The 144,179-nt window shown below is 45.1% G+C and overlaps 5 protein-coding genes across 6 annotated transcripts; 3 read left to right on the top strand and 2 right to left on the bottom strand.

Annotated features, from left to right (window-relative positions):
• Positions 1 to 220: 220 nt before the first annotated feature.
• On the top strand, positions 221 to 1,006 carry KCNE1 (potassium voltage-gated channel subfamily E regulatory subunit 1). The gene has a single exon (XM_022552925.2). It carries the CDS (start codon positions 421 to 423, stop codon positions 808 to 810), a length of 390 nt encoding a protein of 129 aa, XP_022408633.2. The 5' UTR covers positions 221 to 420; the 3' UTR covers positions 811 to 1,006.
• Positions 1,007 to 24,133: 23,127 nt separating this feature from the next.
• On the top strand, positions 24,134 to 32,808 carry SMIM34 (small integral membrane protein 34). The gene is given in 4 exon segments (XM_089910070.1): positions 24,134 to 24,264; positions 24,599 to 24,746; positions 30,350 to 30,764; positions 30,767 to 32,808. Coding segments are annotated over 4 exon segments (729 nt in total). The 3' UTR covers positions 30,802 to 32,808.
• A 2,546-nt stretch (positions 32,809 to 35,354) lies between these two features.
• On the bottom strand, positions 35,355 to 66,497 carry SMIM11 (small integral membrane protein 11). 2 transcript variants are annotated; one of them, XM_089910282.1, is made up of 4 exons: positions 63,616 to 66,497; positions 62,883 to 62,985; positions 58,540 to 58,717; positions 35,355 to 50,226 (listed from the first exon to the last, which is right to left on the bottom strand). In XM_089910282.1, exons 2-3 carry the CDS (start codon positions 62,892 to 62,894, stop codon positions 58,553 to 58,555), a joined length of 177 nt encoding a protein of 58 aa, XP_089766408.1. In that variant the 5' UTR covers positions 62,895 to 62,985; positions 63,616 to 66,497; the 3' UTR covers positions 35,355 to 50,226; positions 58,540 to 58,552. The 2 variants fall into 2 exon arrangements, with proteins under 2 accessions (XP_089766408.1, XP_089766407.1); XM_089910281.1 differs by lacking the exon at positions 35,355 to 50,226 and adding an exon at positions 50,233 to 56,241 and having other exon boundaries at positions 63,616 to 66,492.
• C4H21orf140 (chromosome 4 C21orf140 homolog) lies at positions 45,463 to 46,862 on the top strand. The gene has a single exon (XM_022552857.3). It carries the CDS (start codon positions 45,558 to 45,560, stop codon positions 46,326 to 46,328), a length of 771 nt encoding a protein of 256 aa, XP_022408565.1. The 5' UTR covers positions 45,463 to 45,557; the 3' UTR covers positions 46,329 to 46,862.
• Positions 66,498 to 70,802: 4,305 nt separating the features above from the next.
• KCNE2 (potassium voltage-gated channel subfamily E regulatory subunit 2) lies at positions 70,803 to 71,789 on the bottom strand. Its single transcript, XM_022553041.2, has one exon. It carries the CDS (start codon positions 71,609 to 71,611, stop codon positions 71,240 to 71,242), a length of 372 nt encoding a protein of 123 aa, XP_022408749.1. The 5' UTR covers positions 71,612 to 71,789; the 3' UTR covers positions 70,803 to 71,239.
• Between the last annotated feature and the right edge of the window lie 72,390 nt (positions 71,790 to 144,179).

A 144,179-nucleotide genomic window follows, 5' to 3' on the forward strand; every position in this document is an offset into this window, starting at 1 on the left:
GTTAGGGCTTGAACATATGACTTGCTGGAGAGAACAATTTGGCCCATAGCGTATAAATTAAAAGGCACATGTACGACACAATGTGTGTATTAAGGGAACTCGTTCTGGTGATCACCTATGGAGGCAGGGAGTGGGGGTGGTGAATAGAAATAAAAGTGAATCAATTTATCACTTCCTCAGTCAAGAGAGGGCATTATGTAGATCTCAGGTGGCACACACCATGACCGAGTACTCCCCCGTCATACTCTGGTAGGGCACCCCTCTTACTGAGATTTTTAAAAACTGTGTGGGGTGTGTGTGTGTGTTGGGGTGGGGGTGGGGGTTGGGCCAATACATATTTTTTGATTTCAGGTTGCACTTTTCTTTTAGAAAGTTTTCCTGGGAAGTTCACTCTCCCACAGTGAAACCTTGACTCCCAGGATGATCCTGTCTAACGCCACCGTTGTGACACCCTTGCTGACCAAGCTGTGGCAGGGGACATTTCAACTGGGCAACAACACATCCAACCTGGCCCGCAGGTCCCTGGGCCGTGATGACGGCAAGCTGGCGGCACTGTACATCCTCATGGTGCTTGGCTTTTTCGGCTTCTTCACCCTGGGCATCATGCTAAGTTACATCCGCTCCAAGAAACTGGAGCACTCCCATGACCCGTACAATGTGTACATCGAGTCTGACACCTGGCAGGGGCAGGACAAGGCGTACTTCCAGGCCCGGATTCTGGAGAGCTGCAGGGCGTGTTATGTCATTGAAAACCAGCTGGCTGTAGAACGACCCACTGCATACCTTCCTGAGATGAAGCTGTCATCCTGACCCCGACACTGGTCAGAATTGGACAAAGCCTCCCTGATGATCTGATTTTTCCAATTACATGTTCCTTATATTCTTTCCTGCATGAGTATAATTCGATTTTTTTTTCTATCATAAGGGGTGAAAGGTGGATTAGTAACACTATATTTCTAAAATCACTTTCCTTCTATAATAGGCTGTGAGCCGCTCCCCAGTGTGTGTGCCTGCCTTGTTAATTTCAGCAAAATCCCTGAGATCACGGTCTCTGAGAATAACAGCTGTCTTTCCCTGACTTCCTTGCAGCTAGCAAGGTCCTGTGTATGAAGTTATGGCCAGTTGAAGTGGGAATGATGAGGGCAATTTCCCAGTGAGCCTTGAAAAGGAAAGGATGTGTCCTCCACTCCCCTCTCCCCCTTCCCCGCGGCTGGGACATGGATCAGGTGGTGAGCCAGTTTTGACTCTGGAAAAGGACAGTGTATTCACAGATGGTACAGCAATAAGAGTCTGGGTCCCTGGGCCATGGCATGGGGCAGGGTCTGGTCAATCACCAGCTCAGACTTTAGAGGAAAGGGAAACTAACTCCGATCTTCCTTGGGCCAGTGTGATTTTGTTTTTTGTTAAAGTAACAGAATCAAAATCCTAACGAATACGCCTTCCTTATGGGACTGAGACCCAAGACATGATGTTTCCATATTCGTTGCAAACACACTTCCCCACTTGCTACGGGACAAGACTTACTCCGCCCTTTTCACTCGTACCCTCACCATGGTGGCTCTATCCTCCCCTTCCTCTCCTGCCTCCTCTTCCCCCCCATGCCCACCCTTCACACACACACCCCCCAAACACACGCTCATACCCAGAGGCACACACGTGCACACAGAAACACACAGAGAAACACACACAGATACTCAAGGACACACACACACACACACACACACACTACCTACTCACGTAGCGCAGTTGAGATGCAGAAGGAAAAAACTCCTGCTTCAGAATGTGTACCAAGGGGAAGGTACTCAGTTTTCGTGGCAGGAGGGGGGGTTGCACCCACCACCTCAAGAGCTCAGGGGAAGGCGTGGGTGTGGGCAAGGGGCAACACACGGGACTGAGGCGGCAGGGCCTTTTGAGGTAACGTGCCCACCGTGGTTGAATTGTGACCCCCCCCAAAAGATCCTCTTAACCCTTCAAGTCCTAACTTGTGAATGTGACCTTATCTGGAAATAAGGTCTTTGCAGATGTGATCAAGGAAGGTAAGGTCATTGGGGTGGGCCCTAATCCAATGTGACTGACATCCTTATAAGAAGAGGGAAATTTGGGCAGAGATAGGAGTGGTGCCGCTGCAAATCAAGGACCACCAAGGATTGAGGGCCACCACTGGAAGCTGGGAGAGGAAAGGAAGGATTCTCCCGGATGGCTTTCAGAGGAAGCAGGGCCCCAAGACCCCGTGATTTCAGACTTCTGGCCTCCAGAACAGGAAGACAAGGGGTTTCTCTTGCTCAAAGCCACTCAGGCTGGGCTAGTTTGCTCCAGCAGCCATGGGAAGCTCACACAGTGCCTCTGCCCTGACCACCCCTCCAGAGACAGCGCTTTCCTCCTGGCCCTTCTCCTCACAAGACAGAGATTCCCTTGGAAACTTCCCTCCCAACTGAGAGCTGGGAAAGGGATTCAGGGGTGGAGGCAGACGGTACCAGGGACTTGCTCATGGCAGTGGAAGGAGCCTCGTGAGCATGGCCTGGCCTGAGGGACTCAGAGGACATGTGACCTGGGTCTCAGCCTTCTTCCCCGGCTGCCCTCGGTCACCTGCGCCATCCTGAACACTCACCTGCCTAGGCATTGCTTAAGAGGGTGGAATACTTAAATAAAACATACTTGTTAGAAACCTGCACATAATATAAATTAGAAGCAACACGTAAGCATCGCTGGCCATCCTCCAATAGACGAATGGGGCCCAGTCCTTGCTTCATGTAATAGACAGTGATTCCTTTGTGGGCTTGGGGGCCGGGATCCCAATGGGACATCCCTTGGACAGAAGCCTGGCAGAGTTACTACAGTCCTTGAGACCAGTGGTTATTTGCATCAGAGTCCTTTGAAAATCTAATGAAAGCTATGATCTCCCCAAATTGCACACAGACACATTTTACCCACAATCTCGGGGGTTCTTGGGCCCCTGGAAGCCCACCTATGACTGCTGGCATCTCCTGGCCACGTGTGACTTCCCTGCTGTGGCAGACACAGTTGGCCCCTAGTGAAGGAAGGCAGGCTGGGCCCGGGAGTTTGGAGAGGAACCCAGAGCGCACGTGGTCCACAACATGATTCACAGCGGCAGGCAGACTTGGGTATTCCAGGCACACAGACTAGTTCTTTATCACCGGTTCACTTCCCCCATGAGGTTCCTGCCCCTTTAAGGCAGAGGGAGATCCCACGAGCTTTAGTCCTCCCCGTCCTTGAAGCACCAGGCATTCAGCTCACTTCCCCACACCCCTCAAACCTCTTATAAGCCACACATGTTCAAATGCTTGTTACCATATTTAAAATTTTGGGTGAGCGTTCGTAGAATGCTTGCTAGGAGCCAGGCACTGTTCTAAGCCCTTTCAAACCAGAATCTCAATGCTTTGTGCGCAATATTTTATGTGTCCATTGAATAGGACAACATGCCTTTTGAGGTATTAAAAACATCTTTTTAAAAAATTAGAGTCTTTTATCACGATGTGTAGTGTGTGTTTTGTTAATATCACTATGATCCTTTTAGAAAGTGGATGTGGGTTCTTGGGGGCCTCTGGAATAAGGAAGTATGATTGCCCGTGGTTCAACTCTGCTGTAGACACCCCTGATCCTACAAGTAGAAAACAAGGGAGCAAAGCCCCAGGTGGAGCTGCAGGCAGACTGCCGAGCGCCCCTTCCCCTATTACCCAAGCCTCCCGCTAAGGGGGTGGGAGGCTGCCACTGCTGCTGAATCCCAGACGTCCCCAGCCAGCCAGCAGCTTGGGCAGACTCTTGATGCACTTGTGATATTTATTTGATTTTTTTTTAAGTTTTTGGCCGCACCCCACGGCATGTGGGATCTTAGTTCCCCAACCAGGGTTCGAACCCACGCCTCCTGCATTGGAAGGCAAAGTCTTAACCACTGGACCACCGGGGAAGTCTGGATATTTATTTGAAATTTCCTGATTTTTGAATGTGGGCAACTAATTCAATTTTATTCTTTTTAATGTGTGGGCCAAACAGGCTATGACCTTGAACTGAATTCTGCTCAAAGAACACTGATTTACAACCTCCGCTTTAAGGAGAAAGAATAGCTCTGGGACAGTCCCAGGCCACACTTGATGGAAACCAGAGCCAGGGAGGGGAACCTGCATCTGAAGGACTGCCCGCCATGGTGGCAGAGGCAGGTGGAATCAGTGGCAGCAACCCAGGTGTGGGCCTGGCCAGTGGACCCTCAGATCCCAGCCCTCTGAAAGGATGCTGCATCGGGCTGTCTTTGCCTGGCACGTCCCATTCAGATGGCAGGCCCCTCACCCTCTGTCAGTATAGAAGAGGGCATTACGGCTCCAATTTTGCTCTGCAGATTCTTGGAACCAGTTGTGGAGTCCGCCCTGGAGAGGTGAATCCGCTCTATGAGCAGACAAACCAGGCTTGTCTACAAGACTGAGGGCTGACCGTGGACTGGGGTACACTAGCCAATACGAAGAATGACATGGCACCTCACCTCTCCTGGAGGCGCGCAGCCTGGCTAGGCGAATGGCTCCAGATTAGATATGCCCCACGTGCAATTCACCAGACAGTTGGCCTTGGAGAGCAAGCTCCCTGAGGTTTAACTAGACCATGGCTGTCACTTAACTGCTGAGGAAACTGAGGCTCAGCGAGGTTCAAGGACACACCCAAGGTCATCGCTTGCCTGAAGGAGGAAGCCAGCAGGAGGTGTGCTCCCCTAACTTCTGTCCTCGCTGACAAGCCAGGGGTTCCTGGGGGTCTGTGAGGTGGGGAAGGAATGACGGGGTTCTGATTTTATTCTTTTATGCACACTCACCCGACTTGATCATCCTTTACGGGATATCATTTAGGAATATCAGACAATTTACTCTCCAAAAGGGTCCTCCTCGTTCCCTCCCTTTCTAGGCCCTTTAATGGCTATTCTTGTTCTCCTTTTTAGCCCTTGTTTGTTTAACCGTTTGGTTTAGTTTGTGTCTTTTAGGCTCCAACAGTTTGAAGTAAGGCTCATGATGGCTCAAGGAATTCAGCCAATTCCAGAGGAGAGTCACTACAGGTCCTTGGAACAGTCAGTGAGGGACTTCTATACCTCTAGGATAGGCTAGGGTCTGTGGCCCCCATCCAGCAGGAAGAAGTTTCAGAAGAAGAGACCTTCGGCCCCTTACCCCTTAAGAATAAGGGTGTAGGGTCTCTCAGGGGGGAATGAGACAGGCTGACCCTTTGCTGCAGTGCTGCAGTACTTGCACCTGGACACACCTCTCCTCAGGCAACCAAATACAAAGAAACTGTATGAGCTAAGTATAACTGCATGCATGCACAGTTAGGGCAAATTCTGGACAAAAGATACAAAGAGACTAAAACACTCAACTGTCAATTTTGAAGAGCCCACAAGCAGGGGGTCCAGGGCACTGTGCATGCCTCCTGCCTGCAACACCATCTCAGGGGTGGACAAAGCACCTAAGCCACCACTCCGCCCTGACCCCTGGACACACCCTTATTCTCACCGCATATAAGTAACAAGCTCGCCTCACCTCAGCGAGCAAGCCAGCAAGGGAACCTATTGTTTGTTCTCGCTCCCCCTTGCTGCAGCAGGGACCCCATAAAGACTTGCCTGAAAAAAAAAGTATCCTAATACCGTCTGCACTGTATACCTAGAGGTCTGCTTAAAGAGACAGAAGGTAGTCCAGCATCCGAGCTGGGCCATTTAAAAAAAAAAGGCAAACTGAGCCAAAAAGAAGCCAATTGCGAATTCTGATAATATGGCTTGAAATATTGTCTTTGCCCTGGCTCTGAATTTCAGTTTCCCCTCAGGACACTATGGTAATTCGATAGTAGCCATAACAAGAATTAGAAATAAGCTGACAGGCAGAGAAAACTGTTAGGGATTCCACAATCTCTGAATCTCCAGACAAGCCTGTGTGTGACTTGTGTGTTAATGCGTGTGACTCTCTCCAGAGGATGCCCGATCTTAAATCCACATCAGTAGATGGCTTCTCTATGGGCACATAAATACTAAAAAAAAAAAATGAGAAGTAAATACTAAATCAGATTAAGGGAGATAGCCAAAGGCTACGAGAGCTTGAGGACAAAAGAAATGTACAGAAAGCTAAGGATGGATTGAGAAGGGGTGGTAAATTCTTTAACTGATTCATTGGGTACACAAACAAATCTAAATACAAATACAAAAAGGAGTCAAGGACTTAGAGCAATTGGCCCTCAGTTTCCTCGGTGTGTCTGCTTAAGGTCAATAAAGCCAGGTGTCTTAGATATTTCCAGAAATACAGGGTTTTGTCTGCCAGTCTCGACGGGCAGAGGAAGGCGCCCTGGGTGTGGCTGCCCCCTGGTGGTCAGGTTGAGAATTTCCAATGCACATGGAGCCCTGAGCACCTGGAGCCGGGTGGGTGCCTGCTTGGGGCCGGTGAGGTTCTCCGGGTGGGCTTCAGACATTCTCTGGAGGCTAAACTTCTACTCACTCATCAAGTTCAGCAGGACAGAGCCCACCATGGTCATCATTACGAAACAGGAGGGAGAGAGAGAAGCAGGCCTCTGGAGGGGCCTTGGGAGGCCCCTCCTCTGAGCAGGGGCCCTGGGGGCTCAGAGTTCTCAGGAAGTTGCTAGGACCCCTTCTCCCTTCCTCTGTGCTGGAACCTGCCCACCCCCTTTCTAGGAATCTCTTCATCATCCTTTCCAGCCATTGGGAAACCATCTCTCACCCAGACCTCAGCCCTTTTCCATTCCAGGCCTGTGACCATTCATGCTCTTACGGAAGAGGCTGAGCAAATTTGGGGTGACAGTAACCTAAGTGACCCCGTTCAGATATTGTCACAGGGAGGAGGAATGGGGAAAGTGGTTGCTTGTCCAGGGCCCCCCCCATGGGTGTTTTTTTTTTTTAATTAATTAATTTCATTTATTTATTTTTGGCTGCGTTGGGTCTTCGTTGCTGCGTGCGGGCTTTCTCTAGTTGCAGTGAGCAGGGGCTACTCTTCCTTGCAGTTGCGCAGGCTTCTCATTGCAGTGGCTTCTCTTGTTGCGGAGCACAGGCTCTAGGCACACAGGCTTCAGTAGTTGTGGCTCGCGGGCTCTAGACCACAGGCTCAGTAGTTGTGGTGCACGGGCTCAGTAGTTGTGGCTCACGGGCTCTAGAGTGCAGGCTCAGTAGTTGTGGCACGTGGGCTCTAGAGCACACGCTCAGTAGTTGTGGCTCAGGGGCTCTGGAGCGCAGGCTCAGTAGTTGTGGCACATGGGCTTAGCCGCTCCGCGGCATGTGGGATCTTCCTGGACCAGGGCTCGAACCCGTGTCCCCTGCATTGGCAGGCGGATTCTTAACCACTGTGCCACCAGGGAAGCCCCCACTCCCCACTGGGTGTTGTCCCTCTCACACCAGACAGGCCCCAGAAGCAGGCTCCTCTCAGACTACAATGACCCAGCGCAGTGGGAGGGAGTGCGAGGTGGGAGGATGGGAGCTGGACTCAGCCCCGGGGGCGGGAAGTCTTCCCCCAGGATGAGGGGGGGCCTCTGGGCTAACTTGGCAATGAGTGATCTTATGGTAGCATGAGGAATGGAGAATGTGGTTTCTTTGCAGAAAAACCGGGAAATCCATAGAAAAGAACCCAGGTTTCCTAACTGCTTTTTTTTTTTTTTTTTTTGCAGTACACGGGCCTCTCACTGTTGTGGCCTCTCCCGTTACGGAGCACACGCTCCGGACGCGCAGGCTCAGCGGCCATGGCTCACAGGCCCAGCCGCTCCGCGGCATGTGGGATCTTCCCGGACCGGGGCACGAACCCGTGTCCCCTGCATCGGCAGGCGGACTCTCAACCACTGCGCCACCAGGGAAGCCCCCTAACTGCTTTTTAAACATAGCTTTTCTGTGAGAATTCAGTGGGCGATCATATTAATTTCCTGTGGCTGCCATAAACGATGACCACAAAATTGGTGGCTTGAAACAACAGAAAGGTATCCTCTCATGGTTCTAGAGGCCAGAGTCCAGAGTCTGGGTGTCAGCAGGGCCTTGCTCCGTCTGGGGCTCTGGGGGAGGACCCTTCCCACCTCTTGCAGCTTCTGGTGGCTCCTTGGCTTGTGGTCATGTCACTCCAACCGCTGTCTCTGTCTCACCTGGTCTTCTGCTCTGTGTGTGTGTCTTCTCCTCTTCTTATAAGGACATCAGCCATCAGATTTAGGGCACCACCCCAGTTGCTACCGTAAACCCAGTTGTGATTTTTCTCAAGTGATGTTTTCACTGCATATTCTCATCCTTCAACCGCGGACTTTATCACTTATTTTGTGGATGATCAGTCAGGGTCCAGTCGGGAAAAGAGAGACAGGAGGAACCTTCTAGACTAGGGTTTGGCCAACTATGGCCCACAGACCAAACCTGGCCAACCACCTATTTTTTTTGTTTTGTTTTTGTTTCTGTTTTGGGGTGTTTTTTGTTTGTTTGTTTTTTTGGCCACGCCGCAGGGCTTGCTGTATCTTAGTTCCTCAACCAGGGATTGAAGCCAGGCCACGGCAGTGAGAGTGCTGAGTCCTAACCACTGGACTATCAGGGAATTCCCCCGTTTTTGTAAATAAAGTTTTATTGTAACACAACCACACATTCATTTACATATTGTGTAAGTTTGCATTCCTGCTACAGAGGCAGAGTTGTGTTCTTGTGACAGAGATCATATTGAACCACAAATCCAAAAATATTGACTATTTAGCCCTTTACGGAAACAAAGGAGGCTGACCCCTGTTCTAGAACGATCCTGAATTTTTTGATGACTTGGCCATACTTGGTAATGTTGGCACCATAGGGCTCAGGGGATGCACATTCTGGAGCATGCAAGTACAGGAGCCACAGGTGAGAGGCAGTAGGCACTCTCTGGGGTCAAACTGAGGCAGGCCCGGTTCTTCCAAGTTTTGTCTGTTAAGCATGGAATACCAGAATTGGATTTTTTTAAAAAATCAATGACTATTGAGTTATGTACTTTACAATTTTTTTAATGCTTTTGTGTGCATTATGTGTGAAATCCACGTATCTAACCATTGTTCTAGAAAACACGAGCAGCTCCCGCGTGGCTGTCTCATCAGCGCCCTCTATTGAAAACCCTTGAGCTGGTCACCCAGGGAATCCGTCTGCGGCAGCTCCCTGGGGATGGCCTGCTTGTTATAGCAGCCTCTCGCCACAGGGTGGCAGAGCATCCATGGGTACCTCGGAGCCCTGCCCCGCAAGAATCCCGGAGTCCAGAGTCGTCAGGGGCCTCTTGGAGCCCCTTGGAGAGAGAATGTCTAGTGGTGGTAGCATCAGGACAGCCTACACTGAACTACTGAATCAGTAATTACCGGGGACACAGAATCAGAGGGAGAATGAATTACTGAATTTCAAAGGGCTTTTGCAATAAAGTCAGGGCAAGCTGCACATACATAGTTTTCACACCTCTTGTGATTCTCTCTTGTGAGGCAGGCTACTTCTCTTACACAAGGGAACATTTCTACAAGAAGATGCAAATCAGGGACAGAGATGGACGTCTAGGGGATTGGATTTAAAATGTTTGGAAGCAAGACTTTCAAACATACTAGCATAGAAACAGCTGATTCCATGTAAAGAGTTGATGTGTTCATTGCAAACTCCTCACTCTTAAAAAAATAGATTTGCCTTTTCAATAGGTAACAGACACATAGTAAAAAACAAACAAACAAATCATTTAAAAGGAAACTGCCCAGAGGACAATAAAAGGATTCTTAGGTCTCTTTTTAGAAATATTCTTTGCATATACAAGAATATACAGCTTTTATATACAAATGGTGGACAACACACCAATCTACATCATGCTTATTTTTTTCCTACTTATCAAGATTTTGAAGATTGTTCCTCTTCAGTACACAGACATCTGCCTCATTCCTTTTAATGCTTGACTAGGATCCCATCGCGTGGATTTCCGTACCGTCCTTACCAGTCCTCTCTTGATGGACATTTAGACGGTTTCCAATCTCTTGCTTGCAATGACCAGACCTGTACATATGCCCTGGAAATATGCTCACACCTAAGTCCCCCAAATTCCCAGAAGGTGACTGAGTGGTCAGAAGGTATGTGTGCTATAAAATTTTAATAATCCCAATTATCCTCAATAATAATAATAAAAGCTGACTTCTATGAGCGGTCACTGTGTGTCAGACACTGTTCAGACTGTTTTGTATACCGTGGTGAACACACTGTGGATGGATAGACCCACTTTGCAAATGATCTTTACTTGTCTACCAGTAGTAAATGAGATCTCTTTATAATTCTGATTTGCATCTATATTGTTATGGGTGAGAATGAGTATATTTTTTCTGCTTAAAAGACACTGTTACTTCTTTTTCTTTTCTTTTTTTAAATTTTATTTTTCTTGGACTTCTTTTTCTGTGACTAGTTGTCCATGTGCTTTGACCATGTTTCTGTTGAATAGCTGACCTGTTTTATTTAACGTTGAAAAACTTTTAAATATGAACGAATTTGACACTTTACCATATGTGTTGCTAATGCTTCCCCCAAGTTTATCATTTATTTATCTCTTGTCTCGATTGATAGTATTTTGCTTTTGCCATGAAGGCTTTTTTTTTTTAATAAATTTATTTATTTATTGGCTGCATTGGTTCTTCGTTGCTGTGTGCACGCTTTCTCTAGTTGCGGCGAGCAGGGGCTACTCTTTGTTGTGGTGCGCGGGCTTCTCATTGCCGTGGCTTCTCTTTGTTGCGGAGCACAGGCTCTAGGCACGCGGGCTGCAGTAGTTGCGGCACGTGGGCTCAGTAGTTGTGGCACGCGGGCTCTAGAGAGCAGGCTCAGTAGTTGTGGCGCACGGGCTTAGTTGCTCCGCGGCATGTGGAGTCTTCCCGGACTAGGGCTCGAACCCGTGTCCCCTGCATTGGCAGGCAGATTCTTAACCACTGTGCCACCAGGGAAGTCCCCACGAAGGCATTTTTAATGCTTATGTAGTTGGATTGATCAGTCTTGTCTTTTGTGACTTCTGACTTTTGTGTCGTGCTTGGAAAGACTGCCACAATCTGAGATTATAAAAATAACTCTCCCATGTTTGTTCTAGTTCTTTTACAGCTTTATTTTTTAAAAATTATAATTTAGCTCCATCTGGAATTTATTTTGGCATAGCAAAGTAGAGATCCAATTTAACTCTTCCCCAGATGTTTACCCAGTTGTCCCATGCATTTATTAGATAACCAATCTTTTCTACACTGATTTGAAACATTCTCTTTATTTTATCCTATTTTCCTGAATGTTTTTGAATCTATTTCTGGAATTTATTCTGTTCTACTGGTCTGTCTGCCTGTTTATATGCTGGAATCAAGCCCTTTTAATTTCTGTGGCTTTATAATATGTTTTAACATCTTGCAGGGATATTTCATTACTTCTTTCTTCCTATAATTTTCTTGGCTATTCTTGCATGTTCAATTTTACATATAAATTTTAGACTCAACTTGTCTGTGTGAATTTGAATGGAGCAAGGCTCTCAAAGTCTTTGTCTAAATAAGAAATTTAGCAAATTTATTTACCTCACGCTTCTGGTGAAAGGAGGGAGGCCAAACAAAGAAAGTTAACAAAGATATTTCCTTTGAGGAAACAGTTATCAGTTTATATCTCTGCCAGAGTCAACATAATTAAGTAAAATGACCAGTTTGAATGATAGCTTTGGGGGAAGTCAAGTTTACTTTTCTCAGAGGCAACCTTGAAATCCTGGGGGTTCGCCTATTCATTTGTTGCAGTAATACCTGCAAGGATGGGTGTTTATGATGAAGGATGCTGTCTGCTGCCCTCTGTAGCTGCAGGGGAAGAAGCACCATTTTCTCCTTTTGATTTTGCTGCGATTTTTCAAGCCTAAAAGTTGGAATTCTATTCGTTGAAACTGAAAGAAATATGAGCCTGAAAACACGAAATATATCATTGGAAAGGAAAAGGCAAGAATAAGATCATTAACAAATGGAGTAAGGGCTCTGAAAACTTGGCATTCAGTGTAGTTTGGAAAACAAAACAAAACGAGAACAACAAAAACCCAAAAACCTCTGTTGATCTTTTGTTGGGATTGTACTAAATCTATAGATGAATTTGGAAAGAATTATCATCTTTACACAAGTGAGTCTTTCTAATATTTGCATTTAGTCAAATTATAACATTGAAATATTTGCATTTAGTCAAATCTTCCTTTTTGTCCCTCTTTTTAAAGATTTTCTCTGTATGAATCTTATGCATTTATTGTGCTCATAGGTGTCTTATCTTTTTTGGTTCCAATTGTAAGTAGAATCTTGTCTTCAATTATACTTACAAAGTTATTGCTGTTAATATAGATTCTTGGATATTGATTTTTTTTAGCATTTATGTTGTACCCACTCAGCTTACTGAATTATCCTACTAATAGTCTGCTAATAGTTGCTAATAGTTTTGCAGTTGATTCTCTTTATTTTTCTAATCATACAGTCAACGATAATTTTTGCCTTCTCTTTTCCAGTTTTAGTACCTCTTGTCTAATTGAATCGAATAATTCCTCCTGTATAATATTAAATGACAGTGGTGATAATGGGTGAATGTGTCTTTTCTTTCTTTAGTTTCCTTCCAGTTTTATTTAGCTATAATTGACATACAGCACCATACAAGTTTAAGGTGTGCAGAATAATCAATGATTTGCCTTACTTACATCATGAAATGATTACCACATAAGGTTATGGAACATCCATCATCTTACATAGATACAAAATAAAAGAAAAAAATATTTTTTCCTCCTGATGAGAACTCTTAGGATTTACTCTCTTTTATATGTAACATATATCAGTGTTAATTACATTTATCATGTTGTACATTACCTTCCTAGTACTTATTTATCTTATACCTGGAATTTTGTACCTTTTGACTGCCTTCATCCAATTTGCCTGTCCCCCACCTCTGGTAATCACAAATCTGATCTCCTTTTCTATGAGTCTGTTTGTTGTTGAAGTATAATTGACCTATAACTACGTTGGTTCTTGGTCTACAACATTGTGATTCAATATCTCTATATATTTCAAAATGATCACCAGGATAAATCTAGTTACAATCTATCAATATACAAAGATATTACTTATTATTGACTGTATTCCCCACACTGTGTATTTCATACCCATGATTCATTTATTTTTTAACAGTAAATTTGGACCCCCTTAATCTCCCTCACCTATTTCTCTCATCCCCTCACCTTCCTCCCCTCTGGCAACCACTTGTTTATTCTCTGTATCTATGACTTTGATTCTGTTTTGTTATGTTTGCTCTCTTTTTTTGTTTTTTAGATTCCACATATATCATTAGTATTTTTTAATATTAATATTTGATTTATTTTCTACATAAATCATACAGTATTTTACTTTCTCCGACTTATTTTACTTAGCATAATAGCCTCTAGGTCCATCCGTGTTGTCACAAATAGCAAGATTTTGTCCTTTTTTATGGCACAGAAATAGTCCCCTGTGTTTTTTTTGTGTGTGTGTGTGTGTATGTGTGTGTATGTGTATCACATCTTCTTTATCCATTCATCTATTAATGGGCACTTAGGTTGCTTCCATATCTTGGCTATTGTAAACAATGCTACAATGAACACAGAAGTGCATATATCTTTTCAAATTAATGTTTTTGTTTTCTTTGGATAAATATCCAGGAGTGGAATTGCCGGATTGTATGGTAGTTCTACTTTTAAGTTTTTGAGGAACCGCCATACTGTTTTGCACAGTGGCTGCACCAATTTCCTTCCCATCAGCAGGGTACAAGGGTTTCCTTTTCTCCACGCCCTTGCCAACAATTATCTGTTGTCTTTTTGTTAACAGCCATTCTGACAGGTGTGGGGTGATTGTGTCTTATTCCTGACTGTATTGATGTCCTTGTAGTGTCTCACCATTAAGCATAAGTCCAGTTTCTGACTTCAGATATATTTAATTTAGCATATTAGAGAAATACCTATTGTCTTATTTATCAAGATTTCAAAAATCAGGATGGAATTGAAATTGAACAAATACCTATCTATCATCTATAAAGATGAACACATTTTATTTGACTATTGTGGTAAATCACGTTAATGGATTCCTAGTATTAAACAATTCTTTCACAATTGGTATGTCTGCATTTGTTTGCGGTGTGTTATTCTTTTAGTGTACTATTGGGGTCTATTGACTAATATTGTACTTAGAATACTTACATCTTTATCCAGAAGTGAAGCTGGTCTGTGGTTACCTTTTATCATGGTGGTTTTATAGGGCTAGGTTATCACCGATGTAGTGGCTTCCTCAGAAAAATTCGGAAGATTTTTCCCTTCTCCATGCTCTAGAGCTGATTAAAAGCAGCCTTCTTTATCAGTAAAGGTTTGGTAGGATTCACCTGTGAAATCGGCAGAACCAGATTCTTCTCTGGGTGGATGACTCACAAGTTTTTCAGCATCTTCTATGGTAACCGATATTTTCTGATTTTTAAAATCTCTTTTGGGATCAGTTTTGGTCATCTACATTTTCCTAGAAAATCATTAGTTTGGTCAAAGTTTTCAAATTTATTTGCACAGAATTGAGCAGGTGAATTGAGGAATCATTTCTTTGATTTTCTCTATATCTATTGCTAGTCCATTCACAATTCTTATTTTGTATATTTGTTCTTTGTCCTTTATTTCTTTATTAGGGTAGCTAATGGTTTATCCATTTCCTTCCTCCCTTCCCTCCCTCCCTCCCTCTCTCCCTCTTTTTCTTTCTTTCTTTCTTTTCTGTTCTTTCTTTCTTTCTTCAAGGAAGCAGGTCTTAGATGTATTATTAGCGTTATCAATTTTCTGGCTTCTAAATTCTGCTCTTATCCTTTTTTAATAAACCACTCCCCACCCCCACTTTCCTTAGGATTATTTTGTTTTCCTTTTCCTAACATCTGGAATTAGGTGCTTAATTTACAATTTTAAAGCAGCCTTACTGAGATATAATTTACACACCATAAAACCTACCCATTGTAAGGGTACAGTGTGATGATGTTTAGTAAATGTATACAATTGTGAACCATTACCACAATCCAGTTTCAGAACATTTCCATCAGCCTAAGAAGTCCCCTTGTTCCTGTTTGAATCAGTTCCTATTCCCACCTCTGGCCCCAGGTAACCACTGGTCTGCTTTCTGTCTCTGTAATTTTGCCTTTTCTAGAAATTTCATATAGATGGACCATTACAGTGTGTGGTCCTATGGGTCTTGTTTCTTTCACTCGGAATAATACTTTTGAGGTTCATGCATGCTTATTGCTGAAGTGTTCCTTCATAAGGATATACCACATTTACCTGATGATGGACTATTTCCAGTTTGGAGCTATTATGAAAGGTACTGATATGAATATTTATGTATATTATGTTTATGTATAAATATTTATGAGTATTTAGTCTTTGTGTGGACATATATCTTTGTTTGCCTTGTGTAGATACCTAGAAGTGAAACTGCAATGTCATGTAGTAGGTATATAGTTAGTTTTTAAGAAATTGTCCAACTTTTCTAGAGTACTTGTACCATCATCATCCTCACCAGCAATGTATGAGAGTTCCTGTTTCTCCACATCCTTGCCAACATTCAGTATGGTCCACTTTTTAAATTATAGCCATTTTAGTGGGTGTATAGTGACACATCATTGTGGTTTTGAGTTTCATTTCCCTAACGGCTAATGGCGTTGAACATCTTTTCATGTGCTTATCATCCGTTTGTGTACCTTCTTTGGTGAAATGTCTGTTCAAATCTCTTTCTGACTTTTTATTGAGTTGTTTGTCCTCTTATCATTAAATCGTAAGACTTTGTCATGTATTCTGGATGCAAGTCCTTTATCAGACACTTGACTTGCAAATATCGCCTACCGGTCTGTTGTCTTTTCATTTTCTTAATAGTGTTTTATGAAGATCAAAAGTTTTGCATTTTGCTGAAGTCCATTTTATCAGTTTTTGTCTTTCATGAATAGTGCTTTTAAAGTTATATCTAAGAAATCTTTGCTTAATTCAACATCACAATGATTTTCTTCTATGTATTTGTCTAGAAATTTTTTAGTTTTAGCTCTTACATTAAGGTTAAGCTAAATGATCCATCCTGAGTTAATGTTTGTGTATAGTGTAAGGTAAGGGTCTTAGTTCACTTTTAAAATATGAATATCTGATTGTTCCACTGCAATTTGTTGAAAAGACTGGACTTTCCCCATTTTTTTGGTAAATCTATTTTTAGTTTTTCTTCTTTACTAATGTTAGCCATATTATATAGCAGATATGCACTGTTTTTAATTAGTTTTCTAGATAACATTTTACTTTTAGTCTTGATTTTCATTTTAACTAAGAATTTTCTGAGCCTTCATTTCCAGTAGCAAGACTTATATTTTTCAATTTTTTTAATTAATTTATGTTCTTAATAATTGTTAGCAGAGAATATTTCTACTTTAAAAAAATGTCCTTAAGTGTCCTTTACAGCCAAATATATGATTTTTGTGTATGTGAAAATTTAATGGTTCTTGGAAAAAAAAAAAACTGTATTCTGTATTTTCAGGACATAGAGTTCAATATGTATATATATATATATATATATATATATATTTCAAATTAGTTCTGTCTTATTAAATATATCAATTATGTATTTTGATTTCTATAACTTTACTTAAAATATCTTGTTTATTTTTTCTATTATTGGCCAAGAGGTAAATTTAAATTGCCTGCTTCTGTATTTTTTCTGTCATCTTTTATTTTTAGTAAGTTTTGCTTTATGAATTTTGATGCTGTATTATCTGGTACATAGATACTCATGATGTTATATGATCAGAGTAGATTATTAAGTGCCTCCTTTTACTTTATTTAATGCTTTATGTATTGAGTTCAACGTACATGATATTAACATGGATATTTCTGCTTTCTTTATGTTTGTATTTACTTTGTGTGTCTGTGCCCATTCTTTTTCTTTTGATATAATTAAGTGATTTAGATTAATTAATAATTGTAATCTGACTTAGAACATGCCTGGCACATAGTAAGTGCTAATTAAGAGTTTGCTGAAAATAAAAACAAACAAAGCCCTTCTGCATTTCCTGAATGCAAAGTATAATTGGCTATTGTTTGTGTTGATTTTTTTCATCTGCAATATATAGATAGGACAAATTTATTTAGTCTTGGTTTATTATCTGGTTTTAGATCATGCTTTTTGTTTTTTCTTTTTTATAAATTTTATTTATTTATTTATTTATTTTTTGCTGCACTGGGTCTTCATTGCTGCGTGCAGGCTTTCTCTAGTTGCAGCGAGCGGGGGTTACTCTTTGTTGCGTTGTGTGGGCTTCTCATCACGGTGGCTTCTCTTGTTGCAGAGCAAGGGCTCTAGGCACACGGGCTTCAGTAGTTGTAGCAAGTGGGCTCAGTAGTTCTGGCTCACAGGCTCTAGAGCACAGCCTCAGTAGCTGGGGAACATGGGCTTAGTTGCTCCATGGCATGCAGGATCTTCCCTGACCAGGGCTCCAACCCATGTCCCCTGCATTGGCAGGCGGATTCTTAACCACTGTGCTACCAGGGAAGCCTGCTTTTTGTTTTCAATGCTTTTTTATTTTTCATTTTTCTTATTTGTTGTATTTTCTTTGCTTTGCATGTGTGCACCTTCTGACAATTTGAAATCTTTATAATCTGCTTCTTCCAGTAGGCTTTTTTTTATTAATGTGAAATTCACATAACATGAAATTAACCTTTTAAAGTGTACAATTCAGTGGCATCTAGTATATTCACAATGTTGTGCAACCATCACCCCTATCTAGTTTCAAGGCATTTTCGTCATCCCAAAGAAAATTTCATACCCGTTAAACATTATTACCCATTCCTCCTTCTCCTAGCCCCTGGCAACCACTAATCTGCTTTCTATCTTCATGAATTTACCTTTTCTGGACATGGAATCATACAATATGTGACCTTTTATATGTCTTATAATATGACTTATTTCCCTTAGCATAATGTTTTCGAGATTTTTCCATGATCTAGCATGTACCAGTACTTTATTATTTTTTTAACATCTTTATTGGAATATAATTGTTTTACAATGTTGTGTTAGTTTCTGCTGTATAACAAAGTGAATCAGCTACATGCATACGTATATCCCCTTATCTCCTCCTTCTTGCGTCTCCCTCCCACCGTCCCTATCCCACCCCTCTAGGTGGTTGCAAAGCACCCAGGTGATCTCCTGTGCTAAGCGCCTGCTTCCCACTAGCTATCTGTTTTACATTTGGTAGTGTAGATATGTCAATGTTACTCTCTCACTTCGTCCCAGCTTACCCTTCCCCCTTCCCATGTCCTCAAGTCCATTCTCTACGTCTGTGTCTTTATTCCTTTCCTGCCGCTAGGTTCATCAGAACCATTTTTTTTTTAGATTCCATATATATGTGTTAGCATACAGTATTTGTCTTTCTCTTTCTGACTTACTTCACTGTGTATGACAGACTCTAGGTCCATCCACCTCACTACAAATAACTCAATTTCATTTCTTTTTATGGCTGAGAAATATTCCATTGTATATATGTGCCACATCTTCTTTATCCATTCATCTGTCGATGGACACTCAGGTTGCTTCCATGTCCTGGCTATCGTAAATAGAGCTGCAATGAACATTGTGGTACATGACTCTTTTTGAATTATGGTTTTCTCAGGGTATATGCCCAGTAGTGGGATTGCTGGGTCATATGGTAATTCTATTTTTAGTTTTTTAAGGAACCTCCATACTGTTCTCCATAGTGGCTGTATCAATTTACGTTCCCACAAACAGTGCAAGTGGGTTCCTTTATCTCCACACCCTCTCCAACATTTCTTGTTTGTAGATTTTTTGATGATGGCCATTCTGACCGGTGTGAGGTGATATCTCATTGTAGTTTTGATTTGCATTTCTCTAATGATTAGTGATGCTGAGCATCTTTACATGTGTTTGTTGGCCATCTGTATATCTTCTTTGGAGAAATGTCTTTTTAGTTCTTCTGCCCATTTTTGGATTGTTTTTTTTTTAAACATCTTTATTGGAGTATAATTGCTTTACAATGGTGTGTTAGTTTCTGCTTTATAACAAAGTGAATCAGTAATACATATACATATATCCCCATATCTCCTCCCTCTTGCATCTCCCTCCCACCCTCCCTATCCCACCTCTCTTTGTTTGTTTTTCTGATATTGAGCTGCATGAGCTGTTTGTATACTTTGGAGATTAATCCTTTGTCAGTTGTTTTGCTTGCAAATATTTTCTCCCATTCTGAGGGTTGTCTTTTCGTCTTCTTTATGGTTTCCTTTGCTGTGCAAAAGCTTTTAAGTTTCATTTGGTCCCATTTGTTTATTTTTATTTCCTTTTCTCTAGGAGGTGGGTCAAAAAGGATCTTGCTGTGATTTATGTCATAGGGTGTTCTGCTTATGTTTTCCTCTAAGAGTTTGATAGTGTCTGGCCTTACATCTAGTCTTTAATCCATTTTGAATTTATTTTTGTGTATGGTGTTAGGAAGTGTTCTAATTTCATTCTTTTACATGTAGCTGTGCAGTTTTCCCAGCACCACTTATTGAAGAGGCTGTCTTTTCTCCATTGTGTACTCTTGCCTCCTTTATCAAAGATAAGGTGACCATATGTGTGTGGGTTCATCTCTTGGCTTTCTATCCTGTCCCACTGATCCATATTTCTGTTTTTGTGCCAGTACCATACTGTCTTGACTACTGTAGCTTTGTAGTATAGTCTATCAGTGCTTTATTCCTCTTTAAGGTTAAATAATATTACATTGTATATAGAGACCACATTTTGTTTATCCATTCATCCACTGGTGGACATATGGGTTGTTTCCACCTTTTGGCTATTTGAGTAGTGCTGCTGTACACATTCATGTATGAGTGTTTGTTATATACATAGGAGTGGAGTTGGTGGATAGCATGGTAATTTTATGATTAACTTTTTGAGGAACCAACACATTCTTTTCTACAGTGGATGTGGATGCAGCATTTTACATTCTTACTAGTAGTGTTTAAGGGTTCCAATTTCTCCATATTCTCACCAACACATGATCATTTCCTTTTTTTTTTTTCTTGTGAAGTTATATCTCATTGTGGCTTTGATTTGCATTTCTTTAATTACTAATGCTGTTGAGCATCTTTTCATGTGCCTGTTGGCCATTTGTTCCACTGGTTATTTTTAAACATACTTTTTATAATGTGGTTAATCCTGTTTCTTGAACAATATCCATTAATTATCTAATATGGATAAAAATAAAATTAGAATACTACTAATTGTCCTGCCTATCCTGACCACCTTTTCTGATGATTTTTTCTAAAGAATTTCTCCTCCTCTACCTCTTTGCTCCCTATTGCAGCATCTTATTTCTTTCCTTCATGGTTTGAAGTCCAGTTTTTATTAGTATATTGTTTGCTTATATGTTTTTTTCTCTCTTCCCACTAGATATAAGCTCCTTGAGGGCCGGGAATCTGTCTTGTCATCATTGTACCTTCAGCATTTAACTAGTACAGTGTCTGACTGGCATATAGTAGGTCCTTAATAAATATTTTTTGAATGTATGTTTGAATGAATGGAACAAAACTAGCCAAATTTTATAAACAATGACTCCCTATATGATAATCATGATAATGATAGATACAAGTACTTATATTTATATCCAACTATATTCGTGTCCAAGCACCATGTCAATAAATTGCCACTGACTTTGTGGCAGAAATTAATCTCTCACAATTCTGGGGGCCAGAAATCCAAAATCAAGGTATCAGCAAGGCCACACATGCTTTGGAGGCTCAAGAGAGGAATTCTTTCTCTTTGCTTCCAGCTTCTAGCGGCTACAAGCATTCCTTGGCTTGTGGCAGCATCACTCCAATCTCTGCTCTGCCCTCACACAGCCTTCTTCCCTGTGTCTTTGTGTGTCTTCTCCCTTCCTGTCTCTTATCAGGATACTCACCATTGGATTTGCAATCTACTTTAATCCAGGATGATTGAGATCCTTACCTAAATTTCATCCACAAAGGCCATTATTCCAAATAAGGTCATATGCTGAAATTCCAGGTGAACCTATCTTTTGAGGGAACACTGTCTTAGTCTGTTTGGGCTGCTGTAACAAAATATCATAGTCTGGGTGGTTTAAACAACAGAAACGTATTTGTCAAAGTTGGGGGCTGGTAAGTCTAAGATCAAGGTGCCAGCAGATTCAGTGTCTGGTAAGAGCTGTCTTCCTGGCTTGCAGGTGTCTGCCTTCCTGATGTGTCCTCACATGGTGGAGAGAAAAGGAGGAAGCAAGTTCTCTGGTGTCCTTTCTTATAAGGGCCCCACCCTCATGACCTCATCTAGACCAAATTACTTCCCAAAGCCCGACCTCCAAAAACTATCACACTGGGGGTTAAGGGCTTCAACAAATGAATTTTGAGCAGACACAATTCAGTTCATAGCAGACATCATTCAACCTACTACATGAGCTAATCAAGCTCTGTTCTTTCTGAATGTCTCTTGAATCCATGACTTCTCTCCAGCATTACTCCCACTAACCTCTTACCTGGATTAAGCCCACAGCTGCCTGACTGGTTTCTCTGCCTCCAATCCTGTCCCTCTTCAACCCATGCTCTACAATGAAGTCTGTGTGATCTAGGACAGGTGACTTTTGTCTTTTTCTGAGCATGTGCTATAGACTGGTCTAATTACTGGACCCCATCCCAATTCTGACTGCCCATAGTAGATGCCTGACTCAGTCTGGCCAATCAGAGCCATTCCCTGGGATATCCCTGGCTAAACAGGGAGAAAAGTACCCCCTTTCCCATCTGGTGGTGAAACTATTTGGGTGTAAGTCTGAGTACCACATGCCACAATACATGGAGAGAGGCTGAGAAGGAAGACAGAAATGGACCTTCCTCCCTGCATTAGCCCTGCAAGCCAGCTCTATCCCGCCCTCTCTCTTGCTTGCTTGAACCCATAAAATCTCCCTTTCTTCCAACTCTTGTTTAAATTTGGCTCTGCATCCCAGAGCATGGGATCCATCATTACAGACAAGACTCATGGGACATAATAGTAACACACCTTTGTGCTCCCACTTCTTTAATTCTGCTCTGTGGGCTCTACACAGTGTGGGGTTTGATCTCCCCTGCCCTACAGTCAGGTTGGGGAATCTGAATTCGGTAATTAAGATCATGCAGTCTCATGTCATAATCAAAATTCTGAGCTCGATCTCAGGTTGAAGCTTCCCGGTCTCCAGCTCAGGCTGCAGGGGCAGGAGAACTGCAGGGGGACAGTGGGGACAGCCTTCGTCCTTTTTCCTTCCTTCCTTCTTCCTTCTTCCAGCCACTGCTCTTCTGCTTCTACTTCCGCCTTGTTACTGTGGTGTCTGACCTCCCCAGGGCTGAAGCAAGGGAACCAGAGAGGGAGCAGAACAGTCTTATTTGTCAGTTCTGTGGTGTGAACTAGCAACAGGCAGGTGTTTAGAGCTAATGCCTTCTCTTGTGGGTTCATTTTTTCAGTCTTTGAAGACTTGCTCATCCTCATCTGACAGACTGTGCAAGGTCAGTGTTCAACAGCGGCCCCATGTGGCAGCTGGAGGCAACAGTAGCAGAGGATTATTCAGACTCTAGTCCTCTGGCCTTGGCTGAGGAAACCAGGCTGCCCTCCTTCCCTACTCTGGACAAAGTTCCTGGCAGTCCTGGTCAACTGGGAGGCCTTAAGAGGGAAATAAATATAAGATTTCCTATGAATCAAACAACCAAGGGCTCAAGCAATTAATTGGGAGAAGAAATTAGGTGTATTTGAGAAATGACTGTATTTGCCCCTTGGAGTCCTGTCCTTCATGTCATCACAATTTATTATCCTTTGTTTAAAGCAGAAGTTCAGGTCAGGGAAGTGACTTGACCACAGTCCCTCAATTAGTAAGTGAGAAAGCTCCAACTAGAGCCTGGGTCCTCCAATTGCAAAGGCTCTGAGCTTTCCTCTGTAACCCCCTGGAGACAGCAGAGAAGAGTAATGTCCCTAAGTGCTAGAAGATGACAAGGAAGGTGAAAGGAAGGGCAGGAGTGACATATAAGTTAGAGACTTTTTTAAATATGCAAAGCATCTTTTAAAAGTCCTCTGGGAGGTTGTACCCCCTGCAAAGGCAGAAACACCTGGAATCTGTGTTCTTGGCCGTACGACTCCTGGACATCAGCTTTAATGTCCTTTCACAGGGCAGGGTGTCAGACTTGGTTGGTGGGGTCTTCCTCCCACACCCAGAAAATACTTCTTAGAAAGAAGGTGAAGTGTGGATATAGGCATTTATTTATTGACATTTTAAAACTACCATTTCTGGCCCCATGAAATGCAAAAGCACTTGTTTCTTTTCTTTTTTTCTCTGTTTTGGAATGTCAAAGCCATATCACTGCCACCTTGGTTCCCAATTTAGCCATTCTCTAAACTGACTGGCTCTTCAGTAACAAAAAAAGCCATGGCCCCCTGGGAGAGTTCAGGTTCTAAAGTCAAAGGAGCCAGAGGGTATTGGGGCCCTTCCTCCCAGAGGAAGGAGAATATTTGCCCCAGCTCAGTCAACTATTTACTGGGTGAGTGGCTTTCCTTGACTGCCTTGAGGTTGGTATTTGTCTAGGCTGAACCAGAAGGCCAGAGGAGGCATACATAAGTGGGAAGGAAATTCTTGGCCCACGTGGTGGTACATTTTGCTGTTATGTAAGCATTCAGGAATGACAAATAGTTGGCATCACCCACACTGCATAAGAAGGCAGGCAGCTGCCCAGCCCCTGTGACCATAATCTTGACCATCCCCACCCCAGGGCACTTTTCCTTAGATGGTATCATGTGGCCACAGCCATGACAGAATATAGAACCCTTTTTAAAAACAGCATTTGTATTTTTCTAGATAAGCCTTCAACTTTCTTTTCCCATCGCCTATCACGGCTTTCCGTGTTAAACAGCAAGGTGAGGTTTGCAATAAAGTAGAACATACATGCAGAAAAGTGAACACAATTCTTGGACGTGCCCCAAGTTGAACAAAGCCCTGAAACGGGACATGACCAGCACCCTAGAGCCCCCCTCCTGCCTCCTTTAGTCACCCTCAGCTGTAAGGTACCTATTACCTTGACTTGTAACATAACAGTTTAATTTTGGCCAACAGGGAGGGTTTCAAAGTCATGGATATGTCTCAGCAATGACAGTCTACAAGTCAACCTGTAGGAAAAGCAGTCCGGAGAATTCATGGGACTCTGGGTCCAGCTTGAAGGTGACATTCGCGGTGTGGAAGGAGAAGGCCTTTGGCACCTACAAGCTGTATGACATTGGGTAAGTCTCTTCTCTGAGCCTGAAAGAGCGTTCCCCTCTTTAACTGCGAATGATACTCCCGCCTTGCAGGAATTCTAAGAGGCGGAATCCAGGAGGAAAGCACCTGGCACAGAGCTATTTCCTAATGTCAGTGCTCCCTTGGTGGTATGGATGAGACCAAAGGCCACCTTTCCTTACATCTCCCCTATTTTTCTGGTGCTTATCCCTCCCAACGTCCCACACTGACATCCTGTGGAACTGAATGCCGAAAACTTCTGACTTCACAGATGACACACGCTCCAAAGCCTGCACCTCTTGGGCACCAGCTGCCCAGGCGTGTTCTCCCTCTCCCAAGGTGGCCAGTGCTGGCAGCCTTCCTGTTCAGACACCCTCACAAGGAGCAGCTCTTCCCTACACCCCAGGCTTCCTCCCTGTCTCCCTGGGACCAGAGGATACTGACCCTGCTGCTCCTCCAAGTTGCAGGGGAGGAAACTGCAGGAAGGGTGAGGACTTGCCCAGGGTTACACAACAAGGACAAATTGGGAACTAGAGCCCTGACTCCCAGCCCTCCTCACTGCCATTTGCCCCCCTTTAAAACTTTTTTTTTATTTATTGACTGCGTTGGGTCTTCGTTGCAGCACGCGGGCTTCTCGTTGCGGTGGCCTCTCCTGTTGCAGAGCATGGGCTCTAGGTGCGCAGGCTCAGTAGTTGTGGCGCACGGGCTTAGTCGCTCCGCGGCATGTGGGATCTTCCCGGACCAGGGCTCGAACCCGTGTCCCCTGCATCGGCAGGCAGATTCTCAACCACTGCACCACCAGGGAAGTTCCCATTTGCCCTTTATCATGAAGGATCTCCAATCTGCCCCTTCTCACCTCTCATGGTGGTTGTTGAGCATCCCGTTCTCTGTGGCAGAGCCAGAGGTACCAGGATCCAGCCATCCCACAGCAGGAGACAGCAAGAGCCTAGATAGAGCTTTGACAAAGATTTACATTTAATGAATGGGTGTGTTTAACACTGTTAAACTTCTTTATATTCATAAAGAATATACAGTGAGCATTCTCCCTCCCACACCTGCCCTCCATCTCCCAGTTCTCGCCTCCCCAGGTTCCTCTTGCTCTTACTTTCTCGGGCATCCTTTTAAGGGGCTCTTCAATGCCTATACGAGCAAAATCAGATCTGGATGATTACATAGATGGTAACATACTCTCTTCTTTGCTGTTTCCATGTAACGAAACATCTTGGAGATCTTTACACGTCGGTACACAAATGGCTTCCTCATTGTTTCATAGCCGGGTAGTATTCCATTGTGTACCTGTATTATCTTATTGAAATACAATCCACATCCCATGAATGAGACATTCATTTTTACCTCGTGGATGCTAGTGCTATAGAGTTCACTGTTGTACACTCTGTTTTCTATCTGTTAAGAAAACCACAGCATCGTTGCATAATTCCTGATGGTAATAAATTCGAATAATCAGATTTCTTACAAAAAAATTCACCCACTCAAAGTCTATGATTCCCTGGATTTTAGTATGTTCACAAATATCACCAACTCAATTGCAGAATACTTGAATCATTCCCCAAATAAGCCCTGTATCCCTTCGTTATCACCGCTTAGCCACCTACCCCAACCTTAGGCAACCACTAGTCTACTTTCTGCCTTTATAGCCTTGTCTATTCTTGACCTTTCATATGAATGGAATTGTACATGTTGTGCTTTGTAACTGGCTTCTTTCACTTAGCATAGTGCTTCCAAGGTTCATCTGTGTTGTAGCATGTACCAGTACTTTATTCCTTTTTATTCCCAAATAATATTCCATTATATGGATAGACCACATTTTACTTAGCCGTTCATCAGTTGATGGACATTTGGATAGTTTCCAGTTTTTTGCTATTATGAGTCATGTTGCTATGAACATTCATATACAAGTCTTTGTGAGATATTCGATTGCATTTCTCCTGGGTATATACCTAGGAGTGGAATTCCTGAATCATCTGGCCTATTTTAAAATTTACTTATCTAATCCTTTATTGATGGAAATTTGATCAAATTACATCTTAAAAGCCAGCGAGCCTCATGAGTTAGGCAGGTCAGGGCCACATTGGTGAGGATTCAGAGAACAATGGCTGGATCACAGAACCGGCCCAAGTTTTCCGACCTTTTCTCCCGGCATTCCCTTTTCTCCCGGACTCTTCTTCTCACCCGTTCTAGTTAAATCTGCTTTGATTCCAATGTGGCCTGTGATTCAGGGGTGTGGGAAAGAGAAGCCCCGTTCCTCACAGCCTGACCCATGAGCCCATCGCCCACTTATCTCTGAGGGGAACCCAACTGCCTCAGGTGTGTCCTCCTGCACAGGCTCCTTCCTGTCTGGGTTTCCTCATCCGGGACAGTCCTAGAGGAAGCTGGTGACTGACTCTTGACCATGGAGTTTCCTGGCCCTGTGACAACGGGTCTCTGCCACACCTGACAATCAGCCACACCTGCAACAGGTGCAGAACAGGGAATTTCAGGAACCCTCCAGGCTGTAAGCCAGCCTCGGAGAGCTTCCTGCCACCACTGTCCTGGATGGGACCTGCAAGCGCTGGAGGCTCCTTGGTACCAGCATGTTTTTAAACAACTCTTATGCTTTGGATCTTCTCAGCAAGCCAAAGCCAGGAAGTGCTTTCTATTCTGAGCCAACAGATGACAGATCGACTTTGATCCTCTGATTAATTGAAGGAGAGAAAATGAGCCCAGTTTCTCTCTGCTCAGTTTCTACTTGGTGCTGCCCTAAGACTCTCTGGGTGTCTCGTTGCTATCTGCTCTTGAACCTCAGTGCAGCCTGACTTCAGTAGGACTGCGGTCATTTGCAAAAAGAAGTTATTCTCTTTCAATGGGAGCTGCTTATACTTGCCTCCTTAAGAGTCAAGGAGAAGACCACCTCATGGAACGTGAGTATTCTGCTCTGACGCAAGGATGAGCAGTTCTAGAATTTCTTATATATGTCACATTATTAATTTATAAGTGCAAAACAGCACAGATGAAAAAAGCTTTGTCTCTTCTATAGGATATAGAAGATACCATCTAACTTATACATCTAAAAAGAAAGGTAAAGAACAATGTAGTACTGCAATAATTAAAATACTGAGTTTCTTTCATGTGGAAAATGGACTGGCTTTCAAATAATTTAATGTTCTGTAGTTCTTAGTTGGATATATTTTATATGCATTTGAACATATTACATCATTCTATAACAATCCACAAAAAGGTCTATAAGTTTATACATGCATTCCAGGTTTAAACAAGTTCTCTTGCCCTAATTAAAGTTTGTGAGGTTCTTGTTGGGTTGATTTGTTTTTCAATAATTATGGGAACATTTTCCCTTTCCTTATTTAAGTTCTCAAACGATTCTATCAACAGCAGTAAAAAATTCCAGATCACTGTACTGTTTCTTATGAGTGACAAATTCTATATAATGAAATCTGTTAATTTGGGCTGTGTCACATGTGGTTTGTACAGTTATTTTTAAATGGTTTCTCCCTTAATCTCAAAGTAATAGATTATTCATTCGACAATTAACTATAATAAAACTACTCGTCTCTCTGAGCCTTGCATTAGCAAAATGAATTAACAACAAGTGAATATCAAATAGAAAGCACTTATGGAGCACCTTTGGTCTACCCAGCAGGTGATGGGATTTAGCCTATGACATGTCTGGATACATCTGTGTTCACATAGAGCAAGAAATGAGAGTTTGAACCTATAAAACAGCTGGAAAATGTCTCACAGTACTACTTCTCTGATTTTTATCATTTCATTTTCACTGGCTCTCCTAGTACAGAAAACAGTTTTGAGTTAAACAGCAATTAAGATCTTAATCTTCTGGTCTTGGAAGGGCACACAGTGTCTTTACCCAGGGGCACTTCACCAAGGAGATCAGGAAAGTGCCCACTTGTACTCTTCCATTTTTAAATTAATTTCTTTTTTCTTTTTTTTTTTTTTTGCGGTACGCGGCCCTCTCACTGCTGTGGCCTCTCCCTTTGCGGAGCACAAGCTCCGGACGTGCAGGCTCAGCGGCCATGGCTCACATGGGCTTCCCTGGTGGCGCAGTGGTTGAGAGTCCACCTGCCGATGCAGGGGACGCGGGATCGTGCCCGGGTCCGGGAAGATTCCACATGCCGCGGAGTGGCTGGGCCAGTGAGCCATGGCCGCTGGGCCTGCGCGTCCCAAGCCTGTGCTCCGCAACGGGAGAAGCCACAGCAGTGAGAGGCCTGCGTACCGCAAAAAAAAAAAAAAAAAAACAATACACATGGTACAAAATGTACAAAAGGGCATCTGTGAAAAGTACGTCCCCTGCTCCCAGCTCTCTTCCCCGTGGGAAACCTCAGGTACCAATTTCTGTATATTCTCCCCGAGATATTTTACACGTATATAAGCTTTAAGCAAATAACACACCCTCCTTTATACACAGGATCGTATCAGCTATATCACTATACACTTTTTTATTTGTTAAGATTTAGTATCAAGAAAATTCTTTGTTACTTTTTATGGCTGCATAGTATTCCACTGCGTGGATGTTCCAAAATGGATTAAACCATCTTCCAATTGATGCTACTCAGGCTGTTCTTAAGCATTAGTCATCACAAGCAATGCTGCAATGACTAACCTTAAACATGCATGGTTTTGGGCATGTTCCAGCGTATTTTTAGGATAAATTCCTACAGGTAGAATCACTATGTCAAAGGTACATGCGTTTGTAATGTCAATAGACCTTGTCAATCTGCCTTCCATATTGGTTGTATAAATTTACACTCTCACCAGCAATTAAGCAAGGTCCTGACAACCCTGCAGACATATCCAGTGTATTCTGAGACATCATGAGTTTGCAAACCTGATAGATAACAAAATGTTATCTTGCTGCAGTTTTAATGTGCATTTCTCCTATTATGAATGATACTGAGAAGCTTTTCTTATGTTTAAGGTCCATTTCTTTTTCCGACCTAATTGCCCATATCCTTTGCATATTTTCTACTGGGGTTTTGGATTTTTCTTATAGAACTGAAGCTTATTAAGAAGTTTAGTGGCATAAATTTCCATTTTTCTCTGGTTTGTCATTTGTCTTCTGGTTTTATAGTACGCAATCACTTTAAAATTTTCTAGGTAGTTGAATTTAGCATTTTCTTTCTTTCTTCCTTTTTTTCCACCTCTGAATTTTTGTGTTTCACTTAGAAAGGGATATCCCACTCTGACATGATAAGGGGGGAAAAAAATCTACCATGTTATTTTCTAGTACTTTAAATTATTTCTTTTTTTAATGTTAAAATCTTTGATTTATCTGGACAGTTTTGGGGCATGAGGTGAGAGATGTGAACTCACTGCTATCTTGTTTTAATGCTACTTATTGAATAATCCATCTTTTTCTTCCTGATCAGAAATACCCCTTTATTATCTACCAAATTCCAATTCCAACTCTACTGATGTTGTTACTCTGTTCCATTGGTCTTCCTGTCTATGTATTATGTCACACTGTTTTAGCTATTGTAGTTTTATAGGGAGACATTTTAGGGAAAGCTGTACTTGGTTCTGAAGAGCCCCTCATGCCCTTTGCAAAGCCCAGTAAGCCCCACCTGGGCTGTGGGCAAATAAAGCACTCATTCATTCAAAAAATAGTAAACGTTTTTCTGGCTGGCTAGGTTTAAATTTCTGGCTAAACTTATTTCCACTGATCACTCTTTCAGAGTTTTCCTAATTAGGAAAACTTTTTCAGTATGCAGAGTTTGTTTATTTCACAAAGAAATCCTACTGATCTTTTAAGTGCAATTATGTTAGTTTTGTAGATGATCTTAGGGACAATTGACATCTTTATGATGTTGCATTTCCTATTCAAGAATTTGGTGTTTTGAACTCTCTTGATTGTTAAAAATATATTGACATGGGAGTTACTCAGCTTTCCTGGGTCTCCCCCATGTATACATGTTATTAAACTTTTCTGTGATTTTCTCTTGTCTAAAAGGAATATATTGACACGTATGTTGTTAGGCTTCTGCCCATTGAACAGAGAAAGCCTCTTTCAGCAGTCCCATTTTCCCACTGATGTAGAGACACTGCTATTGGCTTGGCCAGGCAAACTTTAGCCCAGAATGCTGGGTCTCATCTGGACCTCTCTGTTTCTCAGGGGATCAGGGAGCCCCCAACCAGACCCAGGCCAGCCCTGTCCTGGGGCACCTGCTGAGGGATCACGTGGAAGGAAGGGACAGCACAAACTCCACCAGGGCCCTGAAGCTTCCAGACGGGACCAGTGCCGCCTGGTATATCCTCATCATCATTGGCATCTACGGAGTGATTTTCCTCTTCCGACTGGCCAGCAACATCCTCAGAAAGAACGATAAATCCTTGGAAGGTATTTATTACTCAAATTTGACCTCTGAACTCAAGAAGAAAGGGCTCCAGAGCAAGGCAGCCAAATGCTCTTCACTGCCCGTTAGCAACGGAGCTGTCCTGCAGCCCAACCAGGCCAGCCTGGGGATAATGTGTGGAAACAGCAGCCCCACACCGAAATCCAAGGAATCCCTTGAAAGTCTAGGCAAGCAGGCCTCCGTAGAAAAGGCCCAAACTTCTTGCTTTGGGGAGCAGCTTTGGATTTAACTGGAACCTTGAGAGAGGAGTCGAGCCCTTGAGTCGGGCTGGAAGAGCATCACTGAGCCACTGGTAGATGGGGTTGTGACCAAAAGCCAGCATCCTGTTTCCTTCTCAGGCTTTCTGGTGCTTTGAGATGAGCAGGGGTAGTGGCTTCCAGCCCAACTCAACCTTCACTGGAAAAGCTTGTGCTCCAGGAAAGGGCATGGGACATCCAGTGTTCTTAGAGTAATCTGGGAAACTCTTGGTGTATATGTGAAGGTGGCCTCTTGTCATGGAAAGAAGGCTGAATTTGGAGTCAAATCCCTTGGATGAAAATTCAACTTCTAGAGGGTCACATGAACTTTGAGTGGCTAGTGGTTCATCTGGAACATGTGAGGGTTGGGATATATGGTCCCAGAGGGCCATTCATTCTAAAAACTCTGACTGGAATATCGAACCAAAGTTGTCAGTATCAACATCTTCATTTTCAGAAGTTCTTCATTTTCATTGAGAGGGTGGGGACCATTGAAAAAAACGTTAGTTTTGGAGTCAGAAGAACCAGACTCTGGGCTGAGTTTGACTATTGACCACTTTGTTGTCCTTGCACACATCACTTCACCCCTCTGGACCTTAGTTTCCTTACAGATAAAGTGAGGATAGTGATGCCAGCTTTCTGCCAATCTTACAAAGTAGATAAGAGCTAATGAGATCATGCATATGAATGTATTTTGGAAAGTAAAATAAATATGTAAATATAAGCCCTGTTGTGGCGGTGGTGATAATGGTTGATGGTGGTTGATGGTTGATGGTGGTGTTGGTGGTTGATGGTTGATGGTGGTGTTGGTGGTTGATGGTTGATGTTGATGGTGGTGTTGGTGGTTGATGGTTGATGGTGGTGTTGGTGGTTGATGGTTGATGTTGATGGTGGTGTTGGTGGTTGATGGTTGATGGTGGTGTTGGTGGTTGATGGTTGATGTTGATGGTGGTGGTTGATGGTTGATGGTGGTGTTGGTGGTTGATGGTTGATGGTGGTGTTGGTGGTTGATGGTTGATGGTGGTGTTGGTGGTTGATGGTTGATGTTGATGGTGGTGGTTGATGGTTGATGGTGGTGTTGGTGGTTGATGGTTGATGGTGGTGTTGGTGGTTGATGGTTGATGGTGGTGTTGGTGGTTGATGGTTGATGTTGATGGTGGTGTTGGTGGTTGATGGTTGATGGTGGTGTTGGTGGTTGATGGTTGATGTTGATGGTGGTGGTTGATGGTTGATGGTGGTGTTGGTGGTTGATGGTTGATGGTGGTGTTGGTGGTTGATGGTTGATGTTGATGGTGGTGGTTGATGGTTGATGGTGGTGTTGGTGGTTGATGGTTGATGGTGGTGTTGGTGGTTGATGGTTGATGGTGGTGTTGGTGGTTGATGGTTGATGTTGATGGTGGTGGTGGTGATGCTGTTGTGGATCAGGAAATGATTAGTCTACTGGTAATAGCTATAAGTAATGGTTGTATTACCTTATTCTACAGGACAGCCCATCTGCATAACAGTTGAGGTCCTGTGCTCTGAATCAAGTCCATGAAATTCAAGTTGTATATGTAGACAAAACACTCACTTTTAGATTTTGTTACCTTAGACATAAAACGATTCATTCAAATGTTTTACAAATATCTGTTACTTATATTCTTGTCTCTGCTTCAAAAAGAAATAAGATCTTGGGCTTCCCTGGTGGTGCAGTGGTTAAGAATCCGCCTGCCAATTCAGGGGACATGGGTTCAAGCCCTGGTCTGGGAAGATCCCACATGCCACGGAGCAACTAAGACCATGCACCACAACTACTGAGCCTGTGCCCTAGAGCCCATGTGCCATGACTACTGAAGCCCGCACACCTAGAGCCCATGCTCCACAACAAGAGAAGCCAGTGCAATGAGAAGCCCGTGCATAGCAACTAAGAGTAGCCCCGGCTCGCCCCAACTAGAAAAAGCCTGCATGCAGCAATGAAGACCCAACGCAGCCAAAAAAAAAAAAAAAAAAGGATGTGGTGTGTTTGTATGTGATGTGTGTAAAAAAAAAAAAGAGAGAAATAGGATCTTGCCTACGAGACTGATTAATTTAGAGAGATTGTGATTAACTGAATTTCTACAAGTGGCTTTCAGTAGGCAAAGAGAAAAATATATTTTATACCAACTTCTGTGAAGTTTATCTAGTTTCGCTTTTGGAGGGGTCCCCTGGATTACAAATAAAATGTATTTCCCTGTCTTCAGACAGTGGTCAGCAACCAGCCCCAATGATTTAATAAAGGTTAGAATTAAATGCCAAGCTTTTTTTTTTTTGAGAGGATGAGATAGACTTCCACCTACTTTTCTTTTTTTCATATTTTCTACATCATCATCTCACAGACTCTCCAGCAAAAGTGTTGGTTTGTTTATACAGTTAGGGCTGGGCTTCATCCATATATTTGAGATGCTTACAGGGCAGGATAAAACAGTAGACACAAAGATAGATAAAAATGTAATCCACAGTGAATAGGAATGCAGAATGCACTAAAATGGGAGCAAAACATCAGAACTTAAGTGAATTTGAAGATAAAATACATACTTTCTTGTTGGTTGCTTCCTCATTATGCATTTTTCTCTTCCTTAATCCAACACCCCCTAATTTGAATTTGGGAATCCATATGGCTCTAAGAAAGCTGAAACTACTCCCAGTGCAAGGCTGAAATAAGAGACCTAGGTTAATCTAATCAGTGCATCCTGTCTCCAGCTTCACTGACTGGGGCCAAGCTGGACCCATGACCTAAGTAAGCCTTAGAGTGACAGGAAGGACTTCCATGGGGACTTCTGGAACACAGATGCCCTCTCTTGTGCTGGATGGTTTTAAACACAGATCTGAGTCTGGAATTGCTGGAGCCATTTTTTCACCATGAGAAAAGCCAGTTTGAGGGCAAAAGCCAACATAAAGAGGAGAACTGAGAAAATTACAGAGGCTAGAGTCCTGATCAGACTGTGCCCAAAGCCTTAATTTCCCACTGGAATGTTTTAGTTTATGGGCCAGTAAATTCCCTTTAGTAAGTCCTTTGGAGGTAGGCTTTCTGTCCCCCTCAACCAAAAATATCCTCAATGATACCACTGGAGAAATAATTTCCTGGAGGAAGTGGGCCTTGGAGTGGAATTTGATAAAAAAAAAAAAAAAAGAGCAATGTGATGTGGTAAAGTGGGATCATTTCTTTCACAAAGATTTTTATATTTATAGGATTTTGTGTTTATAGGAAAAACACGGATTTGGTATGCTTATGTCAGCTCAACAGTCACTTGCAAGATTTCTCGTAACTTGACCTCTCAAAGAGCATTCAGTGAGATTTTGTTCCATTTAATCCCTGACTCTTATTGTGGAAACTCCTTAGAGGGCTTGCCATGTTAGATATGAGGTCAGGACTGGCTCCAAAGGTATTTCCTAAGGAGCAAAAGCCACTGTCTTCCCACTGACGCCCAGACACAGTTAGTTACATGGGATCCGAGGACATTTTCCCTGCTTGATTCAACTTTACCCACTTTCTGGGGAGCTGGGCCGAGAGTTTGCCAGGGAGATGTGTTCTTGGGTGGGAATTAGATCCATGTAGGCTCCATTATAAGCTAGACTGGTGGGAAAGAACTTCAGGTATTAAGAATATTTTGTGCAAAATCCCTTAAATCTAAAATGTTTAGGCTCACAGCAATTAATCACTGTCTGGGCAAAGCCTATGTAGCTGGACTAGGAGGGAGAGGTTCCAGCACCACAGTGTGTGTTCAAGTCAGTGACTGCGGAAGAGATTTGCATGTTTCATCAACCCTGGTGGAGACAGGAACAGAGCAAGCTGAGTCCCAGATTCAGACAATTTTTCTTTCTTTGTCCTATAGTAAGTTTTCTCCAAGATTAGCAGATCAGGACAGATGAAGGGCTTCCTTTGAAATGGGAATTATTTAAAATCAACGTAGAGGGAATTCCCTGGTGGCGCAGTGGTTAAGAATCTGCCTGCCAATGCAGGGGGACACAGGTTCGATCCCTGGTCCTGGGAGATCCCACGTGCTGCGGAGCAACTAAGCCCGTGCACCACAGCTACTGAGTCTGTGCTCCAGAGCCCGTGAGCCACAACTATTGAGCCCACGTGCCACAACTACTGAAGCCCGCATGGCTAGAGCCCATGCTCCGCAACAAGAGAAGCCACTGCAATGAGAAGCCCGTGCACTTCAACGAAGAGTAGCTCCCGCTCGCCGCAACTAGAGAAAGCCTGTGTGCAGCAACAAAGACCCAACCCAGCCAAAAATTAAAAAAATTAAAATTAAAATCAATGTAGAATGAGTTTGGTTCACTGTCTGCAAGAATGGCTTCCTCTGGGATTTGTGGCTGATGGTACCAGGGTTTGTACCAAATCAAATCAAGGTTACCACAGCTTTCCTGGGTGATCAGAACACATCTCTTCTAAATAAAAGTCTAATCAGCTCTGCTGCACTATGATTTGTCTGGTGTGATATAATTACCACAAGATTTTTTTTTTTTTTTTTTTTTTTTTTTTTTTTTTTTTTTTTTTTAGTGGTACACGGGCCTCTCACTGTTGTGGCCTCTCCCGTTGTGGAGCACAGGCTCCGGACGCGCAGGCTCAGCGGCCATGGCTCACGGGCCCAGCTGCTCCGCGGCATGTGGGATCTTCCCGGACCGGGGCACGAACCCGTGTCCCCTGCATCGGGAGGCAGACTCCCAACCACTGCGCCACCAGGGAAGCCCACCACAAGATTTTAAAAGAGGATTTTAAAAAAGAATTTAGAGGGTAAACATTTGTTGGTATTTACCCAGCTTTTCGTAGAGTGGCAGGTGGCTCTGATTCTCAGAACTGATTCTGATTGTCTAGACTTCCACGAGAGCAGAAGAATGTCAACTCACCCTTCAATTAAAGTTAGACTTTCTTCTCCTGGCAAAATTGAAACCAACTCTAGCTAGCTCATGAAAAAAAAATGGGGGTGGCGGGGGGAGGATCTGGGAGAAGGCAACTGAGCTAGCTCACAGAATCTAAAGGGCAGCAGCTTATCCAGGCCTCAGGAAGGAGAGAGGTCAGTTTGCTCAAGCCCCTCACTCAGTGCCCTCAGCTGGAGAACCTTCTCTCTAGGGTCCTCCCAGAAGATGGCTCAGCTCCCATGCTGTCTCTTTGTGCCTCTGCTCACGTTTCAGATGTCAGAGGACAGCATTGCATTGGATCAGGTATAGCAGGTGCCCACCCCTTGGACCAATCACTGAGGGTGGGCCCAGGGAGTGGAGAGCTCTGACTGGCTGAGGCTGGGTCATGAGCTCCCTTATGTGACATGAGGGCACTAAGTCTAGGAAGAAAATGCAAATAAAAAGAACCGTTAAAAAAAAAAAAAGAACCGTTGCTCAGATATCACCCTCTGTGGAACTTTCTTGACTCCTAAGGCAGACCTGTTTGCTCCTCCAGGGCTGCCATAGCACTTGGTAAACACTTGGATGGGTCAAAGAGAAAATTTTATTTAACAGAATTTCTCCAAGGATGAGAACTGCATTTGTTTACCAAGTATTTGGTACAGGAAGTGAGACCCCAGAGGCTGCTGAATATGGGTGAAACTATTCTACAGGAGACCAGGAGAAGAATTTGCTTCTCAAGAGAGGTGGAGGGAGGAAAAGACAGAGGGGTGATTAAGGGATCTAGCTTGATGGCAGAACACACTGAGAAATGTCTCCAATGACTCGCCCACCACCAGTCCCACCAGCTCTGATCTACAGTGTTAGGAAACTCATGACACAAACGCTTGAAGTGAGTGGTCTGGGAGACCGTGAAGGGACTGGGTGATGTGTCAAGTCTGTGGCAGGTAGAGTTGAAGCAGCAGGTGGACATGGGATGCTGGGGACAGGAACGCTTTAGTTCCAGTTTAGTTTTAGCTAAACTATCAAGAAGTAACAAAAGTCATGGAGAAGCTGGTACCAAATTTAACCAAATCCCTGTAGAGTGGGTATGGGGAAGAGGGAGGGTGGGGTGAGTGCTTGAGGGGGGCACCTGAAAACTTGGTCCATCTATTAGAGCACTTATCACATAAGACTACAAATACTGCAGTCTGTGTCCCCCACCGACGCATGAGAATATGATTTTAAAAATAAGGACAACATCTTATTAATTTTGACATCACTCAGTCCTTGCAAACACACAATAAGTGTTTGCTGAATGAGTGAAAGTTGCAAGTGTGTCAACTTAGTTATTTACAATGGGTGCTATTCCATTTGGGACAGTAGGTACTAACAATTTTCTCTAGGCACTTTCTCCTGGTAGAAATGTCCAGTCCTCAGACAAAATATAATGAGCATGGAATTTGCACAGGGGACTGGTTGTCCTTAAGGTCTGCTTCCAGCAAGCAAAGGGAGTTGGATTATTACTGTTTATAATCTCTCTCTATGTTTACAAAGTACACTTATCTTTCTATCTCATTTCACTCCTTATAGCAACCATGGGAGGTGGGCCAGTTCCTGGTTTTGGCCCTGATGGCTCCTTTTCCACCCATAGGTCTGACTCACTAGTCTGTCTTCAAGCCAGCTCAGATATCCTCTCCTCCAGAAAGCCTTCTCCCCTTGCCCAGTCTCCTACAGGTGTGCCCCAAAAAATAGCAATATTCATTTAAAAATAATAACAGCTAAAATAAAAGGACTTGGTGTGTACCAGTTGCTAAATGTTCTACATGTATTATCTCATGTGCCTGTTACCCATTCTCTGCATACCCAGGTCCTATGCTGCCTCTATGCTAACACCCACCAATGAAGCTAGAGAAAAACCATGCAGTCATTTGAACAGAGGAAGTTTCATATAAAGAATTATTAAATGACAATAGGGAAGAAACTATGAAGATGTAAAGAGAACTCTAAAGCATATCCGGGGTCTGAGGGAGAGTGCCCAGGGAAGGACAAACTTGGAAGGGGGTCCCCTCCCTAAGGCTGAGGTGCAGACCTCGTTGGAGAAGGTATGGCTGCAGCCACTGGGTGGTGGAGAGGTTCACATGGTTGCCTGGGCCACAGTCTCTGGGCAGCAGTTAACAATTTCCCTGGCCCAGCAGAACCAAGGCTGATGAATGGGTGCATAAAGAGAATTGGGGTATAGGGAGCCCACTCACGGGCAGGGTACCACATAGTCTGTTGTGCACTGCACCACGATGGGAAGGCTGCAGAAAACAACTGCCCAGGACAGAGGCCAGCACAGGCTAGTGGACAGCCAGTGGGGGAGTTAGGCCATTGGTAGTGTGCTATGGACTGAAAGTTTGTGCTCCCACCCCCAAATTCATATGTTGCAGCCCTAATCCCCAATGTGATGGTATTAGGAAATAGGGCCTTTGGAAGGTGATTAGGTTTAGATGAGGTCATGAGGGTGGGGCCCCTACCATGGGATTAGCGTCCTTATAGGAAGAAAGACACAGGTCATGCACTCTTCGTAAAAGAAGCATGTATAAAGTGTGGGTGATTGGGCACAATGTGTTACAACAGAACTGCAAAATTGATCAATAAACCTCAGATCAGAGCAGAAAAAGAAATTTATGTCATCCACCATCAGCATTAGCAATATAATTCGACACACTGGAAAATTTAATGAAGTGAAACCAACAAGTTGATGAGCCTCCAATAAAAGTCGTAAATGTCAAATTAAGCCACATCATTTCCATGACATGGAGTTCTGTGTTGCTCTCATGTGTGCACAAATCCTGAAGTTCTTTGGAGAGTATTATTATTGTAATTATTATTTGCTGGGGAGATGCTGAGCTGTCTGCCCCCGAGTCATATTCCTCCTGGGTTGTTTGAAACGCTGATTGCCTCATGCCTTCTGCCCTTAGCTGCCACCAATCCCAGACAAGAACTTTCATGCATTTGTCTCTTTATCATCAGGAAGTGCAGAGGGGAGCCTCTCTAGGCCTGGCAGGGCCCTTTACCCCACACCCCCTGCCTTGTAAACCCACTTAGCACAAGTTATATTAGGAAGTTTAATTAGCAGAAAACAAACAAGTGGGTGGGGTCCCAGCTGGAGCCCAGGGGACATCAGGTCCCCTGCTGGGGTCAGATGTGTCTGAACAAGTGTCAGCGAGGCTCTTTGCATGAAGGACAGAGGACAGATCTCCTCCTGGGGAAAGAGAGATGAGAGAAGTAAGGTTGGGCCCCTCTCAGGTCCTGAGGGCCCAGAAGTCCTGGCAAGAGCCCCAAGATTTACTGGGGGCTGCTTATGTCACGAGCACTCCCTGAACTACGCAGTGGCTGGGGGAGTGGGATGTGCTGATTGGCTTAAGCTTGGAGCAGGAGTTGACATGGCTTCCTCCAAAAGAACCTGAGCTTCATGGGAGACAGGTGAACACTGGAACCGAACTCAGGGCACTGTTGGGGAGCGGGGTGGGGGGGTGGTCGGGAAAATGGAAGCAGGGAGGCAAACACGTGTCCATTAAAGGTGCCGTAGGAAGAGAAGAAAACTAACATTTAATGAACACTACCAAACGCTGGGTGCCTTGATGTACACTAGCTGGGTGATCCCTTTATAAACACCACGAGGTGTGTGCTATCTGGGAATTGAGGTGCAGAGAGGCTAAGAAACCTGTATATTGTCAAACAGTGGGCAAGAAGTTCAAAGCTAGGTCCATGTGATATTTCTGTAAATTATTTGTCCAAAATATACCTTTATTTTCATCCAAGGTGAGGAATGAGAAGGCTACTGGTTTGGGCTAGGTTCATTTCTCTCTCATGCCCCCTGCACACAGTGGGTTGGCTGGGGCTCTGCTCTGTGTCATTACTGTCCTTGCTCTGAGACTCAGGTTTCTGGAGCAGTCACTGTTTGAAACATCTCTGGTCTTGGTGTTGAAGGGAAGAAATCCAGAGAGTCTCACCTGGATGGTTAAATGCTCCAGCCTGGAAGAGACGCACATCACACCTGCCTACCACTCACGGGCTAAAGTAGCCCATGATCCTCCCAACCACAAGGGGATGGGGAAGTGCCATCCTACCCTGTGCCTGGAAGGCCAGAGCCAAACAATCCAGGAAGGGTACCAATGGCTACTACAGAATTGAACCAGATCCCAGGTTCTCAAACCATGTGCTAAGGACTGAATGTTTGTGTCCCCTGCAAAGTTCATATGTTGAAATCCTAACCTCCAATGTGATGTATTGGGAGGTAATGAGATCATAAGGGTGGGGCCCCCATGATGGGGTTAGTGCCCTTAGGAGAAGTGACCTGAGGGCTTGCCTCCTCCAATTTCTGCCCTCTTCATGTGAGGAAACCCTGCATAAATGACTGTCTGAGGGCCCAGGGAGTGGGCCCTCACCAGACACTGTATCTACTGGGTCTACAGGCACCTTGATCTTGGACTTCCCAGCCCCCAGAGCTGTGAGAGATAAATGTCTGTTATTTTTAAGCCCCATCTGTGGTAACTTGTTACAGCAGCACAAAGGGACTAAGACTCCTTGTTCCACGGAGGTTCCTCAGGTCTCCGCAGGACTGAGGAAAGGTCAGTCCCATTCCCTACATTCTATCCTTTTCATTCATATAAAACTCAACCCTTTCTACATTAAAAAGAAGTCTATAAATTTTATGTGAGGAAAAAAAATTGTTCTGTTCCCTTTCAAACTAACTCTGGGGTCCCTGCCAGCTCTACACCCATAGGTCCCCACCAGGCTCCGATCAGGCCTTGCTCTCAAAAGGGGGTTTCAACTTGGCCTCACCTTAGAATCACACAGAAGTCTGTAAAAAGCTTGATGATGCCTGGGCCTTGCCCCAGACCAATTCCATCAGAACCCCTGAGCTAGGGGCCCAGGCATAAGCAAAGCTCCTCTGACAGTTCCTCAGTGCTGTTCCAAGCAGTGTCAGGAAGCAGCTGAAGCCCTGAGGGCTGGTTATTGTCTTCCCGGTGAAGGCGGGAGGAGAAGCTGGGGATGGGAGAATTGCCTCCATTAAACGAGGCAAGAAGGGAGCTGAGGAAGGTTGAAGAGAATTTGGTGATTACCCCGATGGTTCCAGCTCCTTCCCAGCGGCAGGGAGCTGGGGATGATGTGGCCCACGGGTTCAAAATTCACACACACGACACCGTCCACATACACTCACACGCAGACACACACATTCACACACACATCTGCACACAACACACATGCACAGCATCCCACACACATATACACACACACTCATGAATGTGCACACACACATACACACTCACATGTGTAAATCTACCCCATATATACACCTCACACACACACACATACTTCCACACATGTATACACACTCTGCACACACACACTCTTACATCCATACTCACATGCATCTTTTTTGTTTCACAAGAAAGAGAAAGATCACATTTTGGGGTGAATGAAACTCCTCCCTTGTCTGGTCCAATTCTCTCATCCTACGTGTGACGAAAAGCAGCTGTGAGGAGGGTCAAGGCGTGTGAGAAGTCCCCCCCTTAGTTCTGGTCAACTCTCCTTAGCTCTAGAAAGTATATTAGAAGGATTTTTTTTTAAGAATTTTTTTTTTGTGTGTGTGGAAAAAAGGTGACTAGGGGTTCTTCTCCTGGTTGGCAAAGAGAGGAGAAGCGGCACTTTTGTCCTCTCTTCCCAAGCGACCTGTCTCCCAAGCGGGGTGATAATCATTCCAGCTCCATGGGTCGCCACGAGGATTAACCAAGATGCTTCATGTTGAGGGACCAGGGCTGTTTCCGGCACTAAGTGCTCTAGAACAATATCATCTCCCCCACTCACCGACAGAGCAGGGGCTTTGTGACCTCACTTGACAGACATGTCTCATTGGGGGTGACACTCCAACAGTGGGTTGTGGGACAATGAAAAGTCCGATACACACGTGTACACACACACACACACACACACACACAGTGGTGGATCGTCTGCTGAGCAGTGAATTTGGGTTTCTTCCCAGCAGTTTTTCCTTCCTGCCCTGCCCTTTGTAGGGGGTGCTGGGCGCTGTGCTCGTTGCCCTGGAGGAGATTCAGAATACCAGGGTGAAAGCCTGAGGGCAGGCCCTCTTCCCCTGTAGCTGAGATTGTGCTACTTGTCCTGCAGAAGGTAGGGAAGGAAAGGGCTGCCTAGAGGAGAGAATGGGGGCAGAGCTGTACCCAAGCCTGGGGCCAGACAGAGCCTCTTGGGTTGGGGGAACTGCGGGGTCCTCAGCCTATTCACTCTTTGTCCCCCTGGAGTTGGCTGGGTCTCCGGGGGCAGTGGCCTTGGGCACACACCTCAGTGGGCCGGATCCTAGCCTTGAGGTTGTTAGCCCCAACAGGACTGCAGGGCCTAGGTGCCGGGCCCACAGGGTTGGATGCAGGCACATCCGCATGTGCCCACAGTGAGCAGCGGGGAGGGGTGGCCTCAGCATCCTGCCAACGCTCTGGCCTTGAGGGTGGGGTAAGGAGCCTCTACAGTGCCCAAGTCCAGTGTGATTGATTTATATCAATTTGAGACTGTCTTACAGAGTGATGAAAGTCAGAAAGGAAAACAGATATCGTATATTATCGCATATATATGGAACCTAGAAAAATGGTACAGATGAACCAGTTTGCAGGGCAGAAATAGAGACACAGATGTAGAGCACAAACATATGGACACCAAGGGGGGAAAGTGAAGGGGGTGGTGGTGGGATGAATTGGGAGATTGGGATTGACATATATACACTAATATGTATAAAATAGATAACTAATAAGAACCTGCTGTATAAAAAAATAAAATTAAATTCAAAAATAAAATAAGCATAATGTTTCCTGCACAACCAAGTTTGTGCAATAAGACTCGAAGTAGCACATGTAAACACACATCTGTGTATATGTGCGGCAACTCTTTTAGTTTATGGGATTTGGTGGGGGGAGGTTACGGTTGGTGAAACCAGTTTCCAAATGTTCCCCCTTTTTGGTGACAAGCACAATTTGTGGCAGGTGTGCCAACAGAACCACACTAATACTTACACACTGAGTTAAGATTTCTGTTACTCTCCGTCTTTGAACCGAACAAACTTGATCTCCCAATTATACAAAATTAATTTCAATGAATTAAGCATGTGACAGCATTCTACCTTAGAATACCCGTTACCCAGGCAGTGGAGAAGAAAGAAGTACAGAAGTGTTTTCTAGAAAAGCAGATAGCAGTGACTCTTAGGGCCAAGGGAGAAGGTTGTGACTGGGAAGGGATGTGGGGTGTGAGGCTTCTGGGAAAGCAAGGTTCTATCTTGAGTCCTGGGAGGTATTTAAAAGGTGTTGCCTTATAAGTCATCAAGGAGACATATACCTACTGCCTCCTGGTGGTCCTTCTGCCACCCTGCACATTCTCCAAACTGGGACGTGACCCAGGTGAAGCTTTGTTCTTTCTCCCAAGCCCTTAGTATCTCCCAACAGAACCTGAAGTCAAGAAGGGGAAAGCCACAAGGCATAGCATCAGGGGAAGGAGTGAAGGGAAAGGTTCTCTGAGTTTCTCTGGCCGCCCATGGTGCAATGCTTTGCTTGAGTCCAGACCCCACCCACTTTACTGCCTGGCAGGCTACTTCTTGGTCCTGCCCGGATGCAGGCTTGGCCTCTCCCTGGGCCATTGAGGGTGGATGCTTGTGGTCTTTGTTGGCTTCCTTTCTGTCAGGCTGGACAAGATGTCCCAAGATCATCTTGCACATTTCCTTCCCCAGACCTACAATCAAAGGACCCCTGATTCCTTCAGTAGGAAATAATATTGAGAGACCATAATCTGGAGGGTAGAGTATACATTGCTACTGAGTTTGTTTGTTTGTTTTGGTTTCTGACACAAGCAGTGAGGTTCATTAGTTTCCATTTTCTTGCATATTTTAGAGATCATTGTGTTTTAGTTTTCTTTTTTTACTCTTGTTTTTTTAAAAAATGTGAAATGTTTACATTTTCTAGTCAAAACTATAAAACAAGATACATTCAGAAAAGATTTCTCACTTTTTTTCCTCCCTCCTGTTCTATCCCTTCCTCTACAGGTAAGCATTTTTAATTAGTGTTAGGTTTATTCTTCTGTTGTTTATATTTGAAAATACAAGCAAGTATGTATATTCTTTATCATTTATACACACATATATTTACACAAAGGTAACATTATACATTTTCTTCTACACTTCTGAGCATGTTTCTCATGTCCATACATAACTGAAGATTGGATGAGAGAGAAGCAAAGAATTGTTGTCTTGGAATTGACTTCATAGTATTATATAATGTTTTCACATCGCTCCAGGCCACAGGGTCCTGTGGGAGAGGAGGCAGAAAGGGGTGTCTGAACAGGGTTGGGGGGGGCTCTAGGACCACCATTACCACTTCAACCGAGCAGCCACACTTCTACATATTTAGCATCCATATCAAATTTGGTCTGAAAATGGTTCCTGCCACCAGAAGAAAAATTCTAAGAGAAAATGGCCGCAATTATCAACCCAGACCCACTGATTCTAGCCTCTGAGAAAGTTGCTTGGAGAGCACAGGCTTCATGTTAACTTTACTATGCTAGGTGAGTCTTACTGTCTGGCATTGCTTAAACTTGAGTCCCAAGAAAACTTTGTGGGAAGAAAATCTTCATCCATTCAACAGTAGAGAAAAGGACCCAATAAATCAGTTTGTCCACATCTTCATTTGAGGGAACCCATTATTCACATTTATGAAAGATCTTTAAGGAGACAAGAAAATACAAAGGAAATTAAAGAGGCTGCTAGAGTTTGAAGTAAACTGTCATTTTGCCTTGAGTATATAAAACTAAAGTCCTTTGTAGATGGGGTATTGAATTAGCTCAAGAATTGGCAGCCCCAGTGAAAGACAGGTATGCAGGCTGACTTTCTTTCACTGTTCGCCATACCCTTTCTGCCACCTGGAAAAACCACTCTTGATTGTGAAAGTGGACAGGCAGCAGGCACAAAGTCCATGTGTACACAGACATAAACCATATATGTGTCTAGGCCTCACCGGACACATCATGACTTGTACCCTTGGGGCCTGGCACAATGCCTGGTGTATAGTAGGTGCTCAGAATGGTTGAATGAACAAATATATTACACTTCATCCTCATGACCTAAATGGAAATGAGTGAGGAACTTGGCTCATCACTGTTAAAAGGTTGCTTTAGGGGCTGAATTGTGTCTCCCCCAAATCTCATGTTGAAGCCCTGACCCCCAGGACCTCAGAATGTGACTATATTTGGAGACGGGGTCTCTAAAGAGGTGATTAGGGTAAAATGAGGTCATATGGGTGGGCCTTAATCCCACAGGACTGGTGTCCTTATAAGGAGAGATTAGGACAGAGACACGTGGGCACACAGAGGAAAGGCCAAATAAGGGCATAGGGGGAAGGTGGCCATCTGCAAGCAAAGGAGAAAGGTCTCGGGTGAAACCAGACCTGCTGACACCTTGATCTTGGGCTTCTAGCCTCCAGAACTGTGAAAAAATAAATTTCTGCTGTTTTGTTACGGCAGCCTTAGCAAACTAATACAATTGCCAATCTCTCTCCAGACCTACTACAGATGCAATGTCAAAGTAACATCTTGGATGGCTTGCCATTCCCATTCCCACGTCATATAAGCCAGAAAGGAAGTGTTCTGAGTGTGTGTTTCATGATGCTTTGAAATCTCAAGTGTATCTATGGGACCAGCTCAGCTGTAAGAAAGCCCTTTATGAGGTCATCATCCCACTCTTGCCAGATCTCTGCAGATGGAGACACTCAAGCTTTGAAAAACACTTGAAGAGCTACCATGCCTCACTTTGCAAAACCTCTTTTAAGAAACATTATTATCAGAAATCTATTCAACAGCATGAAGAGGAAGCAATGTCTCCAGTATTTGAAAACCCTGAGAACACTGCAATATGATGGGTTTACAACTGTATATTTTGGGGAAACTTATATCCCTGAGAGTCTTGTAACAGGGGAAGATTTTAGTGATGGCTATTTCATGCCAACTCCAACTTGGTGTATTGTGCATGCCGGTGGTAGTCAAGGATGGACGCCTTGGAAATATCGGATGTTCCTAAGGGATGAGTTATGCATCAAACAAGAAGACAGCCTCTTCTCTGAGTTCTGTGATGTGGCAAAGAAGACCTACGGGAAGTGCACCATTGTGGTCAAAGACAGAAGGCAGCAGGATGAGATGAAGCCAAAGGAAGACACAGAATCCGAGGCCCAGGCCCATGTCCCATCAGTCCTTAACTTAACGAACATCACATGTTGTCCTGAGGTGGCCAAGTCCTATGGCCATAAACTACTCTCTCTGCCTTCCCCTTACAGTTATCTGAACCCTCTAGACTCAGCCTGGTCTTCTCTGAAATGGTTTATCATCAATTACAGAAAGGAGTTTTGTTTGCAATCCACTGATGGTGTCTATTCTTACCAGTATATACTCTTCAGTGATTTAATTAGCAAAGGGATTGAAAGGATAAACCCAAGCAAATGGAGAACACTAACTAACAAAGTACAAAGATGGGAAAACTACTATCTTGGTAAATTTTCTGAAGTGCGATTCCTCTAACAGCAGGGCCGTGCTGTGCGCGTGATCTTTACCAATTCTGTTGGGTTTGATTCTGGACCACTGCAGCCAAATATACTCCAACAATGACCTCACAGGGATGCTGTGAGGACTGCTTCCTAAGGGCATTGGCAAAGTGCTTATGGTTTGCTGAAGGTTTCATTAAATCTTGTTGGTAAATTAGTGATCTTGACTTTCATCTGGTTAAGGCCACTCTGAGGGCTATTACGTCAGTGAGAGGATGAGAGTTAACCGAGCCCAAAGGAGCTGGGAAGTGAGAGAGATGAACAGAGCTAAAGGTTGTGTGAGGACAAAAAGAGAACCAAGAGTGTGCTCACAAAAAATTGAAATTAACTAGTGTGCCTACCGGTTTCAGTCCACCAAAATAATCCACAGGGAGCCGGCTTGCCATCAACAGATGTGGTCCAGATGGTGGCTGAACAGGCTCTTTCCCTTCCATTGCTTGAAAGCAAGGAGGTAGAGGGTGAGCAAGAGACATCCAAGGAAGTTAAACCCCAACCAGATCCTCCAGGCAAGTTGGTGGTCCCCATAAGGAACCTGGAAAGCTATGACGGTGATTGGTTCAAGTTGGACTTGGTGGGTGAACAGGTGACGTAAACAGGAGGGTCTACAGAACCCACTTATCCAATCCGTCTCCCATTCCAACTCCAAGAATCCCAATGGGAGGTCACTAGCCCATCATGCAGTTGCACCTCGGGGCCCTGGTTGCTGAGCCACCTGTGGCTAACAGCACCCTAAAGTCTGGGGCTGCTGCTAATGGTGGCTGTAAGGATTTGTGGTGGTATTTTTCACTTTTATAAAAAAAAAAAAAGCCCTGCCTCCTATTAAACATATCACAAAATTCACTCTTGTTTATGTACGTTCAGGCAGTAATTTTATAGCAGAAGTAATTATTCTGGGGTATGTCAAAAACAATGTCTGAAAATTGCTACCAACTCCCAACAGACTTGCCTATATATCAGATGGTGAGGCCAGGTTCCCGCTAGCCAAGCACAGAAAAATCAGATTCTTTGCTTGTCTTCTGCCCTAATTCCTTCCTGAAACTCCCTGGATTATTTAGAAACACTTTGTCAGAAAACAGATGTTCAGTGCTTTTCAGCAACTAAGCGGTGGACTTCTGCAGCATCCTGTTTTTATGCATTTTATCTGCAGATGAATCACACTTACCACCTCCAACCACTGGGAACCAGACACTCTCAGCTGCACCTCCCACTTTGCAGCCGACCGTGCACTATGAGTTTCTTGTGGCTGCTGTGACAACTACCACACACTTGGTGCACTAAACCAACAAAAACTTATCCTCTCCCAGTCCTGGAGGCCTGAAGTCTGAAATCAGTTCCGCTGAGCCAAAATCAAGGTGTCAGCAGGGCCATGCTCCCTCCACAGGCTCTAAGGGAGAATCCATTCCTGGCCTCTTGTGGCTTCTGGGTGGCTGCCCGCCTTCCTTGGCTTGTGGCCACATCACTCCAATTTCTGCTTCTGTGGCCACATTACTTTCTCCTCTTCTGTGTCCAATCTCCCTCTGCCTCCCTCTTATAAGGACATGTGTGACTGCATTTAGGTCCCATCCAGATAATCCAGAATCATCTCACCATCTCAAAATCCTTAATTTAATCACACATGCAAAGATTCTTTTTCCATATAGGGCAACATTCACAGGTTCCAGAGATTCAGACCTGGATACATTTAGGGACCATTATTCAGCTGAGCACAGGTTCTAAAGAAGGTTTTCTTCTGCCAGCTGAAATACTGCATTTCCCACTGAAATACTTCACTTCCCACCGCATTTCCCAGGGGTAACACAGTTACCCCTGATGAAATGGCTCTCACTGTGTGGTACTTTTATTTTTAAACCTTTTATTTATTTTATTAAAAAATTTTTTTTAATTTTTTGGCCATGCTTCGCGGCATGAGGGACCTTAGTTCCCCAACCAGGGATCGAACCTGCACCCCCTGCCATGAAAGCGGGGAGTCTTAACCACTGGACCGCCAGGGAAGTCCACTGCATGGTACTTTTGTGTGGTTTTTTTCGCTACCTGTTTCATGTATGTTTCAGAATTTATGTTCCTTAGTAACAGGACTCAGACCTCCTCGGTGACTTCAGTGTCGGTGGCCTGCGTTTGGGATGTGAGTGCATTTTGCCCCTACGTCACATTTATCTCACACCTGTCCAGAGTTCTGTAGTGACAACCACTAACAGCTATACATGCTTAACTCACTTAATCCTCACAACAGTCTGCGATGTAGGAACTACCATTGTCTCCATTTCTCAGAAGGGTAAACTGAGGCACAGAGAGATACGTAACTTGCTCCAGTGCGGAAGAGCTGAGGTTCAGATCCAGAGTTCCCAGGTAGAACTGTTATTCACACAGCCTCTCTACTAACGAGCAGCTCAGTTCACCCTCAAAACAACCTCTCAGGTAGGTCCTATCACTTTCCCATTTTACAGATGAGGAGACTGTGACACTCAGGCCAGTCAGAGCCTAAGCCCGTGTGCCCAGCCACCATGCTTGGCTTGGTTATTGAAACACGGTGTAAGGCTTGCCTCTGACATCAGACAATCGGCTGGCAAAGTGGCTGCCTCCAACTGGACACAACAGAACATACTTCAGTACAATATTGAGCTAGAGGCAGGTACTTTTTAAAGACACATTATTTTGCAGTGAGAAAAAAAATGGGAGGGTTTTGGGTTATCAGATGAACAAGATAGACCAACAGGAGCTATTTTTCTTGGAAAACCGAGACGATCTAATAAAACGAGTTTAGGATTGTTTTCCTTCGAGGCCTTGTTCAATCATTAGAAAGCAAGTAGGGAAAAAGAGAACATCGGTATAACCAGAGATCAAAGGGCCACGGGTAATGTGCAACTGAGTTACGTAATATTGTACTCATAATTAAGAAATGCTGCTTTATGCCAAGCATGGAAACTTCCAGGAGAAAATAGTGGAAAGTACACAGGGTTTTGGGAATCGGATGGATCTCGTTAGAATCGCAAGTTTCCAGCTTGTTAACTATGAGACTTTGGACAAGTTACTTCCCTGAGGCTCAATGAACTCATTCGTAAACTAGAGTTGAGGGCTTTAAACACTTAGCACACACCAAGCCACTACATCATGACCAGCCCCGACTCAGCGCTCAATAAACTGGAGCTCCTGTTACTGCAGTGCAGGCTGGGCTTCCAGCAAGAGCATCCACAGTTGCTTCTCATTTCCTTTTCACTCTCTGTGGCAAATTCTTGCTTTTTATCACTGGGTTGTAATCAGAGTAGACACATCTTAAGACGTGTCTTTTGATCAAAGGAAATTCTTTTCTCTGGCATTTCTTTTAAGACCATCTGCGATAGGTTAGGTAACTAAGGATAAGAGGTCTCTTCTGGTGGTGTGGACAGCAAGGATGGAGAGTACAGCCTGGAAACTTTTGGGAGCAGCACTTGTATGAAATAAACAGTGGGTGAGGGCTTCCCTCGTGGCGCAGTGGTTGAGAGTCCACCTGCCGATGCAGGGGACGCGGGTTCGTGCCCCGGTCCAGGAGGATCCCACGTGCTGCGGAGCGGCTGGGCCCGTGAGCCGTGGCCGCTGAGCCTGCGCATCTGGAGCCTGTGCTCCGCAATGGGAGAGGCCACAACGGTGAGAGGCCCGCGTACCGCAAAAAAGAAAAAAACCCCAAAAAAGTGGGTGATAAGGCCCAGCAGCCCTGCAGGTGTGGACACATCTTCTGGAAGACCCTTCGTGATGTTGGTGGCGCTGACTCCTTTGGAGAGGTTGGCTGAGGGCACATCTCATCCACTTTGGTCCTCATCAGGACCAACAACCACATGCCCACTCCCTTCCTGTGGGCCAGGCTCCCCCTGAGGAGGTGGCGCGTTGGAAAATGTGCTGCCCTGGAAAAAGCCCAGAAGGAAATAGGTTAATGGAGCTGAATGCCCACTGGCTCAGGCCTTGACCACTCAAGGAAGGTCCAGGCTCAACTGAGTTGATCGAGCTGCACCTGGCCAATCAGGGGACCGAGTTGCCCCCCCATCCCCGCAGGTGGTACACACTCCTTCCATTTGTGATTGTTTTACATGTACAGAACATTTTTATATACTTGACCTCATTCAGTTTAGACAACCACCCTGTACATAGGCAGGGCAGTGATCGTTAAGCTCGTTTTACAAATGAAGACAAAGTGGTAACTGACTCACCTGGAGGGATGCCCACCTGTAGTGGCAGGAGGGTCAGGACTAGAATCCACGTCTTCCTATCAGGAAGTCCTCACAGCCCTCTCTAGCTGGTTCTATGGGTCAGTGAGGATTAGGTCAGGCTATGAGTAGTGGAGACCTAACCACAGAGATTTAAATAAAATAGAAGGTACCCTCCCATCCCCCACCAAAACAAAAAATGCTAAGGTGGCAGTTCAGGGCTAATATGATGGATCCACGATCATAAAGAACTCAGGGTCTTATCTTTTTCCTCTCCTGTCCTAGACTTGGTTCCATCCTCAACGTCACCTCATAGTCCAAAATGGCTGCTGAAAAAGCCATTGCATTAGCATTCCAGGTAGCAGAGAAGGAGAAAAGGAGGAAGAAGGGCTCATCCCTTTTCTTTTAAGGGGCTTTCCAGGAAGTCTCACACTTAAACCTTCCACTTAAATCTCATTGGCCAGACTTAGTTGCAAGGGAAGCTGGGAAAAGTAGTCTTTATTCTGGATGGTGATGTGGCCAGCTGAAAATCCCTGCTCCCCTTCCTTTGGGTGTTACCACTCATCCACTCACCAAATATTCGAGCACCTTCTATGTGCCTGTAACGTGTGGCCCGGACAGGGGCCCAAAGAAAGTAAGCTCAGGCCCTGGAGGCAGTCAGGTTGGTGGTGTGGAGTACCTCTCGGTCAGTGAGACTTTGAAGGTGTGGGGAGTGAGGGCTCGGAGTCCAGGGCCTGGCTGGGGAGTCAGGGGCAGAGCAGCAGGAAGAGGTGAAACTGGAGCCGAGGCCAGAGGAAGAGCAGGGACTTCATCACAGTGGGTAGAAGAAGAGGTCAAGTGTGCCCAGCTTACCCACTTCCCAGGGCACGGGGTATGTGAGTGCATGCGCGCACGTGTGCGTGCAAGTGTGCGTGTGGTGGGCAGGGAGCAGTGTGAGTGGAATGAAAGGAAGAATGCAAGTGTGGAAGGGACAGGAGGGAAAAAGAAAACAACGTGTTGTATGAGAAGGAGTTTGGGCTATTCTAGAAGGAAAGGAAAGACCCTGAAGGGTGTGGTGCAGGACGATGGGTTAGGGTGGGGAAGCATAAGTTTTCCCACCAAGGAGTCCAGCTCCTGGTTCAAAACCCATGTGTGGTTTTCCAGGCCTGACCGCAGGCAGTTACAAAGGTGTCACCCAGCAGGGCTCATAGGGGCAAAAGCCACCCTCCCCACAGCAGACTTGGTGACAGCCAGGGCCCTGCCGTCTCTGAAGGGAGCTGTAGTCCACGGCTCAGGCCCCTGACTTGGAGGGAGAGGGGAGAGGGGACTGCAGGCCCCAGGTCCTTGGGCTCTGCCCACTGCACCCAGCATCCCTCCCACGCTCAGAGCAGAAGGACTTGCCTCAAGCTAAAGGGGAAACTGAGGCCTTTACCCAGCACAGCTTCCCTGGGTATCCCCTCGCCCTGCATGTACCGGGGCCTTCAGTGCCCGGCCCCCAGATGCCACCCACCTCCAGCCCGGCCAGGTTCCCTTCCCTTTTCCTCTCGCATCTCCTTCAGCCTGTGATCATGCTCAAGCTTACTCCTTCTGCAAAAACCTTTCCCTCAACCCTGCCTTCCCCTAAGGCTACCAATGTCTCTGTCCCCACCTCTGAGGTGCACAGCAGGCGGCAAAGTTGGGGGAACTTCTTTTACAATTTTTAAATAATCAGCTCGTGAAGTCCCTCCAAATTTAATTCAATGGGGCTAATTGTGAATCTTTGAAAAGTACAAATCAGTACATTAGAGAGTGTCCAAAACATCTGGAAACTCAAGGGAAATATTGAGCCAATTATTTGAAAACTAACTAGTTATTTGTAATTAGCATATTGCTCAGACAAAAATTTGTTTCCTGACTTTGCAGACCACACACACACACAGACACACACACACTTGAAATTAGGATGCAAACGGCACTGTTTCTATTTCCTCATACCCTCCCCACTTCCCGCAGCCTGGCCTCTGTCCTCATCTTGTCGTCTTGAAGACTTGATGACCCACGACTTGGAAGAACAAGAACACCTGCCCACCTGCCCTGTCCTTGCATGGGAGTGAAGAGTACAGGCCCAGAGCTGAACTGCGAGGTCCACATCCTGTCTCTGCCTCTTGCCAGCTGGGGAACCTTAGACAGAGAGGTTAACCTCTCTGTGCCTCGGCTTCCTTATTGTGAGACGGGGACGGTGATACATGTTGGGGGTAATAGATGTAAAGCAGGAGGAACAGTTAAGGGCTAAACAAGGATTCGCAGCTACGTTCTCTCCCCTGCTCCCCAGCCTACTGGCTCCAGATGTTCCTTCCCAGCCCGGCTTCTGGCTCATCTCCCTCTGCCCATCGTTTAAGCCTCCAAAGGAGATTCAAGGACCACCTCATCGGCATCCCCTCGGGGTTTTCAAATTTGTTCACAGATTCCTGGTCTCTCCCGCATGGCTTCTGATGCCGTGGGTCTGGGGCCCAGCCCAGGGATCTGCACTTTAAACAGCCTCTCGTGTGCGATCACGTTTAAGAACCCAGCCTCAATCCTCTTTTCCCTCCAGACTCTCCGTCACCCCTGGCTTCCCTCCGACAAGGACGAGGCCCGTGGCATCTCAGCACAGCCGGGGATCTCAAGTCGGCTGAGTCGCAGTACTGTGCATGCGCAGGCCCGGCCCCTGCAGGAGGCTGGGAAGGTCGCATCCAGGCAGGTGTGCTTCCCTGAGATGAGAATTTGGTGACAGACAGGCAAGAGACGACCTTTTTTCAAACGCCCCAGATTTTTTGTTTGAAATATTCAGTTCCTGAAATATATTATGTACGGCTCTGCCTCGTTAAGCAAAGTATATAAAGACAGTTTCACCTTTCTTTAATGTCATGATGGGTGTCGTTCCTGGTGTGGGCTTGGCGATCGTACAGACGAGTTCTCAGGCCTGGTCTGCTGCTCAAAGACCGTCTCTCTTGCTCTGAGGTATTTCTGCCGCCAACAGCCTTTCTTCATATCTGATTCTAGTATGTTGTAAGCTCAAAAACCAAAAACGTGTTAGGAGCCCATCTAACAAGATGAAATATGATCTGTGTGAGGGATCCTGGGGCTCTCTTGTGCATGGAGGACGTAGATTCCAGTTTACGTTCTTTGAAACATCTTTCAGCTGCCCAGGGACGGTGGTCTTATGGAATCGTTCTCAGTTATGGTCCCGAGAGAGAGGCTGGGTAGGTGCAGTCAGATGGGGTCCTGGGTGTGGGCTTTACCAATCACTCCATCCACCCACGTGTTCATGCATCCAACCACTTATTTAAAGTCAAGCTACAAATCTACTGACTTCATGTACACACGGTTGGAATAGTATCAATAACTCCAACTACAGTAAGTCCCCTACATACAAACCTTCAAGTTTCAAACTTTCAAAGATGCAAACATGCATCTGGTTCCAGCAAGGAACCAGAACCTGTGCCATCAACGTCAGGCATGAGTGAAATTGCAGCTTGCCCTCCGTCTCCTATTGCTGACGACCGTTCAGCTCTACCATCTCCCACCTCCTCTCCCTCCTCCAGTCGTAACTCTTCTTGCCTGTTCACTCGATGCCAGCCCCTGGATGCCAGCTGTTGTGCTGCACCGCTGGATTCTTCAAGGTACTGGACTGTGAGATTAAAAATATTTTCGTGTCTGTTTTTTATGTATTATTTGCGCGAAAAGTATTATAAACCAATTACAGTACAGTACTATAGAGCCGATTGTGTTAGCTGGGTACCTAGGCTAACTTTGTGGTACGTACACACAAAATTGAACTTCCGAACGCACTCTCAGAACAGAACTCGTTCGTATGTTGGGGACTTACTATAGTGATTATCTCCCCCTAGTGGAAGAAGAGAATATCAGAAAGGTTAACTTAAACCCCAAAACACCGTTTACAGAAAACCTGTGGGCGTGGTCAATGGTTTATTCCTATCCTTAGATGATCTGCTACCGAATTTTCCAAGAAGACGGCCAGAAGTTCCACCAATTCCAAAACTGAGTTCTAAATCCCAAAGCCTAGAAACACACCTGTGTTTAAAATAAACCTGAACCTCTACTAGATGGGCATAGGGTCTCCGTGAAAAGCCAAGGCCACTCTTCATCCCCTGCCCTGGGATTTACGAGGCATATAGGTGTAAGTACATATGAGGAAAGGGTGCCCAGAGGTAGTGGGTGTGATGCCAGGCGTGCTGGGAGCCCATGATGCCCTCATCCTGCAGAGAGGTGAGGAAGCAGAGGCCGAGGCCCTAGCGCAGGAGCCTAGAGCAGGGTGGGGGGGGTCACCCGCCAGGCGGCAGAGTCCGCCCTGACAAAGGCAGGAGGCTAGGCCATGGCCCAGGGTCAGTTCTGGACCTACCTGAGCAGGTCAGGGAAGCGAGGGTGCCAGGCTGCATTTCACCTCTGCTCTGGTCATCTGCTCCTGCCGCACGGGACCCAGGCCACCGCGAGGCTCCCAGGCAAAGGCCAGAGCAGCATCCTGCAGGGAGGCTGAGGTGCGAGCATGAGGGAAAGTCCCCTTCTATTTTGGGATTTGTAGCTTGTAGAGTCAAAGTCTCCTGTATTTAAAACTTTGATTCTGTGTAAATTCTGTTTTCTAAATTGTGATTAGGAGCAGCCAGCAATCACAGTAAAACTTAAGAAAAATATAATTCCCTTTATTCCCCATGCTTAAAATTCCAAGTTCTGCCAACCTGAGCCAGGATGGCGTGGGGCAGGGGGGAGGTAGGGGGAGTATCTACTAACATGCCCTCGCACAGATTTTCCACGTGGCTGCCTGCAACGAGACCAAACATTCCACCATATTTGTGGCTTTGGCTACTGTTGCCTCATTCCTCATCCTCTGTGGTATCTGGAGAGAAGTGAAAAAACAGGAACCTTTTAATAGAGACCTCAGTCGGTTAGGGGCTGAGTCAAAAGACTTATGGACCCCACTCCTCTCAAATATTACAGTCTGCTGGGCATGTCCCGCCCTTCATCTCATATCAGCAAATCGGAACAAGCAGACTGGTGGGGAGAGGACAAAGCACACCTGGGATCCTCTTTCCTCCTCACAAACAGGCAATTCCTCCTAGACTTGGTGCCCACCGGGGCAGGAGGGTCTCATCCCGCACCCCTCCCTGCAAGGACCTCACGGGTCAGCAGAGGCACGATGCTCCTGGAGCAGCGAACAGCCCCTCCCCCCAACAATGAAAACACAAGAAAGAGCCGAAGTGCTCAGAGGAGAGAAAGTGGAGGAAAGGAGCGTAGGCACTAGGGCAGCAGGTTAGAGGGCTGGAGGGGTGGCTGAGGGACAGCAGGCTGATGCGACAGCTACGGCCCCGTCGTCTGTGGAGGTGCACCTGTGATCTGGTACCCACAGCCAGGAGATGCTAGAAATACAAAATTCCCTCCTCTCACTACACAGAGGGGTGTGTGTGTGTGTGTGTGTGTGTGTGTGAGAGAGAGAGAGAGAGAGAGAGAGGGAGAGGGAGGGAGGGAGAAGGAGAGAGAGACATACACCTACTTTGGCTTATTCCAAAGACCGGAGACACACTTTTTACAAAGGTATTTTATTTTAGTAAACAAAATACTGGTTCTTTTAAAAGCACAGAAAAATTCACATCGTTTTAAGTTAGACTATAGGCTGGGAGTTTATCTTCTGACATACCATTCAATAATTAAATCTTTCATCTCAGCCGGAGTCCACTCAAGCTGACATTTAAATTACAAAATCTAGAAAGGAAGACCAAAGGGAGAAGTATGAAATGTCTCACAGAGTAAGAGTGATTGTTTTACTCCCTCAGCATCAACCTTTAAGTTCAGCCATTTACACTTAAACAGAAACCACTGAAGCATATCTATTAAGGAATGAAGTTTTAGCATCACAATTTCCTTTCATCTAAAAAAAAAAAATCCCTTTTGTTTAAAACAAGGCTCCAGGCCAAGCTTTGATAAGCTGCCAGCCTAGGACGGGGAAACGGGCTGCCCTGGTCAGTTCTAGGCTCAGCTGGACAAGCCATCCCTCCCTACTTCACTGACGGGCCTCTACTGAAGTCTGTGGGAAGGAAGGAGCGATTAGGGCCTCGCACCTCGTCCTTTCTTTCTCTTTGTGGTTAACACACAAAATGATGACTCTGTGGATTAGAAATCCAATCAGCGTTTCAATGGAAACTGCCTTCCCTCACCTTCTTCAATTCTGAAGTGCTCCCTCTTCCCCCTCTAGTGCCTACTCATGAATTTCAGTCAATAAAACATCTTTTTTTTTTTTTGCGGTACGCGGGCCTCTCACTGTTGCGGCCTCTCCCGTTGCGGAGCACAGGCTCCGGACGCGCAGGCTCAGCGGCCATGGCTCACGGGCCCAGCCGCTCCGCGGCTTGTGGGATCTTCCCGGACCGGGGCACGAACCTGCGTCCCCTGCCTCGGCAGGCGGACTCTCAATCACTGCGCCACCAGGGAAGCCCCCAAAACATTTTTTTTTTTTTTAAAAAAAGGCAAGATTTCATAACAATAACTTCTTTGGCCTGGCAGGGCATCCAGCTCACTAAGGACCAGTGAGAGGACGGTCTCCTCCCCTGGGGTGAGAAACAGGAGCTGAGCGCTTCCCGCAGCTCCCTCCCTGAACTTGGCATTCAGGACCAGGACACAGTACGACCGGGAGGGACACACTGGGGTTGAACGTTCGACCTGGGTTCAGTTCTGGTTCTGCTCTTCACCATGTACAGTGGGGGCCACTTTTCAATCTGAATGGACCACACAGGGCCGTCAGGAGTGGTCAGTAACATCACTGTATGTGAAACGCTCAGCAAAATGCTAGCCCAGAACAGTCATTCAGTATGTTATGACAATTATTACTCATAAGTATGCTTTTTAGCCTCAACAAGTCTACGAGTACTGTAAGGGAATTCACGTCTACAGAAGTCTGTCTCAGAGTGGACAGAGGTTTTGGAGGTCACCAACCCAGTGGTTCCTACAGTGACCTGTTGCTGAGAAGACAGCATAAGAATCACCTAAAAAGTTTTCAAAAGAACAGATGCCAGACCCAACCAGAGGCAGAATGGAACCTCTCTGAGGCTGGACCCTGGGAATCTGCATTTTAACAAGCACCCCAGGCAAATCCTGATCATTAGTCAAGTTTGGAAACCACTGATCTAGAACTCCCTGCTACCATACTTGAATCCTCTCATTTTTAGAGAAAAGCATAGAACTCAACCTGAGAAGTGATGAAACTGGGTGAGCACAACAGAATTTAGGAAACTGCTAATTGTCCTAAGTTCGATCTGTAAGTGGGTGTTTAATAACTTCCTGGTGCCTTAACTCAACAAACACATTCTGGGCACCCCCTGCGCTCTGGGACAGGCACTGGGCTACAACAATGAGGAAGACTTTGTGCCCAGTGAGGCGGTCATCGGGAAGGCCCTCTGGCCAGGGGACCAACCAGCAAAGGCCAAGGGGCATGAACGTCTATCGTGGTCAAGGAATGGCCTGCAGGAGCGTAGAGAGGGGCAGCAAAGGGGGCAAACGTGACCGGGGTGAGGATACACCGGGAAGGGATTTATATGCCATACCTAGGAGGCATTATCCTGAGGTTAGCAGGGCTTCTTAATCTTAGGTACACGCAGGGGTCTTAAATGACCTGTGACCCCACTTCCTCCCCACCCCTGTCTGCAATTTTATGTACAATTTAGGTGCTTCTAGTATGTGAGCTTCTGCAGGGAGAAGGTCCACAACTGTCATGAAATTCTCAAGAGTCCTGTGAGCCAAATCCTGTTAAGCACCATTGCTCCCAACGAGGGGGAACCTGTGCAGGCTGAGAGCAGAGGTGTGCCCTGCGGCTCACCAGCAGACGGGGCTCGAGGGTCAGGACCTGCAGCCCGCACCTTATACGCAGCTGTTCTACCTCCTGTGACAGGTGGGGCTCCGCGCTCGCCCACAGCCTTCAGACCGAGGGATCCGGAATTCTCTGAACTATCCCATGCAAGGACAGGCCCGCCCTAACCCACTGTGCAGTCTGCATTTGCAAAGTCCAGGTACCTTTGATCTCCCTTTAGTTATCCTTCTTCTCTGACTGCTTCTTCTTTTCAGCTTCCAGTTTTTGCCGTTTTGCTTCCAATTTTTTCCTTTGGTATACTTTGGCTCCGGCAAACGCCAGGCAGAGAATTAATGTTTTCGCTGCCAAGATATACAGCAGCAGGGGCACGTGTTCAAGAACCTTAAAGAGGAAAGAAACTATCCTAGATGATCTATAATTGATAAGGAAGGTTTCTCTCATGTTCCTTCATTCAACACACATTTCCTGTGCACCTATTATGCACCAGGCACTACACTAGATGCTAGAGCTTCACTGATGTAGGACAGACGAGGTCCCTGTCCCCGTGTCACTGACAGTCTAGTTTTAGGTGCCCTTCATCACTCCCTTGTTGCTGGCTTCACAGAGAGGACCACCAGTGGCCTGCAGACGTCATAACTCTGCTCCCTCACAACCTGACCTTGCACTCTGCCGATCACCTGGCCCCCTGCGTCTGAGGCAGCAGCTCGGTCCAGTGCGAGAAGCCGGAGCCAGGGGATTGGTTCCAGCCCAGCTCTGCCACTGACTGACCCACTGGCAGACCGTGCGACCTGGGTCAGTCACTTGACTTTCCTGAGCTTCTGCCTCTTCACCTGCAAAGGGAGGTTGGACCAAAACTTCCTTCTGAGTTCTCCACCCTTATAGGATGCTGTGATTTTCTCTTGGTTCCAGCTACTCATTAGCACTGGTATTTGAAGATAAAATAAATATAAAAATAAAATACAATAAAACTTAAAACATTAAAACTTAGCTACTTGTTTATTTATAATTTCCTGTCGGAGGGAAGTTTTAACCCATTGGCTAGAATGAAGTCCGGGGAATAACTAGGGATTGGAATTACTCACTTTTTGCACCAGCAGGCTTTATTATGAAATTCTGTATATCACAAGTATCTCAAGGCAAATACTACACTAGTTTTGTAAACATGATTAGTATGACCTGAGTGATAACTATGAGCTTTCTGTGTGATTAAACATTCCTTCCCAAATAAAGTGAAAAGGTATGCCTTCGCTGAGAGATCATTATTCTAGAGGACGAGGTAGGATTCAGTCCAATGAAACCGTTAGGTTAAATGCCAAACATCACTTCTTATGCGCAGCATGAGTATAATGAGACTCTGCGATGGACAGTGCATGAGCCCCTCCCTCCAATGATCTAACTAAAGCTCATCTGAAACTAGTTCGTGAAACCTTTAGCTGAGGACAGTACGCTCGCAGACGTGGAGGGCTAGAAAGGATTTTAAAGACGACTTGGTCTACACCTTGTTCTACACACGAGGAGAGTAAAGCTCAGGGCAGTTGAGAGGCCCATCCACGTTACACGGCTAATTCACGAGGAGGCCAGAGTTGGAAGAGAACATTCCAACCCCTATGCCAGTTGTCCTTCCACTGATTCTTGATTTTAATGTAGTGGAATTAATGAAATCAACAAGTTATGTCCCAAGAACACCCTGAGTAACTAGATAATGGTTTTCAACCACAAAATCATTTTAAGGTAAAGAATACGCACAACATGTGCACTTCAGAACGCTCACTCTGGCCACAGTGTAAAAGACTAAAAATGCTACAACAGTGAAAGCTCTTATCCTGACGAGCAGAAGCAGCTTAGAATACCGATGTGGTGTCCAGGTCCTTCCTGCCTCAGACCTATGGCTAATCTCCCCGACTTCCCCACAGCAACCCTCTAACTCACTTACTTTCTTGAAGGTTCACATTTTAGGGACGAGGGTTGGCTCTATGTTTATAAGCCAGCTAAGAAAGAAAAGGTTGCTAAATTGTACCTCCCTGGAGCCAAAGACCACCAGCTTGGAGATATAAACTTCTTTTTACGTCCACTAGGACTTCCCAGGCTAACCGAACCCTGGCTTGCTCTGGCAAAAGTTACCCTCTTCCAATTCTCTCAATCTCTATGGGTGAGCCTCTGGAGTCCTGTTATAACCAAGCCCCCATCACAGCCCATGGTTCCCGTGACCTAAACCCAAAACTTAGCTGTGGCAGTTACAGGAATGTACATCATTGCAACCAGAAGTTAGAAACCCACTGAAATGGAAACACAACAACAAGTGGACCCAGGTAAGTGGTTTCAGTATTTACTTCCTTTTTAAAGCCTGTGGAGAGAAGGTGACAAGAGGCAGAAGTTTCGGGACTGAGAAGGGGCAGAGCAGTGGCAGTGGAGGTCAAGGATACCACAAGGGCTAAAGCGAAAGGTTTCAGGGCCCCTGTTCCTGCAACACTCTTGGACAGTTTTGCTAAATCTTCAGTCGTGTTAAATCTCCTCTGATTTCCTTCTAACAAACCCCTCACGTTAACTCCCCAAACCTGCAAATCTTCAAGGGAGTAAATGAGTAAAATATAGCTGGGTGGATTAGATCTATAACAATTTTTTAAACAAAATCCCAATACCTGTGTCGTGAGAATGACTGACTTTTTAAACGCACTCTGTTGCTAAGGTACTAATACACAAGTAGGGCTGCCTCGCTGATGACCACAGGCCGACCAAGCTAGAAAGGGAAGTACAGGATTCACCGGGGCCTCCATAATCCTTCAACCTCCGGGGGGGTCACCGCAATCAGGGCAGGAGAGGCCATTCCTTTCTGACACTACATGGAAGGGCGCCCCCCTTTAAACATGAAGCTGCTCCCTGGTAGCCCTGGAGCTGTGTGTCTGCCCGAAGTTGGGAAGGTACGGGCAGATTCTGTTCCTGACACAGGAAAGGACTCCTTTTGTGACAAGCAGGATTGGCCTGGGTGGTCAAGTGGGTCGATGTCACTCCACAATTAAAAAGAAAACTTTCTCTGCGTAGTGCCTCACCGGTACACATCAGAATCCCCTGGGAACTCACTAACCCCAGGCCTACGCAATCAGAAACTCTGGGCATGGGGCCACATCCGTATTTTAACCAGTCCTCATGGTGGTCACGCTGCGGCCTCGCAGCACCAAGCACACGGTCTGACCCTCGCTGGCTGACGTGGCCTCTGGTACCAGCTACCGCCTGTCGTCAGGCTCTGCAGAGGCTAAAAAGCCTTCCCTACATCTCACCCCACACTGCTCTCTACTTCCCCTACCCCACACCCTCTTACTGCCTTGTCTTTCCTTCCCAGCCTTTCTACTGGCAGCGCTGGAACCCCAACACAGGTGAAACAAACGCTCCCGCATCTCCAAGCCCTGCACAGAATGCTCACTCCGACTGCTGAATCTCAACCAGGCTCAGCCCCCAGAGCCCTCCCGCAGGGCCCCCCAAGCCCCATGGAGCTGGGGAAGGAGCGGGGTCTGTACTCTCCCACCTCCCTGATCCTGCTTCCAGACCTTTCCACTTCTTGCGATGAAAGCCAGCGGCTGTTCTGAACAAGGAAATGCTTATGATAATTGAAAAAATACATACAATGAGTTTGAAAATACACACATTACACATATATGTGGAAAAAGCACGGGAAGAAAATACACCAAAATTGTTCATAGTAGCCATCTCTGGATAGTGAGACGATACATGATTTTGATTTGATTTGATCCTTTTCGAAGCATCTATTTTCGTGACTGCTCTCTTAGCCAACCTCCAACCTACCCCATTCCATCTCCTTCCAGGAGGTAACGTGACACTCCCCTTCCCTCTCCAAGATGTGCTGACTATGCCCACAGCCCTCTGAATGCTTGCGGCTAACAGGAAACTCTCTGGTTGCCCTTGAGCTTCTGCTCCCACCAACTGCATCTAAGGTTTTACAGGGGTCAGTTGTGTTTATTCTGCAGCCAGTTTACTTAAGTAGCACTTGATGTTATAATAGATAATTTATTTAAACACGAGACTCATGAACTATGACTGTGTAAAGGAAAGGCTGTTTCCATGAAAACTAAGTTGCATGCTTTGAAAGACTCAATTTGAACTGGAAAAAAATGCAACTGTTGGCAACACAAATGTAAAAGACTAGAGAAGCAGAGCATAAAAATCAGGAAAGATCTTGTATGCAGATTGCTTCATCAGATCTTAGTCATCCACTTTAAAGAAACCAAAGTGTGAAATTATAGGTGAAACTTCAAAGGCATGGTTTTTGCAAGAAAAGTGAGGCAGATCTGAGGGCAGTTGATGTCCTCTCAAAGAAAAGGCCTAGCCTTCCTCCAAAAGTCTGGCACATAAATGTACATTTATCTGTCTTCATTTAAAATATTATGTATTATTATGATTCCTGCTTTAATCTACTTTTCTTCCTTCTTTTCTTGCTTCTTAATCAACCAATCCTTACAGAACTACTATTCTGAATTTTTACGAGCAGGAGAAAGAAAAACCCCAAGCCATCAATGTTTAATGGTATTCTTACCTTCCAGTTCATGCTGGGCCAACTGGGAGTTCCCTCCTGGTCAGTGCGGGCCACTCCACTCAGGCAAGTTGGAGAGGGGGCCGGAGCGGCAGGTCTCACTGTCCTGGTGGGGAAGAGAAGAAGCAGGTCAGCGTGGGCTTTCTAGAGCAGACCACCTTAGGAAGACTTCTCTTGCACCGAGAGAAGGCCCGTGAACAAAGACGGCAAGCTCTGCAGAGAGGAGGGTAAGCGTCCCCAACAAGGGGACCAGAGCCTGCTGGAAAGCAGAAGGCCTGGGTGAGGGTCGAGCTCTTGCTGAGCGGGTAGATGCCCTTGGCAGCTCTTCACTGGGGAAGGGAGCACAGCCAAGAGGAGGTGGCGGCACTGCTCCTGAGGGGACGCAGGCTCCTATTCCATTCATCTGTAGACGGAGGAGCCCAGGTCCAGGATCTGTTCCTCCTCCCACGCCCTGCCTTGAACGAGAGCTGGTCTGTGGATGAGTGTCATTTTATTTCTCAGGTCCTCTGAGTGTTAATTCAGGTAATCTCGGCTTTTTAAAATATCTGGAGGGAAGGGAATCAGTGATGGGGGAAAACAATATCCTAAGAAAGCCGTTCAAATCGAGAATTCCCTCTGAGACGTGAGGGAGACCTAGGGGAAGGTGAGGCAGGAGGTGACAAGGCAGGGACACGGCTGGAGCACAGGATTTGCTCTGAGGCCTCCTGCGTCACTATTTTTAGAATACGACACATACCCTAAGAGTCAGAAGACTTGAGCTCTGGATGAAGAGCCTACACACTCTGGTAAGTGACTTCCCTCTGGGGGCCTCCGTCCCATCTGCAAGTGAAGATGGGGGTGTCAACTAGATGGGCTCTGGGGCCCCTACTTTTTTTGCAGTTCGGCGACTTTCAGCATAATAGTCACAGCTTCGCTTTACTGGGCCCGGCTGTGCTGAAGTGCACTACATGCGTTAACTCAGCTAGTCTTCACACCAGCCCCATGAGGCGCAGTTTACCGTCTACACTTTGGAGATGAGGAAACAAAGTTTCTGTGACACGTCCAGAGTCACAGTGGGGACTGAGATTCGAACTCATCCAGTGCGGCTCCAGAGTCTTATCCTAATGCAGACAGAGAGCTTTGCGGTAAAAAATCATGGGGATGCTTCTCTTTAAAGGTACTTACAATTAGAATCAAGAAAGCAGAAAATTTCACAGGCCTTTAGAATGGGGCTGATGAGATAAACTTCAGGGAAGATGGTTTTTAAAATTTTCACTTACAAAAACATCTAAATAGAGAAAGTTCAGACCTCATTTACTCAAGGTCATAGTATGTTGAAAACAAGCTAGCAGTTGGCACAAGATAGCCAAGTTTTCCCCGTGACTTTTTCAAAGTCAGATAAGCTAACAACAGGAATTTACACCATAAATCTGTTTACATGCGATGACCGTGACTGAAGGTGTGCATTACCTTCACGTATAAATGGCCTGTTTGTCTTTAAGTAGCAGCAGATTCTGCCCTGCACTGGAGAAATATTTCCTACCAGGTTATAACCTGCTGCTGGAATTTTCACTTTGAATAATCTCTAATAATCTCAGGAATCAGCCATGTTGTAAATTAAAATGTTTAAGGTTGTGCAAATTTTATTTTTACAACTCCTGCTTTTACTGAGTTGTCTGCAGATATAAGTAGACACGTTTGGCTGTCCCCCACACATTTTCTGAGCCCAAATTACATACTCGGTGAATTGAAGTAGGTAAGATATTAATTCCCAAGGTCAAGGACCACGAGTAGGTCCAGAAAGGTTATGGGGGAAATAAAAAGAACGCCCGGGGGTCTGGTCCTCTGGTAAACATGTACTATGTTTACTCGCGGTGTGACCTTGGATGAGTCACTGGGCCTCTCTAAGCCTCAGCTCCCTTGTCTGTAAATTCTCCTTCAAAGATTGGATCATGAACACTAAGCACCATGTTCAGCACATGAAAAGCACTGAACAAATTATCAACCGTAACTGTTATGATAAATACCTCTTTCCACTAATGGACATGTCAAGCTGCAGGACACAAGCAAGTGGCATCCAGGACAAAGTGTGACAGCAGGGTATAAAGAACCACCACTGGGCAACCAGGAGAAATGGACTCTATTCTTGGTGGCACCAGTGGCAAGGCATGTGACCTGGGGCAAGCCATTAGCCTCTCTAAACCAAAGTGTTATCATTTTAAAAACCAGAACCCAAAGAACAATGCTGCAACACTGAAATGCCTAAGTCACCACTCTCTTTGATATCACAGAATCTGACTAAAAATATACTGGCAGCTGCCTCAACATCATATCTAGAGTGATAAAATTCAATCTCTTTAGGAAAGAAACATATTTAAAGTCCATCTGCAAAGCAGTGGAAGGGGTGCATTGAGGGTGGGAGATGAGAGGGCAAATCAATCAAACTCATCCCCACCCACTGCCTCCAAATGATAACTTTTCTCCATCTCCCTTAAATTACAGGCTCCAACTCAGCCATTTTTGTAGCACCCTGCAGGACTTCAGCAAATGAGAACAACTGAGAAAGCTAAAAATATCACCAAGCTATTTGCTCTGCTGCCATATGTACACCTGGTGCAATATTAGAACCAGGAGGCAGCTGGCATCTGAGGGCTGAACTGCAAAAGCCAACAAGACCGGGACAATTTTGAGAGGCATAAAATCTGTGAAGTGCAGGAAGTTTTAAGCTTCCCCTGGAACTATCCACCGTCTTAGCTTAAAACCCAAAAAGAACAATGGCTTAGGAAGAAATAATTCTCTTTACTTCACTGCAAAAATATCCTGATTTCTCCTTTGCCAGATTTCTCCTAAAAAACAGAAGACCCAGTGGCTTATTTTGATTAGGCCAATTACAGCAATATGGACAATGTGTAGTCTACAATTTTCTTCTTGGCACAACTAACACACCCAAGGGTCGGTCTGTCTCTGGGTGTCTCATTCCAGCCACTCATTAGGTTGTGTCCTTAGTTTGAATTGTCCGAAGTTGTTCTCATTCCCCGTCTCTACCGTTTTCACCTCAACCCTTCACCCAGTCATCTGAAGTAGAGATAGGTGCGGGGAGGAGAGGGTTCCAGTTGAACCTTGGGTATCACTTGGTCGACCTCTGAGCCCCACGCCCGGGTCAGCCGGGGTTCCCAGGGCGACGGGCTGAGCCTCGGCTCCTCCGTAGCCGGAGGGCCGGGCCAGGGTCCGCTACAGCCGCGATACCTGGGAGCAACGCCTACCCCGCTCAGACCCGAGGATGAGGACCACGGGCGACCACTGCTTCCCCGCCCCCCCCATTCTACAGAACATTCCAGGGCATTCGCTCGCCCCCAAATCTCTCTGGCGGGAACCACCTCTGGGTTCCCGCCTCGGCCTGCGTGCCAGCCTCAACACGCCGCCCCCGGCGCCGGATCCGCCGATTTCGCGGCGCCTGGACAATCTAGCCAGGCAGGACGCTCTGCGGGGCGGGGGGGGACGTGACCGCTGTCAACCCCGCGGTCCCCGGGGGCCCGCTGGAGAGCGTCCTGCAGAGAAAGTGCAAAAGCGGGGCGGGCCGCCGAACTCCACAGCGCCCCCAAAAAGCTGCCGGGTCTCGGGTCAGGATTCGGCAGACACGGACGCCATCCACTTACAACTCCAGGCCACGGAAGATCCAGCTCGCCGCCAGAACACGAACCACGACTCCCACAATGCCGCGAGAAAACTACATGTCCCAAAATGCACCGCTCCGCGCGCCGGCGCAGTGGGCTCCGGCCACCTCGGAGTGTGCGCCGCTGCTCGCGCTGGCGCAGTGGGCCCGGGCCGCCTGGGTGGGTGCGCCGCTCGTCGCGCATGCGTTTTGGGCCGGACGGCCTTCGTGGGGCCGTGACGTGGATCACCTGGCGGAATCGCCCTGGCCCCGGGCAGGTTCTCGTTCTGAACTTACCTGAGCTGGAAGACGGCGGTCGGAGGGCGGGCGTCGCGGGGGCTCCTGCCGCTCAGCCGTCTCGCATCCCTGGACGCTCCTCGCTGTGTGCGACTGAGGGCACGTGGCTCCCCAGAAGTTTCCAAATTTAGCGTTCATGTTCTTTGTCCAAAATGCGTGTGTTTTCCCTTGGGATAGCAGTAGGGTGCCCGGTACTAGGTTCCCAGATTCCTTCATTCAACAAGCGCTTAGAAAACCGGAACGGAGTTTGAGTCCACTCAGTCCCTGCGGCACGGGAGGGCGCAGACTGGCCACCCTCCCCCCGCCCCCCCCTCCCCCAGTTCAAGGATAACGAGAGGGAGGTTCACAGACTTCTTACTACGTGCTTGGCTCGCCATTTTTTGGTTGAGGAAACTGAGGCAAGGGAAGATGATGTGGCCGGCGCAGGAAAACGTGTGAATTGGAGTGGCAAAATCTAGATTTGAACCCAGGCAGGCAAACTCCGAATCCCATTGGGACATCTTGGTGGTGGTGAAGAACGAAATGTTAGGGAGTGCAGAGGAAAGGACAAACTGGAGGATTGGGGAGAGGGGGGATAGTTCTGTCAACAAGTGAAGTTTTCCTGGAGAAAGTAACTAAAATAGCTTTGTTCTAAGCACTTTGTGGCAATTTTCTAATTGAAGTCTCCCAACAAGCCTATAAAGGACATAATATGACTGTAACCACTTCACAGATGAGGAAATGGAGACACAAACTGATTAAAGTAAATTGTCCAGGGATGGGGCTTCCCTGGTGGCACAGTGGTTGAGAGCCCGCCTGCCGATGCAGGGTGCACGGCTTCGTGCCCCGGTCCGGGAAGATCCCACATGCCGCGGAGCGGCTGGGCCCGTGAGCCATGGCCGCTGAGCCTGCGCGGCCGGAGCCTGTGCTCTGCAGCGGGAGAGGCCACAACAGTGAGAGGCCCGCGTACCGAAAAGAAAAAAAAAAAAATTGTCCAGGGTTTTAAAACCAGCAAGCGCCAGAGCTGGGGTCTGACTCTGGGTAATCTGGAGCTAGACTCTCTCAGGGCAGCCACTATAGTCCATAGGTTCCTTTTCAAATCGCTTCTGATCTATGCTGTAAGAAGTAAATGGGGCTCAGGTCATTTGGAGCCAGTAGACCAAGCAGAAGGAACTCTAAAAGCAAACGGGGTGGAAAAGAAAACTAGCAAGTTGTTTGAACTGGCATTTTCAGTTGCCAGGTTGAAAGTGGGAAGCCTGGGTTTGGTGGAAATTGAAGCTGGAGTGACAAACGGGGACAAGTGGCAGCAACTGTATACCCAGTATGCTCGTAAACATTGGGCATTTCTCCCATTCCCCAAAAGTAAAGTTGGTACTGATAACCATCTATGTTGGCCCCATATACTTGAGTGATGATAATAAAACACACTTAATTAGGAAAACCTAGGTTTTCCCCCCTTAATTTGTTTCCTTGTGTCAAAGATAAACAAAGCTGGACACCAGTTCAAGTGTTAAGGATAGACTTTATTAAGCAACTATTGCAATAGGGGAGAGAGTCCAGCATGAACTGAACTCAGCTTTGTCTTGCCAGAGGTAACTGGGCATTTTAAAAGGGGAAGGAGGGATTGGGGCTGCAGGCACTTGAGCAGAGTCAGGGAAGTGGAAATTTACAAAAAGCAGAGGGGATTGGTCAACCTGACCTGGGCTTGTTAACAGACGCTTCTCGGGAGGAGAAACAAAGTTCGATCTTTATGACTGTCCGCAGTGGTGCATGTTAGAGCAACGTGCCCACAGGTTGGGGAGAGTTACTCCTTGAATGTTGGCACCTCAAAGAGACAAGACAGTTCTGGGTGGTAAGGATTTACACCTCAAAGGGGGAGACAAAGGATTTATAATTGTAAGATTTCTAAAATAGCTGCCCTAGGAGGGATTCAGGGGGCTGATTTGCCTACCATCAGGTTTTGGCTGGCACAAAAAGTAAATTGAATTTTCTTAGGCAAGCACTTTGAAGCGGGCTGGGGTCCCCTTAGGGACGCAACCTAGAGCTGTTAGAAACTATGGTAGTGTTAGTTCAGATGTGGGGAGGTGGATGATATCTTTTTTGCCAAGAATGTGTAGTGTTTATAGGGCAAGAGGTCTAGTCAAGAAGAAGGCTCAGAGGAGCCTGACCAGAGTTTGGTCAAAGACATAGTCATTGTCAGATGGTAGAAACCTTGGATTCCTGTCTGGATCCAGACCCAAGGCTGAGATTTTGTAGCCTGGGTTGCTGCTCTGGGCACACTGGTGAGAATGTTCTGTGTGGTACAGCATTTCTGGGTTTCTGATCTAAGGAGGGAAACCACTCTTGCCGTATCTGCTCTTGGAACGTGAATGGCTTTCTCCAAAACTGTATTTAATGCTTCTGTTAGCATAATTGCATCTTTGTTATTAGGAAACAGACCTTGTATATATCTCACTCTAAAGACACAAAGCTTGTAATCCATATAAGACGTTGAAGAAGGACTCCTGTTTTGAATTTTGTCTTAGTGCCCTGAGACTTGAGGCTCTGCTCACAATTGCTCTGCTTGGCTGAGTAGATGGGAAGCTGGAGGAAGAGAAGAGTGTAAGGGGGCATGAAGCTTCCTGAAGCTACAGCCCGTAAGTCCGTCTTGCCATTGGCTTTCTCCTCTCAGCTACTCTCTAGACCTTAACCCGACGTAGGCGAGGCCTCTGTCCCAGCTCTAGCTCTGCCCCGGCTCTAGCTCTGCCCCCTTTGTGTTGCTCTCTGTTATAATGTTGTCACATTATATCGTTTTGATGTTCACGTGTCTGACTCCGCCTCGACTGAGTGAGTTCCTGCAGCTCTGGGAGTCCCGTTCATCTCTATACTCCTGGGGTCTAGGCCAGTGACCCAAGTAGATAGATATTAAATGATGCTTGATTGAATTGATGAATGAAGTCGCCTAATCTGTGGACTGGAGATTCCCGTCTACAAATGAATGGATTCTCCCCTAGAAGCTCTAGAAGAACACAGCCCAGTGAGTCCCAGTTCAGACTTCTGACCTCCAGAAGTGTAGAAGAATATATCTCTTTGTTTTAAGCTGGTACATTTGTGGTAATTTGTTACAGCAGCAGTAAGAATCTAATACAGGATTAGGAACCAGCATGGTGCCGACCTTCGGTTCCAGACCCGCTCATAACCGTCCTGAGATAACCCATGAACCCTTGGTGTGCCTGCTCTTTGAACATGCACTTTCTTGTAAATTACCCCTTACAGCCATGGTTGCTTCAAGACTAATGTTGACACAACTGTTTCCATTAGCAAATAACTTCCAAAACAGGAAGCACAGAGGCTATTTTCTTAAGGAGTATGTTTTGACAGTCTTTGGCCAACTCTTGACTAGGCTTATTTATTTATTTGTTTGTTTGCTTGTTTTTTCCTGTGCCTAATTTTCTGGTATTAAAGCACCCAGACTCTCTAGACATCTGGAAAGAGAAGAGAACAAAAAAGAATACTATGATCTCCAAGGTGTCTTCCAGCCCTGACATTCTGTGATATTGTGAACCCCAAGCTTCAAAATACTAAGCGGTTAACAGTCTAGCTCTTCAACAGACAGCAACAATTCAGCCACTTTCAGTATGTAAGTGACAATAAGTTTCTTGAAACTAAGTGGAAATAAGTAACTGTAAATAGGGAAAATACATTGAGTGAAAAGAGTTGTTTATAAAGCAGTGTTACAATGTTTTATTACTTTTTCTATAATAACAAGGACTTTTAAAAGTTTTCTGTGAAATTTTAAATGTTAATTAAAAGGTATGTTTCTGTTGCACCAGGTAGTTCTTAAAGATTCTATTTCTCTGGTGTGGACTCTTTGCCCTTGTGAAATTTTGTTCTGTCTTCAGACTTCCAAATAAACTCAATGCTAGGGAAACAAGACACATAAAGGAACCCCGTGGTTCTATTCATTCATCACTTCAGACTCTACACTCATGAATTAATAAATAAATGCTCCTACATCAATCCAGTGAGCAAGTGACAGATTTTTGAACCCCAGCTTCTGGGTAATACACCTGGGTTATTTATAAATTGATTTAGTCACAAACAAAATGTTTCATGAGGAAGAAGATTCAAAGATTTGTTAATCTCTCCTTTCTAGCCCCACTGCCACTGCCCAGGCATGTTACTTCCAATTTGGCTTTATTTTCACTATTGACATTGATTAAAATGACATTGACATTGCACGAGAAAGAAGAGAGGTCTTCAGCATAAATTACTGCTCCAGTGAGCAAGCATAAATCACTGAGATTGAAATGTCCCCTGTCTTAGTTGACCAGCCACCTGATCTCCATGAAAATTCTCAACAGAGAGCGAGGAACTTAGTGTCTTCTAAGCATGGCAACTTGGATTGGCTCCATGACGCTGGCTTCTCTTCATATTTGCATATCAGACGTTGGCTGTATGCCTCTCTCGCTAATCAAGGAGACACTCTGAGCCCCTCTGCACCAGTGTTCTCGTGGATGGTGGCCCTTGATTCTCCCAGGTTCACAATTTGACTTTTGTACTTGTCTTGCCAGTCCTCCACAATGTACTGGTGGTACGGGTCGTTGGAGTGTTCTCGTCTCTTGGATTTCACTGTGCTCACCAGGATGGCTACAATGATGAAAGAGAACATTCCGATCATAACCATAAGGTACAAGATGACATAGTAGAAGTTCTCAGCATCGACCTTGGCTTGCAGGGCCTCTTGCGCAGCTGTTGTGTTCCTGCGCCAGTTGTCCATATAAGTCACAAAAATCCTTTTGAAGACATATTCCAGTGTCTGTGTCAGATTGGATGGAGTAGGCATATTTCCCTCCTGCTGCAATTTAAAGAATAAAATATATGAACAAGCTTAAGAAAATGAATTCTTTCTGCATTTGGCTACCTTAAGGGATGGTGCGAGGGGCATGCAAGGGGGGGAAGTAATATTATTTCTTCTTTACCTGGCTGGTGACTGAGTGAGTGCATACTTTGTTATTCTTTAAATTTTCTTTAAATTTTTCCCTCTGCTACCTCCTCACCCTTTGGGGCCTAGCTTAACTTGATGCATTGTTTGCATTCATGATATCTTACAATAAAAGTTTAATGGAGTACCTAAAACTATATGTGTTATGATCCCAATTTAAATATGTGAATAAATATACATGCAGATGAAAATGGAAAAAAGACTGGATAAATAAATAGTTCAAAGTGTTAATAGTGGATGGTAGGGAAGCAGGGGACACGGGTTCGTGACCCGGTACGGGAAGATCCCACATGCCGCGGAGCGGCTGGGCCCGTGAGCCATGGCCGCTGAGCCTGCAAGTCCGGAGCCTGTGCTCGGCAACGGGAGAGGCCACAACAGTGAGAGGCCCGTGTACCACAAAAAAAAAAAAAAAAAAAAAAATAGTGGATGGTATACTCACAGATGTTTTTTCCTTATATTTTTCTTCTGTTCAAAATTTTCATCAATAATCTTGCATCCATTACTTTGTTTCTAAATAGGTCAGTCACCTCACAATGGCTAGCACAATGCCTTGTTCATAACAGATACTCAACAGACATCAGCTGAATGAAGCAATGACTGATGTATGTTCTGTGTTTTCAGAGACTTATGGGTCAGAAGCTTGCAAGGGGCATTGACAGACTTTGCAATCTGCTCCATCTCCTATGTCTAGGCAGTGCTTTTTCCAGTTATACCAAAGAGATGAGTATGTGTATCCATATTTGAAAGAAGTACTTTAGGCAAGTGATACGAAGGAACAACCTGAGAGATCATTGATATTTCTCAACTCCCACTCCCTTCTCCATCCTCACTTTCGCTGCGCGGCCCCCAGCATCTCTCACCTGGCTGATACAATGCAATGCAATACAACCGTCCCCAAAACTACCTCCCCAGGGCCGCATCTGCCCCCTTCTGACCTGCACGGCAGTCGGTGTGCTCTTTTTAAGAGGGAAATGGGAGCACATCATTCCCCTGTTTTTAAAATGATGCAATACCTTCCTGTTCACAAAATAAAATCCTCATTCTTTAACGGGTTTACCTGGCCTGGCCTGGCTGGCCCCTGACCACCTCCCCAGTTACTCTCCGCTCGTGGCAACTGGTCTTCCTGGCCTGCCTTCCTCCACATCAGTAAACCTTCTCCTGCTTCAGGACATTTGCACATTCTGTTCCCTCAACCTGGAATACTTTTCCCCTTCTCTTCCCTCTACTACCTCCTCACCCTTTGGGGTCCAGCTTAACTGTCACTTCTGAGAAAACTCCCCCGGCCCTGCTCTCAAACCCCACCCCCATCATCACTTTTCTCCAATAGCATCTTATTACTTTTCTTCAAAGCACTCTTCCCAACATGTGGTGCTTCTGTGTATATGTCGCTGTGTGTGTGTGATGATTGGCTTATGGTCTCACCTTTCCCACTGGACCATGATGCCTGTGAGGGCAGGGCTCACATCGCCTCTGTCTACCTTGGTTTAGTGAATGTTGGCACTAAACCAACTAAACTGGCACACAGTAGGCACACAATGGATGTCTGATGAGTAAATGAATGTGCCGGGAACACGCTGGCATCGGAAATGCAGCGATGACGAGTACGAGAGTTCTGCCTGTGGAAGCTCGGTGTAGTGGGAGAGATGCAAACAAACAGCCATGCAAGGTGCAGGGAGTTGTAACAGGTGTGAACAGAGCGGGTTGAAAAGAAACTTAACAAATAGGTAAGATTGCCCCAAAGTACTCACCAAGCATATTTTCCAAGCAATGTGACAGAGGCACGCTTTCTCCCCCTTAAAATAACACAGTTCACTGTGAAAGAGTATAGCTAAACCAGCTTTAATCCGAGTCAAGACTTCACCACTGGCTCCTTAACCCTTGAAGAGCCCAGGTCTACTCATCTGGGGGGAGCTCACACTTGTTTCATCCATCCAAAAAATTCCATCCCACCCCCCCCTCCCGTGGTCTGTAGGGCTCACCTTACAAACGTGACGGGGCCGGATCACTTCACCTACCAGTGCCCTCACCCTCTGTTTCTGCCAACCCTTTCCCACAGCTTCATCCAATAAAGAAAACTGTGATTTTCCCAGCTTATATATCCCCCTGCTGCACCCTCTGGAGAGAATTCAGTTTCCTTCTGTGAAGCTAAATTGAAGAATGGGTAGAACATAGAGACAACTAAAAAACCAAACAAAGAATGAAAACAAAAAAGAATCCCAGAGGAGCTAAGTGTACAAAAGCAAAGACTGGTGGGTGATGAGGGAAGTTCGGTCTGATGGAAGGCCCCAAGGGACTGTGGAGTATGAGGCAACTGAGAAGGGGAAGAAGGGGACCTCCTCAGGGCAGAGAATTGGGTCCCCTTCATGTTCTTCCTGCCAAGATGGGAAATAGTCTACTTATTTCTGCTCATTGGACAGCGGTTCTCTGAAGCAAGGCCAGCATGCACTGGGCTACATGAGGCCACCTTGGATCTGGGTTCCCCCAGAGAGGAGGGGGCATCGCGAGCTCCTCCATGCTCTGAGCTCCTCTGCCCGCCCACCTCCCGCGCATCTCCTTCGTGGCTGTGCCGCTGCGCTTGGAATTCCAGTGGCGCCCCTGAGTGGAGGGAGTAAAGTCCCCGTGTTACGGGGGAAGGACAGCAGGGTCACGCTCACTGCCAACATCGTTCTGCGAATGCTTTCATCAAAGTGACTCTTAAGCTTTTCACCACCTGTGAAAACTCTGGGCCAGGGCCTGTTCCTCCAGGGCTCCGAGAGACCACAGCGGACACAGGAGAGGCATCTTCTGAGGCTTAGCAAGACCATCCAGGACAGGGTGCCTCAAGGGAAGCCCCAGCTTTCCACGCTGGAATGTGGATGGGCACTTTAAGTATTGAGGGGAAGGGGCAGTGGGGCGGAGGGAGAGAGGAGAGAGCACTGAGCTTCTCCAGGACTTTCCCTTGGTTGCCCTTCTCCCTCCCACCCTCCCTATCCCACCCCTCTAGGTGGTCACAAAGCACCGAGCTGATCTCCCTGTGCTATGCGGCTGCTTCCCACTAGCTATCTGTTTTACGTTTGGTAGTGTATATATTAGTCCATGCCACTCTCTCACTTCGTCCCAGCTTACCCTTCCCCCTCCCCGTGTCCTCAAGTCCATTCTCTAGCAGGTCTGTGTCTTTATTCCTGTCCTGCCCCTAGGTTCTTCAGAACCATTTTTTTTTTTAGATTCCATATATATGTGTTAGCATACGGTATTTGTCTTTCTCTTTCTGACTTACTTCACTCTGTATGACAGACTCTAGGTCCACCCACCTCATTACAAATAACTCAGTTTCGTTTCTTTTTATGGCTGAGTAATATTCCATTGTATATATGTGCCACATCTTCTTTATCCATCACACTCACACATTTTAAAAAGATGGTTTGCTCTTATAGTTTCAGAAACCTAGGTCGGCAGTCTCCCGGTCCACAAGCTTTTCCCCAACCTCCCAGCATGGGCTGGAGGTCCCTTTTCTGTGTTACTCCTGCAAACTGTCATGTGTGTTTGCTTGCTTGTCCTCAATTTTCCCATTTATTGTGTGCTCTTCATGGGATGCTCAAAACCACTCTAAAATGTAAGCAAGTACCTCCATTTTACAAACGAGGAAACTGATGTTTAGAGAGAAAGTCCTTTGATTCCAAGTGACATAAGCACTGAGCTGCTGGAGAGCTGAGATCGTTTTATTCACCTTCGAATCCCAGAACTGCACCTGGGTTGATGGATAGCAGACCTTTATTACAGGTTCGGTGACTGAATGAACGCTCCTCTCCTGTGTTCTACAGAATTCAACTGGAAACTACAATAGTGATTCTTAACTTATTTGTGGGGAGGGGAGGGTCCCTAGCTTCCTTGAAAAACAAAATAAAACAATTTGACTTTATTTTTCCCCAGAAAATTGTACATATGCACATATGAAGCTCTGCATTCACTTTCAGGGGACTCCTGGGGCCCCTAAAGCCCAATCAAAAATCTCTCGAAATGCCTTTGAGATGAAGGACTTCAGTGCCGAGATCCCCTGAAGTTGGGTTTGTTTCCAGGTGTGGGCGAGGCAGCCTTCACGGGCCTGTTAGAGCTAATACTACTGATTATCTGTTCAGCTCTTCTATATAATATGGACAAAGGCCCACTGCTAAGCAGGTCAGGAGGTGCTTTCTGATAACACGTAATCACAGAGCTGAAAAGGACCTATGGGGATTAACTGCCTAAGTGCTGACCCCTGGCCAGCCTGAAAAGGTGGAGTCCAAGGAAGGGTCACTATTCGGACACTGTTGCGTGAGGCATGGCTGGGCAGCCCATCGTCCACAGGCAAAAATCAAATCACAGTGTGTGAAAGCTCTTTCATTGACGGACGTTCTGCTAAAGCAAGCAGATTAACTTTTCTGCTACCCAGAATAACTATTTAACTGATAGACGTTGACTACATTTGGTATAAACACTTACCCCTCCTCTAAGTAGAATATACCATAATAGGCATTCACCCTTGGAATGTGAAGGCAACTATTATTCATGTTCTGTTGAACCATTTGAAGTTGCCCTTTATAGAGGTTAAAAATGGTCAAATATTGGCAATGTCCCATATAGTTCAAACTAATACACGTGGTTCTACATTTTCAGGCATTTTTAATAGATGGTTCTTGCTCGGTCAAATAAGAGGATGGGCCCCTGGAGATTCTTTGGGCTGGTCTGCTCCTTTGGCAGGGCGAGTAACTACAGCCCAGTGAGCTTAAATACCCTGTCCAAGGTCATAGTGCTAAGTCTAGAAACCCAAGTCACCCAGGCTGTTGCTCAGCCCCCGCTCTGTCTTAGCAGAGGTCACGAAGCCCGCTAACTCCCTGCTTCCATCGCCTGCGACTGGTCAGCTCACTGGGCAAAAGAAACGAGACCGAGACCAAGGCTCGAGCCCATGTACTCAATTGATTGTGCCCTATCTTCAGGACACATAATGACCCCCTAATTCCAGCTGTGCCTGTCACAAACGTGCGTAATTCATGACAAGGGCAATCTGACGCTATGAGGAAAGTAACACGCACTTGATCCCCAAATCCAGAGTTCTCTTTTCTAGAGAGCTTGTGGATTACTAGCATCATGTGGACGTACAAAACGCAGCAGAGTCTTCCATTGTCACAACAGGAATAGAACCAGATGATTATCTACATTTACCATGAAACTCCCATTAAAAAAATAAACGCTCAAAATTTTCATCCAAAGGCAATTACTGAAGAAATGAGTAAGGAAAACACTACAAAGAGAAGATGGAGGAGGAGGAAAAGAAGGAGAAGAAGAAAGAGACAGGGCTTCCCTGGTGGCGCAGTGGTTGAGAGTCCGCCTGCCGATGCAGGGGACGCGGATTCGTGCCCTGGTCCGGGAGGATCCCACATGCCGCAGAGAGGCTGGGCCCCTGAGCCATGGCCGCTGAGCCTGCGCATCTGGAGCCTGTGCTCCGCAACGGGAGAAGCCACAACAGTGAGAGGCCCGCGTACCGCAAAAAAAAAAAAAAAAAAAAGAGACAGAAAGTATGCAAAAGAGGAAGGAGGGAAGGAAGGTGCGAAGGAGGGAGGGAGGGAGGGAGGGAGAGAGGGAAAGGGGATGGGGAAGGGAAGGGAGGAAAGGCCAGGTCTTGTACCAGGAAAATCATTCCTTTTATAATTTTCTGTAAAAAAAAAATAGCTTTGTTAATTAATTCCTAAAACAATAAAGTATTTTCAGTGGAAACTTGCTGTGCGGTGCGCAGCAGTAGGGAATTCCTCGCTGCAGAGTCAGGCTGTCCCGCACCTTCTCGCTGACGCCAGGAGCTCGAAGGATGCTGCGTAAACCTGGCCTGTGGGCAGCTTCAGCCTGCACCCAGCTGAGCCCTCGCTCACCGCAGTCTGCAATCCTAGGCTTTTATGAACGCAAATATTTAATCTAATCTTATGAGGAAAGTTAAATACTGACCGGCAGTTGGGAATTAACCTTGGTGCCGGCGGCGGTGTGCCTGCGTAGAGTCTGGTGTTGGGCACAAGTTCCCTCTTCAGGCACAGTGATGCCAGCTCCAGCCGGGGCAGTGCCGGGGCACAGGGAGCCGCCCAGGCTGGGACAAGTCTTAGTGGACAGCACCCTTCCCTGCAGACCTCGTGGGGAGGGAAAGCGTCACAGACAGTGGACATGAATATGTCCATCTCTGAGCGGTTGGTGTGTGTTGAGGAGAAGGCCAGTATGATCTGCGGCAAGCATCCCTATTCTGACCACTTCCTGATAAGCCAAATTTCGTTTAATTGTCCTCTCTAGGACAATTTCCACATGACTTATAACTACACGGCTGTCTGGTAAAATAGAAACTTGCCACAGAAAGGTGTTATATGGCGGAGATGGAAGCAAGTCTGCAAAGTATACAAAGAGCTGACAAATTCTACTTACGAAAAGATCCTTTTCTATCATAGTGGGAGTCCTTGGAATTGGTCAGAGTGGGACTTAAAAGCTGACACCCACCTACTGAGTACTTACCACGTGCCAGGTTCTTCTCAAACGCTTTTGTTGTATCAGCATCACGTGATCATTGCCACACCCAGTGCAGAAGGTGCTATGAACCTTACAGCTGAGGAACGCAGGCACGGCGAGCTCAAGAGGTCAGAATGACATAGAGGTAGAGCCAGGATTCGCGTCCGGTTCCTGAATGGCAGCTGCAGAAGTTACACACCACCAAAGTCACTTGAAGGTCACGGGGCTGGCCAGTACTCTGTAATGTACCTGTGTAAAGGAAGGTTAACTTTGCTTCATTTTGGATTTTCTCATTAAATGATGCTCTGTACAGTATGGTTTGCAGTACACTCGGTGGCAAGAGGAAGATGGCTGGGATTTAAAACTACCTACAAAGTATAGTAGTTAATGTAAATATTAGGTGTGAGCTGAAGAAATATAAGGATTTCTAAAACTGCACCAGCTTCTCATGACACCATTTGTTCTCTAAAATTGCCTTCACTGCACAAGACTAAGCAAACCCGACCAGAAAGGAATTGTTCGATGGTCCAGTTGGACTGAAAGTGCCTCCGTAGAAACAGAAGCAGGAGATTCAAATGGCTCCCTGGGAAATTCAACTGAGGTGACTGTGCCCCCTGCTGGTGAAACAAGGAACAGAAGCTCAATCTCACTCCTAAGGCAGCCCCGGCCGTTTCACGGCACATCTTGAATTCTCCTAAGAGCAAATGTAAGAATAATCAAAAGAGTGTGCAAGTCTACGCTGTGGTAATTAGGGCAGGACTGGAAGGCCATATATCCTGGAGGCTAAGAGTTTGGCTTTGGAGGCTGACAAACCGGGTGAGCAAATTACGTAGCGTTCCTGATCTGTGGGTTCTTCATCTGTAAGAGAGAAGAAGAGTTTCTACCTCATTGGGTTGTCATAAAAAGTAGATGAGAAAAAGGACATAAAGCACTTAGTACAGACCTGGCACATAGTAAGAGAGTAGGTGCCCTACACATACTAGCTTTTGTTATTATTTTTAAGAGAAATAAACAAGGGGACGTGACAGTGAGAAGCAGAGCTTGACCAGCCTTATTAAGGAAAAGAGCTTCCTAGCGCCTGGTGAAGAGTAGCTCCTTAATGGTTAATTTTTACATAGCTCTTCCAGAAGCCTGATATACAATTCATATGACTGCAGTCAGGTGGGGAGCTGACAAAATGGTTTCAGAAGCAGAGTGTAAATGTGACCCAAGTATCTGTTACAGGCTGGAGAAGAAAGAAGAAAGGGGACAGAACTGTCTCCTGTTTCCCCCATGGGCATCAGCCCTCTTGACCTCTGCAGAAGTTTCTCGATAGACTCACTCAGCATCGTCCCCAACAGTAAAATGCTATCTTCCCAGAAAGCGAGCCACGTAAAAGCAAATGTTCTCTTTCAAAACTAAATTGCAACCCACATCTTTACATACATCTTTACTTACCTCTGCCTACACACGGCATGTTTTTAAAATCTAGTGAGTTGAATCTGCCTTTGGATTTAAATGGAATGTTATTCAGTCTGATATCCAGCACTTACAAAACCCAAAATTCCTTCGAAAGAGAAGAGCGTGGAAGACTTTATTTAGAATCAAGTCTGCCTTTCAAGTCACCTGCATTGTTCTTCGAGCATCTCTATGGATACAAACCAAGGGCTAACAACCCTCCTTAAGTAGAACGTAACTCTGGTAACAGATAATGGTGAAGGTAGAGGGTTGGTAACTGTCTTTGGAGAGTCTCAGATCAGTTAGTGCCTCTGCCTCAATACTGCTAGGAGAGATATCCTGCACAGACTCTGTCTGTTGCCCTCCTGTGATGGAAGGTGACTCTACATCCACACCCTCCCAGTACAGCTCCATCACAATTTAGGGTTAAATCCAACCTCAGAGTATGCATTTCTATGATGATAGAAACATTGTTCTTTGATGACCCACGTAGTGGGCTGTAATTACATCTTTCCTACACAAATTTTTGTTTTTCTTGGAGCTGATAATTATTTCTTTTCTTTTCTCGCTATCCTTGAACCTCTTCCTATGGCCCTCAGTGGCTCAGCATCATTAGTCAGCAAGGAAATGAACTTACAGCCACAGTGAGATGCCCCACATGCCTTCTAGAATGGCTAAATTTTAAAAAGACTGACGACACCAAGTGTCGTTGACAATGTGGAGTAACTGGAACTTTCATCGTCGCTGGCGGGAATGTAAAGCGGTACCACCGCTTGGAAACAGTTTAGCAGTTTCCCAGTAAGTTACTGTAAGGCCCCCAACAATCCCACTTCTAGCTATTCACCCAAGATAAATGAAAAAAGTATGCCCACACGAAGACTTACACATCAATGCTTGTAGGGGTTTTATTCGTAATAGCTAAAAACTGGGAATAACCCACATATCCCTCAACAGACAAATGGGTAAGTAAATTGTGGTATATCTAGACAATGGAATATTGCTCAAAAATAAAAAGGGACAGGGCTTCCCTGGTGGCGCAGTAGTTGAGAGTCCGCCTGCCAATGCAGGGGACACGGGTTCGTGCCCTGGTCCGGGAGGATCCCACGTGCCGCGGAGCGGCTGGGCCCATGAGCCACGGCCGCTGAGCCTGCGTGTCCGGAGCCTGTGCTCCGCAACGGGAGAGGCCACGGCAGTTAGAGGCCCGCGTACCGTCAAAAAAATAAAAAATAAAAAGGGACAAACTAATGATACATGCAACCACATGGATGAATCTCAAAAACATTATCTGAGCAAAACATGTCAGACAGGAAAGAGGTTTTACTGTGTAAGTCCATTTCTAGAAATTCCAGAAGGGGTAAAAGTAATCTACAGTGATAGAAAGCAGACCAGTTGTTTCCTGGAGCCAGGTGAGGGGAAGGTTGAATGTAAAGGATGGAGAGAGAACTTTTGGGGGTGACTGAATTGTTCTGTATCTTGATGGTGGTCTTGGTTACTTGGGTGAATACATTTGTCAAAACTCATTGAACTGTACTCTTGAAATGGGTACATGTAATTTGATGTAAACTATACCACAATAAAGTTGATATCTTAAATATCCATATTTATAAATTTATACCTCCAGCCCAATTCTCTCCTCTAAACTTGGTCTCAAATGTCCAAATGCTTACTTAACGTTTCCACTTACATGTTTAACTGTCATCTCAGCTTCAAAGGTTCAAACAGAATGCTTAATCCTCCCACCACATGTGCTCCTCCCACTATCACAGTAAAAGGGTCCCCACCATCCTCTCAGTTCCCTAAGCCACAAACCTAAGAATTAGCTTCGATTCCTTGCTTTTCCTAACCTCCTGCATCCAATCCATTCGCAGATATTGTTGATTGACTCCCATCAAGAAAAGCCTCTCTGGGACTTCCCTGGTGGCGCAGTGGTTAAGAATCTGCCTACCAATGCAGGGGTCCTGGGTTCGATCCCTGGTCCAGGAAGATCCCACATGCTGTGGAGCAACTAAGCCCGTGCACCACAACTACTGAGCCTGCGCTCTAGAGCCCGCAAGTCACAACTACTGAGGCCCGCACGCCTAGAGCCCGTGCTCCGCAACAAGAGAAGCCACTGCAATAAGCCCGCGCACTGCAACGAAGAGTAGCCCCCGCTCACCGCAACTAGAGAAAGCCCGCGCACAGCACGAAGACCCAACGCAGCCATAAATAAAGATTAGGAAAAAAGAAAAGAAAAGCCTCTCCAAATCTTGATCATGGATGTGTGAGTCTGCCCTCTGCGTGATATTGAACCAGCCAGAACTGTAGCAACCCAGCTCAACCTCTTTGGAAACTGTGCCTGGGCTTCTGTGTTGTAAACTAGTGTGATGGCCAATTGCAAAGAAGAGTTACAATCCGTCTCATGAGCCAATCAGACACCCTTTCTCAGAAATGTGCCCTTTCCTGTAGTACATTTTTTATTGTCTCCCTAAGCTTCATTCTTCTTATTTCTGCACAGACAGATCCTTTGAACATGTCCCTTTGTCTGGCAAGCAATAGATTCAGCTTCATTTCTTACTGCTTTGGTGCTTTCGGTGGTGGTCAGTGGTTTGCTGACGCTTTAAAACACATCCCAGCTGAGTCTACTTTGAACCTCCCACCTCCTGGCTGGACTGGGTCATGGCTTTGCTCTCTGCCTTCAGCCTACCACTCTCTGTCCTCATTCATCCACGTCTAAGAGCGACCAGCATGACCTTGTAGAAACATAAATCAGGACACGCTATTGCCCTGCTTAAAACTCTCCAGTGATTTCCCATCACCTTCAGAATAAAATCCAGACTCCTTAGTGCAGCCCAGAAGGCCGTAGAGGACCCCTGGTTCCCTCTTCGATCTCATCTTTGCCTCAAAGCCTGATCCCGCTTCCCCGCTCTTCTTGTTTCTGCCTTAGCATCTGTATTAGTTTCCCATTGTTGCTGCAATACGCTATCACAAACGTAATGGCTTAAAACAACATAAACTTATTATCTTAAAGTTCTGGAGGTCAGAAGTCCAAAATGGGTCTCACTGGGCTAAAATCAAGGTGTCAGCAGGGCTGATTCCTTCTGGAGACTCTGGCAGGCGAAACCTGTTTCCTTGTCTTTTCCAGCTTCTAGAGGCTGCCCCCATTCCTTGACTCATGGCCCCTTCCTCATATGACTCAGTTCTCAGTGCCTTCCAGATTCATGGGAAAAGGTAACAATTCTAGATCTCACCTCTGATGAAATCAAAACCCACCTGTTTACAAGGTATCAAGGCTATTCTTCCAGTCAAAAATAAACTCTTGGAAAAATAAAAACTCTTCACCATTTCAGGAACATTAACAGTACTTGAAGTTTCCAGATGGAGCTCATAAAATAGGAGGTTTTCATCGATGGTCTTGGTGTGACCATGATGGTTTTGTGAAAAGCTGAAGCTGGCTGTGCTGAGAAACACTGTGCGTTTCATGCAGCTGTACAATGAGCTGTAGATCTCTCTGCCCAGCTGCAGAATATTAGAGGAGATGACAATGGTTCTGGAGTGGACGACACTATTTGACTGAGGAACTGGTGGAATTTTCTTCTTCTCTGAGCTACAAACAAACTTGACCATTTCCAACAAAGAAGGCTTCACCAAGGACTCCCCAAACATGTGGACATTCTTTGGTCTAGCAACAAGAGAAGCAACCCTGTAGGATGCCTTGGAGATGCTGCTTTACTGATAGAGCAAACCGAGTTTTGTTAAAGTTTATCCTCTTTATGTGGAATCTTGACCCAAGGTGCTCTCCAAGCTTTGCTTCTGGGGATGAGAATCTTGCCACCCAGAAGCTGCGAGCCTGATTTGGAATGTAAAGCCGGAGGACGCCTCAACTTCATGGTGCTCTATTTCCCTTGACCTTACTCAGTGTCAGCGAGGTCCAAGTGCACCAAGGCCTAATGGCAGGGTACTGTCTTTCATTTCTGTGAGCAGATAACGAGGGCTGCATGAAGCTCACCCCATGGTCTCGGGGAGCATTTCTTCCCCTGTGCGTTAATCTGGAGTGCACGATACCTTACTGTGATACCAGGGTTATTTTGCAAAGATGATTTTCAAAGAGGAAGAGAAACAAAACAAAGAGAAAAGAATCCTCAGCATGTGGGCCACAGGTGTGTGGGGACTGAAAGTGGATGGAAAGGTCAGAAGGTAGAGCCTAGGGGGCTTCTTCTCCCCTAGAAGGAGTGGGAGGCCCATGGACCCTTGTAGGGAAAAGCCGATCAACCCAGACCAGGGAAGAGAGAAGGGGATCTCACCAGCAAACTTTGTCTGCTTTCCAATTTTGCCAGGAATGAGACCTGTCTTTTGGTCTCTGCTTAGAACCCAGCTTCCTGTTAACGCATCCAGTGAAACTCGTTCCAGATGTATCCTTGACCACATCTCTCCTTGTTCCTGAGCCCTTTGTTTAGGAAGATTGTTGAGTGGATTTTCTTTGGAACTTTTGTGTCTGATTCAAAGACAGAAGCCTGGGATGGAGAGTGTCCAGCTCAGGAAGAGTCCCCGAGGCACACCCCCAACCCTACCCCAGCCCTATCACTGTGGACTCCCAGCCCTTCTGCCCTCATGATGCACTCAGGTCAGACCTCAAGGGAGGACCGAACCCAAGCACCTGCTCCCTTAAGAAATCATTTCTAAGAATTCCATCTCCTTGAACATTTAGAACAAGTCCTTGTCTTGTCTGGGAGAAAACTGTCTCCAGGACTCTCCTGGATTCCAAAGTGTGGCAGCTTTAAGAATTTGCTTCGGGCTTCCCTGGTGGCGCAGTGGTTGGGAGCCCACCTGCTGATGCAGGGGACACGGGTTCGTGCCCCGGTCTGGGAAGATCCCACATGCCGTGGAGCGGCTGGGCCCGTGGGGCCATGGCCGCTGGACCTGCGTGTCCAGAGCCTGTGCTCCGCAACGGGAGAGGCCACAACAGTGAAAGGCCCGCATACCGCAAAAAAAAAAAGAAAAAAGAATTTGCTTCACTTCACACGTGTCAGGGTGGCTATTATTCTAAAAAAAAAACAAAAAACAAAACCAAGACAACAAGTGCTGGGGATGATGTGGAGAAATTAGAACCTTGCACACTGTTGGTGGGAAAACAAAACGGCAATGTTGCTATGGACAATGGTATGGAGGTCCTCAAAAAATTAAACTAGAACTACCACATAATCTAGTAATCCCAGTCCTGGGTATTTATCCAAAAGAACTGAAATCAGGATCTTGAAGAGGTATCTGCACTCCCATGTTCATTGCAACACTATTCACAAGAGCCAACATGTGGAAACAACTTAAGTGGATGAATGGATGAAGAATATGTGGTATATACATATAATGGAATACTATACAGCCTTTAAAAAGAATGAAATTCTGTGATACATGACAGCACAAATGCACCTTGAGGACATTATGCTGAAGGGAATAAACCAGTCACAGAAAGGCAAATGCTACATGCTTCCACTTACATGAGACACCTGAAATAGTCAAATTCATAGAATCAAAAAGTGGAATGGTGGTTGTAGGGGGCTGGGAGCAGTGGAAATGGGTTACTAATCACCAGGCATAAACTTTCAGTTAAGCAAGATGAATAAGCCCTAGAGAGCTGCTGCACCTAGGGTCAACAATTGGATGTATCGCACCCTTTGTTAAAAGGGTAGATCTCATGTTACGTGTTCCTATGACAATAAAATAAAACTAACAACGAAAGAATTTGCTTTCAGTTAGCGACCTCAAGGAGACAGCACAGCTTTACGAGTATCCTGAAAAGGGATGGCCCAGAGGAACCTGCTGTCCGCCTCTGGAGAATGCCCCGAAGACCACTTTCTAGCTCATGGTCTTCCAAGCCTGACTAAGCAAGGCGTTTTTAATAGGTTCTCCTCAGCTCAGACCAGAGAAAGAAAATCTCAACCAGAGGCTGGGGTGCTCAGAACGGCCACACAGTGTCCCCACAGTGCTGTCAACTGCTCACACAGCAGCCCGGTCCAGCCGTGGTCAGTTCTGGGCATAAGGTAGAGCCTTGCCATGCTCTGGCTGGTGGGCTCTCCTCCCTGCCTGATCTAACTGCCAATAGCCCTTAACAAGGTTTGGGCTTATTTATTTTTAAAATTTTTATGTTAGAGTGTGATGGATACAACCATTCTATACATTTCTTTTAAAATTATTTTCAGTTTGAAATCATTATAGACTCAGAGGAAGTTGCAGAAATGTTGAGTCCCATGTGCCCTTCACCCAGCTTCCCCCAATGATGACATCTTACATAACCATATATAATAAAGTCTCAAGATCAGCGAATCCACACCAATACGATGCTGTTAACTAGAGCACAGACCTTATTCTGATTTCGCCGTTTTTACCTACATTCGTGTGTGTGTGTGTGTGTGTGTGTATAGTTTGGTGCAATTTCCTCTAATGTATAGATTCACGGGACTACCACCACAATCAAGGTACAGAACTGCCCCCTCACCTTTAAGAAACTCCCTCGTACTCCACTTTCCACTTGTACCCCTTTCCCCCACTGTCTACCCTCTGGTCTCACTCTCTATAAACCTGTCATTTTGAGAATGTTCTAAAAATAGGATTATACAGTAAATAATCTTTTGAGACTGGCTTTTTTCCACTCAGCATAATGCTCATGAGATCCATCCAAGTTGCTCTGTATATCAACAGCTATTTTCTTTTTATTTCTGAGAAGTGTTATAGGAATATTTAACCTTTCATCTGCTGAAGGACATTTGAATTTTTTCAGGTTTTTGCTATTGTGAACAGAGCTACTGTGAACATTCTTTTTTTTTTTTTTTTGCGCTACGCGGGCTTCTCACTGTTGTGGCCTCTCCCGTTGCAGAGCCCAGGCTCCGGACGCGCAGGCTCAGCGGCCATGGCTCACGGGCCCAGCCGCTCCGCGGCATGTGGGATCTTCCCGGACCGGGGCACGAACCCGTGTCCCCTGCATCGGCAGGCGGACTCTCAACCACCGCGCCACCAGGGAAGCCCTATGAACATTCTTATATAGGTTTGGGTGTGAACGTAAGTTTTCATTTCTCTGGGATAAATGTTCAAGAGTGCAATTGCTGGGTCATATGGTAGATGCTTGTTTAGTTTTGGAAGAAACTGCTGAATTAGTTTCCAGAGTCGTTGTACATTCCAGCCAGGAATGCGTAAAAATTCCAGTTGCTCCGTACCCTCACCAGCAAAGCTTTGTGTTTTGCATCCATGGTTATGAACCCTGGATAGAACGTTAGGACCACGTGGGACCTTAAAGATTTTCTAGTCCAGCACATTGATTCTACACAGGGAGGAACCAAGACGCTGAGAAGGGACATCATTTCCCCTTCCTCGAATTCTTCTCTTATTATTACCATCTTCCCTGTTTGCCCCGTTGACAATCTCAGGCAGAGCTGTCTCACGTTTCTGATGTCTCTGCAAACTTGTCAAAGGTAGAGCAGGACCGAAGATCTGTGTTCAAGCCTCAGGGAAAAGTCTTGCCTGGGAAGTTCAACCTCGGCTTTGCTGCCGTTGATGAAACCAGGCTCCAGCTGCACTTAAAGATTCTCGCACGGCTCTAAGGCACCACTGCATTAACCTCGCTCCGGAAATTACTAACATCACCGAAGCTCAAATACGGTGTGAAGTCACAGCCCACAGTTAGCTTTCCCAGGTTCACCCTGTCCCCTGCCCAACAATAATGTCAACAGCCATTGTCACTAGCTCAGCTACTCCCATTTACTGAGCACCTGTTGTGTGCCAGGAAATGTACAAGGCACTTCCGGTCTTAACCCCAACCTGCAAGCCCCGTCTGACACCTGACAGATGAGAAAAAAATGGCTACCGGAAGTCATAATCTTGGACTCAAGAGTTTTAGAATGAAAGAACCAGGTCTGGGTCATTCTGTTGCACAACGGATTACAGTACAAAAATTCATGAAATGTTTTTGGTGATCTAAATGGCCTTTCCTGTCATTTTCCGAGCTTAAATGAACAACGTGCCTCGCTCTTATTTATGTAGCTGACACCAGGTGGCGCCAGAGCTGAGCTTTTTTCATTGCGTGGACCAGCTGGACTTTTCACAGAAGCCCTCCACTGATTCTCAAATCCTGTGCTTCCCACTCAACTATAGTATTTCTAGCACATTAAGCTCTTTATTAAAAGAGAAGACGTCCTTGCTTTCTTCAAATCACTAAATATGAACATCCACGCATCTTTCTAAAAGGGTTGCACTTTACAGCAAAAAGTAAAGAAATACAGCATCTAGGTAGAAGATAGAACGTTCACACTAAACATTAATTGCTTTAAATTGCTGCTTATTTTAACTACAACTTTTCCTTATATGAATGTTCCTGAGACAAGGGTAACTGTTGCAGACACGTACAGCATTCTGAGTGATTAAAAGCCATGATTTCTCTGCAGTTTTCTGTGGAGATGAAATTAAAACCTATCTGTAGCTTTGTTTACTGTGGAGCTTGTTTGAGAATATTTTAAGAACTGAAGCTCTCTTGTTTTGCTTGTCAATGCCCAATTCCTCCTAACCTACTAATTTCCCTGTTTCTTTCTATGTGGATACATTACTTTCTGCTTCTTTGTTCTCCTAAAACATGAAAGGAGAAATACAACTGCTACATATATGCTGCATGTCCCAACGACCTCCCATTTTTCCCAGTTCAGATATTTCCTCTCCAGGAGCTTTTCTTCTTCCTAGTTCTATTTTCTTTGAAGTTTTTTTTTTTTTTAACATCTTTATTGAAGTATAATTGCTTTACAATGGTGTGTTAGTTTCTGCTTCATAACAAAGTGAATCAGTTATACATATACATATGTTCCCATATCTCTTCCCTCTTGCGTCTTGAAGTTTTGAGTAGGGTGACCAACTTGTGCTGGTTTGCCTGGGAATTCTTTTCCATCCTGCCTCCTGGGAACCCTCTGAGTTCCAGGCTGAAAGGGACAGTTTGGGGCTCTAGCTTTAAGTTTTAGTAAAAGTTAACTTGCAGTGAAATTAAGATTAGGATTCAATTCCAACCACTGTAGCAGGCTTCAGTCTCAGTCGCAGACCTATATTATTCATTCACTCATTCATTTAGCAAACGTGTGTGTGTTAAATAAAACTCAACTCCCTTTGCCATTCTAAATCCATCTACATGACTCTTTGTTTTTTTTAATAGATATTCTCATATATTGTTAGTGAGAGTGGCAAAGTGGCACAGCCCTTTTAAAAAAAAATGTATTTATTTATTTATTTTATTTTTGGCTGCATTGGGTCTTCGTTGCTGCCCACCGGCTTTCTCTAGTTGAGGCAAGCGGGGGCTACTTTTTGTTGTGGCGTGTGGGCTTCTCATTGCAGTGGCTTCTCTTGTTGTGGAGCACGGGCTCTAGGCACACGGGTTTCAGTAGTTGTGGCACATGGGCTCAGTAGTTGTGGCATGCAGGCTCAGTAGTTGTGGCGCACAGGCTTAGTTGCTCCGAGGCTTGTGGGATCTTCCCGGACCAGGGCTCAAACTCATGTCCCCTGACTTGGCAGGCAGATTCTTAACCACTGCGCCACCAGGGCAGTCCCATCTACATGACTCTTAATGTTTCCGCCTTTCACTGAAGCTTTTTGTTGCCGATGGTTGGTGTTAGACATCTTGCAAGGTCCACAATGAGGAATACAGCATCTAATCCAGACAGATGCTTCATTAATGATTGTTAAATGAAGGAAAAGAATGAATGCCTCTCTTCCCCTTGAGGCTACCACTTCTCTGTGGCTCCAAGCATACCTTCATTCCAGAATGTTAGCAGCCCCTGCTTGAAACTGAAGAAAGCTCTTAGGTGGGAGTAGCAAAGGGAATGTCGGGATGTCAAACGGGGTCTTGGCCCTGATAGAGACAGCAGTGCCCAACATTTTTTTAGAACCTGCCTCAAACTTCAGAATTCCTTGTTACCCTTCCGAGAAGAAAATCTCCCCAAATTTGTTTTTCGTGAGGTTTATATGTATATTTGTGAGAAGCCAGTATTTACAAGGGACTCATAACTCAGGAGCAGCCTTAATTCCCCACCAGACCTCAACATTTCAGAAGAGGAGGTAGTGGTTGCAGGAGTGGGAGACAGGAATTTGCCTGAGAGATTGCCCACTGTTCCCAAATAAGTTCTGTCTCTCTTTCCCAGCCAGACTCTCTATAAAAGGGAAAACTGGACAACAGGCTGCAGGAAAGGAGCACGTCCTGGCAACTTTCTGTGAAACACGTACACCATGCTGTTTACAAATTCCTGCAGCCAGCCCCGGAGTCCAAATGTAGACAACTGTATTTATGTAACTAAAATAGACGCTTATACTGTGTGGTTAAGGTGGCTACTGGGAGTTGGGTCACGGTCGGGAGGTATTTGCTGCAGCTGAGCTCAGAAGGGGGCACAGGGCACAGGATCCCCTGGGACCCTGGGCAGGTATGAGTTTTTTTAATATCACTTTTCTGGTCTAGAAATCTCCCAGGGTCAGCACGTCCAAAATGCAAGGGAGAAGTCATAACCTGGGATCCTTTGTTTCCTGTCCATCACAGAGGATGGAGCTCTTTATCAAAGAGGGACCAGCCCAGCACTGCCCCTCCCAGCCAGCTCCTTTCTCAACACTGTGTTTGGAAGGAAGCCCCCCTCCTGCACCAACAAGAGAAGACTTGTTCCAACATATGGTTCCAATCAGCCACCCACTGCCTGGGTCAATCGGGAGGCTCGAATGTTCTAGAGTAAGGAGACAGCCCAATTTAACATTCCCTCCAAAGCCTGGTCTCAAACTCACCATGGCCTTCCTACCACTGGACCCCTGGCCTCAGGACAGGACTGGCTTCCTCCATAAGACTCATTCAAGTCTCGGTTCCTCTCCAGGCGTCCTCCAACCCCTCCCCACCTGGAAGAAGTCATGGCTCCCTCCTCTGGTTGATGAGGTCACCCACCTCCAGGTCCATCCACTCCACTTATAGGTGAGCTCCTTGGAATCAGGGTCTGTGTCTCATCATCTTTATACAAGCCTTGGCCCTGGCATGGTCTCCAACACAGGCAGCCACATTGGTCAACGGCTTATCTTGCTGAGTCAGGGGAAGACAGCATCCAGTGGCCACAGGACAGAAGCAGGAGCAGTGGCGCTGTGAATTCTGCTTCAATTCACCCCATCGACTCCCTGTGTCCTGAGGAAGGAGGCCCCGTTCTCATGGCTCACAAGGCCGGGCATGGCCGCCCTGCTGCCCGCTGCAGCTCACCTCGTGCTGGACTGCCACTGTGCTCCTTCGTGCTCCGGTCTCTGTAGAATTCAGCTATTGGAAGGAGCCATGGGCTTTGGGGGCCTTTGCACACTGTTTCCTCTCCTGAGACCTGCTGTCCCACCACCCAGATCCACTCTCGGCTTCATCCAACTCACTGTTCAGCTGTCCACCTAAATGCCAAGGAAGTTAGGGACCATTTCCTGACTGCACCTCCCCACGGTCTAGATTATGTCTCCTTCTTATAGGTTTGCACCACTGGGTACCATACTGGGTACTGCCACAGCCTCACCTACTGAGGGTCAGAGCGGGGTTTTATCCCTGTGCATCCCCCGCTAGCACTGGCCATGTGGTACTCGGTTATTCCTGTAATTACTTGCTTACTCTCTATTTTCCCACTTCACTCCCAGAGAGCAGGAAACCCATCTTCCTCTCCACTGTCATCCAGATGCCCAGCCCAGTTGTCTGGCTTGCTAGGAACAAATGAACAAATGAGCTGATGACTGGATAAACTAATGAATCAACCAAAGCAGGCCTGAAGGAACTTAGGAGAGCCTTGAGCAACCAGAATTGAGGTCACCATGAGGCGAGACCAAACTGGAACTTGCCCATGGCCCACCATGAGAGGTGCTTCTGGGGAACAAAGGGTGACTGTCCTCTGCCCAGATTAACAGGGTCTCATAAGGCAATGGGTCAGAGGAGAAAAGGCAACAGAAAACCCCCAGGGTTTTAACCTGAATGTCGTTTTCTCTTTTCCTTTGGAAAAAATAAACACAAGTGTTCTTCACTGAGTTCTGAAGGGGAAGTGGGTGGCCGTGCCGTAGAGCGGGAGGAAGAAAAGTTCTTGACCGTCAACATCTCTGATCTCAGAGGCAGACTCAAGGAGAACGAGGCCCCTCTGAAGTCACACTTGGATGCTAGACTCCCGACGCAAGGGAGGGCGCCACAGCTGCCAGGACCAGCTCGGGCACACACAGGGGCATTCACAGCCCTGTGGTCACAGCCCCTCCCACCCGTGCTGTGCACCCCAGCAGCAAACAGAACTCTCTGTCTCAGTTCCTGAGTCAAGCTTGCACAGAATTAACTGTAATAATTGGCAGGTGGGCCGCTGGCTTCTGGGTTTCAATTCGGCAGGGGATCATGGAAAAAAAAAAAAAAAAAAAAACAAAGCTGGATGTTCTGCCGTAGCCAGTATTTTAGCTTGGGCTCTGAGAAGTTTCAGCTTTCCATGACAAGAAACAAACTATGAGGCTGTAGCTGCCCTGGGCACACATAGAGCTCCAGAGCAGCCTTGGAGAAAGAGGCCCTTGCTGGCCCCCGATCAGCTTGGTCCTTGGGGAAAGAGGAGGAAATAGCCCTTGACTGCTACTCTTCTCAGGGACTCAGATAATGGAGAAGAAAGGAATCTTTCTGGGAGTTTGTTTCCTTGGATGGAAGGGAGTGATCATCACCTCCAAAGGTTTTTCCATGGCATGAATGCCTTGGTAAGCTTTTACAAGAATACATGTGATGATACGGATGCTCGCCCCAGCCCACAAATGAGCCACCATTTAACAACTGGACAGGAACTGCAGGACAGGAACCAGCCTCCACTAATGTATTTCTGCTATTTGCCCACTGCAGACATCACTAATCAACAGTGGTTACCTTTTCTACTGAGCCTTAGACATGGACTCAGAATCCTTCTCAACATTTTACCCCAGGAAGCCACTAGAAATGAATAGGCGTTGGCATGAGAGCTGAAAAATACTTGCTGCTTCTATTTTAGTAACTCAGAAGAGGCCAAAGTTACAGTCGCACCAAAGTTTCTGCAAGGACAGGAATCCAGTTATGTCCCACTACAGGACTGTGGCTTTGATGCCAATTACTGCCCAAACAGAGAATCCTTATCACTGCTCTCCAGAGAGTGGGCTCTGGTGATGATCCTTGGTGAGGGGGACACTGCCCAGGATTTCACTGGAGACCCAGGCACAGTGGCCCATGGCTGGGTCAGCCACTGCCAAGGGCACGTCTTTTCTATTCACTGCACCTGCGCTTGAAGCTTGTCCTTCAACTGGAGATTTTGCTTCCAGTCTGTTATGGCGGGACAGAGCAGCCGCCACCCTAAAGTGCTTTCTTGGAGACAGCTGCCCCATCCTCAGTGATTCCCGCCATGTGCTTCTCCCTCATTCTTTCTCAACAGGCCTGTTTGCCCCCTTTTTCATAGTAAACTAATGTGTAGTGCTGGTGTGGGACAACTCTGACCATCAGGGCTAGGAAACGTTGAAGAAGTGGCTTCCCTTGGGGTCAGGCCCACATTCTTCCCAGGGCAGAAGGTCCTTAGTTCAGGATCCAGGTAACACCAACTATTCCTTCCTGGATGATGATCCTTGGGCTTCGGGACGTGTCTTCTTCTAGATTCCTTCCTCCATCCCTGTTGTTCACTACATTAGAGACCAAAGCCTGAAGCAATGACAGTGGAGCCTCTGCCTTCTCAGCCCAAGGCCAGAGAGGAGCTTCCTCTGCCCTCGCAAGTTGGATGCTGTGTCCTGAGCGCTGACTTACTGCTTTAAGAAGGAGGGAGACCCCGGCAGCCCCTCCCTCTCTCTCACCTTGCTGTACGGTGGGAGGGCTAACTGCTTGGGATCTCGGGTGGCCACTTCAGCTCTCTAAATCTGCTTCCTCACCTGCAAAATAGGAATAATGATACCACCTCCTAGGATTGCTCTGAGGACAAAATGAGATCGTCTATGTATCAATAAAATGCCCAGTGTAGAGTCAGCACCCAGGGGATACAGGCTATTATCAGTATGGGGTAGATATTTCAGCTATAATACCACTCCTATGGATTTTTAAAAATTGTGGTAAAATACACATACCATAAAATATACTATTTTGAAGTGTATAATTCAGTGGCATTAAGCATCTTTACAATGTTGTACAACCATCACCACGATCTAGTCCCGGAACTTTTTCAGCACCCCAAATGGGAACCCTATACCCAATAAATGGTCCCTCTCTATTCCTCCCTCCCTGGAAACCACTTTCTGTGTCTCTAGATTTGCCTACTCTGATTATTTAAATAGATAGAATCATAGAATATGTGGTCTTTTGTGTCTGGTTTCTTCCCTTAGCATAATCTTTTCAAGGTTCATTCATGTTTCAACATATATTGGTATTTCATTCTTTTCATGGCTAAATAGTATTTCATTGTGTGGATATACTATATTTGGTTAATCTCCTCATCTGTTGATTGACATTCTTTTGACATTTGGGCTGTTGTGTATGAACATTTGTGAGCAAGTTTTTGTTTGAACACCTGTTTTCAGTTTGGGGGTTTATATACCTAGGAGTGGAATTGTTGGATGGTATGTAATTCTATATTTAACTTATTGAGAAATTATCTATTTTCCACAGTGGCTGCACCATTTTACATTTCAATCAGCAATGTATGAGGGTTCTAATTTTTCCACATCCTCATGAACACTTATCATTTACCCCTTTTAAAACAATCTTGGCCATCCTAGTGAGTTTGAAGTGGTATCTCATTGTGGTTTTAATTTGCATTTCCCTAATGACAAATCACATTGAGCAACTTTTCATGTGCTTCTTGGTCATTTAATATCTCTTCTTTGGAGAAATGTCTATTCAAGTCCTTTACTCATTTTTAAATCGGGTTGTTTGTCTTTTTGTGGTTTCTCCTATGAATTTTAGGTCATTTTCTAACTAATGGGGTTAGGAAAAAGAATCAAAAGACATAAAAATATGTGTGTGTGTGTATGTGTGTGTGTGTGTGTGCACGTGTATTCAAATTCCCTGTACAACCTGAATGTGCAGGGAATAAAACGAGTTCCTTTACTTTGTCTATAGTTTGTCTTTTTTTGGGTCTTTACTGCTGGCTAACAGGGAAAAGATTAATTTTTAATCCAATCTGCTTTATAATTTAGATCCTCAAACTTAAACAGTCCTTTCAGTTATGCTCAGTCTTCCTAGGAAAAAACAAAACAAACTCAAATTCAAAATCTCTGAGATTTCTCTTCCCTGGTCCCGAGATAGCCATGGCCTCTCAGAGTATGGGGTGGTGATGGTTTGGAAACCTCAAGGCAGAGGGGACATCTCAGCACCCTTGGTGTGGTGACTTCTGCTTCCACTGGACTGCTGGGCCATGTCCCTTTTCTGCTAGTTGAGCCTCACCCTGCCAGAAATGGTGGCCAAAGGCTGGGGCCACGTGGTCAGTCTTCAAGTCTCGGCTCCACCAAAAGCCACCTGCTTCTGGAGACTTGGCCTCCCCTTTGAGGTCTGGCTGTGACTCCCCTGCTCTACCCTAGCCAGACCATTGACTTCTCCTTAGTCTCACTTTCACCACCTTCACCTAACCTGAATACAGCTCAGGAAAGCTAAAGCCTCGGGACCTTCCTGCCAAACCACTCCACACCAGAGTGTCCGCACAGATGAACTGCCCCCAGGGCAGCTGTGGCATCCTCCCAGAGCAGCAGAGAGGGAGAAGGTGCAGCAACAGCATCCTGGTGCCTCAGAGGAGGAAGAATTCAGGAGTTGGCAGCTAAGCCAGTCCTTGAGGGACAGGGGAAGTGTCTCGGGGTGGGAACTCTGCCGTCTGATTGTCCTTTGCGCCTCACAGCACCTGACAACGTGTTAGATAAGGAGGCGGTACCCAAGCCATCGATTGCTTGAGGTGACTGCGAGAGATGAAAGCCCTGGGAGGTTGAAGGGCACAGCTCAGTGGCTGTTTCCCTTTGAATGAGAGGAACATGGCCACTGCAAGCCCATCTCTACCACTGACCATGAACTCCCTTAACTTACTGCTCACAAAATGACAAGGGCCTAACCCCTCCAGCCAGTCCTGCAGGTCAGAATAGGGTATATTCCCCTCCTCTTTGGAGCTAATTCTCCCACCTGTGCTCTTCCCATCCTTTCACCTTCTTTAAGATCTAGACCTTGATCCCAGGAGCTCAAAGAGAGGATGGCCTGCTCAGATACAGAGAAGTGGTTGACCAGTTGGCTTATTGCTGGCTCCTATGAGCAGAAACTGTTGAACCTTCCCTTGCTTTGCTATTGTTTGACAGATGTTCTTGTCCTGATCCACCTGCCAGTGGACTACAAAATCAGGAGCATTTAAGGGTCTCTGTGATGAGGTATAGAAAGACCAAGCCTTTAGCCCAAAAGGCCCCCACTTGAGGAAGACTGATGAAAGAGCTTGAATGAACAAGTAATGAGGATGCTCAGAGAACATGATTAGAGTCTGAGAAATGGACTTCCTGGAACTGAAAGAAAACTATTCTTTATTTTAAAACTTGGGAAATAAACTGAAAAGAGGATGATTGAGCAGTGAATTAGAGGTCTAGAAGATCAAGGGAAAGAAATAGCTTATGATATGAAAACACAAAGGGATGGAAACCAAGAGGGACCAGTAAGAGACTTAGAGGACCAGACAAGAGAGATGACATTCAAACAGTAGAAGTTTCAGACGTTGGAATGGGGGGAGAGGATAGATGATGAAGGAGAAGCAATAGTTAAATAACAGAAGAGATTTTCCATGATCTGACACAAGATTGAAGACTGTAGACTGAAAGGCCCAAGTTCCAGACAGGAATTTTTTTTTTTTAAGACACACACCTAGATATAACTTGGTGAAACCTTGGAATTCTAAGGATAAAGAAAATTGTTTACCAAGATGAGAGAGAATGAGAGGAATGAAGGGAGAGACCACGTTTTCTTGCTATATCTTTGCATCGTTTCACTCATAAAAATGAGTACTCGTTATTTGAAAATTGACAAAGAAAAATATTTTAATGCCTTCTCATGATTCTCATTTGTCTATGGACCCTCTTAACCCAGCATCTAAAGACATGCATGGCTCTGGATCCAATTCCCAATTATTTTAAGTTTTTTGGTTTTTCTCCTCATATTTGGGCCCTGGCCAGCCTGGGCTCCTTCAGACCAGCAAGCACTTCTTGTGCCTTTACTTTGAGCCTGGAACTGTAGTTGACTTTGAAATGCAATGATGAGTAGGTATGGTTCCTACACTCAAGAAGCATAAGTCAGGAGTGAGCTGAATTTATTCCTTGGGTTGAGCCTCTGGGCCTTTGTACTTTGCTGATTCTCAGGGGAAGTGGTGAGACTGCAAAAGATCATGCACATTTCTTCCATCTGCCTACCTAGGGCCCCTGTTAAAAAAAAAGTGACCTGACACTATAGCCCTGAGGCTTCCATGACAACCCTAGGAAGGCATTTCCTGTGACCCAGCTGAGGTTCTTCTGAGACAGGATGGCTAACTTGGCCTCCCTTCACCCGCATGCATCCCAGCTCCCTTCCCTTCTCTTTGCATCCACCTTCCACATAAGTCCCCATATCATCCCAGTCACAATGGATGTGAGGATTCCCTTATTTTCAGGAACATGTTCTATATTTGAATTTCGGCTCTCCTCTTGGGCTTGTTTTCCAAAGACAATAAAATCGGGTCCCAAAGGCAGGCCACCTTGAAGCAGTGACACCCAGGTGGGGCAAGGGACTGTTCGAGGTTAAGAACCAAAGAAGGAACTAAAAGAGGGAACTCCCCAAATAGAGGGATTTCCCCCTTTTTCTCTGGTGTCTTTCTGGTAAGGGGAGAGAGATGGGGATATAGAAAGCTTTGAGGGAAGCCAGAAGTGGCAGGGAGGAATGGAGAGGTGGTCCCCTACAGGAGGGACTGTGGACGGCCACCACCCCTGCAGTGCCAGGATCTGCCAGGGGACAGCTTGTGAGTGATACTCAGTGGGGCCGGAAGGTCGCCACATTGGACAAAGCATCATACATGGCTGCAGAGCTAACGCATTTGCATGTCTGGGGGTACCTGGCTAGGTAAAAGGATACAATTCCCCAGGTGCTCAGTAACTCTGAGTGACGCCAGGTATGCCTTTAGCACAGGGTAATAAACACAGACTCCCTGCTTGATTGCCATCTTCCCTCCCCATTTGGTCATTCTAAAGCCTACCTCTCGAATTCCCATTCCACCTGTCTTGTCAGAAACTGGACTCTTCCAAACCCCAAAGCTTCTTCTCAATTCCAGAGGCCAAGAAACCAGACCATGGGTCACCCCCCCTTCCTGCTCCGAGATAAGCAGTCAAGCTGGAGCCTAGAGCGCAGAGGCCCAAATGAAGAAACGTCAAGGTCACTCAGGGCAGCTCAAGGCTACGTTGCCAACACTGGCCAAGGTCCGAGCCAAAGGACATAAAGAAACAGGCTTTCCACGGAGAGTATCTCCGAGGATTTGCACGCCTGCCCAATCGACAAAAGCCCCAAAGTGTTGGCCCGGGGAGGGAGTGCCAGCTTTGCGCTTAGTCTGGTACTGTTCTGACAAGCCTGCAAGGATCGGCACCCCGCAAGGATGGGTTTCAAGGCCCCTGAGTACCCATGTTTATCTTCAGGCTCAGATCCAGGAGCTCAGCAATGTGTCCACTTCAAAATAATAATTACAACGATAGCCTGTCTTTGGTAAGATGCAGACTTTGGAATCCATGTCAAAGTACAGTAGAACAAAACACCCTAAGAGGGCTTCCCTGGTGGCGCAGTGGTTGAGAGTCCACCTGCCGATGCAGGGGACACGGGTTCATGACCCGGTCAGGGAGGATCCCACATGCCGCGGAGTGGCTGGGCCCGTGATACATGGCCGCTGAGCCTGCGCGTCCGGAGCCTGTGCTCCGCAATGGGAGAGGCCACAACAGTAAGAGGCCCACGTACCACAAAAAAAACCCAAAAAACAAAACACCCTAAGAGAAGGCGACTTTGCCTAATGCCTCTGGTGCCTGAAGAGTGGAATTTATCCTGAGAATTCTCAGAATCCATATGGGCCCCAAACACCTCAACAAGAAGAGGATGTGAAGACATTATAATTGGAAGAGATAATTGGGGAAATGGCTGGAGCATGACTGTTTTGCAAAATTGAGTGTTTCAGCTGGTTCTGGTCATCGGACAATGGAAGGACCAGCATTTGGATATTCAATTACCTCCTGAAGCTGAGGACTAGTTGAATATATTTCATTCCGGAAATGTCCCAATGAAGCAAGAGAAAAATGGGACAAAAGGCTTTGGCAGAGGCCAAGCGTTCTCCCAGCTGCAGAAATGAAAGACGAATCCCAGAGCGCCCCGTACCCCACCCTCACCCCAGCCCCAACTTGGCCTAGGAGAATGCATGAAGCAAGGCTTAACAACAGCCTGGCTGCTAGCAAGAGGCATCACAAGCCCCCCAGGAACACTCCTTGCGTCAGCCCACCCAACCCCTTAGGGCATACCACCTTGCTTCGCTAAGAATGAGAAATACTGAAACAACCTTTCTGACTGTTGGCACCAGGCACCCAGGCATTTACCAATCGACTTCCCTACCTCCTTATAGAAAACTGCCAACTTCCCAACCACACGTTGACATTCCTGGCAGAAAAAAAAACCTTATTATTCCACCTGAACCAATGAGAAACAAAGCCGGTCAAGAAATGTGCCTGTTGGGACTGCAAGGCTTTGAATGCCATCAGTCATGTGGAAAACGTGGAGCTGAGCCTGGCATTGTCCTCCGAGGCCTCCATGCAAACAAGAGGCCGCCTAGAGCTTTCAAGCCCACGTGGAGGGGGAACCGCTAATCACAAAACCAGGCACTGGCCTCCTCTGATGGCCCTAATGAGGACCAGGTGAACACAGATGAAGGCGACCACACTGTGCTTGCATTTGTCAAATCTGAGATTGCTGCACAGCCTGGAATGAATGAGCCTGCAAACAAGAAAATCTATCTGTCTAGGAGCTGGAAAGAATAGGATGTGGAGAAGGAGGGTGGGAGGTTGTCATCAATTACTCGTGGTTCTCAGAGAGCCAAGAATTATGCTTGGAAGTACAACTGCTGAGCATCTGGAGAAGTCTTTGGTCAGCATCCTAAGTTTTCTGGATAATATCACAATCACTCAGACCGTCCAAGCCAGGCCAGATGGAGGCAATATTGTGTAGCGTGCAGACTTGCCCCTCTCTGCCTTCTCACTGCTTCTTGCCCACCTTCCTGCCGGTCCCCAGCGCCCCCTCCACCACCACCAAGGACAGCTTAGGGTCTTCCCTCCTCCCCCGCCCAAATCTGCTCCTAGGAAAGGATCTGATGCAACTGTCCTTGCCCTGATCACAGGTCGAGTATTCAAGATCAGTGTATTGACGTCATAAGGGGAGTAAATGCCATCATGTAAAGGGTAGCAGTTTTCACTGTGGAAACTGAGGAATCCCACTTCACGTCACACGGCGCCTTGTGCGTTGGCCTCCTTTGCTGGGTCTCAGCGTCCTCGTCTGTGTGAGGAGGGGTTGGTGCGACCTAGGGGACTCTGATGTGCCTTCCATCGTGACCAGCCCGCGGGCAACTGGGCTGCGGGAGCCTCTCAGGAGCGTTTGTGAAGAGGTGGTGATTCCTCCGTGGGCAGCCTGCTTCTTAGAGCCTGAGAGCTGTTCTGTCCCCTCCACGGAAGAGCCTGCTGCAGCCTCTGGGAAGACTGATGCGCGCGTGGGAGGGGGTGTCCTGCTGGCCCCTGGGGGACCGGACACGAGCTGCCACTCTCGAGGTGCTCGGGCGGTGGAGGGCGAAGCATTTTGATGCCATATTGAGGACTCGGTAGTAGCCTCCCCGAGGCATCCCCCCGCCCAGCCCTGCTTCCCCCTCCCCGCAGCCCGCCTCCACGGCTACATGTCGCCTGGCGCCTAGCCCAGGTGTACCTCGGTTTTGCGCCCCTGCAGGGGTACCCCTCACGTGCAGTTGAGACAAATAGCTGAGCTTTGCCAGGGTGAAGGGCGCCCCCTGGAGCTGTGCAGCCCTGCGTCCTTCAGATTCCTCCCAAGCAGGGCTGCAAACTTGGGAGGGTTCTACAGTCCTCTGCAGCCAGTTTCCAATCGCTCATCATCGTCACCCCCTTTTCCCTCACAGCGGGAGGCTCATCTTCCTTGTCTTCATCTCTCTCTGAGCCTCGTACAGGACTGGACACCAAAAGGGCCCTGTAAACCCTGCCTCCTTGACCAACTAGAAGTTGGGGCTACAAATGACCATTCCTTCTTATTCAAAAGTTTTGTGAGTTTGTTTCTTCTTTCTTCGTCTTCATATGAGAGGTATTTGGGTGTCTGAGAAAGAGCTTTAAAATAGTTTTTATAACTAATGAAGAATTTGAAAATATCCTTTAGAACAAAAGACCTCTTTGAAGCCCGTTCCACATAGGCACCCTGTTTACTTGCTACAAATTGTTTACTTTGCTACAAATTGAATGCAGAGAAAATGCAGGCTTTTGCATGGAAGTCAGCCTGGAAGAGAATTCCAGTAACCTCAGCCCCATTCCACACACTCCATCTCAGCTGTGTGCTATGGAATAAGGCTGGGTTTGGGGCAACTCTCCAGCGGCTCTGACTTGGCCCTGAGCTAGGCTTGGGGGTGACCCAGTCTCCCATTATAACTCTGTATTTTAGACCCTAGGGTGAAGGAAACGTATAGAGCAACTCAGTACTTTTGACCTAGAGGAAAGACAAGATTGGGGGATGGAAACGAGGGTGTGTAGGAAGAGGGGAGAGAGAGGTGCTTTCTCCTCATAGCCTATTAGGGAAGCTTACTGTGGAATTCCTTTACTGCCCCCATGCTCCTCAACTACCCCAGGGGAAATACACCTTCCCTGCTTCCGAGAGGGGCTCTAACTAGAGTCCCATGGCCATGCTAATCCCATTTTCCCCTAGTTCACTCTACTTGCTGTCGGCTATGGACTGAACTGCATTTCCCCCCCAAATCACATGTTGATGCCCTAACCCCCAATACCTCTGAATGTGACTGTACTTGGAGATGGGGCCTTCAAAGAAGTGGTTAAGTTAAAATGAGGTGAGCCACCTTTAGGGTGGGCCCTAATCCTATCTGACTGGTGTCCTTATAAGACGAGATTAGGACACAGACACAAACAGAGGAAAGGCCACATGAGGACACAGCCAGAAGGCGGCCATCTACAAGCCAAGGAGAGAGGCCTCAGAAGAAACCAAACCTGCTGACACCTTGATCTTGGACTTCCAGCCTCCAGAGTTGTGAGACAATAAATTTCTGATGTTTAAGCCACCCGGTCTGTAGTATTTTGAATGCAGCCCTAGCAGTTTAATGTGCTGGCCAAAGAACAAAAATCCTGGGAGCTCTCTCTAAGCTTCTGTTCCTCATCTGTAAATTATGAATATTTGTTTCTGCCTTGCGGGGCTCTTGTAAGGGTTAGGATCACAAATGAAAAGGCACCTGGAGCAGGGTCTAACGTAGAGCAGGCGTGTGCTAAATAATTGTGGAAGTTAAGATTGTTGTTACTATTATTAGAGATCAATCAATGTGTATGTGTTGCTTATGGGTGGGCCCTACCAAATGTACCTAGAATCTCTATCCGTTGATTTGATGATTTAGCACCAAAGAATTTAGCGTTTTTGGCAGCCCTGGAGATTTCGCCCTCTCTGGGCCACCAGGCTACCCAACTCCAGGGGGAGCATTTATTCCCTAAACTGATCCCTCTTCATAACTTTACATCCTCACCTATTTCACAGAAGGTCAGTATCGCATAGTAGCCTTTGACAAGACAAAGTTTTGTTGAAAGTCTATATAAATTATATCCACAAGGCTACTCACCTTCATGTCAAACTCTAATAAATTGGTCAGGCATGATTTTGCTCTGATATAATCTGTTTTCTTTCCCCCAAAGAGATCATCTTTTTAAAGGATTGGTGATTCTATAAGACTTGCATATCTGTGCCATGTGACACATGGGAGAACTGAGGCCTGAACACTGAGCCTTTTTTGTGTAGTAGGATTTCCGGGGACACTGTGACCACAGGTAATAATGGGCTACATCCTTCACTAACAGTCCTGGCCACTGAGGTACATTTAGTTTGCTTGTCCTTGAAAATACTGGACTTTGACCACCTCTGAATTTTAACCTCTAATCTGATTAATTAGGATCTCCCTAAAAGTTCTCCCCACCAGCACTGGCTCAGGTCATGGCCACACACCACTTCTTTGCCTTAATATCTCTAAATGAAAGGACCCTCTTAACCCTCAGTTTCTGATGGCCCCAGATTCTCTGCCTGAGTTTCTCCTTTTGGACATAACTTTCTATAGACACTCAGGCCCTGCAAAGTTGGCTCACCCCAGCAGCTATTTCAGATTTGTCCTCTCTGTTTAAATGAGATGATGTACAATAACACTCAGTGAACCATGACACCGGAGACAAATGTACCGCTTTACATTAAATCAGTGTTTTTCAACTTTTAATATTCTCTCATTCCTGGCTGATAACTTGACCCCAGGATTTTCTGGTCATAAAAAGTGAATTGTCTTCATTTACACAGCTACCGTTCGCAGTCCCTGATAACGACTTTCCTCCAGGTCTGTCGTCTTTTCCTTCCACCTGGCCTCAGGAGAGCAGCACACCCACTCTCCCCAGGGCCAACGGTTTTCTACTAAACTCCTGTGCAGTGTCTGCCCTCACCTCAGAGGACCTTCCTCTCACAGCTTTCTCGGCTTCTCCCTCCCACCCACAGGCTCCTTCCTGACATTACAAAATCATCTTCTCCTGAGCTCATTCTCTTCCCTAGCTGACCATCTCTCATGGCCAAAATTCCTTTTTTTTAAAATTAAATTAAATTAAATTTTAAGAATTGTATTGAGATATAACTGACATATAATATTGTGTTAGCCTAAAGTGCATGATGTTGATTTGATACATTTATGTATTATAATATTATGACCACAGTAGTGTTAGCTCACATCTGTGTCTCATCACAAAATTAGCATTTCTTTTTTCTGGTGGGAACAATTAGGATCTAGACTCTTAGCAACTGTGAACTTTATAATACAGTATAGTTGACTATCATCTCTGTGCTGTGCCTTAGATCTCTAGGACTTATTTAACTATTGGTTGCAAGTTTGTACCCTTAAGTAATATCTCCCCAGTCAATTCCTTGCCCCCCAGCCCCTGGTAACCACATTCTGCTCTGTTTTTATGATTTTGGCTTTTTTAGATCCCACACATAAGTGAGACCATAGAGTATCTATCTTTCTCTGTCTGACTTACCTCACTCAGCAGAATGCCCCCAATGTCCATCTGTGTTGCCTCAAATGGCAGAATTTCCCCCTTTTTCATGGCCGAATAACATTCCATTGTGATAATGCACCACATCTTCTTCACCAAGATTCTTCGTCACAAGGTTTTTGCCCACCACCGCATCTTGTAGCCACTTGCTCACTCCAGCATGTCTGAAGTCTGATTGCCGGCCCACCTCTCCACCAAATGAAACTCTCACTCCCAAGGCCCAAGATGGAGCCCCTGGGCAAACTCCCATCCCCACTGGGAGGGAAGCAGAAGAAGCACATGGCTACGAGCAGGAGAATGAGTGACCTGGCCTGGCTGAGACCCCTGGCCTCTTGGGGAAATTGCAGAATCACACAGCGAATCTCCAGGCAGTCCAGAGGCACCCGGAGTCAATCACTGGCTTGCTGGAGGTGTCACCTCCTTCCCCTCTGTTATCCACGACTTCCTCCACCCCAAATGTACCAGCCCACCTGGCTCATCTCCATCTCCTCCAAGTCTTCCCCAACTTTCCCCCAGTCTAAGCAAGCCCCTCCTCAGCATCTTCCCACATCCATCAGAGACCCCCCCAACCCAAGCCACTCTGCACTGCCCCACCGCACTGACGAGTGCTACTGAATACCCACCTTGGGCCAGGCCATCACTCAGCTATTCTGTCTGCACAAAAACCCCACAGGTTAGGTACAGTTGCCATTCTCATTCCCATTTCACAGGTGAGGAAACTGAGTCCCAGAGAGGATAAACTTTCTTTCCCAAGGTGTCCCTTTTAAAAAGTAGCAGAGCCAGAACTTGTTGGTGAGGAATCAGGCTCCACTGAGCATATCCTGCCTCACGTCTGTATCTGCTCCCCTCTTGCCGTCTATGTTCACTTAACTGTGGGGTCCTAGGGCACCCACACCCCGGCCCACCCAGGGCAACCTTAGACTGGAGGGGCCTGTCCTCTTCCAGAGATCTTCCAAGCTGTCTCGAGAAGACCTTGACATTCACACCTGAGGCCCCGACCCCTCAATCTCCATCCTGGATTCTGCTTCGTCCTCATTTCCTCCCCCATCAAAGCCAGCTATGCTGCACCCACTTCCCCTGCTGAGTTGCCACCATTGGAGAGAGACCCAACTTTGTCCCCAAGAGGAAGAAGAGAGGAGCAGTTCTGTCACAGTCTCCAAGTGGACTGCCCAGGTTGTTGGCTGTGTGGTTTAGGGCAGGTTACTGAACCTCTCTGTGCCCTGGACCTCACATCTGTAAAATGGGCAGGATAGCAGTACCTCTCTCCTGTGAACGTTGTAAGGATGAAGTAGCACTGAATAAGCATTAGCTCTTCTTATTTGTGCTCCTGTGGTCTAAGGAACTACCCCTTCTCTTAGAGGTAATATTTCAGTAGGAGGCTCTTAGAGGTAGACAGTACTTGGAGAGATAAAGAAATGCATCTCGAACAGTAGAATTCCAGACACCCTCGAAGGCCAAGTGTCTTCACACCCTCCAAATCATATCACCAAGGCAGCTGCCCATGCGTCCTGACCATGCTCATGGCCCAGCAAGAGCCAGCAAGCTGGTTGGCACAAAGTGGCCAGTCGCCTCGCTAACACTAGTTTAAGGTTTTCATTAGTCAGATGTGAGCAGAGGATGCTCCTGTACCACTTAAATGAGCTCCATGGAAGAGTCACCTCTGCAGAGGTGACCACCACCCAGAAAAGTAACGAGGGAGGGGCAGGGCCCAGGCCCCAGCCATCTTGTTAGGCCTTGCATGAATCGTGGCCACGAGGTGGGGAGCAGGGCGAGAAGGGAGCTGTGCAAAGGGAGCATGAACAGCTCTGGTTTCTTTTTCTTTTCTTTCTTTTTTCTTTTTTCTTTTTTTTTTGGCTATGCACATTTGGAGCTGTTACCGGTCTCAGTCGCGACATCTTTATTGATTCCACAGGCTCCAGGACCAGAGCATGATGAATATCACTTTTCCACTGGGGCTGAAGTCACACGGCCAAAAGGGTGAGGCAATCATCCAGAAAACAAAATTGTTTTTGTCTGAATGTGCCATTGGAGACGCTCTGAAAAACAGGCTCTTCAGGTGATTATAGAGCTTAAGCAAAGCCAGGCTCTTGCTTGAATTATCCGCGTAATTGCCTTAGCTCTCCAGTTTGTCCATGCAGATGGGACCTCACAAATCACCGGCTCGCCTAAGGGAGCACATCTGAAGTCAAGCAATGATAGTAATGATGCCAATTTAATAAAGGAAGAGCTAGGCTCTGCTGAGCCCTCAGCTGCAGCAACAGCCTGGGGTTCGTCTAAAGATTTCCTATGACAATGGGTTTCATGAATGCTTTTGTTGCTGGTGGTCCGTGATGATCCTCGAAGGTAGAATTCCCACCTTGAAGATCATTCTGGTCCCTGAACCAAGTTTATCATCTTGGATGGCTTCCCCCTTGCTGGGAGATCCCTCGTCCCCTCACTGCAGGAGGTGTCCACGGCAGGCCAGTTCCTGAGGTCAGCCATCTGGGCCGTATTGACCAAACTGGACCAAACTCTTGTTGCAGAGTTAGCACACTTCCCCTGAGACCCCCTCTTGTCCCTGCCTTTGGCTAACCAGGCAGAGTACCCCCTCGGGCATCAGAGCATCTGAGTACATATCTGCCTCTACCAAGGCCACAGATAGGACCCCAATAAAAAAACAAGTGTCATGGCAAAACGGAAGCATTCAAGGTGGGGACATAGGGGTAATTACAAAGGTGTGGGCAGCTGAGCATAACCGCAAGGGGTGGTGCAGAAATCCTGGGTTAGCAACATTGGTGCTCTCATGCATGGCCCCTCCATCCACCTGTTGGATGGGGAAAGGAGAGGTCCCCAGAATATGCAATGTGAGGGTCATGTGGAGAGGGCCATCTTGAGAGGAGTTGTGAGGGACAGAGCCAGCCAAGACCATTTTACAAGGAGGGGCCAGGGGAGTCAGACCATGGTGCCAACCTACTCCCTGCCTCTGGTCTCAGGTTGGGCTCCCTGCTATAGCACCAAAACCCAACCAGAAGGCAGGCTCCATGATCCCATCCATGTGCCATATAGGTCAGGCCCCCAAGGCAGAGATCAGGGTGGAGGAAGGTGAAGAGAGAACATAGCAGGGCAAAGAGAAGGCATTCCCCAAACATAGCAATCAAAATTCAATTATAAAAGGAACCCAATTTGGAAGTTCAGAATTGAATGTCCTTCGATGTTTAACCACATCTTATAACCCAACAAGAGTCAAGTGATATAAAACCTAGAACCTGCTACCTTGACTAGGCTGAGGTGATACTTTGACTTTGGGTCTGATAAATTATTATAACCCTGGGAAAGTATAGAAATTACTATCTTGTAGAGTCACTGTAACCTCAGTAATGGATTAAAGGAAATATAAGTAGAAAGATAATAAAGTAAACAAATTAGGTCCATGATTCTAGTACTTTTATCATTGTTTTAAGTGTAATTGTAACAAAGTTTCATTATCATTGTGATAATATTCAAATTTTTTGAAGCATGTAAAAGAATCCAGTACAGTAGGCTTGTGATTTTAATTGGTGATTAGGAAAATTTGAAAAAAGAAGTTTGTACTCAAGTTTAAATATCAGGGAATTTTAAAATTTGTAAATTCCTAGGTTTTATGTTATTGGTTGGGTAAGTGGCATTTGAAGAACAATATTTAATAGGCTTATGAGATTAATAAGCTGTGCGTTCGATTAATCATACATAGTATTGTTCTTTATGCTTAAACCTGTTGGGTATTTGCAAAGACATTCTCCTCTTACCGAGGACCTAGTAATATAAGCTCCAACCTAAGCCCCACCATGTCTGTGAAGCTTTCATTGATCCCTCTAGGAATTTCTGATCTCCTAATTCTTTAGCTGCTAGACCTTCTTTTAGGGTCTCTGCTGTGTGACCAAGCTCTTTCCGTCTTGTTATTTGGGGTATATATGACTTGACTCCCCAGCTAGACTCTAAACTCTTTGAGAGACAAGCACTTCTCTTGAAACAATCTTCATTTCTTTTTCATTCTCCATTTCTCCACGCCCAGCGCTAGAGACATATTAGGTGCTTAACACATGCTCATTATTTGGGTGGTTCCAGATGTGTGGAATGATTGTGTTACACTACAGATACCCCAATAAACAAAATCAAAGTTTTGTCAAGGAAAGAGTTAATATAGAGGACCCAGATATGGCCTGCTTGAGTATGCAGTAATGGGAGTGTTTTATCAGGACTTTCCTAACTTAAAAATACTTTCTCAATTCTAGGATGAGCGCTATACCCTTGTCTCACTTCACCATCACCATCATGCACAGAGACACATCCAGAGCCATGAACTTTTCAGACTCTGTGATTCTCTAGAGGTATAAGACATAGCCTCTTCTTTTGAGGAGGCTCAAACCTTGTTAGCAGAATTCATCTGTTAAGAAAATGTCTGATGAGTACCTACTGTATGCTCAGCAGTGTCCTGGAGACACAGCAGGGAAAGAAGCAGAGTCTCCGTCCCTTAAAGAGTCGTGATCTCACAAAACAACAATACCATGTAGCACGTGCTCAGTGAGAACAGAATGAGTGACAATAAGCGCTCTAGGACTTGAGAAGAATGCCACTACTGAGCAACAGAGTGATCAGGTTAAGCTCCATGAAAGAAGGGGCAGGGCGGCAGGGTGGGCCTTAGGGAGTCAAGAGGGGGTGGAGGGGGATGCATTCTTACTGTATTGGAGTGAACAACATAAGGGGGGTAGAAATTGCTTTCTGTTTTGGCCATGTAACATGTGTGCCACCGTCACATCAGGGGTAGATGTGGAGAGTAGACCTATATAGCGATGATATGAGTAGACCAGAGCTAAACAAGGACAATCTCGGAAAGAAGTTCAGAGTATCAAGGGTTGAGAATAGATCCATGGGTGGTACAACAATAGTGTGATGTGATAGATAGTGTGATGTGACATGATGTCTAGTGTTTTTAGAAATTTCTCCAAAGAAGTCATACGGATGGCCAATAGGTGCATGAAAGGATGCTTAACACCACTAATTATTAGAGAAATGCAAATCAACAGCACAATGAGGTATCACCTCACACCAGTCAGAATGGCCATCATTAAAAAGTCTACAAATAACAAATGCTGGAGAGGGTGTGGAGAAAATGGAACCCTCCTACACTGTTGGTGGGAGTGCAAGCTGGTGCAGCCACTATGGAGAACAGTATGGAGGTTCCTCAAAAAACTAAAAATAGAATTACCATATGATCCAGCAATCCCACTCCTGGGCATATATCTGGACAAAACTATAATTCAAAAAGATACATGCACCTCTGTGTTCATAGCAGCCTTATTCACAATAGCCAGGACATGGAAACAACAAAAACATCCATCGACAGAGGAATGGATAAAGGAGATGTGGTACATATATACATATACTCAGCTATAAAAAAAAAGAATGAAATAATGCCATTTGCAGCAACATGGATGGAACTAGAGATTATCATACTAAGTGAAGTAAGTCAGAAAGAGAAAGACAAATACCATATGATATCACTTCTATGTGGAATCTAAAATATGACACAAATGAACCTATCTACAAAACAGAAACGGACTCACAGACATAGAGAACAGATTTGTGGTTGCCAAGGGGGGAGGGGGGAGGGAGGGATGGACTGGGAGTTTGGGGTTAGCAGATGCAAACTATTACATATAGAATGGATAAGCAACAAGGTCCTACTGTACAGCACAGGGAACTACATTCAATATCCTGTGATAAACCATCGTGGAAAATAATTTTTTAAATGTATATGTATGTATAACTGAATCACTTTGCTGTACAACAGAAATTAATGCATTGTAAACCAAATATTCTTCACTTAAAAAAAAAAACTAGCGTTTTTAGTTCCAGACATTCCTTTTCTGCTCACCAGCTACTTCTCATATTCTGTAAATTGGGGTATTCCAAAGTTAGGAATTTTTAATTTGATCCAGCCAAGGTGTAAGGTCGGGGTGGAGATATGTGATGGTAGGGGTGGAGCATGGCATGGGAAAAGAATGACAGAAATGTCCCAGAGGGCTGGGGAGTCCATGTGCAAGGCACTGTTATTCTTTAGGATTCTTCCCATGAGGATTCCTGAAAAGGGGTGAGCCTGCGAGGGTGCTTCCATGCCAAGCATAAGTACTGGAGAAGCAAAAATGGGGTGGCATGTCACCAAGCAAATGGGCCAGTCCTGTGTCACAATTTCCCTGCACCCACATTAATTCTGAGAGTAGCTAAATGTTTCCCATGTGCCCCAGAGTGGCACAGAGGTGATGGACGGAGAGCCAGCCCTGACAAGAGCTGGTGGGGGGGGGGGCAGGAGGACACTGTGGTGACATACATTGCTGAGGACAGGGACCTGACAGGAGTGACAGAAGCCTCGGGGTGTGCCAGTGTGCATGGAAGAGAATGAGTCATAACCAGTTTCCAGCCCCCTCCCTGCAAAAGGAACAAGGATCCCAGGGCAAGGGGAGAGCAGGGCAGTGGGCAAGGATTTGAGATGACCCTGAGTTTGCTGACATTTCAGTTTCCACCATCTGGCAAAACAAGATCTTGAAACAGAAGGTAAAATCAGTTTTATTTTTTTAATTAAAAATAATGAACATTTCTGAGTTCAGGATTTGAGATTTGTGCCACATCTTTAAGGCTAAAAGAAAAAGTAGAGACTCTGAAATAGACCCAAGAAGGTAGGACAGAAACCAAGAGAGAGGGAGATGGGTGTCACAGGAATCAGGGGAGAAAGGAGGTCCACAAAGTGTGAGTGGTAGTGTGGACACCAATGCCAAAAGGACCAGGGATGAGCCACAGTTTGCATAAGGAGGCTGTGAGAAATGAGGCGGTGAGCTTTCAAGGGACAGAGGCTACATGTACAGGGCTTCTCTCAACTTTACCAGCTGCCTATGTCTGCAGCATGTCCTGCAGCTTGAGCTTCAGGGGATACTGTTGCATGCACTCTTCTTCAGAGAGGCTGGTGCTCTTCTTCACAGCGCCAGGGCTCTTCTTTAGGAAGACTGCTACTCTAGTTCATAGACCATTTAGCCCTTCTTTGAGCCTGAAACAAAGCTCATTGTCAGCAAGTTTGACCAGGTACAGAATATAACAATATATTGAAAAGCAAACATGGAGAAGATTTGGCCCTGTTTTGGGGTCCTAGAGAACTTTGAGTCATCATGATCCTTCAAGACCAGTATGGGAAGCTGCTTAAATACAATTTTTTTAAATGGAAGGTACAATGGGAGGTCAGGCAAACCTAGAATAATCATTAACTCATTGATCCGACGTGGCGACCAGAATTGGTCATTGTGCTGCAATGACCAGTTTCAATGAGATACCCACTGATTATCTGTATAACTTTGGGCAAGTCACTTACTTTTCTGGGTCTCACTTTCCTCCTCTGTAAAGGAGACATTCTACATTCTTGGAGATTTCTTCTGCTCTCCCAACCATTTTCAGTGCTTTGTCATTGTCTATTGTCATATTATTGTGGAATCCAAAGTACTAGAACTGTTGATTTGCCAAACCATAAGAAGATATTTTCCAACTGGTGTAGATATGATGAAATGGTCACTCTTGTTGGTGGGAATGTGATTCTAGATGACAGTTTGGCAATAAGTATCAGAAGCCTTGAAAATATTGTACCTTTGACTCAGTGATCACATTTCTAGACCCAGGAAATAATCATGGACAAGTGAAAAGATATGTAGGCAAGGATGGATGTTCATTGCCATGTTATGGATAATAGGAGAAAACTGGAAACAACCTAAATATCAAATAATAGGAGATGATTACATAAATTATGACAATTCATATTAGTATAATAGAATATTATGTATAAAATTATACATAAAATTACACTGTACATGAATATTTAGTAACATGGGAAAATGTGTACAATATTCAGGACATTTGGTTACAGTAAGATCTGATTTTTGGAACATTATTATTATTATTTTTTTTGGAACATTATTGTTCCATTTATATGAATAAAAAATAAAGGAGAAGGATGTAGCCTAAATATTTACAGGACTATTCTTTAGGTGTGAGGATAGAAGCCATCTTAATCTTCTCCTTTGTGCTTCTGGGTTTTCTGCAATCAATGTGAACTGTTTGTAATCGGGTTTTTAAACACATTTTTACGGAGGACACCTTGCACCTAGGCCCTCTTCATATCCTGATGCCAGTTAATCTCTCAGAAATATGGCAGTAAATACTTCATCACCAAATGGTCTTTTGTCTCTGCCTGGCTCTGAGCCTTTTGGAGTGTGGTTTTTATGGACAGTGAGGAAACTTAGGTGGGTTTTGTTGAGATGCTGTGGTGGTTTTATGGGGAAAGGTGAGAGTCTGGAGGTAGAAGGACAGAGTGAAGAGGGGTCAGTAGTAGCTCAGTCTCTCCCTCTTTCCACCTGTAATGCCAACAGCCCACATCCAAGTTCAGCAGAAAAACTTCCATCTATACAAACAGGGAGCAGAGAGGGTGTTTGCCCACGAGGATTATGTAACTGGTGATGTCTCCGTACACAATATTAAAAAGCATTACTTCCACATGCCGGGCTTGGAAGTAGCTCCCCTCTCTACAGTACTGTCAGCATTCCTGGCTTCAGAAGACATGCTGCACCTTTTCTCCTGTATTCCACTGGTTACAAGCAAATGGCCAAGGACAAGATTCTCTCCAGACTCAAGGCGAGAGGAATCAGACCCCATCTCTTGGTGGCAGAGTGGCAAGTCCATGTCGCAGGAAAGTATGCAGGATATGACGTGTGTTGCATCTGTTTTGGTGCAGGGCCTTCTCGAAAAGAACAGCTGATGTCTGTGGAGATGCTGATATATAGGCCTGGCATTACTGTATCTTCTATTTTTCAGGAGTAGCCTACAAAAATCTTGATTTTTATCTGAAATCTCTTATTTTTTTAAATGTCCACAACTAATTCTGAACACTACAAAGCCATTGTCCAATGTCACTTCATATAGTGTCTCCTTTTATCTCCTTATGAGAGTGCCTGTCCCTTCTCTAATTGGTAGCGTTTTTATTTACCATGGTAAAAACAAGTTTTCGACCTTCAGTATGGAATGGGGGGAAAGGTGAGAAGTAGAATGTCCCTTAAAGAGGGATAATGCTGAGGTCAAGAGGAAGATGAAGTTGATGATTCTAGGAAGTAAACCAAAGAAGGACCAGGGCTCTAGAGGAGAGAATAACAAAGCACGTGAGGTCATCTCTTATGCTCTTCCTTGACTGGAAGAGGGGTCATGTCTTCTTTTCCAAAGGGAAAGAAAGGAGGAGGAAAAGGGAGTGAAGGAAGGCTCATCCCATGTGAAACAACACTTTTCTGAACGCCGATCACATTCCAGGCATCGTTCAGGCACTCTTTCAGACCTGGGGGCATCAGAAAGCCCAGTCATGTGCCTTTGTGGTGCCTATCTTCTCATGGGCTGCCCTGTCTCCTCACAGAGCCCAGGTATGTGCCGAGAATGAGATGGGAGGTGGTGAGGGCACGGAGGGCTCAGAGGAGGCCAAGGGCAGGAGCAGGGCCGGGAGCTCGCTGGAGCTGATCATCTGCTCTGCAGAGATTCCCAAGACCACCCCGCAGGAAGGAGCCCACAGCAGGGATCTTCTGAGGCTTGGGAGCAAGAACACGGGAACACTTAACACGATCCTAGGTTGAAGATTAGGGCAGAGGAAGGCCAGTGGAGTGAGGTCTGAGTGGCCTTTAAGTGGTGTGGCTCCAGGGGAGGCCAGTGGAGCCCAGGGTGGGGATGGATGCTCTGGGGCACGGCTCCTCTCAGGAGGCCAGAGGGAACAGCTATGACTGAGCCCAGAGGCCACGCCCATCTGCCAGTGCTGCCAAAGGTCAGCAATATGCCTGTGGCCCTGGCTGGCCGAGTGATGCGTCTACCTAGTCATGAGATAATGGGTGCTTGTATCTCTGAGAAGTTAGCCCCCCAAGTAATCAAATGACACTTTAACATACAAAATTGATGATGCTAACCAACTCTTCATTTAAAAGGAGAAATAAACTGTTCATGTGACCTTTGTATTTATTCCAATTATTAAGGACCCCAAGAAAAATTAAAAGCTGTAATTTAACTGTGCAGAAATACATTCTGCAGCCTTATAACAAGCTAGGGATTTTTTGAAATTCCTGTTTTTCTAAGAGGTGAGCAGTTAGAACCAGGCTGTAACAGAACAGGCAAAGATTCACAGGAAAGGATATTAGAAAGCATCACTAAATGAATAAAAAAGGACTAAACATACACTAAAGCTCAAAAGCAAGAGAATAATTTTTCTGAGCCTACAGACAGTGGATAATCAAGTCTGTCCCCTCTTGGATACCTTACGTAAAAGTATTCAGAAAGTTGCTTAGTTTCTGTGAAATGAGGTGTACCTTCCGAAATTTCGTTTCCAAACTTAAATTTGAACCTGGAATAAAATTTAATTCCTCACTCTCCATGCTATGCATCTGTTGGAAAAAAAAAATTGAAACCAATTTTCTATTGTACAGCAAAATCAATGCCAATTCATCCTGATGTTTCTAATCAACATGTCTTATTTTCTTCTCTGTTCCCATAACTTATAATTATTGGTGGTACTCTCCAAACAAACCCTTCTGTTCTTCTGCTTAGTGCATCCTTCTGGCTTGCGATTTATATATGTGGAAGTAATTTGAGGCTGGAGATCACCAATCTATTACTAAGCAATTTTGGGGGTCTTCAAGACCCCCCAGAGATTTAAAAATACAGATCTCTGTCTCTTGGCCTCTCATAGTTCAGGTACAGTGTTTTAAAGAAAAGGTTAAATCCTTAATCAGAAGGTAAACACAGAGCCATACAATTTCTTAATTTGGATTTTGAGAAAACTAATCATTGTCTGAGTGCCACCACTGTTCCCTGCTAAAATAATTTCCACAAATGCTGGAGGACTAAAATATTTGATTCTTGCTCAGAAATCTCATCCAATAATTTGACATTGGCACACTCCCACCTGGGCCTTCAGCACGAGGCTGCTTCTTACCCAGCCCTGCCATTCCCCCACTCTTGGTCACTTTAGGGTTGTGTAAAATATATGGGCATATTTTCAGCTTGAAAATATTGAAAGCATTTCCAATAAGTTTTTATAATTACTGAGGCTGGAGTTTTGGAGAGCAAACTTCTTAAGTGGGCATCAGCCTGTGGAACTTCTTGAGAAACCAGCCAGTCTTCATGTACCTAAAATACTGGGGGCAGAGTTGGGCTGACACTAAAAGTTATGTCCATGGCAATCTCCTCCAAATTGAGGGATGGTGTTTAGAAACTACCACTTACAGATTTATTTACCCACTTGGGAGATGTTAGGCCTTACCAAATGGACTCACCACTGGAAGGAGGGGCAGATGGAACCTGGTAAGGAGGAAAGGAAAGCTACGTGCTGGGAGCCATATCAGAAATGACTTTGAGGTAAGAAGGAGGCAGGTGGAGAGCGGGGATGGGGTTTTAGGAGAAGAACGTTCTTCAAAAATGGAACCATTGGGGTGTAAGACTATGAGGAGAGTGTTAAAGGATGATACATCCCTTCTCTTAATTCAGGCCACCCAAAGACCTTTGAGAAGGAGTGAACTTTGTCAGCCACCCCCAAATGTAGACACACTAAGCCACCCCTTCCCCATATCTTTTCTCCATTATTTTCTTCTGCAGATGGAAGTGATTTATAAAGAGAAGTTTTACAAAGAAGTGTTTTAATGCATAGACTATAATTACAGGGAGATCTAAATGTGGAAAGCCACTTTATCAAAGAAGACAAAGACAGCACAAGTAGCGTAACTTGAGCAACGCTTGCTCTGTGTCACCTTCAAAAGGGTTTCTTGGAGTCTGACTGGCTGGAGCTGGCATCAGGGCAGATATCCCACCAGGATGTACCCAGAAGGCATAGCAACCATAGTCCATTTTGATTGGTTGAAACCAGTCATGAAATATTTGTATTATTGCTATTGTGGCTTCACAGTCTCTTTGAAATGGTGAGGCTTGAAACAAAAGAAAATAAAATGAAGGACATTTGTGTTCCAGGAAGTTGAGTTGGAAGCCCTGTTCCACTACTAACAGTAGAAACTTAAGTTTCAGATTCTTTCTTTCCCCCTTCCTCTTACCCACAGTGATACATAACATCTCAGGTAACTTGAACAATATCAACCAAAAACCTCCTGAACTGAGTGCCAACAGCCTCTCTTGTCCATTGGTCATTTTTCAAGCACTTTTCAAAAAGAGACCAACCAATAAATATCAATCCAGTGGGGGACGTGTCTCCAGAGGCCTTTACCTTTAAGATAAATTTTCTCAAGTCAACATTTAGATCCCTTTGTTAGCCCACATGGGGCATTGAAGTTGGCAAGGCATTGCTACTCTCATAAAATATACAATGTCATTAATAAGGAGATAATGTAGCTTCCTCTTATGTCTGTTGAGGTATCAATTCTTAACCAGGCATCCAGTTCCCCTTTATATCTTTGCCCTTTCAAGTCTGATAAGGGTTGCTCATCAATTATGTACTTCTCCCTCCCAGGGGGGACTCCATTGCCTCCAAGCCCAGAGAAAAATTCGCTACCTGAGATGGGCAGAGATCTCTGTGTTCTCAGGTTAGTTTCTTCCATGTTCTCAAAGAGAATTTTAAAAGTTTAAATTCACAGCCCATTTGCATTACATGGTGATTTGTATTTTAAGTTGATGTTCCCATATGATGTTCATATGTATTTGTGTAAAAAGCCCTTTAGATTTCTGGATATAAAAACTTATGAATGCAGGATGTCTGTCTTCACATTTTGAAAGACTTTCTTATTAAAGGGGCATTGGGTTTCATCTCTGTTGCTACAGAAAAAAAGAAATGAAACCAAAGAGCAGAGTCTACAGGAATATAATTCTTTTCAAAAATAAGAATTTTCCTTAATAGTTTAAGGTGTTAAAAATGGAACCACTTGCTTCAGGACAGTGGGGCCAGTTGCTGGCACTGGAAGAAGACACCCCTACCACAGTATTGCAAGAGACTGGAGGCCATTCATGAGGGAAGTAAAATAGGGGTTCAGCACCAAATGTCTATATGGTACCTTCCAACCTTCCAACTCAAAAGCCACTGGGAACTCCTAACTGTGAGGAGGCTGTTGACAGTACCAGGAACCGCCCCACTCTCTGGAACACAGCATACTCAGTATCACAGTTTCTTTCATTTGTTCAAGTCTTCCTTTACCTCCCTTAGTACAGTTTTATAGTTTATGATTTTATTTGTATAAATACTTGGTTTTTTTGTTTGGTTTGGTTTCTGCTTTCTGAGATTTAAAAGTTACAGTAAAATAAAGGAATAATTTAAACTTCCATATTCCCACAATTTAGAATCAACAAATGTTAAATTTTTTGTCGTATCTACTTTTTGTCATTTTTTAGGAAGAGAAGAAGAAGGAAGAAAGGAAGGAATGAGGGAGGGGGAGGAGAGGGGAGGGGTGAGTTGAAGATGAATGTTAGCTAATGTCCCCTAAGCCACCAAACCCCCCTACCCACTCCTCCCTACATTCCCCTGGAGACTAAAGTTGTCATGTATCATTCCATTTCGTTAAAAATATTTTTTCTAGGTAGATGTGCATCCATTAAAACACACACACACACACACACACATACACATTGTATGGTTTTGTTTTTTAACTACATATACAAGTACATTATCTGTATATATCCCATAAATCTGCTTCTTGCTTTTTATACTCTACCTTGGGTTTTTAACATCTGTCAATGTTAATGTATATCAGCTCTATTTATTATTTTTTTAATTGTTTTATGGTATTTCATCATAGGAACATACCACATTTTGTTTGTTTATTCCTATATTGAGGAATATTTCAGTCATTTCCTTTTTCTGCTGTTGCAAACAATGCTGTAACAGACACCATCGCATATAGGATGCTTATGAAACTTCTCAGGAGGTTGTCTACTGTGTATCTCAAAGCATAATTTCTAAGACACAGGGCAAGTACATTTTCCTAAATGCACCAAACTTCTCTCCAAGACGTCTTTACCAATTCATATTTCCAGAAACAATTTACCATTTCCCCTACAACCTTGCCAGCAGTTGAGATAGCTTGACTACTTAATCTTACAAATACAATGGCTGGAAAATGGTCTCTCTTTGTTCTTTTTATTTGCCTTCTCTGAGTTTCAGCATCTTTTGTTTGTATTTTCTTTTTTTCTTATTTGTTGACCATTCACATTTTCTCTTTGGATAATTCACTTTTTTCTGCTTTTATTTTCCTTATTATGTGTTTTGTATACTAATTCCTAGTCTATTAAATATGTCTCCCCGTCTGTTTTTTCACCTTTTGCCAACAGAAGTTTATAGGTTTTTCTGTACAGAGTTATAAAATTTGAAGCAGTTGAATATATCTATCTTTTTCTTTACTGTTTGCGCTTTATAAATTCTTCTTTTAAGGTTTTCTCTAAAATCATATAGATGTTGTCCTTTATTTTCTTTAATAATTTTCCACATGTAGATCTATAATCCATCTGGTGTATGTGTAAAGTATATGGTTTGAGGTAGGGATCTAATTGCATTTATTCTGCTCTTCTCCCTCGCCTCACCCCCCACTTCCCAACCTCATGAGATTTTTCTGAGATAGTTTCTGCCACTCCAGAGTTGGCCTGTCCCTGTCTTCATGTAATCTTCTCTGGAACACATTTTCTTGTGCGTCAGGTGACGAGTTGATACAGTTCCAATTGGTTCACAGTGTGGTACACTTGAGCATATCAAAAGTGGAATGAAGCATGGAATTATAGACAGAGGTCTGCACATGTCACTCAAGTAGTGTGCACAGGCTTATCTGCCTGGCTGGCACAGACCCTCTCCCACGTGTACCCAGTGTAGATGTTATGGGCTGAAATATGTCCCTCCACCAAATTCATATGTTGAAGCCCTAACCCCTAGTACCTCAGAATGTGACTAGAAATGGAGCTTTTATAAAGGTAATCAAGTTAAAATTTTCATTGAATTTTAATAAAATTCAAAGGTTAAGGCAAAATTATCTTTAAGTAATTTTAGGGTGGGTCCTAATGTAATCTGACCAGTGTCCTCTTAAGAAGAGGAAATTTGGACACAAAGAGACACCAGGGATGTGTGTGCACAGAACAAAGACCATGTGAGGACACAGGGAGAAGGCAGCCATCTGCAAGCCAAAGAGAGAGGCCTCAGGAGAAACCAACCTGCCAGCCCCTCGTACTTGGATTTCCAGCATCCAGAACTGTGAGAAAATACATTTATGTTGTTTAAGGCACCCAGTCTGTGGTACTTTGTTTTGACAGTCCTAGAAAACTAATATTGTAGGATAATCCCCCACAAAGATGAATGAAGATCCTTGTAATTAGATACAGAGAGATTTAAACTTCTCAACATGGATTTTTCATTTAGCATACTGAAAAGTATGTGAACAATTGATACCATAAGCTCACCCAAACAAAGGAATGAAGTCAAGGAAATTGTACGACGGTCCAGATGGAGCAGTACTTTATTTGTCAATAAGTCAGTCCTCCTTCAAGCTAGCATGCAGGCTCTGACCAGTCACAATAGATGTATTAGTTTCTTATTGCAGCCAAAACAAATTGACACAAACTTAGTGGCTGAGAACAAATTTTTTATCTCACAGTTGAGAAATCCTAAAATCCAAAAATCAAGGCAAGGCCTCATTCCTTCTGGAAGCTGTAGAAGAAAACATATGTCCTTACCTTTTCCAGCTTCTAGAGGTCACCTAGATTCCTTGGCTTGTAGCCCCTTCCTCCATCTTCAAATTACATCACTCCAACTTTTGTTCCTGTCCTCACAGCTCCTTTTCAGACTCTGACTCTCCTGTCTCCCTCTTACAAAGACCTTTGTAACTACACTAGACCCACTTAATCCAGAATAAAGTCCTCATCTCAAAATCCTCAACTTGATCACATCTACACAGTCCCTTGTGCCATGTAAGGTAACATATTCATCATGTTCCAAGATGTGAACATCTTTGGGAGCCATTATTCTGTCTACCACAGTTGCAAAACAGTTCAGTAAAACAATTTTAAGAGAAAATAATTCTATTATGTTCAAAAGGAGAGGATTTTAAAAGTATTGGAAGTATTGAAAGTATTGGAAGTATTGAAAGTATTGGATGTATTGAAAGCCTTCCTGCTTTTTAACTCAACAGAAGAGTTTTTAAACTAACTTTTTAAACTGTCTATTAGTACCAGACGTTTTTCAAAATCGTTTTTAAGTCCTTGTTATACTAAAATCGTGTTGTTTCACTCGATTTTTTGTTTGGTTTGAGCTCTCTGTTGAGCTTTTTTCCACATCCAGTTGGATTCCATCTGCCAACGAGCACATGGGCCTGTTTCTACTTAGAAGATCCTCTTCCATGTGCAGCCTCGAGGCAGAAGTGTCCCGAACTACTGAAAATGCCTTCCTACCCTGGATTTCTCTAGGCAGCTTATGCAATGCTGAGTCAAGCTCCAAGTCAGGAGGACAAAGCTGTGGGGCTGGAGAGAGACAAATACTCCTCTGGCCCAACATGATTCAGTTCCTTCCGGCCTCCTGTTACTGACCCTCTCAGGCAGCTTCAAGCAGCATGTTCTTGCCACCAAAGACCTCCAGTGTCATGTGGGGGACTTGAGTGTCATCCACTGACAACACTGAATTACAGCCTGCCTTGGGCATTGAAGAAGGGTGAGTGGGAAAGCCCCCTGCAGGCAGACCGGGATGAACACGTGTATGCATCTGCCAGAAACCTATGGCGAGTTTCATATGCTGGCAGAGCTCATGCAGCTGAGAGAGGAAGGAGGGCTGATTGTTCTGGAAGGCTGTTGCACTCCCAGGGGACATGTGTTAGAACAATTCATGCCCCAGGCGATTGAGAGAGCAGAGTATGTTTTTTCAGCAGCTATTGCTTGTTTTCCAGAATGGCAAGCTTCCCTGATCATCTGTGTCTCTGTAGTGGATAGACTCTGCAAGTGTGTGCCACATAGGTGTGCATCTGCATGTGTCTGTCAGTCTGCCTACGTCTGTGCATTTGCTCTTGTATATGCTAGTGCCTCCATGTATAAGTCCTGCTTTTTACTAAGAACCAAGAGCTGCCAGAGGTGGAATCTTCTAACTGCCCTTCCAGCCTCTCTCATCTCTCTTTGATGCTCCCAGATGTGCAGGCTTTTGACCGACACACCAGCCTTCCCAGAAAGCCGCCCCTGCAGCACTTGGGAAGGCAGGAAATTCCTAGTGGCCTCAATTCCTTTCCTGCTCCCCCTCATGACTCTTTGGGGGGAAGTCCCAGGCCTGTGGGGGAAGGTCCAAGCCCCAAAATGCCACTGACCCTGTCTCCCTCCCAAGGCCCACGCACACTCCCTCAGCCAGGCAGGGACACCCAGAGGTGCAGGTACTTTGGCCTAGACCCTGTGTGTGACTGGGTGGGCTGTTTTTCTCAGGAGGTAAGAGCTACTCTGAAGAAGAAGCTGAGGTATGAACTCATTACATTTTGCAGGCTCTTTTTTCTTTTTTTAATTAATAAACTTTATTTTTTGAGCAGTTTTAGGCTCACCGAAAAATGGAGCAGAAAGTTGGGAGAGTTGCTATATACCCCCTGTCCACACACACACACACACACACACACACACACACACACACACATACACACACACACAGCCTCCCCCATTATCAACATACCCCACCAGACTGGTGCATTTGTTACATTCAATGAACCAAAATTGACATACCATCATCACCCAAAGTCCACAGTTTACATAAGGTTTGCTCTTGGTGTTGTATATTCTACAGGTTTGGAAAAATGCATGACATATATCCACCAAAATAGTATCACTGCCCATCATATACAGAATAGTTTCACTGTGCTAAAAATCCTCTGTGCTTTGATTGTTCATCTGTCTCTCCCCTCTAACCCCTGGCATCCCCTGATCTTTTTACTATCTCTACAGTTTTTCCTTTTCCACCATATTTTATAGTTGGAATCATATAGTATTACTCTTTTCAGATTGGCTTATTTCACTCAGTAGTATGCATTTAAGATTTCTCCTTGTCTTTTCATGGCTTGATAGCTCATTTATTTTTATTGGTGAGTAATATTCCATTGTCTGGATATACCAGTTTGTCTATAAAGTTCACCTACTTGGCTGCTTCCAAGTTTGGGCAATTATGAATAAAGCTGTTGTAAACATCCTTGTGTAGGGTTTTTGCATAGGTGTGTTTTTTCAACTCCTGTGGCTAAATACTGTGGAGCTTGACTGTTGGATCATATGATGAGTATGTTTAGTTCTGCAAGAAACTGGCAAAGTGTGCAGACTCTTTTTAAATGTACAATTTTCGCCTCACTTTATTTTTCACAAAGCTATTTATTAATGTGTAGTAGGCGCTTGAAATCCTCATGGGATGACACTTTTGATTCTTCCAGAATTCCCCAACTCAAGAATGTGGAAAATTTGTACAGGCTCCTGGCATCTTCCCGAATCACATGTCCACTGGGGATTGTGTTTCCTGCACATCCATGCACACCACAATCTAACTGCCTCTTTGACTTTTACTAAATGTCTAGCTTTTACTTGGTGACCATTTTTTTACACACAAGAAAATTACTTTCGGTTGTTCTATACTTTCAAGAGAATTACTTTGTAGCATTAGGTCAAGGAGAGGAGATCAACTCACCACCCTGGGATGAGGATGCTGGTGACCAGCTAAGTACATTCATGAAGCCACATGATCTGTCCCCCGTACAAGTCTCACTGTGTAGTTGGTTCATATCGGTGCCTCAGCAAAATGACAAAGTGCAACTTGCTGTAGGCCTTCTGAATTGTTCAGGGAAACTCAAAACTTCAAAGAACACATCCACAAATCCAGTACAGCTTCTTTTTCAAAAGGTCTTATGAAACAGATTCACATGAGTAACCTGGTCTAATCTAAGGAATATTTCATTAGTCTGTCCTCACATTGCACAGTTAGTGTAATGACAGTATAACATCAAGACTGCCGAGAACAATAAAAAAAAAACCACTGATCCATTCATTGTAAAAAATGAATTGAGTCCCAGTTCTGTTGGCTTCTCCACTGAGAGATGAGAAGTGAAAATTGGAAGTAGTTACCTATCAATGTCCCTGGCAATATGGTGACAGCTCTCCTAAGTAGACCACTTAACAAGGCTGGAGATGATAGTAATTAAAATAATGTTTGTAAAGCACAGCTGAACAAGCATCAGAACAAGAGATTCCCAGGAGGTCAGAAACCTTGAGAAAGCATGAAGCCATGAAACAGAGCTAAAGTGGAGGCAGCAGTTACCTGTGGGGTCACAGGCCAGTTATTGGTGGCCTAACTCTGGTTATAAGGGGTCGTGAAGGCACCAGGGACAGCAAAGTGATGCCTGGGAAGCCCTCAAATAAAGCCAAGGCCACCAAAGGGCAACCCCCTGAAAACTGAACCTGGGCAAAACAGGGGCCTGGAAGAGAATGTTCTGTCTCCTCCTTGGCTCTGGGTGGACCTGGAAAGAATTGTCCCCTGTGAATTTCTAATAGCAAGCCAAAATTCATACAACATGGGAAGCTCTACCTCTGTTAGAGGTAGGTACAAAGTATAAAAGTGGTTAAGAGACATGGAGGATAAAGTGAGAATATCTAACATGTTGCCAGCTCAGAGTTTCACAAACAGATAACAGAAACAATGTGGAAGAGGCAATATTTAAAAAGATAATAAGTATGAATTTTACAGAACCAATGAAAGATATCAATCCTCAGATTCAGAAAGCCTTAAGAGCAACAAACTAGATAAATAAAAAGAAATTCTCCCTTACGTGCATTGGTAGTGAAACTGGGCAACAGGATTCAGCAAATTATGGCCCATGGGTCAAATCCTGCCTGCCATCTAAATAAAGTTTTATTGGAACACAACCATACCATTTGTTTACACATTGTTTATGGCTGTTTTCATGCTACAATGGCAGAGTTGAGTAGTGGCAACAGATACTGTGTGGATGGCAAAGCTAGAAATATTTATTATATGGTCCTTTCCTGAAAATGTTTGCCCACCCTTGTTGTAGAACATTAAAGGAAAGAGAAGATATTAAGTGATTATTTAAATTTATGGAGAGTTAGCACAACTAGAATTTTATCTCACATCTCTTGACTAAGGATTCTCAAAGTTGGTCCTAGAACAAGGACCAGCAACATCAGTATCACCTGGAAGCTTGTCAAAAATGCAACTTTATGAGCCCCACAAGTTGTCCAAAAGACTCCAATGCATGCTAAGTTTGAGAACCACTGCTCTTGACTAATTTACTAGACCAGAGGTTCCCAACCCTGGCTGTACTTTTTTTTTTTTTTTTTTTTTGGCCACACCGCACAGTATGCAGGATCTTAGTTTTCCAACCAGGGATCAAACCCGTGCCCCCTGCAGTGGAATCATGGAGTCTTAACCACTGGACCACCAGGGAAGTCCCCCTGGCTGTACTTTAGAATCACCTGGGAGTTTGTATAAAATATCACTGCCTGGCCTCACTCCCAAAGACTCCCACTTAATAGGTCTGGAATGAGGCCTGGGTATTGGCATTTTGTCAAAGCTCCCCAGGTGAGTCCAGTCTCCATTCAGGTGAGAACCACTGCATTATAGACTGCTGCATTCCTTGTTTTATCACTGGTGAAGTAGACAAGGAGAAAATTTGACAAACTCCCAAAGCTTTGTCCGTGTAGTGTATGGTATTCTTGACTATGCAGACTAAATAAGAACACGTGGGGTGAGGAGGACTGGTTTTCTGTCTTATTCGAACCACCTAAATAAGCCAGAGTTAAGTCTTACCCTCCCTTCCTTTCATCCCCTTCATCTCTCTCGGTAGAGGAACTATTAAAAAGTGAAATGACCAAATGTCAAGCCATGTGAGTGGGTGGAGTGTCAAGCTTCATGAACCCTCAGTTCTGTTGTAAACAATTTTAGAATAATGAAGAGTTTTGGTAATGCCCAACTACACCAACAAGGGAAGGAACTGAGAAGAGGGAACTGAGATTTGATGAGTTAAGAAACCAAGGAGTCTTCTGTAGGTACGTGGGATGGGGAAAGTGGGAGACGAAGCACTCATGCTAAAGTTCTCACAGACATAGGGGCTAGAAGAGGAAGACTGACAACTTCTTCTCTATTCACCCCTGACAACATTGACTTCTGCTGAAGGACACACCTCCTGGACATGATGTCTACTGAAAGCCTGCCCCACCTGTACCCACCATCTTTACATTGTCATGGCAAGGATAGCCCTCTGGAAGGCAAGCCACAACCTAAGAACTAGATGGCATCAAATCACCACCATCTTCTTAGCTTTTAGGTGAAAGGAGCTATTTGGATCAAGAGCTTCTCTGACAGAGGATAGTGAAATTCAGAGAGAAGGGAAAATGGATTGACATTCCCAAGCTTGGCAAAATTCCATTTGCATAAAATGGAATGCTGAGAATGTATCAAAATTTTCACTTAAAATTTCAAAATAACATAATGTTGAACCATCATGAAAACAAGTGGTTTTTATAATAGGAAAGCCCACAAAATGGCCACAGTAATTTGCATCTTCATGGTTTACAGGCAAGAAGTCTTCAACTGGAGTTGAGGGAGAAGTAAAATAAACAGCTAGGGTTCTTTTAACCACTCACCAAGATACTTATACACTTAAGAGACTGATGCTGGAAACCACATTCTCATCTACTCTGAGTTTCCACCCATTCCCTTGGAGCTATATCTGGTGGACATTATTGTAATGCCACTGTGAATATTTGTTTAAAGCTCACCACATATTTATGGGGAACAGATTTGTTTCCCCCACGGAAACCTTGGCTGAGGCAACTGAGAAAAATGATTTTCATGACTAAGGCTTGGGCAGCAGGGGGAATGAGAGATTTGGGAGAAAACCAGAACCAGAAGACAAGAAGACCCCCAGGGTCAGGGGAAGCCATGGCAAAGTTTCCACTTGGGGTCTCCACATCAGGAGTCAAACTCAAGTCCAGGAGACCAGGGAACCTGAATCCAGATAGCTGACCTGAAATTAAGTTTTTTGGGTCTAAGGCAAAGTTCAGGACAGCTGCAGGAATTGTATGGGTCATGCAAGGTTAGGGTTGGGAAATGGCCAGTGTGGGGAGCAGGGTAAAGGGAGAGAGTTTGAAGGTGGGTAAGAAACCACCTTGCACAAGGCCTGGTCAGGTAGAAGCTGGGGTTGGTTTCCAAGGATCATTGCTGCCAGGGGAGGCCAGTTGCCAGGAAACCTGTCCCTGGGAGACTAGGTACTTGCCTTGACAACTCAACCAGGAGTCTGTTCTCTCTGGAGTCCATGGTCAGGGACCTGGAGTTCTCTTAGACTGTTTCTCAGGCACTGGTACATCCTCAAGGCATCTGATGAATACCTGATGGGGAAGAAGACAGGCACAGACTGGGGGTAGGTTAGACAAAGCAATGGACACCATGGAGATGTGGCCACAGGGATCGGCAATTCATTTTCAGGGGTGCATTCCCTGGGAGGCTGGAATACAGACTGACAAGGTTCAATGTTCTCACCCTGGCTGGGCATTAGAATGATACAAGGAAGTTTAAAAAAAAAACAAAAAAACAAAAAACATTGCAATGTCCTGGCCCTATGCCCAGAGATTCTGACTTAATTGGTCTGGGGAGGGTCTCTGGGATTGATATCTTTGAAACATTCTCTGGGTGATTCTAAGGCTCAGTCCAGGCTGGGGTAGAGGAAGGTGGGGATGGGAAATAGATGACCACTTCTGCACTTGTTACCCACTCTCTCCCTTCTCTTTTTATGGAAATGCCGTCCTGTGAATGTCTAGAAAGAACAATAACCATTGGGTTTATTTATTACTTTTGCACTAAATTACTTTAAAATGGGAATTTTTAAAGAAGTGTTTTACTTATTTAACAATGACTAAACACTATGTACAAAGTATTGTTCTCCGAGGGAGAGGCACAAAGTGACAGGAGGTGAAAGGAGCGGGGAGCAGAAATGTTCAGAGCCCACTCGGGGATGCCTGTGTTCTCACCTGCCCACAGATGTGCGGGAGGAGCTGCATCGATCTCAGCCTCATCCAAGATGTCACCCCATCTGTTGAAGGTGGATGTCTCCCCAGGGACTGAACTGTTTGATAATAAGCCACAGGAATGGGCACCATCAGAAATGTTGTAGCTCCAGAGCAGAACTGGAATGACAATGCAAGGAACTCACATCTTTGCCCTGGGCTTGGGCTCCTCAACAAGATACACTTTTGAAGATCTCTAGGGTGCCGACCAGCTGGCCTTTCCCAAGCAACAACTCTTCCTGGATAAATTTCCTTTGTCCGTGACCTCCAAGCCCAGATGGGAAATATCCACAAGTTTCCTCCTCCACCGGATGCTTCATAACCTTGGCTGAAATACGGCAGCACATCCATCACAACCTCTCCAGCTACCAAACCCCTGTCTGCCGTTCTGGGGACTTTAGGCTCACCTGAGTTTTCTCTATTGATCAGGGATACCCAAGGTGACTCACTCCTAAGTCATCCAGAGTGAAAGAAGTCAGACAGAGAAAGACAAATACTGTATGACATCACTGATGTGAGGAATCTAAAAAGGTGGAACTGGGGGCTTCCCTGGTGGCACAGGGGTTAAGGATCTGCCTGCCAATGCAGGGGACACGGGTTCGAAACTTGGTCTGGGAAGACCACACATGCTGCAGAGCAACTAAGCCCATGTGCCACAACTACTGAGCCTGCACTCTAGAGCCTGAGAGCCACAACTACTGAGCCTGAGTGCCACAACTACTGGAGGCTGCGTGCCTAGAGCCCGTGCTCTGCAACAAGAGAAGCCACCGCAAAGAGAAGCCTGCGTGATGCAACAAAGAGTAGCCCCGGCTCACCACAACTAGAGAAAAGCCAGCACGCAGGAACAAAGACCCAACGCAGCCAAAAATAAATATAAATAAATAAATTTATAAAAAAATAAAAAGGCAGAACTTGCAGAAACAGAAAGTAGAATGGTGGTTGCCAGGGCTTGGGTGCTGGGGTGAATAAGGAGATGTTAGTCAAAGTGTGCAAACTTCCACGTAGAAGATGACTAAGTTCTGGAAATCTAATGTACAGCAGGGTGATTATAGTTAATAATACTGTATTGTATACTTGAAAGTTGCTAAGAGAGTAGATCTTAAATGTTCTCACCACAAAAATGTAATGTTAATTATGTGACATGATGGAGTTGTTAGCTAACTATGGTGGTAATCATTTTGTACTATATAAACATATCAAATCAAAGCTGTATACCTTAAACTTACACAGTTTTTTAAGCCAATTATATCTCAATAAAGCTGGAAAAATAATTTTAAAAGATAGGTGTCTATTGAAAATATCAGGAAATGTTCTTGAGAATCCTCCTATTCTACGCTCAGTGTCACTTAATCTATTTGTTGTGATTCTGTCCCAGTTGTACAGTTGGCCCTTTATATTTTCATATGTGTCTTCTGGTTTTTGAGTCAAATGGATATGCATTTCTATATTTTTTTAATCAGTGGAATTAAGATATATTAAGGTTGAAGAAATGGAATTAACTTTTATGCTTTGTATGATTTATTAAAAATTTCCCATTTTCAACCATTGGTGAATAAGTATCAGCATTCTTGTTTTGATAGATCAGGGAAATTAAATAAGTCACCCAAGGTCACAGAGCTAGTCAGTGGAAGAGCTACAGTTCAACCAAATTTAATTTGGTTATTTATACATTAAGTAAATTTTTCTCTGCTTGTTCAAAAGTAAGCCAACATAAGTATTTAATTGATTTGTTTTCTTTTATATTGAGGGCTCTATTTTGTTGGTTAGTTTGACTGTTCTTCCTTTATTCCTTTATTAAAAAAAAATTTCTTGGGGACTGTGGTTGGCAGAATAATGGCCTCCCAAAAATGTCCACAGCCTAATGCTGGGAACCTATAAAAATGTTGCCTACATGGTAAAAGGGACTTTGCAGATGTGATCACATTAAGGATCTTGAGATAAGGAGATCCTCCAGGATAATCTGGGTGAGCCCAATATAATCACAAGGGTCCCTGTAAGAGGCTGGCAGAAGGATCAGAATGAGAGAGAGAGGGAGACGATGTAAGGACAGAAGCAGAGTAGAAGTAATGCACTTTGAAGGTGGAGGAAGGCTCCATGAGCCAAGGTAGGTAGATGGTCTATAGATGCTGGAAAAGGCAAGGAAACAGGTTCTGCCCTGGGGCCTCCAGAAGGAAGGCAGCCCTGCCAACGCCTTGATTTTAGCCTAGCGAAACCAATTTCAGATGTCTGAGCTCTTGAACTGTAAGGCAATACATCTGTGTTGTTTTAAGCCACTAATCTGTGATAACTTGTTACAGCAGCAACAGGAAACTAGTACACTCCCCTCCCCGTCTACACTACGATCTTTTGTTCTTTGACCTAGCCAGCTCCACATTCCACCCCAGGAAAATGTTATGTAGTAAGCTCACTTTTCCCCTTTATTTTTTCACAGTGTCCTAGATCCTAAAAACAACAGCCTTGTTGTTTGGGGCTGGGGCCATGTACAGGGGACTTGGATATTTTCTTGGAATTCCTGGCTTTGGGTTGTACTTGGTGGATCAGGCCAAGCTGTGGGAGGTCCCAACCCTGGTGGATACTTAGGGGAGATCTCTCTCCTCTTCTTCCCCTGCTCCAAGACACACCACCCACACTGGCTGGCTGAATTGTATCTGAGTGTTTGTGCAAAGTTCTGGAATGCAGAACTGTTCCAACCACAAAGGTGGTCAGACCCCCCAGAACCTCCCATTACTGCTACCATTCCATACTTTCTTTTCATTCCTTCATTTATTCATTCATTCATTTATTCAAGTGACACTAAATAGCCACCTTCTAGGGCCCACTGCTGTGGTAGGTACTGGGATAAAACACTGAACAGACACAGCCTCTGTCTCTGTGCAGCAGGGCGATGGATGGTAAGAGTGCGGTCAGTGTGTGCTAAGAGAGATGTATGGTCCCAGACGAGGGCGATCCACACTGCTGAGAGCTGGTCGGAGTTGGTCTCAAACACAGCCTCTGGGAGGATGGGGACCCTTGAGCTAGGTCTTGAGGATCAATAGGGCTCAACAAGCAGGCAGGGAAGAATGGGGGAAGGTGTTGAAGGCAGAAAGTAAGCGCTGCAGCTCTAGAGGCTGGATGTCCTGGACTGGCTTGGCCCAGTTCAGCAATGCAAGTAGTTTGGTGTGGCCACAGCAAAGGGTATAAAGGCAAGTGGAAAAGAGGAGGTGGAGAGGGGGGTCCAGCCCCTTGGAGACTAACAAGAATGTCAAGGGCAGCATTTGTAAAACGGAAGCATATTTTCCTGCGCGTTTGAATTGCACAGCCATGACCCATTTGTTGGATGGTGAAATCGTCTGAGAGCATCTCATCACTGGATGATGGATACTTGTTGGCTGATTTAACTAATTCAAGGGTTATGTGTGGGACTGTTTCAGGGTTGGTATACAGTTAAAGAGGAAAGACGGGGCAGCATAATGGTTAGACCGTGGGCTTTGGCATAGAATAAACATGGGCTCTGACTTTCTATCTATTTCACTTTGGACCAGTTAAATAATCCTCTGTGCCTGAATTTTCCCCAGTGAGGTTCAAAGGTTGGAGTGAAGATTAAATCAAATAATTCATCTAAAGTGTTCAGCCTTCTACCGAGAATAGAATCAGTGCTCATAAATCATAGTTGTTTATTGTCATGTCCCTTTATGTCAATTTAACAATGTGTCACTCTATTTTCCTACCAGAGGAAGATAAGAGGAAGCTGACAATGGCTTCAAGAAGGGATTTTAATAAGAAGCTGTGAAGAGAATGACAGAAAAGCCAGAAATACAAATCCTACATTATAAGAAGATTCAGGTTGAAAGTAGATGGGATTAACTGAACTGTTAGAAGATTTTAATTAGGGAAAAGTTTCACGATTCTAGAACAACAGACCTTTCTCTAGTTCCCATCAGGGAAACCAAGACCACAATGGCAGGAATTTAGAGGAAAGATGATGTTAAGTCATTTTCTGAAAGAACCTTAACTGAGGAAAGTGGGGAAAGAAGAGGAGGAAAGATTTTAGTCAGCATTTTGACATGACCTTCATGTTTGGTCATCAGGGGAATCTGGGCTCTAGTTCTTTGAGGGCAGGGCTTTGTCTTGGATGTCTGTACCTACAGAGTGTCTGCCACATGGTGGGGAACCCATAAATGTTGAATGGGTGAAGGAAACATTACTAGTTATTTCTTCTTAACCAGCTTCCCTTCCAGTTCAGGCATTATTCACATTTTAATTTGGCACAGGTAAGCCAGTAGATGGCTTGAAATAAAAAATGAAAACTTCTTGTCCCTAGCTAGAAACCCATCTACCATTCAAATTCCTCAAATCACTCAGACACTTCATTTTCGCTTATGATCCTGTCAGCACCCGGTAATGCCAAGATCACATGTGGTCACATGCTTGACAGAGTTTCATAAACTGAATTAAACATCATCACTCGTGTCCCATAGAATGTGGACTGACAATGAAACGGTACTTAAAATATATCTTTAATGAGAGAGAGGTGATTAATAGACTTCATTATTTTTGCAAGTCCTAACTTTATATTTTGTGAAACAACAAAAATTTAGAGATTTTATTTTACTGACTGCCATGGACTTTTAAAAGTGACTGCCCAAATATGAGAGAACTGAACAGAAGATGTGAGTGTCTGCGCTTACCGGGTCTGGACACTCATTGTTCCATCCTTTATACCAACCATGACAAAGTTTTTCTTGAAATTGCACTAGTAAGCTTCTTTTTTCCTGATTTAACAGAATTTTCTTGCAATCTAATCAGAACACACTGACTTTTTAATATTTTTAACAAAGAGATTAAAAACTCACTGAAATACTTTCTCTGGAAGATTTTCGAACAGGTTAAAAATGTTTCCATTTTTAATATGCAGGTACGAGTTTTTATAGCTAACACATCGTTTTCAGCAATGGTACTGCGTAGTAATGAAATATTTCCGAATGTCTGTTTTCAAAACGCTTTCTCCGCAGCATGATTTACTCTTGAGAATCAGATCAGTACTATTCTTATTCAAAGTTAAAATGGCAACTTTACCTTTACAGATTATGTTTATTTATTACTTCAAAAATATATGCCAGCTAGCAAACCACTGGCAGCCACATGCCTCAGAAACTGTGAATTTGCAACACTAATCTTACGGTAAAACACTGAATACCCTGGCTCTAAGTTGGAAAACCTTTTAAAGTATTTCATAAAAGATAACCAGGAAATCTCTGTATGATAAAAAACATGTTCACAATTACTTCCACTTCCATTACAAAATACTCAAAAGAGTCCCGCATAATTTAAAATTTTTTGTGCGTGTTTTATTACTACATTTTTTTTGGAAGTTAGCTTCATCAATGTCATTTTCTAAAACTTTGTGCCCTCCAGCGACAACTTCTTCCTAACGATAGGTTCCCTGTGAGCAGAGTAGTAAATAAAAATCACCCTCGGATCTATCTCTGTAAGGTTACCTGGGCTTCCTTTTATATTCTGGTCAAATAGGCTGTCACATCAAGGGTTACACTAACACCATTTTCTCATAGAACATTATTCTTATAACAGAAGTCACTTAGCATTAAAAATATCTTCTCCAGTCCATCTTTCTTTGAGAGGTTCACAAAGAAAGAAGTCCTGGATGTATTTTACCACTGAGCAGAGTTAACGAATTCCGTAGGCTGAGACATGTCAAAAACATCTGTACTTCAATCCAACTGTGTAGTAAAGCACCCACACTGTCTCATTTCTCCTAGGACTTGTTTCTTCACATCTTCAGTGATGTTTTTCAAGGCATCTTCCAGAATTATTTGCTGACAAAGGAATGCATTTTAGTTTAGTCATCAACTTGTGTTCCATGCATTATTTTCAAGCTGTTGTCACCACTACAGGAATAACAAGTGTTTCCTTCATAGTACGTAGCTTTCCCCCAATTTACTAATAAATGCGAAACTTACTATTAAACGCGAAACTTAAACTTTGGAAGTCTCTTAAGGGGCTTCCAAACATTTATCGTCAAATTTATTGTGATTTTGGTAAAGCACTGGATTGAGTAGTGGACAGCTCTGAGCATTTAAAAAACTGTAGAAATTTACTGTCATCTTACGGATAATACCTTTTTCAATGTTTGCAAAGAGTTAGCTTCATACCAGCTTTAGTGATAACCCAAGTTGCAATATGCATTTACTTGGGCTGCACTGCTAATGGTAGATGATATATATTCATATTTCAAGCAGCTTTTTCGGTCATTTCAATTTTTGTGTGTGTGTATGTGACTTGTTGCCAGGACTGAAGAGATTACCATTGTTTTGCCTCATGATGTGACCAAGAAAGAGCTTGCATCAGGAGAAGGGTCGGCCCTGACATCTCTCCAATGGTTCACCACTGTTTTCATTATTAGTATTATCTGTAACCAGTAATTTCTCTACAGGTTCTTTAAAGCCCACTTGTCTGCCTTGTGGGTGTTGGTTTTGTTGAAATAAAATGATAGAAACCGTAAACCCACTTAACTAAGCTCATATAATTTGCATTTGTCATATCGCCCTGAACTCAAGTTAATGGATTCAGGGGTTACTCCATCACCAATTGAACTTCACGTGAGTGAGAAACAGACTTGCAATGGTGTCAAGCCACTAATATTTGAGGTGTCTGTTACAGCAACCAGTGTTTGCTTAATTAATACATTTCCTTTGTGTGAGACATTTTGACAGATGTTGTAAGGGCTGCAAAGATAAATAGGCATCCCTGAGTTCAAGACTATAACTAAGACATGCGTGCAGGTAATCATATTATGGATCAGTCCAGCGCACAGGCGCCACGAGAGTAGCCCGAATTAAGCATGATGGGAGTTTAAGTAAAGAGAACAACATTTTCAGTTAGTGTGGTTAGAAAATGCTCCCTGGAGGGGATCGTATTTGTGCCAGACTTTGGGGGAGAGATAAGATTTCAGTAGACAGAGCTGAGAAGGGGTCTTCTCAAAGAAGAGAGATGTGTGTCTCCTGGTGGCACTTTAAATGTCAAGCTAAGGTGTTTGGACTTGATCCTGTAGGCAATGAAGAGCCAATGAGGAATTCTGAGTGGGGGAAGGTGCAATCTCATTGATGCATTAGGGAGATGACTCTGGGAACACTGAAGAGGGTCTAGGACTTCCCTGGTGGTCCAGTGGTTAAGACTCTGTGCTCCCAATATAGGGGGCCTGGGTCCAATCCCTGGTCAGGGAACTAGATCCCACATACATGCCACAACTAAGAGTTCGCATGCCACAACTAAGCAGCCAGTGAGGCGCAGCTAAGGAGCCCACCTGCCTCAACTTGAACCCAGTGCAACCAAATAAATAAATAAATATTTTTTAAAAAAAAAGAAGGTCTAGAGGAAGCACAGGAAAACCTGTGTGTTTTTGAGACTGATTAAGAGGCAACCACAATGGTGAGTCTCGAGTCACTACTTCAAAGCTCAGGCTGTGTGGTCAGCAGACTTGTGTGTGAATCCTGGCTCTTCCATTTGTCAACTATACTGACCTTGAGTTACTTAATCAACTAAGCCTCCATTTCCCCATTTCAAAACAGGACTAATAATAGAAGTGCTTCATAGATTCATGTGAAGGTTGAGATAATGCATATAACGCATGCAGCAGAGTGCCTGGCAAATAATAAACACTTAACAGTCACTATTATTTGTATTCCCAATGTGAGATTATAAGGACCTGAAATGGGTTTGTTGCAGTGATAACAGAAATGAAGGGCTGAATTCAACATACATGCAAGTAAGGCAGATAAATCCAAAATGACTCAGAAATTTGGTCTCAGTTACTTGGGAAAGTGTTCTCCCACTGGAAGGACTGATGGGTTTCATGCAGTTAAAAAAAAAAAAAAAGAGCATTTTTAGATAAGCCAAGTTTGAGGTGTGAAGGGAAAGGCAGAGACATTTGTAGACAGGGATGAAGAAGGCAGTAATTTAAAGAGAAGGAGTAAAATTGTTAATGGAATAAATTGTTGGAGAAAGATTCCAAATGAGAAAGGAGATGTGACTGAGACATCATTTAGGGTCTTATCTGTAGCGAGATGAAGACACATGCCCTGCTCCTCTTCCTCTGAGATAAAAGAGAATGAGAAGGGAAAGGGAAGAAAAACTCTAGAAAAGCTATGATATATAGAACAGAAAAATTGAGGTTGCTGGTGGTATGTGGCCTTGGCTTTTTCGGAAAAGCTGGTGGTGTGTAGGGTGGAAGTGCGGACAGATGTGTCAGCACAGGAAGCAATTAGCACTCAACACTCACCACCTCCAAATCCTGTCCACTGAAGACCCTGGGCTCAGTGCTCTGCAGAGACAATTTTTAAGGGACATTGTTTTTATGGGGATTGTTGAGTGACAAACTTCCCTGGCCCTGCCGGAGGTTTATAAGGTTAACTAGAGGCTAACATGAACAAACACACTTTCACCATCTTGAAGAACTGGATTTAAAGTTAAAGGTCCAAATCGACTTCTTTTGCTCTAATGTTGGGCAGAATCAATGCCAAGGGCATGGCATGTCAGGGTGCTTGCCAACAGAGGCCATGCTGTAATTCGCTCTCCACCACCCCAGGGAAGCCACTGGGGGACTGGAAGCTGGTTAGTGCATTTGGTGCTACAAATGCTGACTGTATACCCATAGATTCATCTCCACCTGCCTACACTGACACACCCCTCAGGTCAGGGCCTTATTGACTTCTCATCTTCCAGGCTACCCAGATCCTCCCTTTTACCTGATTTTGTCTTTGGATAACATGACTGAGGACAGAGGGAGATGCCCAGTGTGATGGATACCTCTACAGAGGGCCCTGCCTGGATGTTGGGGCCAAGTTTCAGCTGAAGTTGAGCTAGGGCAAGCCAACTTGGAAGCTCATAAATTTGAAGATCTCCAGCCGGGAGAGGCACCCACTAGAAGGTACCGGTCACATTAGAACCTTCCTAATGAAGCGAAGCCTTGTTTATTTTTCTGTGGTAGAGGTAATTGCATGTGACATTTCGCTGAATCATTTATTTATATTTTTCCTCCTTTTTTCAGCATAAGAAACTAAACAGATGGAGAAAACTTACTTAAAGTGTTTTCTTATTACTCCTGGCAGTCTTTGGCTCCAGACAACTGCTTAGCCTCTTTCCCTGGGTAGAAAGAATGCCTGGAAGTGTTTATGCTGCCTTCAGATTCACAGAGGGTGAGCAGGGACCACATTTCCCCCATTTGTTTCCTTCATCAAAGTCTTCTTCCCAGCTCCAGTACAAAGATGTTTGACTGAGGCTCTGGACCCCACTCAGAAGCTTTTTTGTTTAATTTGATTCTTCTTGTTGACATTAGGAGTGCATTTAAGCATGTCTCCATCCCCATCTTCTAGCTGGAATGCTCCTTGTGAGAAGTTTGGACATGGATGAAAACGTCCATGATGGTGAACACAGTTGGGAACATGGGCAACTGAGGGAAGGGCAGATGGGAGGCAGGGGCAAGATTATATGATTAATTTCTGTTATAGATGGAATTGTGCCTCCATCCCCCCATCAAAATTTAAATGTTAAAGTCCTAACCTCCATACCTTAGAATGTGATCTTACTTGGAAACAGGGTCTTTACAGAAATAATCAAGTTAAAATTAGGTCATTGGGGGTGGACTCTAATCCAACATGACTGATGTCCTTACTGAAAGGGGGAAATTTGGATACAGAGACACACATAGAGGAAAGACAACAGAGACACACAGGGAGAAGAGAGCCATTTCCAAGCCAAGGAGTAAGCCTAGGAGCAGATCTTCTTTCACAGACCTTAGAAGAAACCAATCCTGCCAACACCTTGACCTTTGACTTCTAGCCTCCAGAACTGTGAGGCAATAATTTCTGGTGTTCAAGCCACCCTGTCTGTGGTACTTTGTTATGGAAGCCCTAGGACACTAATGCAATTTCATTCCAGAAAAGTACAAGGGGTGTGAGATATGTTATAAAAAGAGGCAATGGGTATGATGGGGTTGAGAATAACTGCTTGCTTCAGACTCTCAAACAGAGCTGCTGAATATGGCCTCAAACAGCAATAATAATATAAAAATTTGGTTTGGTTTGGCAAAGGCAATGCCATAATGGCTAATTTCAGTGTCAGAAACAATCAGAGTATTAAATATCTAGCAAAAGAAAAGAAGAGTAAACCTCTAAATATGGAGATTTCCTGTGCTTGAGAGGAATTGACCACGAAGCAATTAAAGTTAAAAAAGAAAGCAAACCTTCTATTTCATACTTGGAGAAAACTCTTAAAACTCTTCTTGCTACAGACAAATAGCCCCACTTATATTTGTATGGCTTTTCATAGTTTTTGAAGCACTTCATGTACTTGATTCCACTTAATAGTCCCAAGAGATAAACAGGGCAGAAGAAATTATCCTTATTTTATAAATGGGAAATTTGTGACTGTTAGAGTGTTTTGTCCAAGGTCAGATAAACTTTAAATTTCTTTCTTGATTAAAATGATTTTGGTTGAAAAATAGCCACCAATTTGAGTAACTTAGACATAAAATCATTTGATAGTAAAGATGCCCCCCACGAAGAAGCTATACAATATACGTAACTGGCCATGGGAAGACCAGAACAACAGCTCCCCCGAGGCCTTCCCCTGCAAGCGGTTGAGAGTCTAGTCCATGAGGTTGCCATGGAGATGATGCACAGCCAACCTTCAAGACTGAGTCTCTGATCAAATTTCAAATTCCCAGATGAAAGGATCTGATTGGCTGGTCAGGTGTCTAGCCCTGTGGCAACTAATTGTGGCCAAGGTGGCCAGGTCATGTAGTATCAGCAAGGTGAATGGGGACCCAATCATTATAGAATACAGGGACAGTTTCCAAAGAGAGGGAAGTCATAATGTAGCCGAGCAAGTCCCCAGAAGTTCCATCCCTCAGCTGCCCAGCACCAACATACACGGACCTTCCTGTGCATCCAGATACGCCCCCCGGGTAACACAATACAGAACATAGGGGCACAAGCACACATATCCACTCCCTAGTAGAAACAACCCAAAGTCACATCCAGCTCATCCTTGATTCCTTTTCTTCCTGGGCTCACAGATTCACTCCATTTCCCAGCCTCCCCTGGGATAAGATGAGCTGTGTGACCAAGTTCTAGCCAGTGGAATGTGAGCAGAAATGTTGGACATCACTTCTAGGTCTGGACCTCCTTGCTCTTCCCCCTTCACTGACTTGATGCAGATACCACAGTGACCTTGGCAGCTTCTGTAAATTGCCTATGGAAAAATTACAGTATGCAAGGAGGCTGGGTCCCAAGTCGCTTCTTAGAGAAGAGGAACCAGCAGATCAAGAACACATTTGAGATTTTAGAAGAGCAAGAAAGAAAGTTTATGGTGTTTGAGCCCTAACGCATTCTTGGTTTTGGTTTCATAGCAGCTAGTGTTGTCTTAATCACAGCAGAGGGTGATGTTAAAGGCATACTGCTCAGTGTTCCCAGACTCCAAAGGGTGTTCACTCCTCCCTTCATTCCGTCACAGTCCTTTATCCCAATTTCATACCTTATGGACGCTTCCAGCACCAATATACATTGTATAAAGGAGTGGGGAGAAGGAAAGAAGAAACAATATGAGAGTCGGGAGACTGAGTTGCACACCTGACTCAGTAATGCTACATCTTTTGCTCATGGCAGTTCCCTTTTCTATGGGAACCACAGGAATGGGCTACTGGCAGCCATGTTTATACTACATGAGCTTGACTCCTCCTCAAGGCTGACTGGGGCAAGCAAGGGCAAAGCCCTCACCTTAATGGGCCAATCAGTTTCTCTCTCCCGGGAACTTGGAATTTGAATGAAATTAACAGAGACCAGGAGACGAGAACTCACCACATGAATAGCAAAATTCTAGAGGAAAGGTCTATTAATTCCTGGGTGGATAGACATAAGTGGAGCAGCCCAGTTCCTATCTTCCTTGAGGTGACTTTTCAACTTCTCCCTGAATTACATGATATGTCAGTAATTCCTCTTTATGCTTAAACTTTAAAAAAATTACAACCAAAAACCTCTAATAAAAAAGGTAGTTCTAGAGGAAGGGATTTGATAATCCCCTTGGTACCCAAAGGAGGAGCCCTCCAACTATTCATTCATTCATTTAAAGAATATTTATTGATATCCTACTATGTGCCAGGCATACTCTGCTAGATACTGTAGATTCGATGACAAACGCAGTCTCTGCCCTCTTGATGCTTACAGAGGGGAGAGGGGTATAAGTCAGGTAATCTCATTCATAAACATGTAATTACAAACTGAGATAAAGACTCTGAAGGAAAGATTCAGGTCTGTGAACGAGCATAGCAAAGCATCGAACCTTAGACTTGAGGATTTGAAGAAATGATATGTGGGCTGAGTCCTGAATACTGAGTAGGTGTTAACTCACGGAAGAAAGCAATTCTTAGATAAATATTTACAGAACCTTGTGATGTGGGTACACAGGGAGTACCATAGGAGCCCCCCAAAATGTATTTTAATTTCTTTGAAGGAAATGGAAAAGGCTTCTCTAGTAGGTGACATTTCAGTTGAATACTAATGGATGAAAAGAGATTTGCAAAGAAGAAAAAGGAGGAAGGACATTCCAAGCAGAGGGAACAAAGCATGTGCAGAGGCATGAAGGCATCAGAAAGTGAAAATAAATAGTTCCTCATGGTTGTAGCAGTTAGGATCAGGATGTTTGTGAGGGAAACGGTCAGTGAGAAAGCTAGAGGATCAAGTCATAAAGGACCTCATCTAAGTCATGCTAAAGGGGATAGACTGTACCCTGTGGGCAGGGGAGTCAAAGGAAAATGATCACAGGGAAATGTTCCAATAAGATTTTTGCTTCAGAAAGTTCTTTCTAGATTTTATGAAGAACAGCTTGGACCTGGGAGAGAATGGAAGCTGAGAGGATAATTCAGAGCCATGAAGCCCCTCTGTGTTAATAGTTATCATCTACTGTAGGCTCGAGGTCTACCATAACCTGAGCATTTCTGGGAGAAGGAATAGTTTGAAGTGTTCCTTCCCTCCTACCTGGCTCATTGATGTGATCTTGGTTGGCTCTAGTTGCCTCAGGGGTGACTTGTGCCATAGCAACATGTGGGTTCTCTTCCTGCAGCCTTCCATCCCTGTAATCCCTTCTCCACAGTGCCAGCTGCGTATGCTCCCTGGGGCTCACAGCTGATCACATCCCTCTGGCCTAGAAAGTTACTCGTGGCCTACAAGGTCAAGCCATAGCCTTCTCTAGACCATCTCTAGCATCCTTTCTCTTTACTTACTAATACTGACCGTCTGCTCAGCTCTTTACATACATCATCTTTAATTCCCACCCCACCCCAAGGTGAACATTACTGTCCTTATTTTACAGCTTTGGAGGCATCAAGTCAAAGGTCACAAGCCAAAAGTCACAGGCTAATAAATTGTGTGATCACATTTTGAGTCCAGAACTGTCTAACTCCAAAGCGCATACCCTCTCCATCCAGGCATGTTAATTCTAAACCAAGTGGCCTGGGTTAGTCAAGCTATAGTCCCCAAATTATCCACCCCCAAATGCAGTACCCCAAGAACTGAACCAAAGCATTACTTACATAAGATGGGAAAATGCCAATACTATTCTTTTCCCAAACCACAGTAAATAATCAAATTTTCTTAATTTTACATATGTGCCCTCTATAAGTTTTTTAAACTCTTTGGCCCCTTCTACCACCATGTAAATTAGAATTTAGTGTAGAACACTGACTATACTAATTTTATAGTTATTTTAATTGACTCCATCGCTTAAATAAGTTTGAAACCCACTGAGCTAAACTATACGGTTAGTAGGGAAAGAGGGAAATGAGGCTAGAAATCTTGGTTGGGATTTGATACACAGAAGGCTCTGAAAGCCTAGCCCGGTAGTTGTACTCTGAGCAATGGGGAGCCTTAGGTGGCTTTGAGCTGAGGGGTTGCCCAATTCCAGCTACACTGTAGGAAGACTTCTCTGACCACAGGGGCCAAAAAGATAAGAGCAGAATTTCTCAAAACATCATCCCATACCAGTTGGATCAGAATCCCCCAGGAGCTGATCCCCCAGGAGTTAAAATACAAATTCCCAGGCCCCACCCACGACTAGAATCCTTGGGGCTGGGATCCAAGAATCTACATTTTAACAACCTCCAAGATTTTAATGGACACTGAATTTGAGAATTAGCAGGTTAGGAGGAGAGATTCGAGCCATGGAAACCAGTTGGGGGGCTGCAGAGATTCTCCGGAAAGAGGCAAGAAGGGAATGAGCTGGAGGGGAGGAGAGGAAACTCAGGGGCCGGGAGAGATGGACAGGAGAGGATGTAGAATGGGACTCGTGATTAGATGTAAAGGAAAAGGGAGAGATGGAAGTCAGCTCAGGGTTTCTGACCTGGGTGGCCAGGAGGATGGTGGGGTCATTGGCAGAAACAAGGAGGGCAGGGGAAAAAGCCATGTGGGGGGAAGATAATTTATGCTGCTGTTGGTCACTTTGAAATTGAGGTGCTGACAGGACATCCTAGCCAGTGTGTAAACAGTATACCATTAGCAGGTCTCTAAGTGGCATTGAAAATCTACGGCCGACTTGCACGGTTGGAAACCTCAGGACACTAATGAGGCTCAGGCCAGGGGACAGGCCTTCAGGGAGTCTATTAGCTTTCTCTGCTCATGGCCACAGACGACACCTCATGCCCAATGGCCAGCTGCAGATACAGGCCGTTCATCACACCAAGGTGGGGAGAGCTGGGGAGTGAGGACGAATGGGTTCCTGCAGATCCAGCCTTGCTCTGGGAAAACCAGCTCTAGCTTCCTGTCCTGCCAGGGCTACCTTGTGACAGCACCTTCCAAGCTGCACCTTGTTATTGTCACCCGTGCTCTGGTTGGGATCACTCACCAGCGGTGACCTCAAAGGCAACTTCAAACCCTGCACAGCTGTGTGCTCAACCCAGCCAGTTGTATTCCACTGGAAAGTCAGTGGGGGCCAAAACCTGGGAGTCATCTCAAGGACACCTTTTAAGACCAAAAGAAGGTCTATTAGAGTTGACAGTTTCTGCAGATCCAAGTCACACGGGGGCCTCTCATCTGCACATTAACACATGTGGGCCTCAGGGTCGGGGGCTTGTCTGGAACTCAAATCTTCAGGTTTTCTAAAACACACACATTTTCTTGTTTAGCTTTTTCCAGTCCGCTGAGGGGATCAGCTGGGGACTATCACCGCCGGAAATGCATCTAGAGGTTTTCAATTAAAATAAATTGCCTCAATCTTTGCAAATTATACAAGAAACGATTGGTGTCATACTAGGGCCTCAGACTGTTCACTCTTGGGCGAGTTCCAGGCTGAACTCCTTCAGAGGCCACAGGAAAGAAGGAAAGATCAGCAGACTCACAGCCAACGCCCACACCCCTGCCCTGCATCCCCGTCTCTGCACCTCCCCACGCCCGACCTACCTCAGGCATCGAGCCACAGTGCCCTGTTCTCAGCCCTGGGAAGCTCTCAGCAGAAGCTTGGAAAACCCACCCTGGTGATGAGTCCCCAGGTCTCCCTGTCTGTCACAGGGACTCCCAAAGCAGCACAGGGTTCGGTGGCCTCCAGACACCCTTTCTCCACCATCAGCCAAATCCAACTCATCTCAAGGACTCTAAGTGGCACAGTACCCCGGCACCTCCCAGGTGCAAGCCTGCCCTGCTCTCTGGTCTTTGTCCCAAGCAGGGTCTCCGGGACACATAGAAGAGCAAGGCTGCAGTTACCTTGCCTCCACACCAGAGCATAAACTCCTGGGGTAAATGTTTCCTTTCTGGAATTCCCCTCCTAGGGCCGCAGCCCACAAGAGCCTGGGAAGAGTGCAAAATTTAGGTGAACGGCCCTTGTGTTGTTTACAGACCTTTCAGGATGTGATTGCTTAAGACAATTCAGGACTACTCGTGTTGACACACACATATGTCACTGTCTTGTCTGCTATGGCTGCCATAACCAAGAGCTGCAGACTGGGGGGCTTCCACGACAGAAGTTTATCTTCTCACAGCTCTGGAGGCCAGAAGTCCAAGGACAAGGAGTCCATGGGGTTGGTTTCCTCTGAGGCCTCTCTCCTTGGCTTGTAGGTGGCTCTCTTCTTCCGGTGTCTTCACATGGCCTTCCCTCTGGTGTCTGTTTTAATCTCTTTGCGTAAGGACACCAGTCAGATGAAATTAAGGCCCACCCATATGACTTCATTACCTTAATCACCTCTTTAAAGACGCTAGCTACCATACAGTCACATTCTGATGTGTGCTGGTTAGGACTGAAACATACGACTCTTGGAGAAGACACGATTCAGTCTGTGATAGTCACAGAGCACAGCACCCACCCATTCAAGTCTGACCCCTCATGTTCCTTGCCTATTAGCCAGGCTATCCACCACTGCATTCCTTACAAGCTACAGTGAGTCAGAGAAGAAGGAAAGGTCCAACAAAGTCACTGGCTTCTAGGTCACAGTTCTGGTAAAAAGGTCATCGGAGGAAGAGTTTGAAATTAGTAACTGTGGGCCCCTGTCCTCATCTATTTAACACCCGTCTCTCTTGGTCCTGGGAGGTCACCAAGTGCCTTTAACTGAATTCAGTTCAGCTACTCTGGCTTGTAGCCATGACACTCCCCCCCTCCCCCACCCCCCCACCCCCAGCCTTCAGGGAAGATTCTTTCCCAAAAGATCCACACACACTCCAGGCAACAGACATCACCTTAGTGCCTGTGGTGCTTTGGTTACTTTTGGAAACCCCATCACTAGGTCCAGCCAGCCCTGTGATCTCACAGGATGGAGGAGGCCTCACGGAGGCCTCCACGTGCAGATGGGCCATGCCGCCATCCAGAACATGTTGGAGACTTTAAGCAGCTGTTTGAAGAGAACTGTTTTGATCCTCACAATGGATGAGCTGAAACACTCTGGGAAATCTACTCTGAAAGGAAAAAAAGACACTGACATTTACCCACACAGAGGCACTGCTGTTAGCAAGTCCGGCAAGATGGAGCAGTGCGTGGTACAGTCAGAGGAGGGTAAGGCCAGAGGCCTGGGGGAGAAAAGCTGGGGGAGGAGGTGGCGCCAGAGCTGAGCCTGGAAGGGAGAAACCAACAA

The sequence above is a fragment of the Delphinapterus leucas genome, chromosome 4 (assembly GCF_059928025.1).
Source record: "Delphinapterus leucas isolate spDelLeu-1000000601 "Yukka" chromosome 4, BTC_Dleu_Yukka2, whole genome shotgun sequence".
Lineage (NCBI taxonomy): Eukaryota > Metazoa > Chordata > Mammalia > Artiodactyla > Monodontidae > Delphinapterus > Delphinapterus leucas.

Excerpts from the sequence above, each read along its gene's own strand:
- KCNE1 (XM_022552925.2), top strand. The coding sequence starts at position 421 with ATGATCCTGTCTAACGCCACCGTTGTGACACCCTTGCTGACCAAGCTG.
- C4H21orf140 (XM_022552857.3), top strand. The coding sequence starts at position 45,558 with ATGCCTCACTTTGCAAAACCTCTTTTAAGAAACATTATTATCAGAAAT.
- KCNE2 (XM_022553041.2), bottom strand. The coding sequence starts at position 71,611 with ATGCCTACTCCATCCAATCTGACACAGACACTGGAATATGTCTTCAAA.